The sequence below is a fragment of the Lutjanus erythropterus genome, chromosome 9 (genome assembly GCF_056507025.1).
Source record: "Lutjanus erythropterus isolate fLutEry1 chromosome 9, fLutEry1.hap2, whole genome shotgun sequence".
NCBI classification, from domain to species: domain Eukaryota; kingdom Metazoa; phylum Chordata; class Actinopteri; order Lutjaniformes; family Lutjanidae; genus Lutjanus; species Lutjanus erythropterus.
In genome coordinates, this window is record NC_139325.1 from 11,375,130 (window position 1) to 11,519,308 (window position 144,179).

Below are 144,179 nucleotides of genomic sequence, written 5' to 3' on the forward strand. Positions count from 1 at the left end.
CACCACTAACAATACTCACCGGAAAACACACAGGCCTCTGCTTGTACTCGGCATATCAGCAGCTTGTTGCGTTTGATCCTGCTAAAGTACAGTGCGGGTTTGTATTTGTGGAAGTGGAAAAGTGGAAGACAAGAGCAAATACCAAGCGAACTCTGGCAATTGCAGAGGAAAATTGTAAGATGTAAAACACCCAGTACCTACAACTATTTTGTAGCAATTAGAACTATAATTCTGTAAAACTAAATACTTTAGGCAAACAAATAAAAGTAAAAATTAATTCAGAAATCAGTGTGATACATTATTGTTTTATGTACTAAACTTGGGAAAAACTATATTCTCCTCTGCTTATTTCAATGACAAACTGTCTCCGTTCCAGGTTTTATTAGGAATATAGGTACAGGTTGGAACAGTCTGAGGTTTACTAAGGTCAAGCTATAACACAAGAAAATCACTCAGCCAAGTTACAGTGAAGGCCTTAAAACTAAAGCATAGCCATATGGGCCATGCATGTAATGGTCAAAGAATGCTTTTAGCATAAATTGAAGGAAAAGAATGACAAGAAAGACTGAATCCATTGCCTGCTGATTTGATATTTGTTTTACAAAATGCATTATTTCTCATAAATAGAACTATCTGTCTTTCTGAAAACATACCACCCTTGAAAATGTTTAGTTTTACATTAAAGGGACAGTTCACCCCTGAATGAAGAACACATATTTTTCCTCTGGTCTATAGGGCTGTAAGTAAGTAAGTAAGTAAGTAACTAAGTAACTAGGACTATAGAATAGATTCTGCAAATTTAAGATTTATATGTGCTGAGCACATTTTATAAAGCATTTAAACTTTGCATATTGATTTGCTAGTGAGAGGGAAAAAGAACAAGAACTGTTAATTCTGCCTAAATGCACTTTATTTTGACTTTATTATTATGAAGGGAAAAATGTCCTATATTGTTGTCCTGATGAAATAAAAACAATAAGAAGGCTAACACAGCCTAAATACATTTATTTCTCATTTATAATAATAATAACATATGTATATGTTAATGGAGGTGATGCAGAAATAGAAAAAAAAATGGTCAGGAATTAAATCTTTTTTTTTTAAAGGTGGTTTCCCAAAAAGAAAAAAAAGTCAGGAAAACACTGTGAATTGTTGAGTTTTGGGGATATCGGCCATAGAGATTTTAGCCTTCTCTCTAATGTAATGGATGTAGACAACAATCTGTTTGTGGTGTTAAAAACTAAAAAATAAAAAAAATTAAAAAAAAGAAAAAGAAAAGAAAATAAATATATATAATATAGTGAGGAAAGTGATGCACACATTTAAGTGTTCCATAGAAGAATTATAAGTTTGTTTGGAGTTGAAACATGACCACAAATCATACAGATGACCAGGAAACTGGTCTGTACTTGAATACCATATCAAGAGTCATATCATCATGTCAAAATTGGAACAGTTAAAAAAAGAATAATGGAGAACTTAGATTACATATGGTCACCATTATGCCATTTATTAATTCATTGTTGAGAACACATTAAATGCACTTAAAACACATTTCATTTTTCATAAATATTTCATATTAAAGAGAAATGTTTCACCTTGTGCCTACACAGAAAAGCATTATAGACTTGCAACGATCTTGTAGCCAAGAAAGAGAGTAAGGCACAAAATAGAAACCTTATTCATACAGTTTAGTCATGCTATTATACTATATGTCCAAAAATGTATTAGGAAGCTATATTGTAAGCTACTGTCAGCTAAATGATCCCCAACATTATAACGATGTGCATGCTCCAAAAAGACAGATAACATGGAAAAGACTGCAGCTGTGTGGAAGAAGAGTCGGTGTAGGTAAGTTTATGACACGACAGTGGAACTCAATCTACAATATTTGGTCTGGAAGCAAGAAAATCTGCTCTGTTTCTACGGTAAAGTGCATAATGTTTTTGTACAGGGAGCCGCTCTACGCTAAAGTCTCCGACAGAAAGAGGAAACTTGGACAATAATTTCACCAAAGATAAAATCCTTTGGTTTACTCAGATCAATTATTGCCAATAGTAAGTAACAGTCCTGCCAACTCCTCAGTGGAACCACCCGAATGACGAGTAAAACTGAGCCTGTGGCATACTTAGATTATCCCTGTGCCTATTTACAAGCAAACCTGCAGTGCAAGAAGTAACAGACAAATAAAGATTGTCCAGGAGGATTCTCATTTAAATTCAGCAGGTAAGCATACCATTGTTCAACTATCTTATAGCTGGGGGAGAAGAAAACTCTGATACCTGCCTTTAGAAGCCCCCATAACCAGGGACCGTTGTCATAGGATATGTTTGATATATTTCTCTGATTGTCTGTGCATCATTATCTCATGGTTTGGATGGGATGACTGGAAGACCGGGGCAGGATGATTAAAAAATAGGCACTAAGGTGAAAAGCATAATGCAGGATAGTAGAAATGCACTGTAAAAATAAAAATAGTTGAAAAAACTGAAAAAACTCAAACTCTTATGTTTTGAAAAAGTTTTACCAACTAACAATGTTTTGTTGAGATAATGTACTTTTGCTATTTATATAAACTTGAATCTCTGAGTTTTAAAACCCTCATAAAATCATTAAGTCACTGGGAATAATGGTTAATAATTACTATTTTCAGGAGCAACCATTTAATTTTCAAGCACCTGAATAATGAATTTTGGGAGTTTTAAAACTCAAACATTCAAGTTTACCCAAAGAAAAAAGTAAATTACCTTAACAAAAGATTGCAAAGATGATGGCAAAAGTTTAGTTTATTCAAAAACTTTTGAGCTTGTTTCAAAACCCACAAATCTTGTGAAGGCAGTTGCCTTGAAATCGGTTTTCTCAACTCTTTTTTTTTTTTTTTTTACAGTTACAAATCATATCAGAGTGAAGACAATGAAAAACAGGGAAAGCTAAATAGCAAACTGCATGATATAAGCATAAGGCATACATAAGTACATTTTCAAATACATGTTTATACAAAAGAATATCATACAATAACATTCAGTATAAATGAACAATGAGATAATAATGAGGAAGCAAGAAAAAATACAATTCTAATCTATTCACATACTCCCTATATTTTCCAGCCTTTTATTCTGTTTCCCTGTAAACAAATCATTGAAATGATACAAAAAGGTCATATAAAAACTTCCACTTTGGGTTACAATGAACAATTTTGCATTTGTGTGACTGCTGCTGTTGTTGTTTGCCGTCAGTATCACTGCTGTAAGGCACCAATTCGGTTGACTGACTGCACAGACAAAAGAAGCAAAGTGATGAAGCACGACACTTTATTGTCCCATTAGCTTGTCCATGCATTAACATACAGATCACACTCGAAATGAAGATTGTCATCTGTCAACGATAGACGTGATAATTCAGTCTCATTGAGCTGTTTGGTCCACTAAAGAACATCTGCTGTGAATTAAGGCAAGTGTATTCGTATACTTTGCCCCTGATGTCACTTCCCTTTTTGTAAATATAACATTCATCTGTTTATTCGAATGGAGCTTGCCCAGTGATTGTCAATGTGGATCTGCAGCGAGTCTTCGAGCGAGGAGGACCTGATGGTGATGACGGTCAGGTGGGAGATCCTGGTCTTAACTTTATTCTTCATCATGTGGATCTCTAGGTTGTGTATTTTGTCCTCTTTTTGTTGATGTTGCTGCTCTTTGTGTGTGTGTGTGTGTGTGTGTGTGTGTGTGTGTGTGTGTGTATGTGTGTGTTTGTATGTGTGTTTGTGCTGCTGCAGAAGACTTCTGGACGTCTATGCGTGAGTGTGCACGGAAATGCTGGAGAGGTCGTTCCTGATGATCTCGTTAACTGCGGAAAGAAAAACCAGAAGATGTGGATCATTATTAAGAAGTCGCAATGAATAACAATTCAGATCATTAAAACAGCATTGCATGTAATGAAGAGAGGTGGCCTAGAAGTTACAGAGGTGAGGCTTGTGATAGGATAAAGAGTCTGACAGTTTGAATCCCAGCAATACCTGGATTTCCAACCAGGAAAAGTGGGCAACTGCCCCAGAACCCCAGAAAGGTCCAAGCTCACTATGTTTCTACTTGTGCATGTTAATTTATAGGGTCAAGCCACAGATTTTACATATTAAAGTTGGGGTTGGCAGTTTATTTTTGCCATTAGTGGGCAAAAATTTCAAAATAACATTTAAACATAATGTAATTTAAATGATCTGAGAAAAAACTATATTCTGCTCTTTGCTTTGGCCCTGTTGTCAGGCTAGCCTGTGACGGGAGACTTTGGCCAATCACACAGTCCATAAGATAGTTGATTATTGATTCTTTTTACTAAAATGTAAGGATTTGAAGGATTTCAATAGTAAACCATCTTTGAGCCACTAATAGCCACTGGGCTATTTACGAAAAAAAATAAATAAATAAAACAAAACAAACGCATCAATGTAGCGAGGAGGCTGTGGTGGATAAATGGGTCAAACTTACACCGTGGACCCCGGGGTTTTAGTGCATGACATAGTTTTTTCTTTTTTCAGTTTTCAGTTGGAACAACAGCGAACAGTTCAGGCAACAATATTGCTTCTACTTATGTGTCTGCCATTAACGTGTAAATAATTCCACCCTGGGTGCAAACAGCATTGTTGGCAACTGACACCAGCCAGGAAATCTGGTTGAAAGCAGTATTCTAGTGTAAACAGGGGGTATGGGTCCATTAATAAGGGCCCAGCAGCTCCTTTTGAGCAGTAAAATCTAGTTATGATCCCTGGAAATGCAGGGGAAATAAAAGTTACAAGTGTAGAAGTTTTAAAAAGTGTGTATCTAATGTCTTCATCCAATGACACTGGATTGATTAACAGAAAATACTTGAAACTTTGACTGAAGACGATGGAACTCTTTAGTTTGCAGCCTGCAGTAAATAGTGGTCACATGAGGTAATAGTGGATATCAGTAGCTGCAATCCAAACATATCATTGTCGTTACCAGTCTCATATCATCCCCATACACACATCTCTGTTTTCAAGTCATGGTCTTGTCTTTCCTGCTCGGGTTCCTGTGCCCGCGCCTTTCCCACAGTCGGGCAGACACAGATCACTCCACTGCCTTTATCTGCTCTGTGTTCTTTGGCAAAACAGCGGGAAGTGACTGTGAAGATGGCGAGGACCCCCGAGCCCTGTGTCCTGACGCAAACAAGAAACTCCTCAGTTATAGAGCTGGCTGTGATAAAGTGAGCTGATGTAGACATAGAGAGAGAGAGTGAGGGAGAGAGAGTCTGGTGAAACCACCATCCGCAGTGAGGAGCCGAGACAGGAAGTCCACCCACTCTGAGGCCCGAAGAACGCCTGCAGTCTGTTATCACTAGATACTGTTTGTTGAACGGTGCATCTGTGCTGATCAGGACGAAAACATCACTTCACAGAAAACAAGATGAAGGCCTTTAACAAGTCTGGTGTGTAAGATTTAGAACTTGAATATAATGTTTTCTTGACTTTATAATCACTTGAAAATAAGAAATGTGGGGTTTTTTTTGTTTTCCACTGACTCCACCATGTTGCACCAACATGTTTCTACAGTAACACAGACTGGACAAACCAAACACTGGCTTTAGATATGGCCTTTTGCCAGCATAAGATCTTCTACATGATTGGAAGGGGAGGGTGAAGCAAGCAGTATTCAGCTGGTTGTAATCTATAACCTCACCGCTAGATGGCAGTATATCCTACACACAAGTCATTTAATACTCAACCATTTCAGTGCTCTGAATTATCAGTACAATGCCAGTTTTGAAGCTATGGTGCTAAGAGAATGCAAAAAAAATTGCATGTTTCTACTCTTCTTTTCTTGTACAGCAATGGGTACAATTTACCGCTTTTCACCCTCTTCTCCGCCAGATTAACTGTGATTCCAAAAAGATGTGTCTTCAGAAAATATTTCAAAAACAGGCTTCTAAAAATGTGCAGATTTCATTTCAAAAATACAAAACACTATTTTTCCTAAATCATTTTGAGAATTGTTCAGTTGCAGGTTGAAAGAGAGACAATATAGATTAGTTTGAAGAGATTTCTCACCAACAGGTCTAAAGATGTAATTGTATAAAACATCATAAATATGGAACTCTTTGGCTGTGTGCTTTCAACAACAACAACATCATAATCAGACAAGTCTTGTACATAAATGTAAAATAAGGCATTGCTCTCGATGTAGTATAAAGAGCGACAAAGTCCTTATGGGCACTGGAGATGTGGTGGATGAATGAGTTTTTTTTCCTGGATTTCACATGAAAAATTTGGCTGTGTTTTTTTAGTTAGGCTCCAAAGTGACAATAGGCTGTTATCTGAACATTGCAGAGAATGAAAATGTCATCAGTGAAATATGGTCTCAATGTGAAGATCAGCATCTTCAAATAGTCTGTGAAAATTTCCACTTTTGAATCTATTCTGAACATCTTTTCATTGGTGACCATAGTCATTTTTAAATGTCTTTTCAACGGAAACAGGCTTACTGGATAGAATGATCAGCTGTCGATCTGGAGAGGAGACCACAGAGAATGCCTGTGTATAGAATTATGTACTATGTCCCAGAACACATGTTAATAAATAATGTGCCGGGCAGATTGCACTTTTGAAATAAGTAGGCCACACACCTATAAGAGCATGCCCTCCTTTCTAAAATGCTGCCAAACACCCACCTACTGTATTCACACACACATACACACACAAACAGGTTGGTTGGGACTCACCTCCCTAAACAGGAGGAACTCCCATTGGAAAAATCCAACCTGTGCCAACACTGCTTGCTGTTTTCATCTCTATTCCACTCCGGGCTAAACAGGCATTTACACGCTGAAGTTATTTTTAGCTCCACCATTGCAGGACATAAAGGAAGTGTGAGCACATGTAACAATTAAATGATCAAACTTTAATGTTGCTGCTAAGAAGGTGAGAAAAAAGCTCCAGGTAATTCTGATGAAGGAAAGGGAAAACCCAGCAGCACAGTGGCAAAAAGCCACAAATGTACCCTTTATTTTTCTCAGAGGAAAGCACTGGCTTCCTCTCTTCTTTTCAGTCACTGTAAAAAATTGTGACGTCTCCTCCGCCCACATATTAACTGCACTGTTATTTTTCTGCGCTATATCAACTGATATTTTCCATTGGCATGCCTGATGATGTTCCATTCTGATGAAACGAGTGATATAGAGAGAAAAAAGGTAAAACACTGGCCGCTGTGTTTTTCATCTGTGTACTCTGTCGGCAATGTGAGAATCTCAGAAGCAGGATGTGGCCAACTGTTACACCACAACACAACACCAAGCTGCTATTTATAGCTGTTTAATGGGGTAGCTCATGTCACTATTTAGTTGCAACAGCTTCTGGGAAATGAAGAAATTTTTAAAGAACAGTTTCTGAAACCTGAATGACACACGCACAGGTCGTGACTGTGAATGTGCGCCTGTGCAGTTATTTTTTAAATCCCTCGTACTGTCTTTTACCACAGTTCTTCAAATGATTTTAAAGTAATTTCATTAGATCTTGTTTATTAAATTTTAATTAAAGAAGCACGTAGCAATTGTGCTGCAGTCCAAATAGCGAGTTGGAGCTATGGACTGTATATTAAATAGATTGAATTTTGATTTGATATACGTTCTATGGTTGAAGAAGATTGTTACCCCCTGCCGCCTCCTCCCCAGACTCAGGGAAGCTCTGCAGGCTGCAGGAGGTCTGCAGGGGAGCGGGAAACATGCAACATCATAAATTGGCACTAACAAATTTCTAGATTTAACTGTTAGAAACATCTATGGCCTCTAGAAGATTATTAATGTTTCTTTATGACTCATAAACAGACACCAACTCATTTGGTGAACATTCGGCATTAATGTGATCTCTAATTAACTTGAAATGGGCAAACAAAAAGCTGTGGCTGCAGCATTAATGTCAGAGAAGAGAGTTTTTCAACTTAACATGTTTTCAACTTAACATGTGTCCAGAAGTTTTCACATTCTGGACATTATGTCTTACATTACAGCAAATATATTACAGATTTCTCCTTTGATTTAAAGGTGCTGATTATTTTGTCATGTGTCACAGCTTTGCAAATGCATATTTTTCCTTCCATGACAGCACTTCATTTTTGAGTCTCACCGTCCATCAAGTGACTAGATAACCACAAAAATGCAGAATAAGAACAGGCAGTCAGACATGCTGAGGAACATTTTGTTCGGAGTGGAATTTGGCTCCAATAACTCAACCCCTTGCGTAATATGAATGGGCATCAGTATCGTACAAGGTCTCCTCTGTAAACTAGGTCTTGTAAAGTTAGTTGTAGTGTTTTACAAAACATGCCAGAGGGGTTATTTTCCACTTTCATGATGTCTATAGTCTATTGTAAAAAAATATCACTATTGTATGTTACACAATAACAATGCAAAGTTATATTTTATATGTTTATTGTCAGATATGAACTCTCTGTGGCCTGGCATCCATCTCAGCAGCACTGGAAACTCAGTTTGTTTTTTTCTTTTTTCAAGTTGCCCAGGTTAATAATGGAAAGCTGTAACTGGGAGGATACCCTCTCATGAATAAACAAAAACAGCGGAAAACTGCTCTCCAAATATTCCCCTGCTGAAAAAAAAAAAAAAAAAAAAAAAAAAAAAACGTGCCCTGCTAGTCTTAGTTAAACAGAGTGACATCCTTTATTAGCGCTGGTGCCAGTGCAATCAGTAAGCCGCAGCCCGGACCTGTCAGGACTTATACTTAGGGCCGGGCGGGTGGGAGATCTATTTCAGGCAGGTGTGAGAGTGACATAAAAATATGACTGTGATGCCAGCTGTGTCGAAGAGTTCAATGGACAATTCAGCTCCTTTGTGAAGGCCTACCAGTGTTTCTTGGCAGCTTGAAGCTAAACCCCCGTCTCCATCGGGCGTGGCTGCTGGCTGAATGAATGTTGACCCCGCTAAAATAATCCGTCTGTATCAACTGTGATGGAAATGATTTGCTTCTACCTGCTAGAAGAAGGGGGTGATGGCAGTGGAGTACCTCCAGCGCTGCCTGGGTCATGTAGTGCATACATAAACAACACAGTACAGGAGGTAAACTTTTATAAACTGCACCGTTTCAATTATCAAATTAACTATGTAAGACGCACAGCAGGGCAACAGTTTGCTCATGTGTGACAGGTTGTCTGAGACCAACCATAGCAGAAGGCCCAGCGGGCTTTCAGACCAAAAATAGCACAGCTTTAAAAAAACACAAGGGGCTGCGTAGGTGTGGGCATGTTGCTACAGGTACCGCTGGGAAGATACAATCTCAGAAAGGAAGTCCAGTTTGAGAAACATAGACAGGGTTTTGAAGGCTTAAAGGGACCCTTCAACGCAAAATAAAAACACTTTTTTTTTTCATATATTGGCCATAGAGATGTCTGCCCTTTCTCAAATATAATGGGACTAAATGGCACTAAAGTTGCGGTGCTTAAAGCACTAAAAAATACACCTGAAAAACTCAACAGCAATGTCTCTTTGCAGCAGTCATGATCCAGTTACTCAAGATAATCCACAGACTGTGTTCTGAGTTTGATGAGGAACTATTTTCTTTCTGTGGTAGAAAGGAACTAAAACACCAATGTTAAGTTTTTCAATTCTTTTTCTTTTCTTTTTTGGCAGTTTGAACATGAGTGCAGTCTACTTCTATTTTATTCTAGAGAGGGCAGACATCTCTATGGCTGATATCTCCAAAACTCTGCAACTCACTCCAAAACAATCTAGATGGATAAAAAGCACTACAGGTAAAATGGAGAAAATGTATTTTTGATTTGGGGCTGAATTTTCCCTTCAGTGGACACCAAAACAAAGCACAGCAGTTTATAATACAATGAGTAAGTATTTTAAAACTGTGGAAAGCAACGTGCCTGTGGAAACAAGCCAGCTGGTCTGTAATTCTTAATACAAAGGACCGGCATACCACCGGAAGTCTATGATAAGTTATGATAGTCAGATAGCCTGATTATCTGATTCAGCTTCTATTTTGTTTCCACTTCAATCATTTTAATTCCGTATGTAAGATAGTATTTTCCATTTTGAGGGAGAAGAGTTAGTTTGCCCCATTGCCACTTGCCAATTAGTGGTGATTAGATTTGTCTCACTGATTTATTTATTGTCTACACAAAAGCTATGGTGGGTGTAGCTAGGAGCAACCCAATGTTTGTCATGCTGATCAAAGAAACATGACGATTTTAGAGTTGTTTTTTCGTACGTTGACTGTTTTTTCTGGCTCTGGCACAGGAAGATGATGCACTCAAAAGTTTTTCCAACCATGAAAAATGGTTGGAACACCAACACAAAAACACCATAGCTACATGGAACACCACAAAAATGTGGGCAACCAGCGATTACAATCTAGAAAACTAAGATATGCTGTGAGTTTCATGATAAGACAAAGTATGAGGCCTAGGTGATGAAACAATAGCGGTATTTATCTGCATTAGACACTTAATCAATAGCAATAGGAAAACTGTTTAATACAATGTTCAATACCTCAACTTAAATGCATTAAATGCAAACTGACAAGAAAGCACAGAAGGAATACATAAACAGCCTATTACAGCCCTTGTTAATGGAGTGGTTGAATTCAACCTTTCTTTTTTCTTTTTTACGTACTCATCAAAATCATCATCAATCAATAATTTTTCATATCAAATGAAATTAAGCATTTTATCAAATATTCAAACCTGCAAGCTGGAAATTGGTAAGTGTCTGGTGCTTCAGTTTGGACTTTTTATTCAGTTATTTTAGATTTAGTTAGCAATGTTAGAGGAGAGCGGTGTGCACTGGAGGTTCGATAACAGCTGGGCTTCCTCAGAGAACAGAGGATGTCCTACGGTCTGCTGAGATGCAGAGCCTCAAGGCCTGAGAGCCTCTCGGAGGTTCCTGCTGCCGTAACACGATCGCCCTTGGCCAAATCAGGCCTGACTGGCAATGACCTGACGGAGAGTGACTTCACCTCCCCCCTGGCTTCCCTCAGCTGACTATCCACAACACAACCTCTGACCTCACGGTTGTAACGGAGGCTTCCTGTCAGGGACGTCTGGAGTCTCTTGATGCCAGTGGGGCGAAGGGCATCTTCCTGAACCTCTCTCACTTTCACTGCATGAGTAACCTGCAGCTGTGTCAGGGTCAAGGACCTTAACACTGTTCCAGAAGGGGGTATTTCCTATTCTTACCTCCTGTAGTAGCACTACAGGTCTGTGCAAATGAAGAGGTAGCTTCCTTCTATTGTGGTACTTAGATTCGACTTGAGGAAGTGAGTCTGAGTCATATGAGGTCTTTCGTATAAACACAGATAAACACTGGCATCGAATGTGTGCAGGCGCTCACAGAGACTGGCTGCAAGACAGGCTCGAAGCTGAACCTCATCTGAACTGCTTTCATGTGAAATTGATTTGGTGGGGAAGCCAAACTAAAGCTCAAACTTGCTGGAGAGAGACAATTGAATTTCCTGCTACATATTACTTTTGTTTCCCCACTATATCAAATCTTCTCTCAGCCTCAGCAGAAACACTTAATGGACAATTTGCTGCCTCCCACACACGGCTCGAACGGCTGGACGGAGGGGCTCGGACAGTGTCACTTATCTTGCACTGATAACTAGCAGCGTCAAAAATAGGGAGGGGTCAAAGGTCGGAACACACGCGCAGAGAAATAAAGATGGAGAGACTGAAGGAGAACGAGCGAAACGGAGGGAGACACCATCATTATTCCCACAGATAAACACAAATGGAAAGAGACAAAGTGTTCCACTAATGCTTCATCATGATAAAGTGCTTCATAAATTCATCCGAGCCTCGCAGGTAGACAGCTCCTAATCCATCGTAGGGATCCCTTTGGGCCTAATGATGTGATGATATGTACAGACAGCATATTTCATCCCCACAGCTAGGCTGATGTGTGAAGCCCTGGGCTTTCCCATGTGGAACCACTCAGTCTCCACTACAGACAGATGAGATAGCGAGGAGAAAAAAAAAGAGATAGTGCTGCAGAGCGAGGGTTTGTTTTAAAACAAAGCTGAGTTTACCCCGATCGAGAGCCGAGGTTTTACAACCGCCCCGCAGCAGCTGTGTGGTATACTGTGAAAACACCGCTGTGCCGGGGCCCGCAGCCAATCATCTCCTCACACTGCGAAGGTGAACAATGATAGCATGAAATTTCTGATTTAGACTTAGAGGTAAAGGCAGAATTCCTTCTGGGGATTCTTCTCAATTTTGCTCTTACTGTCCTGCCGCTTCAGTCCAGATAAGAGATATGAGTTGATAAAAATGTCGACACGTGTCTGAAATTTCTTCAATTATTACTGTGCACTCAAAGCAACAAGCCTAATGAGCAGCAGTGAGTGGAGCTGCAAGTTCTTTGTGAACAATATTGCCCTGGGTCTTGCCTATAGGCAAGGTACAGGCTGCCTTACCTTCCTGGAGGCATCATGTGGCTTGAAATTGATACCTTCATGTCTCAGGGCTGAAAAAACCCAATTTTTGTTTTTTGTGTTAATAATTTAAGCTACATCATTAAGTATTATAGTTAATGTAGTCATAAAAAGATGCTAGAACTGAACATTAGTCAAAAAGAAGATTGTAAAGACGACTGTAAAGTTCATTTCTCTTTGTTACAGAGCCAAGAAAGCCCATGCTTGTAATTTTTTTCATGCCATTATCTCAAAAATCACAAGTTAATTATCTTGTTATCTTGAGAACAAAAAGGCTGATTTCTTGAGATAACAAGATGATTTATCACACAAAACACAACTTTTGTTTTCAAAAAAAAAAAAAAAAAAAAGGCAGGATATTTATGGAGAATTTGAAAAAGAGTGCCTGGTTCACTTGATAACACCTGATCACTATCAGGACTGTGATAAGTAACGGATACTCCTTGCTCTCACGTTAAACTGGTTGCCACAGCTGTCAACATGTCGTGTATGCATGCTGGAATGGAACTACTGATCTCTGATAAACAGAGGTAAGAAAAAAAATGCCTTTTATTTTCTTGTGATAGCAGATTATCTCGTTATCTCAAGATAACAAAGCTCATTTTCTCAAGATGACTGAATAATTAACTTGTGATATCAAGATAACGGCTTTTAAGAAAATACTTTTAAATGTGACCATTCTTGACTTCATAAAATACCAGACACCTTTCAGTACAGAGCGTTATATTTCTACTTTTTGTTGTACAACCATTATAATGCAAAACATACTGTATAAAAAATGTATTTCACACAGCCTCATTCAGTTTTTTACTTTAGTGATGGCAGTCTACTTTTGTGGAATATAACAAAATGCAATTGCATCCCATTCCCTTAACCTGCTATTCTTATTTCTGTAAAAGAACATCCGTTAGGTTTCTCTTAGTATTGTGCATTGGACATTGTGATGCACACATCTTTCCCAGATTTCTTCCCCCAACAGTTGAGATTGCAGTTTCTCTTGGTGACTCAGAAAGAAGGTCTGAAGTCTAATGCAAGACATACATGGCCCACCAAAACTGGTAATTTCAATAATGATATTAATTACAATTTAACAAACTAAAGTAACACATTAAAGTTACTATAAAACAAACTACTTTTCCTTAAACCACACATACTTGTTAAGGAGCATTATTCTACTTTTAGGTAATGCAAATAACTGAGTTGGAAAACTGGAAACTTTTAGGGAAACTTGTCTTAAGTTTAAGTTTCATTAATGTGAACTGTTGCTTTGCAAGCAATGAGATTATTAAGTACATATGAATCAAAGCAATTATTTTCATCCAACTTGATCTAACTATGAAACTTGATTCATTTGTGTTTTACAAATTTAAGTAAAGTTGGTCCAATAATTCTCTTTTTTCAATGTAAGTTAACTTCTGATATCAAATCTACACTCTTCCACAGAATCATGAAAATGAAAGAGATAACTGAGGAGAGAGAAAATGAGAAGAAAGAAGAAGGAATGAGACTGTAAAAATGTGTGTTTGTAAAGCGCTGGCAAGATTTGAAAGTTGATTCAACAGCAGGAGGGCCGAAGAGGAATGCCAAAAGAGGGGTAATCACCTACAATCCCTTTTTTGGAGAGTTGAGGAGAAAATAAGAAATAAAGTGTGGTGTGTAAACAGTAAGTGCTCTGATGTCACTGAAGAGATTTCCAATCAATACGTCTGCTGCTGTTTTTAGACAAGGGCTCCTGGCTCAGTTGGATAAGAGAGCTGGAGCAGCCTTGAGAAAGAACGATGACACACTCCGTGAGCCTCATGTGGAGAGACAAAGTGGAGCTGGGCTCTAATCTCCACCTGTGAGTCTCTGATGTGCCTCATTTTTCAGAGGACATGCTTTATGGCTCTCTGTAGTCAGCCGAATCTGACATGTTGCCAAATGACCTGACCCAAGAGAGTTTAGGTGTCTGCCTAGTCCAGATTAAAGTCACTTGAAAGCAGCCAATTTACCCAGAAATGCTGTGATCCAGGCTCGAGAACAATAAAACAGCAGTATCCCAAATTAGAAATCTAAAGACAACAACTTTTACTGAAAGCCCCACCACTGACGTGCTTATTTTGGCTGCAGCGGAGCACAACCTCGCTCTTTGATCTTGCATGGTGTGCTGTGCCTCTCCCTATCTCACCTCACTCTGTCTCTCTTTGTGAGGCTGCCACTTCCCTCTCCTCCTCCTCCTCTCATTTCCTCCCGGGCCCAGGAGGCCGCGGGTGTGCTCACTCGAGGTCGGCCTCCTGGGAGGATGAGGGGGAGGTGTTTACATGGTTGGAGCTGCTCTCCTGTGCCCTCATCACTGACTTCTCTGAAATCGTTGAACAGTCGGTTCAGACTGCTCTGTAAACAATAACAAAATAAAAAAAACTATATAAACTACAGCATGGCAACAAATGAGACATACAAAATGACTTGTAATAGAATTGCCAGCATGGATACAAAAATCTTGCCCCAAAATGCAATGCATGATGAAAAGAAAGGAGTGTCTCACTCAATCTTCATGAAAGCTGACACATCCTATCATTTATCAAACAACAGCTCCTGAACATTTTGGCTTTTGAACCCCGAAATGTAATATTTAATAATATGTACCAAAGATTATTGCCTAATTGTTTCATTTGAATAATATTTATTGGCCCATAGAGGTGAAAGTATCCAGTACCCAGCAGGATAATTTCGTTTGAAGGCAAGACAAAACTGAAGATGTTTGTCTTTTATCTTTGACTTATATCAGGACCCTTTAGGCATCGGTAGCCCCATGTTGGGGACCAAAGATATAGTGCCATGATTTTCAAAATGAGGGTCAAGGCCTGTTGTGGTCCACCAGGGGGCCCTCAGCAAATTGGAGGGAGGATGTGGGAAAAGGCTTCATTTAAAGAATAAATAAATAAAACCTAAAAACATATAATACTCTGTGCATTTTCAAGTATAATTTATTATGTAATATATCAATTAATATTATTACATAAATAAAATAGATCATTCTGGAGTGATTTTTTTTTTATATTTTTCTATAGAACTTGGATTCCCCCTTCATTTTAAAATCATTCCCTCTGTATTAAAACACGCAAGGAAGTCCTGAATTCTGTGTAATAGGTACTATAATTTGTCATCAATAACCACAACCGGAAATATACATCATAAAATTGAGAGCTGTGATTTTTTTCCGTTATTAGAAAACAGCCCATCCTCCCCAGCTCTTGCTGCTAGAAATCAGCGCGGTTGTTCGAGGGGAAGTCCGACAAAGAGTGGGTAAGGACGACTAACAGGGTCACGACTTTTCCATAAAAATTCAGCAATTTTTCTCATGTAAGTTGCCAAAAGCACCTACCTACTGCCACATTACTCTTGTTAGTTCTCATAACATAGGTGTGTTTTTTTAGTGAGGATTCTCAGTGAACTTTAGCAACAATCTTGAATTCTACTGGGGTCTTGAAGGTAGTTAAAGACCCTTAAAAAGTTTCTCTTTTTATTGTCTTTAATATATATGTGTGTGTGTGTGTGTCTTTTCTTGCTCATGTTCCCTTTTGTACATGCAATGATCTAGCACACTAAATGGCATTAAGTCTGCTTGCACATAATGTGCAATAGTGTTTTCAAAAGAAGTGAATGCCACAGTACCGCCCACACTATTTGACTGACACGCGATGTCAACAAGCGCACGGCAGATGCAAAATACTAAGCAGCAAAATGGTGCTTTCAGTTATTTTGATTACACAGTTGAGTTTGATTGAGCTGAGTTGTGAAGTATTTATTTAGCTGCAGCAGAGGAATACCACAACACAACTCAACAATCAAAGTGTTTATCAAAGGCAAACACAAAAGTAGGAAGCTTCAGAGCTTCTGACATAAAGTGTGTATGGATGACTCAAGACTGTGAGAAATCAAAAGCTCACTTTCACACAAGTACTGAAGCACGACCGCATAAAGCAAACACCCAAGCCTGAAAATACACCAAACTGAGGGGAAACACACACATCTTTGTGATTGAGATATGAAAGGAGACAGATTAAAACTCTTTGCATGGCTCATTACCAACGGGTTTATGGTAAAATAACTCAGGCATCTGATAAACGCGTTGTGATTGATTCAGAATTAGAAACGTATGCTCCCGGCGGAGGCTGATGCAGACGGCTTGAGATTTCACTGGGTTTGAAAATGGCACACAGAGAAAAAATATGAGCACATTGAAACAATCATACTTCAGTAGGTCGCAGCCGTCTGAGTGAGAATTTGGCCGTGCACCTGCGTATAATACGATTTATGACTGCATTTGTATTGTGCTTCTTTAAATCACCTGTTGCCTGTCAGTTGTTATGTGGGATTTCAGATTTGTTTTCTTTTATTTATACAAAGAGAAACTGTGCTGTCTGTCTCCAAAAAGGGTTACCTCAGTGCAAACTTTATTGTTCACTATCCATCACAGACAGATGCCTCTGAGAGGCTCCTTCCTGTTTTTTAATGTGCATGTCTGCCTGTGAGTGTGTATCTGCACATCATGGCCTTTGGTGAACCTGTCTGTTTTGCACTCTGCTAGCAATAGTTTTGTTCTGTCAGGAGGCCAAAATTGGCCAGTTGTTGATTCTGCTGGTCTGTATTTTTTGGTGTGCGGAGCTGAAAGGCCTCTGGGGCAGGAACTTATTCAGTCCAAGACCTGCCCTCCTCCAAAAAAAGAAAAAAAAGAAAAGGTGTTTCCCAACTGTACCAAAGCACAAAATGAATTCACCCTTTCTATGTCCCACCCCTTTTCACCTTTTGCTCCAATGACAATCGAGCAAGCTTTGAACCTGTTTCCTTCAGATATGCTATGTTTTAGGCTTATATGTTGAAAAGAACACCACATTTTGAAGGTGACTGAAAGATGTTGATGAAGGATATTCTGTTCTACTATAGGATATTCACATCTTAAGCTAATGTGAGCAAAATGCTAGCTAACAATGCTGCCAATCTACTTCAATCATTAGCTAGCCAGTTAGCTAGCCTTTGCTAACGTTAGCTAGCTTAAGATGTGACATAAATTTCACTTTTACATGAAAAGCAGAATTTACCGAGGTGCCAAGTTTGCTCTGCTGTTATTGGATCATAGAGCTAAAGGGGTGGGCAGAACAAACCACAATTTAAAATGTATATGAAATGTGTTTATTTCATTATAAAAGTAGATCTCAGCAATATTCAAATCTGCTGAGTGCAATGTTAAGTTTCTCACTTCCTCATGACAAACTTTCATTGTCCACTGAAACACTAGAGGGCTTTTAATTTGAAACCGATACAGGAAGTGTTGAGTTTGCATCTGTCACAGCCTATTGCAGTAACTTTCAAGGATTATTTATGTCCCTTTTTTAGAATAAAATGTATGCCTCTGTTTCACACAATGTAACCATCACTGCTCACATACTTTCATGTGTCCTTTACATTCACATGGATGTTAAGCAATAGATCCACTAGAGGGCGCCACTCAGAGTCAAAAGTTATTTAGAGGAAGAAGAAAAAAAGTCAAAAGTTTGTGACAACAAAAAACATGGTGATGCTGGAAGAGGCAGAAGAGGAAAAAGCAGAGGCAGGGTTGTAGACATAATACATTGCGACATGTGGATGGAGAATTCTTTTCACTAACTAATTGATGATGAACATCATATCCAATATTTAAGGACTTTTATAAATGTCTTTGCCGTGTCCTGTGGCTGTGTCTCGCTTTAAGTATTGGCTACATTTCAATACTGCCCCCACAACTACTGGTGGTACTACTCTGTCTTGTCAGTAAGGCCTGTATCCATAAGCTTTCAGAAAACGTGCACAAATACAGGCTAAATGAATGCAGAGTGTTGAAAAAAGGCTCTGTCTGTATCCATATCTAACATTTAGCATAAATGAGCCTTATCAGAGCAGTCTGGAGGAGATTAATGAGGCTTCATAGAAAAATATTGTAGTAATGGCCCACATTTCTTATCGTACCTAATATCATACGAACTATCATTATCATACAATGGGTATGGGTTTCTGTTTCTTATTCCCTGCTGCTTGTCACTATTTGAAGAAAAAAAAACACACACACACAAGCATGGCTTCTAGACTCTATTTTTTTTTTTTTATCTAGAAGTACACTGGACATTCTAGTGCTGTCTTCCTGCTGAAAATGACACTCAGAGTCTCTTATGAGATGTTTTACAGCTTTGGATAGCACGCTCTGATGAAAGTAACATTTCCACTTATCCAGCATCTCGGTGAGCTCGATAGAGGGTGTCAGGAGGCTTCATCCTTAAGTCACATAAAAGGCTATGAATAGTATACTAAAGGTAACTAAATCTTAAAAAGATCCTGCTGCGCACAAGGACATAGCCTCTCTTTTTTCAACATCCCTGCTGAGCTGCAGTGATCTGACTCTGTACTGAAGCAGAGTGTGATCTGATTAACACTCTGTCTGCTGACCCCGAGAGCTGGCCCACAACTTTAAATCCTCAGCGCCTGCAGGGATTCAAAGAGACTGAGGAGGAGGTCACCTCGGGGCACATCGTGGACTTATTCACGTATAGACCAGTCTAGAGGCAATCTTGGCAATCGTTCCACTTATCTCCTTTCCAGAACCCTCGACCTCGCTTTGATTTTCATAGACGGACAAACTTTCATCCATCTGGACTCCGGAGACGGTATAGTTTTCAAGTGTCAGAGTCAGAGATGAAGACAGGGCTCCTCTTCCAGGGATAGTAGGTGAGACAGAGACGTTTGCTGTCACCTGTAAATCACAGCACCACATTTTCACCTGCTTCTGTTCATGCTGCTTCAAATCATAAACCTAACTGTTGCCAGGGCTCGGGGAGTGAACCTGCCACTTAAATACCTTAACAGAAACGAGAGCCTGCTACTTTACTTCGTGATGCAGTAAATCTAAAAGATTTAATTAAAACATACGTGACATTTTCATTCACAGTGTGTTTAGGAGCCGAGTTTTCCAGCTCCTACTCCCTGAAGATTTGACATGGCTGATTTACAACATGAGTAGAAAGAGTTGTCTCGTCTTCAAGTGCTGGAAGCCACAATAGATTTGAGGAATCTGACAGAAGAGTCATTTGTCACTTTCAAGGCATAAAAACAACGGAACCACTTCCTAATAACACCATTTATACACTTTTTATGAGTTGTGAAGGTGCTTAATTGATTTGTCGATTGAAAAGAAAAGCAAATATGTCAAAACATTTGCTGGTTTCAGCTTCTAAAATGTAAGGATTTGCTGTTTTTCAGGAAATTAAGAATGTTTGGGTTTGGGTTTTTGACATTTTGTAGACTAAACAATTAATCATGAACATAATTGGCAACTTAATCAATAACAAAAATATTTAATGGCATTATATTATTATATTAATAGTTCATGAATAATTTACAAATGCTTTTTCATCACTTATAAATTATCAATGAATATTAAACAGAAGGCTATTTTACAACTTTAAACATGGTTTATAACTTTTCTATAAGGCATTAGTAATAACACTGTAGTAATAACAATAACTGTTTATGACATATTGACACTTGGCACTAAGAGATGCCTTTTTAGAAAGCCATACCACAACCCTTTGGATTAGTTAACTTTAGGCCACTAAATTTCACATTAATAATTAGTATATTAACACTTAATAAATGGTTTCAACACCATATGTAGTTGTATATACATATAGTCTTTAAGGACATTATAAGTGTTAATTTATGTACTTACTAATTCCCTCTGAGACACATTTGTAAATGATGTTATATTAACTGGTGATAATTAAAGAATAACAAAGTATAGCATATCTGTAGTCATATGTGCATAGCCTTACAATGTGTTATAAAACATTTATTAACTGTTAAACACATGCACAAATCTTTTGAATAAAGATTTTAAAACTGAATGTGCTCAGATGTCATGAAGACATGGGAAGACATGCATGTCATGGCCTTCGTAAGTGAATGACGGTTTTGCAATTGTCACCTGGGGAGAGTAAAGTATATATGAATAAATACTTCATTAATAAATGAAGCGCTCATTGAAAAAAAAAAAAAAAAAAACACCCAAAAAATAGTTCCTATTTTTCCTAATCATATTCTTTTTATTGTGCACTTAAGGTAAAATTAATGATTTAAAAAGACTTTAAAAAGAGTTTTTAGGATTTTTTTTTTTCAAATGAACTCTATATGATACATAAATGCTTTTGTATTTCACATTCACAGAAAACATAAAGACTGAAGTACTGTGTCACTACATTGTCAGTTTTTATCTCATTATGTTGTTAATCTATATCTGTCTCATTTGGGGAATTGTTGTTTTTATATATGCTAAACAAGTGATGTGACTGTTGGTTTTGGCAGGTCGTTAAAATAAAGTCCTATCCTGAATTTGAAGGTCATACTACATAAGTATTTCAAAGCTGGGGTATTTCAGCGCTAAACACAGCACAGTTAGTGAGTTAAAAGCATCGTGGCCTTTCTTGAGCTTAAGACCTTAATGTTGAGGTTTGTGTAGCGCTGCTGTAGCCTTTCATCATTTAATCTCTCAATGGTTCACACTATAAAAAAGGCTTAGTGAGCGTGAAAGGATTTCCCTATTTGTTAGCATGTTGTTTTGAGAGGAACTGAGCTCAGCCGAGTACAATCAGGAGAGTCGGGGGACCCGTTGAGGTTTATAACTGTCATGGGTCACATGTCAACAGTAGGACACTTACAGTTCAGTGGTTATGATCATTCCCTCCCCTGAAGTAAACATATTCACCCACCGCCTGGTAAGTCTCTGCACTGCGAGCGGCCGCTGGTGGGAGGGGAGGAAAACGTGATCTTTAACTTTGGGAGTGTTTATCTTTCTTTGACTTTTGCTGTTTTGGTTTTAACTGTTTTAGCAGTGAGAGGAGCACGTACTGTGCGTGAGTGTGTGTGTGTGTGTGAAGAACAGGGGCAGTGGGAGAAGCTGCCAGGGAAAATCACCAAGATTGCATGCTACTTTCTTCCACCTCAGATTTTCCCCTCTTTCTCTTAGCCTGTCTGTCTGTGTCAGTGTCTCTTTTATTTCTATGGCTGACCTGCTTCTTCTCATGCTCGCTGAATATTCCTGGATTTGAGGACACGATGAGAATGTCCTGACCCCAAAATTTCAAAATGCCTAAAACACATTTCATGACTTGTGGCTGCCCCTTAATTTCAGGCCCATAAGCTAACGGATACCACACTAAAAAGAACTCATGAGAGATGGCTTGAGGATGGCATAAAACAATGGACCATTCTTAAGTCCCACACCTTTGACACCTCAGTCGACTTTCTCTTTTCTCCTTTCCTGTGCCCTGTAGCCTACATAATATCCCATTGCTAGGCTTGTCTATGTTAAAAAAGCCAAATTTTGAGGATGATAAAAGGATATTGTTTGGAGCCCAAGGTATCTTATCCACAAGGTAGCTCACATACACATCACTTGTTAGCTAACTATTTAGCTAGTGTTTTGCACAACACTACCTAACTAGCAATCGATAACTAGTTATATCTGATAGCTAGTGTTAGCAAAAGGCTATCTAAAAAGCTAGCTAATCCACATCCATCTTTAGCTAGCTAGCCAGCTAGAATTATGTTAATATTGGCTAACTTAAGATGTGACTATATGACTATATATGGCTTTTACAGGTCCACCAACATAGACAAGGCTACAGATAGTTTATCCAAATACAGGAAGTCATTGGGTAGGGTTATGGAAGAATATCAGAATAAACCATAGTAGAGCAGGTCATGCTTTCAGCATCCTGGGAAAAATATATTGAATAGGAGAGAGCAAAGTCATGACCTGCCCTACTCTGACTCTGATTGGCTAGTACACATTGCTGTCATCAGTTTGGGTCATGGGACTGGTTGGATATGTTCTAGGTAGGTTTGGAAATGAGGAGTGTGATTGTATAGGGTATAGGGTAAGCCAGTCAGAGCCAAAGTAGGGTGGTATGCCTTTACCAAAAGAGCATCATGTACATAAAGCAATTGTTTTTATCTCTGGAGAGTGAAGTCGTGACCCGCCCTACTGTGAATCTGATTGGCTAGTACTTGCTGCATCCGTTGGTTTGGGTTATTTTTGTTGGATGGGTTTAGTCATGAAGAGTGAGACTGAGTTGGGTTAAGGTAAGAATATCAGGGGAAGCCAATCTGGGGCAGAGTATGGTGGATCAAGCCTTCACCATCCTGGGAAAACAAATCACACATACAAAGCAGGAAAGGAGGTTCTGCCAGGTACTAAGCTTGTTCAACTGTTGCAGAAGTGCAGAGTAAAAAGGAGCAGGATTTAGGAAGAATAAACTATTTTAAACAAATTCATTATTTTGACACTTGCCTTTTATTTAAACCTGCCTGTAACACTAAAACAAGGGACATGCATTTGCTGCATAGTTTTGTGACAGATTTTACTGGGAAGTTTATCAGCATTTTTGCTTCATTCTCTCTTATACTTTCTGTCCTCACGGTCCCTCCTCCTCCTCTCTCTGTCTTTATGGCCATCTCTCCCACCGTCCTCTTTCTGAGGTATCTGCGCACGGAGGAGACGGCAAACCCTGCCAAGAGTTGCAAAACCGACGGCTTTCCCCATCCCACCCGGTTGGATCAGACTCCTCTGTTGACATCCGTCGCTACAGGATACTATTTCACTGAGCTAACAGATTTCAGATGGGGAGCTGTTATTAAGTGGTCTGGGATGGAGACCTGCTCCTGTTTACTGATGCCGCAGGTATTTACATCCCCTAAATACCAACCAAGAACATTGCAACTGCTAGAGGCAAGTATCTCAAAGTGTGGTTATTATGCTCAAGAGGAAGAACTCATCTTTGAACCACATTCAACTGTCTGTGACTGCTTACGTGTCCTTGAGTGAGACACCCTACTAGCTCTGGGGATGTTGTCCAGAGGCCGATCCTGACCCCTGACCTTCCAATAAAAACGTATCAGTTGTGCTTGTTTGGTGTTTAGTATGTTCCTGGACTGTATGAGTTTTCCATATGCTCATATTTTCGATGCCAGCAGGAAATATCCAAGATTCAAGTGAAATTTATGGTTTCTGTGACTGCGTAGTGCTTGTGTTGTCTGCAGCTATATCAGTTGTCTCCACAGAGGAACAGTGTTTTATGGTTAATGTTTGGAGGGATTACAGAATTTTCATCACAAACAAACCAGCATAGTAACCTTTTGCCTTTTGAGAAACAGTGTTTAAATTTAGGAAGAAAATAAGCCCTAAAATAAGCAGATAAGGGCTTGGAGCATGCTTAATCGCAGCTTAAACCCAGCCTTCACTGAGGCACAGATAACGACCTCGCAGCCTTGTGGGGGAAAAGAGTCTCTCTCAGATCATCCTGTCAGAGCAGTCAACCGCACTGACATTTGTCATATTATGATTCAGTAATGAGAGTGTCTGGCGTGAGGTGGCAGCTCCATGATCACAGATATACACAGCAAGATTCCAGCCAAGCCACAGGCCCTGTCTGAGTCCTGACCCGCTGTGATCCGTGTGGCTCGGTGGCTTTTCAACGCGTGTTTCCTAAACCTCAGAATGTGAGCCACACATAAACGGAGCCTCTGAACTGCTGTGTCAGGAGAAACTATAAGAAATGCATTACGTATGATGAACTGAAGGGACAGAGCCTTAATGAACAGTCTCAAACTTATCGTGAAGAGCATTTTGCTATTAATTCCAGGTTATTCACCCTTCAAGTCAAGTCAAATATTTTTCAGATAGCTCAAAATCACAACCAACTTCAGGGGGATTTACATTCTGTACAGTGTAGGACACCATCTCTTGTTAGACCATAATTCGGATATGGAAAAACTTCAACAGAGGAAAAAAAAGGAAGAAACCTCAGGAAGAGCCACAGAGGAGGAATCCCTCTCCCAGGATGGACAGCCATGCAATAGATGTCATACGTATGGAACAGAACAAACACTTTCGTACAAAGTCCACACAGCTTGGAATAATACACACAAAAAAGACACAAATCTGAACAGTAGCAAATCTGCGTCACAAATCTTTGGGCAAAATAAACACTAAAACCATTCAAAATCAAAATCAAAGTCTCCCATCAAAATGTGTCCGTGTATCAGATCCCAGACACAAAGGGAACCCAATTTGTTTAGATAATTTAGCTGCAGTTTTTCAGCAGACACATTCTTTCTCAGTGACTGTGGATATTATGACGGAGCGACTGAAACCAGACCAGATCCTCTGGCTCGCACACAGGCACATAAAAGCCAGCGCGCTGCGGTAATGAATGGATTGAATTCTTACAGATTCATCTTGCTGCACTTATCAAAACTAATAATATTCCCCAATGGTTTTACAAAGAGCTAAAAAATCAAAGCGCTAATGCTGTGACCCCATTGCCACTGTCACATGTAACCACTTAGATCCAATTATTTGCTAAACTGCAAGCAATCTTGGACAATAGTGTCTATAATTGAGTGGGTTTCATAATATGTGTTGCAAAAAAAATCTGATCACAACCAGGGATCTAAAGGCTCTTATGTTCAGCCAATGGGACAGAGATAAAAGAGATGTAAGAGGAAACAGAGGGCGCTAAGGTAATCCAGAGAACTTCCACTCAACTGCAAAGGTAGCCCTTGTCTGCTGCGAAGACGTTGTGGTATTCTCTAGGTTTCATTGCTCCACTTCCATTCTAACTTCCACACTTTATATTAACTAACAGTGTGTTTAAGCAGACTGTTATCTGCTTTACAAGAGTGACTTCAAGTTTCCAACTGTGTGCTGCTACAGGGTAGAAAGATATTTTTTCCCCACCACTTTTGGCCAGGCTCCACTTTTCCAATGTTATACGACTACAATTATCGAGTTTTGTTAGATCAAGCAATAAGTTCGTATCTTCTAGTAAAATTTTAGAAGCTAATTGATCAATTAATTTCATACCCAACCTCCACCACAACCAGATCAATATAAATTAGATGTTCAGATTTGCACCCTTTCAATTGCTTGTGCACATGGAAGGAGTAAAGGTTCAGGAAGTCCAAAAAAGCTGCCTGCAAGGAAGGGCTTTCTGGCAGAAGGGCTTCAGGAAGTCATGTGACACAGTATAAAGGCCGACAACATATGGACTCTGTCCATATTCTGCATTCATTTTACCTGTTTTTTGTGCACATTAGGGACACGGACCATACGGACGAAACAAAGTGGCACCACCGGTGGTTGTGGGCACTCTAACCCAGTGATCAAGCAAGACACAACCACAGGATACAACAAACCATTTTTTTAAACATCCTCTAGTACTGGAAATGATGTTTGGCTCTTCCGTCCATATGTTGCAATGTATTTAATGGCCACACAGGACCCTGTCTTTTACAATACTGCCTCCACTTTTGCCACTTTCTCAAGAGGTATGTTACTACAGCCCATGCCAACATAACAGATGCATGGACAGCAATCATTGTATTGTTTGACATATCTATTTTCGTACATAACATGGGCATAAATGAGCCTTAAGACTTCTACCCGGGAGACTGGGGCTAAACTCGCATGTGGAGCTTATTGATGATTTATTATTTTTGGACCTAGCTGACTTATTATCTTCAGTTTCTTTAATTATTAAGTTTTCTGTCATTGTTTGATTAGGTTTAAGCAGCAAAACTACTTGGTTAGGTTAACAGAAAGACGATGCTGTGGGTTAAAATATACCATTAACCATGCAGAGAAAGCCCTGTCTGGCAGAAACATTTGAAGCCTCCCTTCTCCTATTTGTAGTACTTGTTGAAGACTGTAACAAGAGCCATAACCGCCCAATTCTCACAGTAAAAGTAATGGTTTTTGATCCTAATGAGAAGAAATTGAATCAAATCTATTGCTGATCCCAAAAGTGTAGTTGTTGTTCCACAGCTCAGGCGGTCAATGACTGTAAAAGGCCAATCATAGTGCAGAGCGCAGCCGCCTATTAATTTTTGCTATGACTGTAAAACTTCTCCAGCGAACCCAAACTTTTACTTATACCTCAACATGTCAAGACCTGCCAGGAAAACAAGATGCCTAATATAAGATCACAGCAATGACAACAATAGTTAAAAAAAAATCCACATCCTCTTTGTAGTCATAAATAATAAAGAAGCCATCACCCTTGTTCTTGCACCCGTCGATATTGCAACGTCTAGAAGGAGACTATATTCTTGGCATTGCACTTAACCATAAGACAGCCTTTCTTTCTGTGTACTATTAGCTGGAGCTTGACCTGCTCCCAAAAGGCCAGAGGGTCAGAGGTGGAGCGTTGTGAAAGCACAGGCTGTCGCTGGCTCTTACACTGCTTCCACATCTCGCTGACTCTACTAACTAAAAGACACGCACACACAAATACATACTGTCTAAACATACAGGAGCAGCTCCGGCTTTAGTGAGTCCCATTAGACACTTCAATCCCCACTTTAATGAACACCCCCCTCCCCTAAATCCTCTCTCTCTCTTCTGCCCCCCTCCCATCCCAGAGCCAGCCTTGCGGCACACTCCAATGTTAGCGACTCAGCATGTTTTCAGCGCGGTGCGGACGCGCTCTCAATCATCATTAGGGGTTTTGCGGAGTCCTGGGGTCTGGGCACGTTGCCAGGATGTGTAAAAGTTTCCATGAGGAAAGCCTCAAGTTGCCTTCAGAAGTATTGCTGGTGGACGGAGATCCTCAGGAAGGTTAGAATGCCGTTTTTTGTTGCCGAAGGGGAGGGAAGGAGGGCCAACAACAATCTTGTTTTCAATTTAAGAAAACAGGCCCACACTCTTAGAAACAAGGGTTCCAAAAGGATTCTTCCTGAAGGGCCGAGGTTCTACTCAGAACTATTTGCTTCTGAAGAAGACTTTTCTGAAGAAAGGGTTCGTCAAGTGTTCTTTGTAAGACTAGGAATTCCTCTTTTTGGAAGAAAGAGGAACTCTTTCCTCAAGAGTGTTCTTCATGTTTTAACACAAAGTGGTTCTTGGTAGAAGCCTGAATGTGTTCCAAATTAAAACTTGAAATATAAAAATGTTCTTGGTAGAACCCCTGGTTGGGCTCTAGATAAAGCCTTTGGAATGTAAAGGGGTTCTAGGTGGAGCCCCATGGGTGGGTTCTAGATGAAACCCTTGATGTATAAAAAGGTTCTCTGTAGAACCCCCTGAGTGTGTTCTAGAGAAACAATTGAAATATAAAAATGGTCTTGGTAGAACCCTCTACATCATAGAAGGGTTCCAAGTGAATTCTTGGTAAAACTCTCTGACAGGGTTGCAAGTGCAACCTTTGTTAAATGTTTTACCAGAAATCAAAAAGGGTTTTCCTATGGAGACAAGCTGAAGAACCCTTCATGGTTCTCTAAGCACCTTTATTTCTAAGAGTGTAGTAGTTTCAAATGCACAAACTTCAGATTGAGGAGGAAACAATCACAAAGAAAACTACCCTGCAACACGAGGCAATCAGAGCACATATGTCAAATGTCAGAAATCAGCAGCGGCTGCGTTGCACTCTGTGTTTTTCTTATTTTGGGGAATAAGGGTCCTCTGTTTCCCAGAGAGGCAGCTGGTAGAAATCTGGCCCTCTGATTAGCACTAGTTCCTTTGCTGTGCTGCTGCATTCAGCTGCATTTCATGATATCACCCATCACAGCAGCAGCTAATGAGACAGGACACACGGCAGCAGCCTCACAGGAACAAACGCCTACCCCTGCCAGCACACTGTTTCTGCTCTACAAACACACACGCATCCACAACAAAATACCTATAAAAGCCAAGAATAGGGGTCAAAGTAAAGGGTTTGCAATAAGTAATGTGGGATACATTTCCCACATAAAAAAAAGCTAACATGTGTGTATGTAGATGGACATGTGTGTCAGAGAGAGAAGAGGGAGTATGATGTCACCTGAGTTACTCCTTCAGACGTGTGACAAAGCATGCTGTCATTTTAGCGTTTCTTTTTTTGGCCTAATTAGTATGGCTAACAAGGCTACCGTAAATGCTGCAGGCCGTGTTTTTCATCAGTTCTGTTGTTATCCACACTGATGTCATTTGACTGGCGTTTTTCTCACAGTCATATGCTTGTAAAGCACAGATAGTGGGCTGTGAGTAAGTACCAAATGTCTGAAAACTTCAGTTTTATGTGAGCCCCACAATGCGTTGTTTACGACAGTGAGTTAACAATGCAACAAGGCAGAGCTGTCCAGCAGTGCAATGGTGTTTCATCCTCTTCTGGATTCCATTTTCTAAACCAGTGGTTCTCAATCTGGGGGTCGGTATCCCCTAAGGGGGTCATGAGACAATTTTTGGAGGTCGCCACATGGTTGTGGAGACTAAAATAAAATACTGCAGCAAACAGCACAAAATGAAGCAGCTCTCAGTGAGGTCAGCCCCTTAATGATATTCATCCTAAGGGACAAGCAATCAAAAATATGCAAAATACAGCTGGCCTCAGTGGTTAAAACTATAAACTAACAAAAAAAGACATTTACCAACATAAACCACCATGTTCTGAAGGGACAAACCCTACCACAGAGTGACATTTGCATTTTGTAACATAAAATAGCAAACTCAACAAACTACTTAGGCCAGCAAGCATGATGGGAAATGACCACAGAATGGTTTTCACATTATATTGCCTGTGCCAGTGATATAATTTGCATTAGAATAGATTTTTTTAGGGTGTTTGTTTGTGTCAAAGTGTGCATGCACATGAGTTCTTATTGGACACAAAAGTACACACACAAAACCTCACAAAAAACTCTCTTTTTCATTTTAGCCCCTTTGTACCAAACTATCCTGCTTAAATGTACAATATGTAAATTCTAAGCCTCTCACTCACATTAAGACAATAACAAAAGTTACTTGGATGACTTTGTGAAGTAGTGTGGGAGTTATTATCTTGACTTTTAAACAACCACTACAGCTGATGAAAATCTATGTAACCTCACTCAGACAGGTTCATGGACAAGGTAATATTAAAGTTTTATTACATTACATTTAGTCACATGCAGACATATCCCCCGTTTTCCTGGAAGTTAAAGCAATTACCAACTAGCTAGCAACAACTAGCAGTAAATGCACTGTGACCTTGAATAAATAACATTTATCTCTGGGTTTTTGTCAGAAACATTTGGGTTGATTTAAGTACACAACTCAACAAAACATATGACATATCTTTTTAGACACTTTATTGCGGAAATGTTACATATTATGGCTTTAACCAAGGAGCTATAGCCAGTTATTAGCTATCACAGGGAATGAATACTATGGAGCAGTGGCTTCTCAGAAAAAGTATTCCAAGACTCAAGCCAACAGAAGACTGGGCAAGAAAAAATAACTGTCTGAATGTGGGTCACCTGAAAGTCCGACAGCAGCACCATGACCTGAGAAATGCAAGGCGCTGGCGTACTCAACAGAGTCCTGAGCTCTCATCAAGTGTCAGATATATCACCCTGCCATTATGCAAAATTGGTTTTTGTGGGGGTCTTGAACACCAACCCGATTATTCAAAGAGGTTGAGAATCACTGCTTGAAACTGTGCTGATCTGCTGCTTTATTCCAGGTATGAGAAGCAAGACCGAAGCAGGTGAGAGCCAACAAGCCACTGAGTGAAAATGGCTGCTCCAATGTAGATCTGACTGGATTCTTCCCATAAAACCTCTTTGCAGACACCAGAATTATCGCCTCATGTCTCGCCCTGTAGTTAGTAAGCTTCTATCACAGCTGAGGGAAGAGTTTAGCAGATTACAATGGAGGCTGTGTATGGCAGTCAGGGGGGTTTACATCTCAGACTCCCTCTATACTAACCAAGCTCCTCGCGGTACAGTAGCTCACCGTTGATAAGTTGAGTGATTTCTCAGGGGCTGCGTAAAATCTGGGCCTGGCCAGAGAGACACATTTCCTCTGGCTGATGAGAGCCGGAGGCCTCAGCGTTGGAGCGTGGGAGGCGCTCCACTCTTGGGGAAGATCAAGTGTGCTCCCGCAGACTCCAAATCACCGGCCCCCAATTGCTGGGGAGGAACGCTACTCTACATGGCTGGCGTTAAATCACTGCTGCTGTGGTGAGGTCATCCGCTTGTCTTCCCTCTCTAATGGAGCGCTCAGCTCGCTAACATACGGTGGTAATGCGTGCGGACGGGGAGCGGGACGCCCCGTGAGCTGCCTTCCGATCTTATTTATTTTAGCTTAGGGCTCATTTGAGGGGTTTGGGATAGGGCCGGGCCTGGGAGCAGGAGATGCCTTTGGAGTATGCTGTTACCACCGCACACTTACAGGGACTCCAGGAGCTCACCACAGATGCTTGCGCAGACGTTAGGTGATGCACAACTGCAGCACATTGAGGCTTTTCAAGGGGCGGCCTCACTGTCCTCGGTCAATCAATACACATTCCTGTGCGTCACTAATGCAGCTGTAATCACTGGCTGAATACATTTGGCCACCGGGTTAGAGAAAGATTTAGCCTGCTAAAGTGACAGTGGATGGAGTACTGGGGAAAAGAAACAAGGTTACATGATTTCACCTTCGCACTGCATTGTACATTTGTCATATCTTCATTCTGTTGGTGTAAAAGGACCCCTTATTACAAAATGCAAAATAAAGCTACAGCTTCACTTGATTTAATTAAAAGGATAGTTTGGATTACTTGATGGTAAGTTGTACAGTATGAGATACTTATGGATAGTGATTTATCTACAGGCATGTTGGATGGGGCAGCAACAAAAGTTTAGATACGAAAATACAATATGACAATTTCATCATCGTGACCAAAATTATAATGGTTACCAGTATGACTGTATTGTTAAAATGTAAAATAAACTTCTCAACAATTTCATATGACATGCCCTATGTGATGTCAGTGTTTCATTGATACAAAACAAACACATGTGTTTGCTGCGCCTGGGTCTGGTAGACCGTTACTAACTTTTTTTAATGTTCGACAGTACTGTGAGTGTTAAGTGCAGTAATCAAATAGGGTTAGGGTTGAAATGGCAATATTAGTGCAGAAACCGACTATTGTTTCATCCCTACAAAAGGTATTTTAGCAACTTAAAAAGGTCTACCTAAAAAAAATCAACATCAGTTTAAATGTGTGGTATGTTTAGAATATTTTCACTGCTTTACTTTCCTGTCAGGCAACCTTTTCTGATGGGAAACCGCTGTTATATATGCCAAATACTGCTCCCTCCAAACCAACCAGACTCCATAGGTGAAATCAGTCATTTTACCTGGCAGAACGCTGCCTTGATCTGTTTGTGTTAATGCGTGACTTCGATGCATTAAAGGGATGGTTTAAATCTATTGAAATCATACAAGGACACAAAGAAAACAAACACATCGAGGCAGCAGTAGACCTGGAACTTCTGTGTTCTACAAACTACAATTACTGATTTCACCCATGGAGTTTGGTTGGTTTGGATAGTGATATTTGGCTTGTAGAACAGGGGTTTCCTGTAGGAGAAGGCTGTCTGAAGGCAAAGTAATGTGGTGAAAAATATTCTAAAAATCAACTGATTTCGACTTTTTTTAGGAGGACTTTTTTTAAAGTGGCTAAAATAGCTTTAATTGCTGCCCCCGTCCACAGCAGTACATCACTCTGCTTGCATGCTGGTGCCTCTCTCTGCTTCTCCAAACTGGGGGTGTGCTGACCGCTATCTACTGTAGGTAATACACTGACTATTGACAAGTCAAAGAACCCCACATCAAATGATCCAAAATGTCCCTTTAATTATGAAATGAAAGCCTCTGCCTGCTGTAACCGTTAAGAACAGACATAAAGAATTTCAAAGGAGCAGTTTTGTTTCAAATTAGATTTCCAGAGCATCAAGCATCGCCCGGAGAAAAGAAAAGAAAAGAAAAAAGCAAACGAAAAAGTTGGAAATCAGTTTATATAGCTGATAACAGACAGACATCCCCCCTGTCTCTATATTGTCTGTTTATGAGGTGAGAACTAATGGGACTCATCAGGACTGACAGATATGCTGACAACCGCATTTCAACTCAATTACAGTTCCACAGCAAAACTCCCCTGGTCCCCTCATGCCTATCACCCCTCTACTCCCAGAGCTGTTGAGTGAAGTGTGCACACACTCGTGCAGGAACACACACACACACACACATGCACTCACTGAACAAAAGGTGCACAGGAAGGGTGATATTACTGAGCTCAGTGTGGACTTGTCTTCCCCCCACCTCCGCTATAGGATGCAGGGGGATTTTAGCGTTTCAAACTGGCACAATGCCATCGATGTGCTCGGTGAATATATATCATAACAACAAGTGGAGCCTCTGCTAACACAGATAACACATTGGTGACCTGAGAGACAAAATGTTGGATGGACACAGGAGGCAATAAACTCAACCATATGGTCCCTTGGGTGTGACTGGCTTCATTGCCAGAGGGAGACCAGTGACCCCACAGGCTCCCCTGATGACGACAGCCGCACGGTGTCGACTCTGCGGGGAAAAGACGGGAAAACAAAGCCTCGCCTCCTGCCTCTCGGCATCCCTCCCAGAAAGATGGGGGGGAAAAAATGGCTCTGTTCAGGAAACCCCTACCCATTGTTTTGCTTCCTTCATTAGTCGTTGTGTCAACAGTTTGGTTGGCTACGCGTGTGCCACTGTTTTTGTTCTGCTGCACCCCGGCTGACCTCGCTGCTGTGATGTTTTGACAGATTGTTTCAAAATCCCATCAAGGCAATTTACCATTTTAAAGCAAAGCAGCCACTTGGACAACACAAGCCGGAGGGCACGTTACACCAAAAGCAAATAAATCTGCCAGGTCTAAAATTAAACAAATCTGACGTAAATCAGCTGCCACAGATTCATCAGGAAATTCTGCGAGGTGCGGCAGGGTGCGGCTGTGTGTGGGGGCTCGCAGATAAGCAAAAGGTGTTAAATAAATGTGATGTGCTACGTAAACAGGCATTTTAGGCGTGGACAGAGAGATCATAAAGAGAAGCTTTCATCTAGATAATCAAAATGCCTCTCAAATGATCATATAATGGAAACTGGCAGACAATGTATGCACTAGGGATGCACGATAATATCGGCACATCATTGGTATCAGGCGACAAAGGCTTTAAATGAGAAAATATAGTTAGAAAGATTTAGGAAAATGCCATGTTGAAACACTCCGTTCTCTGACAACAATGCTACAGCCGCAATGTCCTCCTTTGAAATTTCGATCCCTGCTCATAACTTCAAATTAATGCTGAATGTTCACTGAATGAGTGTCCATTTATCAGTCATAACTCGCTATGTGGACTGCAGTACTCATTTTTGAATGTGCAATAGATATTGTTCCGTTAAAATGAAATATCAGTATCAATTCAAATTTCTGAAAATATGAAACTCTATTGAGATGACGCTTTATTTACGTGGAGGTCCTTGAAAGTGTCCGAAATAGATAGCAAAGTTACTACGCGCAATGATTTCTCAATCCAATATCGTGTATCCCTAGTGTGCACACCTTGTTTCTCGTCACTCACCATCATCTAGGTACATCTGGTCCAGTTCCTGGGGTTCCTGTTTGACGGTGATGGCCATCGAAGGGGGGCTGGCGTCCTCAGGTAACAGGCTGGGTGAGCTGGCTGCTGCCTGTGCCTGACTGGGGCTGTAGGCCTGAACGAATGGGCTCTCCGCAGTCCCACTGGGAGTGGAGGGGTGGGATACTGGCGAGGATGATGGACTGCTGTTGGCATAGATCGGGTGGTAACCGTGGGGTCCTGGGCTGTTGAGGTGGTTGGGGCTGCCCTGGGAATGGAGCATCCCTAGAGGAGAGTTGTGGTCTGGTGACGCTGGGTGGGCAATGTTGGGGGTATCCTGGATGGGGGGCACGGCGGGGCCTGGTGGGGCCGCATGGGTGGGGCTGTTGGGGAGGCACTTGCTGTATGCCACGGGGGACAGGTCATGCAGGGTTGGGCTGGAGCTGGGGGACGACGATGGCATGGAGGCATGGCGAGGCGGGCAGGGAGGGTAGCCACCAACCAGGCAGGCGTCGGGTTCGGCTACAGGCATGATGGGAGTGAGCCTGGGCTGGCTGTAATAGGAGTTTGAATGCATGGGCAGTCTTGCAGTCCCCAGAGAATCATATTCATCAGTGGGTTCTGTCTTTATTATCGGCACTGAGGGAAAAAAAAAGTAGAAAGAAAGGTGGAGATATTAAAAAACGTGCAGGGAATCCACGTGGCGCACTGAGTGCACGAGTGAGGCTGAGTAAAGCAGTGAGCAGGCACAATTGTGGCCACGATACCCTCCATAATCCAAACAAACAACCACCAGTGGATATGGGCTCCGTGTCAACTTGGCTGAGCTCTCTAACAGAAAAACCCTCACGCCTCCCAACCGCCACCCCTCTTTTACCACACCACGAAAAAAAGCAAAAGAATAGGGGGGAAAGAAAAATGGATGAGTCATCAGTGTGGAAAGCCACAGCTGGCTCTAATCATGAATAAGACCTATTTTCTTTGGACTCTCCTCCAGCTCTGATATCCAATAAAAGACTACTTTAAAGCACTGGGCTTCTACTGTTGCTGCTGCTGCTGCTCAAGGAGCCCGGGACCCCTTGGTTTCCTCTGCACTGTAGCAGTAATTGTTCCTCCCAGGACCAAAAGATAGAGGGAGAGAGTGAAAAAAAGGGAGATGATTTGATTTTGATTAGGCCGCCTGAGCTCCTTAAGAGGCTGTAGAGCTGTGCCTGTGGTTTCAGGAGCTTCAGGCCTCAGCTAATGCAGGAGAGTGCAGTGACCCCACTTGATCATCCTGCCTCCTCTCTTCTAATTAGAGCGTCTGCACCGTTTCCTGATTTGCTCTGACTGACAGGTATCACATGCCTCCGGTTCACTGTCAAGTGTAGTTATTGGAAACAACTTTCTATTAATTGGACATTTAAAACAGAACTATACTCAACAAAATATAAACTCTCTTGCGTCTGCTCCCATTTTCATTACTTCCTCTTCTTCTATGCACACAAAAGGTTAATTTCTCACAGATTTTGTTCATAAATTTGTTTATTTAAGTCCTTGTTAGTGAGCATATCTCTCCTTTACCAAGATAATCTATCAACCTGACAGGTGTGGCATATAGAGATGCTGATTAAATAGCATTAATTTTGCACAGCTGTGTCCTGGACTGGTCACAATAACAGGTCGCTCAAAAATGTTGGCCGTTTCTCGTAGGACTACAGATACCAAATGACATACCAATGTCATGACCTGCTTGTACTCGTTGCATTTGTTGGTTTGGTTGTTAAGGTTTAGTGTGAAGAGTTAGTGGTTAGGCTAAGAATATCAAGGTAAGCCAGTCAGAGGCAGAGTAGGGCCTGTCACGACTTTGCCGTCCTGGCAAGAGTGTCGAATATGGTAGAGGAGGAAGGGACATATCCCTACCAGTATCCAGGGATTACTGACTTGCCCCTTGGAATAATGTTGATTAAAATTTTAAAATATATCCACTGTTGTCTGTCAGTATCTATGTTAGTGAGATTCGGTGTGACAAAGCACATGTGCTAATAATAGGCACATAACAATGTGTTTTTGAGTTTTGAAAGATTGCATCCTCAACCTCATTATGCCTCATATTGGTTTGGTTTGCTACCTACCTGGGAAGAACATTTGGTATCTATAGTTTGTGTAATAGCCATAGTTCAATGCCAAAAAATAAAATTTTTCCAAATAAAACTGCCAAATAACTCCTGTGTTTGCATAGAAGTCTTAGATTTTTTACTTGGGAGCAAAAAAAGGAAGCAAAAACAAAAGTGATGCGTTTATATTTTTGTAAAGTATATATGGCCTGGGTTGAGAGATGGATCCACATTAAAAATCTCACTGGTGAGTCATTATGTAAGTACATATGCACAGACTGTGCCAGCACAAAACTAATAGGGCAGTGTTAAGATACCCAGATGCACAGCAAAGGCCTGTGAGTCACAATGGACACACTGTTTCTATTTCTACACATTGTTAAAACGTGTTAATGGGTGTGGTGAGCGTTTGATGCCAACCATTAAGAGTTTTTGGCTAAACTCGCTCCAAGTGACATTTTACTCACAGGCGTACAGATGTCAATATGAATAAGATGTCTGTACAAACCGTGTGTTTGCATGTGTACACAATAGAACCTTTGAGAGATAGTAAAATCAAAGGGTGTAAATGAGATGCAGTGTGTCATATGAAAAACAGGCTGTTATTATTTTTGTGGAAGTTGGATTTGAGAAGACATTAATCGCGCCTGTAGCCTCTGGGGTGCCGAGCTGCGATGCAGTGATAACGCAGAGCAGGGAGCACATTTACGTCAGCTCTGTCTGCTTTCAGAGCTCAGGGACCGGGACCGGTGTCTGGGGGAGCATCGTAAGGCGAGTCCCATGATGCACGGGCCTCATCTCCGCTGCCTGGGGAATAACAAGCGAGTCACAGGGTGCGCGCCACTTCCACAGTCACTTCCCTTAGTGATCCTCTTCTCTTGATGTCTTCTGTTTAGTGTGAATAAGTGGCACAGTGCCACAGAGCCAAGTGTTATGTCAGTGTTGTCATGTGAAAATGCCATAACGAAATTTGATCACATTTTAGTTTCAGTTATAGAATTGCCTTGTCCTCTGTTAGTTGCCTGATGAAATCTTTTTCAAGGTCCTGTTAAATAAAGTCAAAACATCAAAAGAGGCGTTTTCAAATAAGAGGAACTTTTTCTTAGTTCTAAGAACAGCTACAGGATACTCTGGGAGTGATTGTAGTTCCTAGAACGCTGTTTTAAGGTACTTTTTTAGCTTCTACTTAAAAATAGGTATTCTTCCGGCACAAGAGGAATCTTGACTTAGGTAAGTGTGCCGTGAGCGGTCGAACACATGAGCCAAGGCATCACTGCAACTGCTGTTGGTAAGTATTGTGGGATAATTGGAGTTGTTGTCTTTGCTGTTACACAATGACCACTTCCGATCAGAAATGTTCACAGACGAGGTATTGTTCCAGCCATGTTATGTTTAGTTATGTTTGTTACTTCCGTCCGTGCTCTCTGACGTATCTTGTTTTCCCGGCAGTTATAGCCACCGGTAGGAAACGCACCATTGCCTTGAATAAATGAAGTATTTCTCTGGCTTTGACCATTTTTGGAAACATTTGGGACGATCTAAGCACACAACTCAAGAAAATAGATGACAGTTCTAGAGTTTTTAGACATTTTAATGGAAAGCTGTTATGTGTTACAGCTTTAAAGAATAGTGTAGAACATTTGCTGGGTAAGCAACTCATAATAGTAGCCTTAAGAATGGAACAAAACGTGGACAATTGAACAGCGGTGATATATCAGCTGTTGACTGTGTTAATGGAAAAAAAGTCCTTGAAGTCAACATTGCCTTTGGTCCAACAACGGCATTTACCATCAACCTTTTTTTTTGCCATAGCTTTATGAGTGACAACATTACAAAAAACTGAATATTTTTTACAAAGGTCACGCCTTTGAGGTTCGAAATAATCCAGTCACGTTTGAGCAAAACACACTCCTGACCATTCATCGGTCCTGGTGATTCACTCTATACCAAAGAAAACCACAGAAGAATGAAAGAGGCAAATTGTCTAATGTTTGCAATTGTGGCTTTATCTGGGTGCCTTTTTTAAATAAAACAACTCCAATTTCACAAGTCACATTTTTTTTTGCCTGTGACCATAACCAACATGAGAACTGAATTCAGGGAAATAGGATGAATCAGCAGTCGCTCAGAAAGGATTGGAAGCTGTCATCCTTTGCATCCTCACTTTGTATTCCAGTTAGAAAAGACAGGTGTAATTTATTGCAGTTTAAGGTTTTTTCATTCCTACTGAGGTGATTTGTCAACATGATTTTCCTCTATACCTTCTGACTATGAGCAAGACTGGCAAAATAGGAAATCAAATCACATTGGACTAATGGCCTTTCTTTAAAGAACATTTTTTTCCGTGCTTCTCGTCCCTCTGCTACAGATATAAACAGCAGTCTCCTTCCAGCTCGATCCATCTGTGTGTCTCCTTTCCACTTTGTATGTGAGCTGAGAAAACAGATTCACCAGGCGAGTCCCAACTTCAGCTGGCTTTTATTTCCTCCAAACCTGTGGGTTATGGCCCACAGACAGTTGATGTTCTGCACATGGTTTCTCTCCATCCCTGGCAGTTTCCCCTCTGTCTGCTCGTATTAAACTGATCAGGCCTGATCTGGGTATTTTATTGAGCAGTCGTTTCCTCTGAAGGGGATGGGAATTGGGACGTAGATGTGCTTTGTCTGTGCCATCAAGGCAATCAAGGCTTATGTAGATTTGTAAATTATAGTCCAAAGGAGATCCTCTCTATTTGTAGCCATCAGGCACGGGAGAATTTGGCAGACAAACGGTTCTCATTCTCATTTACGATGCTTCTTGGCTGAGATATGACATTATCGCACCGCAGTGAAAAAGATCAGCTACAGTTGTTGTTTAGGGCTGTGACGATAACCACATTTCCGCAATACCGCAGTCATGCGATGCCTACCGTGTGGTTGAGCTCATTACTGTCATCACTGCAAATTTCATCGAGGTCAGTCTCATCTCATTTTGAGATCTGTGCATTGATCTATTAATATACCCCAGGATCTGCACTGCCACACACAACTCAGAAATACGACTTCTGATTGCTTGACGAAGTCAACAAAAAGGCATCCTGGGATCTCCATTGAGCGCTAACAGCAGGCTAGCAACAACAACAACTGTTTTCAAGACTGAAAATGGACTGATAATTACAGGAGACATTCAATATTGGACTTATTTTATCAAATATCCAAAAACGATGGTTAATGGTTGATTCAAGGCTGGACTATAAATCTTCTGAAAATGATTCGTATGCACCATACCTCATTATAAAGCTACAGTGCTAATATTAGCATTAGCTTAAAATCAGCTTTTGCAAGTCAGTTTACTTCAGGGTAAACCTCAACATTTTTCCAACACTTAGAAATAACAAATGAGACTTGGTCTTTAGAAGCTGCAGCGTTTATTAACTGACACACTGTAACCTGTACTGTACATTTACTGCCAAATCGACAGCTTACGGTTAAGTAACTTAAGTTAAGTTTCTACTATGGTATGAGCAGCACCATCAGTCTGCTGCTTGCTTTCACTCACTTGCACAGCTCACACCCTTATATATACTTTTCCTTAAAGGAGCTATGCCGCAGTTATGACAGCATGATTCAATAAAGTCCAATAAAAAGTCATTATTAAGGCAGTCTTGGTAAACTGCCATCCTGTGGGAAATACGTTGCTTTGTCACGAAAAAATCCATATAGTCACAGCCCCAGTGTTGTTGCAGAAATGCTGACCTCATCTTGTTCTAATGGCATGAATCTGCAGTGACATTTAACATGGAGCAGGTGGTGGTTCATTAACTCAAAGGTACCTGGTGCACCATGTCCCACTGTGTAGGCAATCTGGTCACCCAGCATACTGTGAGCATCAGTGTACTGTAGGTGAGTCTGACAAAGCCCAAAGCTGTAGACATGACAGAAACAGTTCGGTCTTTGTCCAATTTTTGGAAAAAAACATGACTGTGCAAATATTTACAAAAAAAAAAAAAAAAAAAGAACAATGTGTGGCTCATCAACTTTTCCTATATGTGTCAGGGAACATGTTTCTGACTTTCCTCTTTCCAACTCCAACCACAAACCCATGCAGCGGGGGGAGTCGGCACCCGTTTGCGTTAAGAATAGAACTTGATATTACAGAGGAATCTCCAAACGGCCTGTAAAAATAAAGGGGTTCCGAGAAGTTCTTCGTTCCAGCTTCGGTCATTGCCAGCACTTCTCTGGCGTTTGTTGTTTAATGTGGTTGGTGAAAACTGTTTCTTATTTGAAGAGCAACACGTCACGTCCCTACTCACGCAAGAATGATTGGAGGGGAGCTTGGAAAAGCGAGGCTCATTCCAGCAGCCAGACAAGGACATTTGCACTGTATGTATCTCAACATCATCGCAGACAAGCACTTAGGCTTGACATGCAAACCACAAATGCTGCTGATGGTATATCTCAACATCAAATGTCATCTTGATCCAGTGGCTGAAGACAGTTTTACCTCATACTCAATAACTCATGAGCAGCAAAAAAATGACAGAACGGCCTAACTGTCGTGCACATTTTATCTATTTAACTTTAATAAACTCTTTTAAAAAAGTAGCCCTTATGTCTCTGGAAAGGGTCAGTGCCCAGTTGCATGAATCAACTTAGGCTGGGGTTGCCTTTAAATTTTCATCTAAGGATAAAAAAAAAATAAACAGCTGCATGAAATCACCATAAGGATTTCCTTAGGATGTTGTGAGGGAAAACCCTTGGATTTTTAAGTGCTTGCCCTTACTGACCATTTAAGGGGACATAAAATCTGAATTCTAGGCCTAAATTTGGTGATTAAAGAGGGGAAGAGATACCGTGACACATTTTTCAGGTCAAGGAAAACCTACTGGAGACCATGAACGATGCACAACTTGCTAGAGATTTTAGATTTGACCACAGTTTGCAGTAGCAGCCTTGTAGCTAGCTAGCCAAACATTAACATGCCTCTGTCTCATATATTAACATTAGCTCTGATGTTTTATTCAAATTAAGCAGTTTTTGTTCTGTTCAGCTCCTGTTGCTGTTTTTTGATCTCCATCTTTGTTATCACAGTAATGTTTTCATATTTTTTCATTGATTCATCTACAGTTTCACATTGAACTGTCATGCATTGGGTTTATCAGTTACATCTTGCCACACCTTTTGCTTGTCCTTATTTGCAATGGCTGGGTTGAACTTACTTTGTATTATGTGTCTGTCCAGGTGGTCTATATTTTCTTAAATTCTCTTTATTGTCTGCTTTGGAGAAACAAGTTAACACAGACTAATTAAGTGTGTAAGCTAAGCTAGGTAATTAACTGACAATAGTGCTGTCTAGTGACATTAAGGAATGATGACAGTAACCGAACCGTTATGAAAGCCCTAGTCTAAGCCAGTGATTCTCAAAGTGGGATGTGGGACCGACTGATTTCAGCCTCTCAAATGTTTTCTTTTTCTTTCTTTTTTCAATAATTTCAACCTTAGTCTGAAACCTAAGATATTTTATGCAACTGGGCCCTGGTACATTTGTTCATTGAGGCCCAACTGAGGGATTACATTGCTCATAATAGGCACTTGACCTATACGCACTCTGACATACTCTACAATACTAATGACACATTTTGAAGGGGATGTTTCTGAATGACTCAGATCCTGTTTTAAACAGTCACAATGCATTATTACAGCAATGTTTCAACAGGTCCACAGGACCCCTCTGCTCATATATATCACTGAGGTTTATGCTTATCTGTTAGATAGTAAGAGTTAGAGCAGCTATTTACATAGTGCATCTGATAACAATGTAATCAATGGAAATAATATGATATGATTTGAGTTGAGGGGAACAATGAGCATAGTGAAACTTCTTTTATCCATTCTGTTTGGTTCTTCAAATACAGACATCAATGTTTAGCCACAGAAGGTGCCAACCGCATCTGCATCAGTGTCAAAGTGTCAATAACAAGCTGGTCACATGACCTGAATGGAAAATAAAGGTGGTTTTCACTAGCATCTGTGTCCCAGAGAGTGTTTGCTTCATCCTTCCGCTGTTTCAAACAAGTCAGGCTATTTTCGGGGTTGGGTTTGCCTTTTTATAGCTGAGCAGACATCAGAGTGTGAAAGAAATGTTCTCTCTAAACAACGTCAGTGACCACAACTGTGCTTGAAGTGGGACAGCGGGCCGGAAGAGCCTTTTCATACAAGCGAGCAAAAAAGTGTTGACAACAGTGTGTGTGTATGTGCGTGTGTGGGTGTCTGCCTCACCAGCCCACCCTGAGTACCTGGCCACAGTGTTGGTTGTTTCTCTCAGTGTTGACACACACTGAAACCCTCAAAAGCAAACAGCTTCACTAGGATTTCCTCATTCTTTGTTGCTGTACTGAAACCATGAATATAATACAGTCATCATTGCTACAGAAAATGTGTTTACTCTAATTATATAGTATTCTTTATGAATGTTTTTCTGTCCGCTAGCATCATGAATAAGAAAACTAAAACATACATTTATATTTTTTTCAAACTCTCTAATTACAACTATGGTACTTGAACTCTGTAATGATACATTAGCCTATAATACAGCTTTCAAATCTCACTAACAATGTAAAGCAAGTGTTAATGGTATAGCAACAGGTTTTTCTGAGACAAAAAACAACTTTTACTTAGCACCTTCTGGGTAGACAAAGAAACTGGAGAGAAAAAGGACTAAAGAGCTCAGTGCCTGAAAATTAAATAAAATCATGAATTTTCCATAAATGCCATAATCAAAAAAGACACTAAAATTGAGTAAAAAGAGGTGTCCTACTTTTCAGTAGTAAATATACGTCTAATTCGGTTTTTGGATTGGATTTGAAGTCACTGGGTCACATTGAATGAAAGCCGATGAAAAAACTGCAATTATTTTCTATTCAAATTATTATGTAAAATAAATTAATTACACATTTGCCAACCGACTTGGTACAATGTTTAGAGAAAATCACACAAAGCTTCAGTTCTCACAGTGTCACAGTGATTTATTGACATACCCTAACTGAAATCCTTGTGGCTAGGAGCGAATGCTAAGCTAATCATCACCTGAAGGTGCTTTCACACCTCTAGTTTGGTTCATTTGGTCCAAAACAATGGGGGAAAAAAAAGATCATCAGTGCATCATCAGGACCCACGTGGGGAGATTAAAGCAGTGACTGACAGACGTTTATACAGCACTTGTTGCATCTGATCAGGTAGAGATGGGATGAAAAAGAGACGTCTCAAAGAAAGCCTTTAGAGCTACGATTCTGTCAAAATTTTCAATGAAGGCCGCTGCAAAAAATGCAAAGGCCAGTCATCTTTGAGTTAGTTAGGATGAGTAACTTGCTAATCTGCTTGTGACTCCACTGGCTCAGAGAATTCCTCACTGAAATTATATTATATCTGCACCCAGAGCACTTCTGCCTCAGCTGTTATCCAGTTGCAGTGTTACATTTCATGTATTGTGGATTGCCTCTTTGATTTTAACAATGAAGATTTGTTTCTAGAAATATGCCATGTTGTATGTTTTAATGCATGTCTTCAAAAGCGTGATAAATCTCAAAATAGACCTCGATAGCTCGTGATTCATGGCCTCTTTGACTGCAACACTTGTGAGTTAATTACGCTCCTTTGAGAAGACATTGGCCCCGCTTGTGTGGTCCACACTGTACTTGTGGTTTACTTGGCAGTGAAAGAGAGAACACAACGAGTCATCTTTTAATTAGAGCTGTGTTTATGCTCAGGGAAATGACTTAGAGATGCATAGTGCAGGCTGAGAACTCTCGGCATCTCTTTCTGTCTCTCTCTGTACAAGTACAGTATATGAAATGGATATGCTATATAAGGCCACAGTTTGTCTGCCCAACACTGGTCCAGTTACCCATAATGCACTCGTTCATCATATAATCAGGCATCTCCAAATAGGGTCCTGCTCTACTTTCTCTCAGAGCCTCATCCAAAATCCCAATCACTTATCTCCTGCGGCCATAAATACATCTGCTGATAATCTAAATGTCACATCTTATTAACAGCTGCAGACTCAAAACACAGAGCATGCTATCCCAGCAGCATTAGACCCATTAGACACTGATCAATGAAAACAAGATACCAGTGTTTTGATCTAATGGATTTCACTGGTTATCACGCAGGGGAGGTGAGTCTTCTAAATGGAGGGTTGGAATCCCTAAAACCAGCTGGGGCAATGTGTGGGGGAAATCTGCAGGACCTGGAACACTAAACCCGCCTTCAACAACTATTGGTCAGGTGCCAGAAAAGTTGTCTTACGGCGTCTACAGACTGTGAGTTTTCAGCATTCTTAGAAATGTATTGCAGCCACACCATGCAACGTTGATCTAATAAACTTGGGTAAGACATCAAGATTGCTATATGTAGACTGTCTGTTGATCACACTGCCTTTATCTGCGTTGCTATAGTGTTAAGCAATGAAGCTAAGCAAGAATTGAGCCTTTGCAGTAAGTAGTATTTATGTGTATGGGGGAAAAAAAAGAAGAGAAAGAAGAGTTGTGGTGAGGGAAAAGAGGCCAACTTGGCACACCAGTTTTTGAAAGAAAGCTTAAATTAATGTTAAGCATTTGCAATATGCTGCATTTAAGTGTGCTAAAATGTTTTTGTACTCCTATCAGTTGGTTTGTTGCCACAGGTAATAGCAAGAGTCACATTATAAGATGGTTACCTTATATTTCTGACACTGTCAGAATTTTTGTTGTGGGCTATCAAGAACGTGACAACAGACATCTCTGAACCAGAATTCAATGTTAATGTTTTTTTTTTTACTTTGTGGGTCAGAAATGTACTTGTTTGTTATTAAAGGGTTAGGGTTAGGGTTAGAAAATAAAATTAATTGCCATGTTTAACCTAGGGCATCAAAGTCCAAAAATATGACAGAAAATAGTGACACATTCAAGTTTTTCACAGTCAAGGGTGATGTCTTTAAATGTCTTGTTTTGTCAGTTTAAATACAAATATGTTCAGTTTAATATTGTAATTAATGAAGAAAAGCAGGAAACAGGAAATCTCCATAGCTGAGAGCATTTTCAGCCATTTTGCCTGAAAAATGACTTTTCAGGCTACTGCTTGCCTTGTCAGGCAAGTGAGTTGCTTGATTTACTTGCCCCACATATCAGTTGAATAATGTGGCCCAGGTTCACGTAGGACCACTGTTTTGAAGCCACATGGTACACTTCTTTAATGTTGGTCATCTTTTGTCTGTGACAGCCCAAAATCACAGAGCGTAGAACCCGTCTTTACAAAAGGTACTAAACTCCCACCTGCTTCGACTTTGCCACTATAAATGGGAAGCTCTGTTTTGCTGAAAGAAGAGCAAACATGCTTAGTCAACTTACTCCACATACTTGAAGATAAAATCCTAGCTGGATGGTTGAAAGTGATACCAAAGCTGATATTTCACCTGTGCTCATTGTGAAAAGTCAATAGCTCACAATTTGAGCTCTCTAAACTCTCAGCAATACATTCTTCAAATTCCAGTGTGAAAGCCATGTATAAACACTGAGGCCAGGGACACATGATGAACACAGAGAGAGGTATTCCTAGGTTTTCAGGTTGCTACATGAATGACAGGGCAAAGCGCTGCCTGGTAGATGCATATATGTGTGTGTATGTGTGGTGTGTTGTTGAACCAGGAGGGCATTGTGTGAGGTGGGGTGTGAAAGTCAGGTCGCCAGGGGATTGACTTCTCCGCACCGACAGCGCTCGGAGGCTCTGTCACTCAGCAGGTACACCTCATCGCTGGGGAACGCGTTCTCACTACAGAATAAACACACCTCACATCTTCTGCTCTCACTCACAGGCTGCGGCCAAGTGGTGCCAGGCCTGATGACAAAAACACCGAGCGAAAAACTGGCCACAAATTTCACATGGCATGTTGACGGATGCCGTAAACTATAGCGGGTGATGGATGTCAAGACCTGGAGAAATACTGTGCATGATGAGTGCAGAGTGTGCAGCTTGTGAAAAGCACACATGTCACTGGCAATAAAAATGGTGGGAAATATTTATGATGATTACCATTAGGAGGCAGGTAGGTGAAGCGCTGGTACTGGCTCCTCTTCCTCTTGCCATTGCAGACGTAGAAGTTGACCTGCACCGGGCTGGATGTCCTCTGGTTCCTGTAGGGCGGGACCTCCACTACAAGAGTACTCTAAAATACAAACATGATACAATTATGAGAGAAGACTGCTGATGCCACCAAAAATAATCTACCTTTAGGTGACAGAACACCTGAGGTGAGGACAGGAAAGAGAATGAGAGAGCGTGGGGATGACATGAGCAAAGAGCGGCAGGTGGGAATCAAACCCACTTTTTTTTACCATATCGTGCAGCTCCAATCTGAACTGTCCTTTTAATATCACGCTCTAAATATAAGTGTGTAGCATGACTTCCTGCAGCACACTAATCAACAGCTATGTTTATTTGGCAGCTGGCCTGCATTTAGGGTACTGTTTCCCAGAGGCTGGGCTGGAAGCTGGTCTAAATGAGCTCGTCTGGACTGTGTAGACCCAGCAGTAGAGCCCATGAGGTTGGTCCACTGCCCGTGTTTGTGTCTGAGGAAAACCCCAGGGCTTTAGCTCTGTCCCCAACTGTACAGCTCGAGAGGAGTAGAGAGTTAGCCAGCTTATTTGTTTGCACAGCCATGTCTCCCTGTGGAGAGGCTGGCCTGTCCCCCTCCCCCGACCCCCGAAGGCCAGACCTGGCAAGTCTGGACTGATGTGAACTTTTAACCGCTTTCTTTCTGACAAGGGAACATGGGTAGAATTTGTCTGAGCGGTTGTGTCTAATTCCTGGGATGGCTGTCACACTCAGAGGGGCCGGGATATGAGAAACTGTGACAGGGAAGCAGGCTTGTGTTGGTCATCACTGTTGATGGAGGGAGCCGTGAGGCCGGGGGTTGGAGGTCTGCCCTCCAGATGACGACAAAGCAAACCTGCAGGTGGCTGATTGAGTGCGTAAAGTGTGTGTGTGCACATGGCTTTCCCCTCTCCGTCCTAACCAATGAAAGTTAGCATGCTCTGGATGGCAATAAAAACACAGCGAGGCAGGCAGGCTGGAGCAATTTAAACTAGTCTGGAGGCGACTGACATAAGAAGAAGGCCAGTGCTCGCTGGCTTGTCTCTCCCTACTTGTTTGTTGGATCTACAAATAAACACACTGCTGTATTTGTCTTTCATCGACCTCGCCTCTCCACACACCGCCGCCCCCGGCTGAGCCTTGCACGCCCGCTAATTTCGCAGCATCTGGGACTCCATCCATGGCCCATCAGCCAGCCCTCCAGGCCAATTAGACATCAGAGTCCATATTTACCATCCTGATGCAACCAAGTCATTTACCTGAGTGAAATAACAGCAATAGCAAGGACAAAAACACCCTGAAGTTGCAGCATTTAGATGTGTGTGGCTTATTTCAGACAGTGTAAATTGCCTCGGTTAGTTTACCAAAAAAAAAAGGGGGGGGGGGGGGGGGGTGCTGCTGATGAAAGGCATCAGCAATTCAAAACATACCGTCATCACGCACGAGCAAACAGGTTTTTGCAGATCCTGTGCTTGACTCTCCACACTGAGAGCAGATCTAACAAACCTCAGTGAAATCTTAATTAACTCCAGAGCACAACTAGCTGCCTGTGACACGAAGAACAACATTTGCTTCATTTCCCTCTCTTGACGATTCTTTTTCACTGCGTTTTATATTAACACGATCTGAATGTGTGACTGAGCGTCAGGAAAATGAGCGCCCTGGTTTATTTTCTCATTATGGCTCTCATGAAAAGCAGCAGGTAAAAAGCAGGGGTGTAATCTGCTCTTGGCTGCAGGATCCCGGCACAGCCGAGGTGTCGAGGTCCAATTCACCACGCCACAACACTCTGCTGTGAACTAAACGTCTGGCTATGCTGGGAGGGCTGTGGCGTGACTGTGTGTGTGTAGGGGTGTGTGTGTTTGTGCTTCCATCCTGTAATCCGTGTGTGTTTTTTTGAGATGCAAAAACAATATGACAGCCCCTGTTTACTCCGTGAGGGTACACAGATTTTGTGAAAATTCCATTCAGGATTGCATGGGCTAATCATCATTGTCTATGTTGCAACTCGCAACGCCTTAGCAAAGGTTACATCATTACAGGGGACAGATGAGGAGGAGACAGAGGGAGGAAAGGAGAAAGTGTCAAGGGAGGGTGGGACTGAAGACAGCAGGAGCATTACCAATGAGTCATGTCAGTGAGGTGCACTTACAGATTTGACGGAGTTCTTGTCAACTTTGGCTTCTGTCTCCCACAGATGATGCCCGTCTATTGACAAAAGAATAAAATACAATATTCAGTATGGCTCATTATGAACATTATGTATCATTATACAAACAGGATGGAACTTAAATGGAGGATGGCAATAATATGCAGATGATACCAGTAAAGAAGAAGAGATGTGCTTTGGGTGGCTTAGGGTATTAGGAGTTTTAGCATTTTGTTCAGTGTAGTGCTGAAACAATTTCTCAATTAGTCAATAATAAGTGGTCAACAGCAGTTAAAGCAAAAATGCCCTGTTTTGCTCTCAGCACCAATAACAGTAAGAGCAAACTTGGTACCCAGTGCAATATCTTCTTCTCCATCATGGAAAAGGCATGACCCACCCTCCTCTGCCTCTGATTGGCTTACCCTGCATTGTAATCCTAACCTTTAACACTTAATGCCCCTTCTTACACCTAAAACTAACCCACATCAATAACCTAAACCAATGAAAGTAATGAGTACTAGCCAATCAGAATCAGAGTTGGGCGGGTTATGACTTTGCCATCCTTAGAAAAAAAGGTGTACCGAGTGGAAAATTTCCCTAACTTTTTGTGCCATGCCCCTTCTTCAGAAGGTGAAACAAAGGCCACGCCCCCCTTCAGCACAGTAATTATCAATCATCAACAATAACTGGGGAAGGAACTGATAAAAAAGGATTTAAGTTGAATTTAGTGAAATAAAAGTCAGCATGATAGTATCAGGAGCTCTTGTTTATTTCCCCTCCATAAATCAATGTTTTGCTAACATTAGCTATCAAATATAACAAGCTAGCTCAATAGTGAAGCAGATTGGTCAGCTAATTAGCTTGCATTTTAATGATGTAGATTAGCTAGCTAGTTAGAATTGTTATTAGAGCACAGAGCAAAAAGGAATAGTTCTTAAGAACGGTCAACTAATAAAAAAAAAAAAAAGTAATAACCCTATAAAAGGTAATTGTAACTCTGATTCTTGACTGGGACTGCCCAGTGTCTTAGTGGTTATCTCCATTAAGTTCTTCACTATTTTTCTGTCCCATTTTCTAGTTTTCTTCCTTATTTCTCTTCTGAATTCTGCTTTGTGAAATTACAAAAAAAGAAGCCTTGGTTTGTTCTCTCATTCTTCTCATCTCCATCTTGTTGTGGTAAGGAGGTTTCCCTTGCTGCCATGCAATAAAAGGCCTGAGAGCTACTGCAGCTGCTGCTGCGAGCCTGCAGAAGCTCAGCTCACATTCTTTAGGTTCTCTCTGTGATTTCATGCCACACCTTAGTGAACAGACGCTCTGAGCTCTGCTAGGGCAATCAGCACCGACCACAGTGCCATTTTTTGTTTTTTTTCTTTTTTTCTTTCAGAACCGATGACTCATTAGGGGCTGTCAGAAATAGAAGTGACACAGAACAGCCTTTGTGTCAGTGGCACACCATGTGAGGCAATATCATGGGCACTGTGGCACTAGGCTACTACCGTATGTTAGCGGGGGTAGGCAGGCAGCAGCTGTGTCTTTATGGATCCAGCAGTGTAGTCACCGCTGTAACACTGCACTTGGGACAGGAAGCCATCAGATAAGATAATCAGAGTCAGTATCCAAATAACTGATAGCAGAAGTCTAGCAGCTCTGGAAGATGTAAAACTTTTGTTTTTTTCCCTAAGCATTATGTTTTTCACATCACGCAGCAGCGAGTGAAAGAATAAAGGATCCCAGTCACGGTTGGCTTATTATTGGTGAGCTGTGGTAGTGGGGGCGGGTGGTCAGCTTTTTTATTCAGAGAGTGAACATCAGTAGATATCTCTTTCCAAAGTGGATATATAAAAACTGGGGGGAAGAGAAAAACAGACGGGGAAGAGATCAGATAAGGGTTTTCTATTTGAACTGAGGGGAAATAAGAGTTGCATATGGAGAAATGTGAATCGCTGTAATGGAGATGATGTGGACGACTGGGGAATAGAAGCACTGACGGACTGCCATGGGGCACAGCACTGATACTGTGCATGTGGGCAGGCGATTGAGATGCTCAAAAGAATGAGGCACACGTAATGCTGTGAAGTGGCTGGGAGTATGGAAGGGCAATTAGAGCAAGCACAGACAGGGAGAAGGTCAGAGAAAGGGAGAGAGACAGAGACAAACAGAGATGAGCGTTCCTCATGTTACGTCTCGGGGAACCAAGAGGGAATCTCACCCGCCTCCGCTCTGGGAGACACTCCAAGAGGGGAAACCTTAGACTACGACGTCAACCCCAACCTCCACGAGTAAACATGTTTTTCAAACTTTTCTCCCTTCTTGATCTTTTCTCTCACCTTTTATACCTCTCAGTCACTTTATTCCCCTCAAACTTTTCAACAACTGCTCCGTCAGACTTCGCAAATCTGTTACTAAGACTGAATTGGGATGGAGCCACACGTGGCATACCTTTGCGAGTCAGAGAAGTGCTGTACGACTGATAACCACAGAACTTTCCATTCACTCCTTCTTCCCTGCAACATCTGCAAAACGCTTCTGTTCCCGACAACACCTCCTCCTTCACGCAGCCTCTCCACCCACGCGTAATGCACACACACAGATGCAAACGCATGCACACACGCAGCCACAGTATCCTCTGCCTTTGTTCTGGCCTTCAAACTTGAAAGATAAGCAGGGGAAGCACAAAACAATAGGTGGTACAGGAGCCATGTCTGGAGAAGTCACATTTAAGTAAAGAAATGAATGGACACATGCAAGCACACAGACAAATAGAATCACACACCTATTCTTAGACTTTCTGCTTGAAGGTAAACCAACCATCTGTCTATTCTTGTACATGACTCACTTGTGTAAATGAGATCCACAAAGACTAACACCAACACAGACAGACAACCAAGACAACACACTCATTCATCAGGTAATTAGACCAAGGGTAGGGTGAGGCTTGTGTATTGAGACCCAGACAAGGCCAAGACTTTATGGAGTTGAGCCCAAGACCAGAGTGTATCGAGACCAAGACATGGCCAGGATTTTAAGGGGTTGAGACCAAATCATGACCAAGACCAGAGTGTTTCAAGACCATGCCACGACATGACTCGCTTCATCTGTTTTAATGACATATGTCTCTATGTATACACACCTACACGTACTGTGACAGATGTTTTGTTAAAATAATTAAAAGGAATCGCAGAAGTGAATATTTACGTGTCGGAATTTTCCAGATACTAAGGAGATTATATCAACTTGATGATCTTGATTCAACATCGTGTTTTACCATCTACCTAATACGATACAAGTTTTTGTGCAAACATCAGGTTTCCTGGGTGACTCGTCTTTCCTGAGAAACCACCATCAAGTACATACTTGATGACACTTTAGTTTCACTTTCAGTTCACTTTGAACGATATAATCCAATCACGATGATGTTAACAAATGTGTCAGACAATGCACAACTTAGTGATATCCCTGCGGTTTGCTAGTCGACTAGCTTGAATTAAAATCTTGAGTCCTCTTTGTCTGGGACAAGACAGAGTAAAAATGTGATTGTTTTCAAAACTAATCTTGCGTACTACAACACCACTATAGTTAATGGTAAAGATGTGTCCTCAACTCAGTGTAAACTCTAGTTGATGATCATCAAAAGGCAAACAGCCACTGCAGATACTAACTGTCTTTTTAATCATATTCATTGGGTTTTATATCTAGCAAATCCCAACTTGACTAATACCAAGCTGAATAATGACTTCTTTGTCCTCAAAATGACCTTACAGGCTTTGGTTTTCCAGACAGTCATTTTCTTTCAAAAAGTGTTGTGTAGTGCACAACAACTTCCACTGACCAGAAGAGAGTTCACTTTAGTATTTTTGAGAATGGAAAATATGATTCACATGCTTAATTGCGGAGGTTGTCTTGTGAAACAACCCAGACATATTTTGCATCTATGTCACTTTTCCAGAGAAGAATTTTATTTTTTCTCTCTTTCCTGTTTACATATGTCAAGTTTATTTTCCGTTTTAGCACCACTCTGCTGCTGCTACTTGGACTGAAAATGCCTGAAGAAATTTTACACATATTTTCATGGCAATTACCTTGTTGTCCAATGCAAAGCAAAGCCAAAGGGCTAAAAGAGGTTTCCCCATGACTGATCGCAGAGGTGCAGCTGCTTTCCTCTCTAAAAGCACCTGACCTCTGCCAATCTGAGGACTGGTGAAATCGGAGAAAGGCGGGTCTGCTTCAGATTGAGAAGCTTCCATATAAATTATGACCTGACAGTGGATTTGTGCTGGTTTTATAGTCAGGAAGTGAGTTATTCTTGGTGTATAACAGAGAAAGCGTGAGCTGACTTGACCTGTGGGTGCAGGCTGAGGAGGATGGTGGCTAGCAGAGTCAGGTTTTATCCTCCATTTAAGACTCCAGCTGTGTGGCATTGAGTCTGAAAAAGATCTAAAGACTGACAGAGTTGGCTGGAAGATCATCCAGACTTTTACATTTGTATTATATTTGTGTTCACAAGGACAACATCAAGGTTGGTTGCTCTCCATGCTGTGTTGCACAGTACATCACAGCCTAGGGAGGGTCACAGCAAGCCCCCTACCTACAAACCCTGGATGTATGACAAAAAGGAGTGCATGTAGACGCTGTTTTGGTATTTGAGCAGGGCCCCATGCACTGTGAAAGGGGTATTCCTTAGAATCAGCCCCAGAGAGGGCAACAGAAACGGTCTCTCTTTGATTTGAACTACTTATCCGGCTATACCATGTTCAGACAAGTAAGAAAGGGTGGAGGCCAGAGGACAATCTAGACATCTCTCTGTTATAATACTGATATGATCCAACCGATTCTTTTTGATGAACAGACGTGCCCAAAGAAGAAGCATTCCTAAAATGGTGCACTGGCCTGTTGCTGATTAATCTTTGCATCATGAAAGAAATACATTTTAATGAGCCAAAGTCTTTTAAGATGAGAGTCTAACTTTCAGTTCTATTTCAAATGCTGTAAGCTTCACCTTTACATGGGAGCCTATAGGCTTATAGGCACCATGACATTTTACATGTGAATGTAATAGAGAAAAAAAATGTGAGATGAAATGGTATAAAGTCCTCATATGGAGAAAGCCGGGTGGTTGGATGGGTCAAACAAACTTTGACTTTCACCTAAGAGACTGCAGTCAAAATTCTACTTATATCACCTATATAACTTGACTTACATAACAAATATACAGATTTTAACCCAAATCACAATCTTTTCCAAAATAAACCACCTAAACCAAGTGCTTTTGGTACCTAAACCTAACCAGACTGCAACAATGTTAACCATGACATGAAGGTCACCTGACAATGACAACAAAGGTTTCTTGGCCATCGTTACCATGTCCAAACTAAAGAACACTAAATGCAAAATATCCTTAGACGTGTTGTGCTATTTCAACACCATCCAATGAGATTATGTTGTATGATTCACCCTTCACTCTTTACCAAAGGTACACCCATAGACATGCAGTACTTAATGCATGATTCACTTTATGGGGGATGTCAAAGGAGCATGAGAGGCCGCTGAAGCCCCTACAGCTTTGTGAAAGGGCTCCTAGAACTACAATTATTATACATAATTATTGATTTTGGTGCTGTATACTGTCCTAATTAGACAGGATACTGTAACTCATACGTCTCTGATCTCTACCCTGAAGCAGGGGTGGAGGTTGACCTTACACTGCCATAGTGCCAAGACTCTGAGCCAAGATTATGCAGGTTGCCCTTGCCTTAAGACAAAGGGCAGTCTAGACATATTGCTAGAAGTACAATACATCGACCGATTTGTCTTGTGTTTAGACTTGCCCAAGGTGTTCATCGAAGTATAAACATTGTCTGAATGAACTCACATCTGAGTCTATAAAGCCTGCGTTCCTTGAATTATGAAGGTATGAGAACCCAAATATTTCAGCATGTTGCAGAGGAGTTTCCACATGACAAGAGTAATAGCCGAGGGGTATTGTTGTGGCCCGTGCTGTCCTAATGTTACAGATTATACTGTAGCTCTGAATTCTCTTAGTCTTGGCTGTGAGCTCGACCAGCCTGAAGCGGAGGTGGAGAAGCTGCAGCCCAGGCTGTGTGGTGCTGCCGAGCTCCAGGCAACGCTCCAATCCCACCAGATGTAAAAACTATCCAGCTCACCAGGGAATTCCCTTACCTCCCGTCTGAGTCAGAGTGTAGGCTTTCCCCAGCTCGCTCTCTCTCTAGCTCTGTTTGTCTGTCTGTCTGCTTGTCTGTCTCCCTCTATTTTCCCTGCCTCTAGCTCTCATTCCATCCATGGAAAGCAGGGCAAGCCAGAACACACACTGCAATAGGTGCGCCAGGTATGTCCTCCTACTGTAGTGCCAAAAGAGCGGTTTGGGCAAACCAAAACACTGACACAACCTCAACACATACACATAATAAAATAACAGGAAAACTGAACCAAGCACAACAATGCAAAATAAGATGGAAAGTTTCATAAATGCCCACATTGCGGCTAAAACTCTCCACTGCATGAAAAAAATCTTAAGGTCGATTAAAAATACATGTCAACAATAATTACTGCTAAACAGAATGTTTATGGTGCAGCGGAACACTGAAAATTTTTTTTAGAAAACTCATAATTTCAAGGCCTTCACTGGATTTCTGATTTCTGAATCTGATTATATTATATTAGATTTTATTTCAAACATGTTGAAATAAAATAAAATAGAATATACAAGTACAGAAAAAAAAATAAAACTAGCAAATGAACTTAACAGCATTTTCAGCAGAAAGAAATAATTCATGTCTGTTCAAAAAGGAGTGGGACGAATTTATCAAGTCCTACCCCCTTTTTTAATTTCATCACATTCATAACACAGCAAGAGCAAATAATCAACTAGATACAAGTTGGACTAAAACTTCAATCTTTGAATTTTAGAAACTACCCCAAAATTGTATTTTAAAAAATGTTCACAGTGAGCTGTCATTCTTTGGATGCTCGAAAATGAAATGGTTGCCCCTGAAAATATGAAATATTACTGAGTGTCACTTCAATGAGTTTACTCAATAATTATTTTCTATATTGATTATTCTGTCAATTACTTTCTCAACTGATTGATTAGTTGTTTGGTTCAGGAAATGTCAGAAAATGATGAAAAAGGTTTTCTGAAGCCTAAAATAACTTAAATCTTCAAATGTCTTGTTTTGTGCACAACAATTCTCTCAAACACTCATAGAGGAGCAAACAAACTATAAAATATTCACACTGGAGAAGCTAAGATCAGAGACTTTGGACATTTTTATTTAAAAACTGACTCAAAATAGTTAATCAATTATCAAAATAATTGGTGATTAATTAAAAAGTCCATAATCATCAATTAATTGTTGCATCTGTAGTTTCTATCACTCAAAGATTTAGGTTTATCTTAAGAAAACAGGAAATCATCTCAACAAAACATTATGAAAACATTACATTGCGAGTTGGTAAAGTTTTTGCAAAACTGAAGAATATGAAACTCAAAAATCTATTAAAGTAAACTGCCTTGAAATTTTGAGCTCTCTCTACTTTTCCATTTTTACAGTGAAACAGCTTGAGTCTATTATCCAGCCGCAGTCTGATTAATTTAATCTCCCTGCTGTGATCTGTGATAAACTAAAAACTAGGATAAGTAGTTGTACTGATTCATCCATTAAAAGTTGTAAATAAAGTTTATTTTTAAAATTCACAGGAATACATGAAACATTTTCTTGGAACTTCATAAAAAATGACCCTACACTGGTCATTCATTAACTAACAATAGTCAGCATCAGGGCAGGATCTAATTACTCGTAGGCTCCAATTTCTCAGTTCACAAGGTCATGAGCAGGATTTCTAAGGAAGTCCCATCTTTTTCTGCCACCCCTCTTCCTCTCCTCTTCCTCCCCTCTCCCTCTCCTCCCTGCCTACCCTCTCAGGGTCTTGTCTTTTCCGTTTCACCCCTCTACAGGGAATCCCTCGCAGATGACTCACTGAAAACACTTCCTACTGAACAACGCAAACAGGCCCGCAGGCTAGCAGCAATAGTGCGCACACACGTACATAACAACAAACACACACTCTGAGGCACATGCAGTGGATGCACAGAGTTTGCGTCAGTTATCCTGTGGGTGACAGAGTGGAGCAGTGGGGACGGACGTGGCATTTGAAAAGTAGAAGTAATTATTTTTCAAGGCGCATTAAGGTCTCCCGCAGTGGCAACAGCTATGAGCTCTGCTCATTTGATACTGGGACATCTCAGGGGGGGACAGACAGACAGTCAAAACAACACAGGAGGAAGAGACGAAGAATAAAGTGGCAGCAAAGGACAGACAGAGGGAGATTTAATAGTACAACAGGTTAAAAAATACGTAGCTTCTTCTTTATATACTTTCCCATGAAGAAACAACAGCAACATCAACAGCCTGCCCTTCACAGATATAACATTTAAAGCACACATCATTGTATGTTCACACCAGGAATACTAATGCAGATCTCTACATTACACCTTATGTTTGACCAAAAAATACGATTTAAACATTTAAATTAAAATTTAACCAACCTGTAGATGTGGCCAAGTTAACGGTGTGCCCTCTCATTTATTTATTTTAAGCTTTAAAAAATGTTTTTTTCAAATTCATCTCTGATAGCTTTTTCATGGACCTCCAATTAAAGGGTGAGTCTGGATTATTTGAAATGGGCTTGCATGAGACACTCATCTATAGCCAGTGTATTACAGTAGATGTGGTTTGACACACCCCTGGTTTGGAGAAGCAGAAGTCTTGGTGTAGGTAGGTAAGCTATGTATTGCTGACAAAAGTGTCAGCAGAAAAATGTATTTTAACTACCAAAGAAAATGCCCACCTAAAAAAATCAATATCTGTTTAATTGTGCGCAATATAATATATATATTTTTTGACAGAAAACTGCCATTATACATGCCAAATAGCACTTTATCCACAACAACCAGACTCCATTGGCAAAATCAGTAATTTTTCTTTGCAGAACATGGAAGTTAATAGTTTACCACTGCTTTAATATGTTAATTTGTTTGTGTTACTGTGTGATTTCAGTGAATCCAAACTAACTTTAACACACCAAAGTCACACTATAGCACATACAAACTAACCAATCAAGGCTCAGATAGACCAGCAACTTCTGTATTCTGTGAGGTAAAATGAATGATTTTGCCAATGGAGTTTGGTTAGTCCAGATGACAGCTTTATTTGGTGCATATAACAACATTTTCCTTTCGCAAAAAGCGACTGACAGCAGGGTAAAGCAGTCTGTTGGTGGCTAAATGTACTTCAGCCAACTGAAGATTTCCACACTGGGACTCTTGTGTCTTCTCCATACTGGGGGCGTGTCGACCACCATATACTGTAGGTAATATGCTGACTATGGATCAGTACCTCACACAACCGCACTTCAAATAATCCAAACTATCACTTTAAGGTTACTTAACATTTATTAAAGTAAGTAAACATTTTATCAGTTTGAGATTATGCCAGTGGCCCCAACAACAAGTGTAAATTAAAGTGGCAACATGCAGCTCCAGTGTCAATGATTTGCCTAGTGTCTCTGTTCTCATCACTTAACCAGAAACTGTTAATGGGACAATCTCTCAAATGTTGATGTCATCCATTATTTAAGAGCTCAGTAATGAATTGTAATCTTCAGGCAATTCCAAAGCAGCCATCTGGGTATGTTTATGCTAAAAGCAGCTACATCCTTGAGTCTGCAAAAGCAAATGGAAACAGTTAAATAAATACATGTATTTATGATTTATGGCTGTCTCATTTGCACTAATAGGCTTTTGTGCTGTGTGTGATCTCCGTCTGACTCAACTTGGATGATTTTAACTGTATATAATCATTCACACAAGTTGGATCGGGACACTGAAAAACCGTCTGCTGCTCTTTAGGATTTGTGGAATTTTCTGGAAGGTGTTTATTGGAGTCAATTTTGGAAAGTGAGCAGCCGTCCTGACCTTTGATGGCAGCGACAGTAATGGCTGTCACCACTGTGGCAAAAGCAGTGATTGGTGTGGTGCTGTACAAAGCGCTCGGCTCTGTGTACGCGTGTGTGTGTCCCACTGTGTGTGTAAGCACATGTCTGTGAGTAGTAATTATTGCGGTGCGATGCTCTGTATTTCATGGGTGCATTTAGTCATGAACTTTTCCAGAGGAAAATAAAATGAAAGTTATAGAATAAATCTGTAATATAATTATAATTTTATTGGTCTCTTTTTTTTCCTCATCCCAGGCCGGTCCTTCTAAATCAACAATCAGAGAAATTTTAAGTCTTCATGAAACAGCAGGATTCTCTGATTAAAATGCCAAAAGACAATATTTTGCAGTGTATTTGGGACATAAGTACTTTTCCACACTCACACTCGCTCATAGATAGCTGCCATTAGTGAGTGATGTGTGTGTTCTTGTGTGTGCATGTGTGTCGGCCTGTCTGTAATGGGCTTTTTGACTTAGGAGACCCTGGAAGTGGTGGGTCATTAAAGTTAACATAAAAGCAGACTAAGTAGTAGACAGACAACCTCTCTTTCGATCTCCCTCTTCTTCTCCTCGACACCACAGAGACGGAAAACAAACCGCTGAAATGTCGATGGCAGGCACGAGTGTGGGGATCCCGCTAGCGCAGAGCTCCACACCGGCTAATGTCTTTAACGGGTATCAAGGATAGAGGTAAGAAGTGCGGAGAATGAAGGAGTGAAAGGAGAGGAAAGGAGGAAACAGAGAACCCGGGGTGGACAGAGAGGAAGGGAGAATGGGGGTGAAAAAAGGGAAATGTGGCCTATGAAGGGGCCATGAGTCTCAAATAGCAGAAGGGTGGAGAGGTGAAGGTGTTGTGTATGTATGGGCTTTCCTCTCCAGGGGATCCCCCTCCATGACTAAGTAAAGCCAGGAGGAGGGAGACCCCCATATCACCAAGTTCATCCACCTCCCTCTCTACAGCTATGACTATCCCTTAACCCCTAAGGTGCTTAAGAGTACTCACTGGTGAGGCAAGGCATGAGTCTAGAGAAGAGTGAGACATTTTGTCTTTCCTTTAGCTTGCCTTCTTTTTAAAGTATATATTTTTTCAATGTTTTAATAAAATTGGGGAATAGTATAAATTTGGAATAAGAGTATAAATTTTGCATGAAATGGCTTGACACAATACTGAAATATACAGGTAATCAATTATTTAAATTGTTCAATTTGGTCAGGTTTGCTACTTTGTCGCAAAATGGCAAGATGGAGTTTTTATTTAACCATTTGCTTCCATTTCTGCAGCAATATACAGCAAATGTTTTTGTCAGTGATTTATACATTTTATTGTAGACAATGAATGTGTATAGATCTGATTGTGAATTCAGATTTTTATCAAGTCTGACCTGTTGATTCAGATTCTCTTTCCTTCTAACAACTATAATTGACAGCATACACACACAAACCTTTTTGTCACTTTTTTTCAGTAGAATTTTAAATAATAATAAAGTAACTTGTGCTCCAGATTACTATCAGGCCCTATAGTCTTTTATTTCTCGTTTCTCTCTACTTATGTCCTCTCCTCTATTTCTCCATCTCTTCTTTTCTACTGCTCCTCTGAACACCAACGAAATGCTGGCATGTGTGTGTGGCCGTGACCACTGCTGCTGAATATAGCTGTGACGCTGTCGCCGCCATAGACGTACTGCTGCTGGAGCGCACCAGAATGACGACTTTTTTTCTTCTTCACAGTTTACATAATCTGATCTTTATTAATTTATTCATAGGGTCATTGATGCATGCAAAGACAGTTTTCTTCTACTATGTGAGATGTGCTTTGTTTTGTGTACTACCCTGAAACCTCTTGGTGACCTCAGTCTGGGAAGAAAAAAAATTAAACAGTGTAGATGAGGTCAAAGGCATTTTTTTTGCCTAACTAGAGGTTTCTTAACCAAAACCATTAGCAGGGATTTTGAAATTTCTCTGTGACTAATCATTTGATGTGTACTATCAGACTTAAGAAACATCTATTCTCTGCCTCCCCCATCCTTCCTTTCTTGTTGCTCATCATCATCATCAGCATTGTGTTTCAACAGATGTCAGAGGTATCACTGTGCTCAGCCTTTGTTTTGATTCATTGGGTGCAATCAAGGAAATGATCATTCACTTCCAAACCTGATCAGGAGTGTTTTTATCATCATCCCCTCACAGTGGGGAAAAGGACAAAAAAAAGAGGAGAAGCCTCTTCATCGTGAGTCAGTGATGTGCGGCCGAGGTGAGTGGGCGGAAGCGGAGAAACGTTAGTGAAAGAAAGCGAGAGGGTTAAATGTCAGAAGAGAAGGGGAGTCAGGAGGGGAGAGAGGGAAAGTGAGAGAAAGAGACGTTGCACATGCCCTGCTTGTGATTCATTCCCTAACTTGTGGCGAGCACCAGTGAACAGGCAATGGAAACTTCAGCAAATGTAAATACGCTTTGGTTAAAAATATAGTGGCTTAATGCACACCACATGTGGCTCTCTGGCAGGGCCTGCTCTATTTTGACGGGAGGAGAGACCGAGGAAATGCGACGGAGGCAGAGAGGGAGAGAGACGTTTGAAAGAGATATTAAGAGGGGAAATTGAGAGGCAGTAAACATGGTCTGGGTGACGGCGGCAGCTTACCCTGCGCCTTCTCCACAAACACCACCTTGGAGTCAGGTAGGAAGTTGAGGCCATTCAGGAGCATCATTTTGCCTCCAGTGGCGTGGCAGCTGTCCATACTCTGCTTCTCCACCAAGGGAAGCTCCTGGGCTGAGCGCTGGGCTGTTGGAGGGAAACACACACACATATAATCTCACTGCCTGATCTCCATCCACTCCAAGAAGCACGAGCCCAGCACACAGCCAGCAAAACAGCAGTTCTTAGTTAGGGAAACAGGCTTATCAACTTTATTATGATGATTTCATGACCCCTAGCTAAGAGGTTTTCAGCCAACAGCTGCTCTTTAAATGACATTTAAAAAAAGGGGGACAACTCACCAAAACAATATTTTCATGGTCAGATGTTTAGTCATTATTTTCCATCAAGTAGCTCACGGCCAACCACCTGTCCTTGCTTTCTATAAACGCGGCTAGCTAGTCACCTTTAGCCTCTGGGATGTGATGACCAGATTCACAGCCAGAGACACATATATTTATTATCACACAGAGTTCTGCAGAGATGATGTATTTTTGTTGGCCATGCCGGAAGTTAGCATCGATCTGGTTCAGTCCAAGAACAGCTAATGTGACTTTTCCATTGGATTTTGGATTAGTGCAGAAAATAAGCTCTGGGGCAAACAAAAGTTTATGACACTAACGCTAGCTTCATACTACAGAAGTTTTGGAATGATCTGGCTCAGAGAACTTTGATGCCTTCGTACTGAGGTCCTGTAATATGAAGGGTTTACAGATCCAATATTAACCCTCCTGAACTGCTCCTAAACTCACTGGGGCTGCCCTGATAATTTTAAAACATGTTTGATATTCACAAGTTAAAATCTGGATGATTACATCAGTATGGAAGCGAAACTGCCATGAAACATTTAACATTTTAGCCCTTGTGCTTAACGTTGGCTAGCATGCTACTGTTGACAGCTTTTGTTTTTTCTTATTGCAAAATGTCACTACAGCAAGTTGTTGATCTAACACTATGGTAATTTGTGCAATAATTCAACTGTTTATTACTCAATAATGCAATAATAATTCAATAGCACAATACACTGAATCATTACTGTGCATTTAAACCAACCTATACTCTTATTTATAATACTGTTGCATCCTAACACACTTATCCCCCATCTTAAGCTTTATTGTTGTTTCGCCCTGTTTATGTGTACCACTATTGTATACATTGCTGTTTACATACATATTTTTTACATATCTCTTATTTCTATTTTTTCTATACTGCTGTATATTTCTATTCTTATATTTTCTAATATTCTTATATGATATACATTGATATACTGTAACAAATTATTTCCTCTGGGGATCAGTAAGGTATTTCTTATTTTGATTTCGATTCTGTTCCACTACATGAGATCACATTCCCCATTAAATCACATGAGATCATGCGAGATCATACTCAACTCTATTGCACGATAACTTTTTTAGTTTAATTCAAGAGTCTGAGTTGGACCCAAACTTCAAAAATCTATTACACTGCGTGCCTTGAAAAACAGTGTAGAGTGTGATTTGTGTTTGAAATTAGAGAGAAGAGAATCTTATGCAACCAGATTCCAAAATCGGTTAGGAATTTAAAACTGTGAGCCTAGCTTAACATGTTTTGTTCAGCAAGATAGTCTCTACAAAGAGACACTGCTTTTATGATCTTTAAAGAGTAAATGCAATTGCCAGAAGTAAAAAGTAAATATAACTATAATGCTGACCTATAGGGGACTAGTGTTCAGAGTGATGACATTTAATATCCCAGACAACCTCTGTTAGCAACTGCCGATATATACATAAAAGCTTTAAAATATTTGTCATAGAACCAAATCTCTTAAGCTTGTGTTAACCACAGACCTTATTTCAGGCATCTAACCAAAAGCCCATTCAAAAAACCCACTGACTGCAAGATGAGGAAACCAGTAGTGCTAATATGCTAACACATTTCCTGGTTTTAGGACTCATTCCTGCAGCACTCTATAGCTATGCATTCCATCATTTATCCCATTGCATAATTTTAGAGCAGAATTTAACTAAAGCACTAAAGAAATCACTAAACAAACCTTCTCTGTAATGATGAACCAACTCGGATTAACATCCACTTTCAATCATAAACTATAATGCCAGCTCTGTCTCCCCACCTAACTTTAATTGGCTTCCTTGGGTGCAAATAACATCACACCTATATACACAAAATGAATAACAAAGAAACAGAGGTTTCTTTCAATGTGCTCACTCAACCATGCCAAAACTGGGGCTGGCAAATGACCTTTGTGGAACCTGTGCTAATGGGCTAGTCTTACCACAATAACTTGTGCATTCAGTCATAAAATGGGAATTGAGATAGATAACACGTGTGTCTGGCATCATGTACAATGCATCTATTGCCTTGGCAAATTGCTTTGATCATATAAAGCTTATTGGGTGCAGAGGCACTGAATTTGCTCCAGCAGGTAATAAAATAGCAGCTCAGTTTATTGGATTACAACAATGGATGCCACCTTTCACTTAAGTGGGAAGCCAAGAGAAAAGGCATGCCAGTTTGTGAGTTTCTGTGTGTTAGTGTGTGTATGTGACTTACAGCATTCAATGGGGTTCGAAGTAGCCTGCAAGGACACAGTCCTGCCATTGGGCTGGTTGATGTGCACTCGAAACACCAATCGTACACGTGTGTTTTTACGTCCGATGTCTGTTTCCCCTTTGCGGAGCTCGATATCTGAATTACGCAGCTTCAGGATCCCTGCACAATCGATTCTGGAAAAGGGGCAGAGACGGGCAAAGTTTAACACCATATTTCAAAGATGACATTATATAAACATGATAATAGAAAGGTGAAGTTCAGAGTTTAGCAGTTTTTTTTTCACTTTCGAGGCAGACCTGTATGTTAACACAAAGCAAAATACATCAGTCTTTGCTTTCTCTGCTATTTCCAAAACATTCTCACGTCCAACTCATCAAATACGATCTCTAGTGCCACTTTTGCATGTGCAGGACTCTGCAATCAAGTTAGAAATAATAACATGGAATTGTCTAAGTAGACTGCGAAAATAAAGGCAACAAAATAACTTGGTTAGGTTTAGGTAAAGCTCATGGGTTAGAATACATAAATTTGTATCGTACCGTAAATGTACTGCACAGTAACAAAACAAACCGTAATGTAACGTAACGTAATGTAACGTAACGTAATGTAACGTAACCCAATGACATATAACGCAATTTGTTAGTTAATGTACATAACGTAAGTAACATAAGATAATGTACAAAATTTAACTTAGATATGTAACATAAATTAGATATGTTAGGCAAGTTCTGTATTCTGTAAGTTAAAAATAAGTCAGCACTAACTAATGGTCTCAAAGTCAGTTAAAAGTCCCGTGTTTTTTTTGACCCATCTCAGCCATACCCGGATTTTCAGCACATCGTAACATTATGCCCTGTCCACATAGACATGGCATGGGTATTTTTTTTTTTTTAAATTAGCTTTTTCTGTACCTTTCGGCCTTTCATCCACATACAAATGCTGCTCTAAGTCACTCAAGAGGTTTTTGAAAACTCCTAGCTAAGTAAAGGTATATTAAAAACTCAAACAGGGAAACCAGAGTTTTCGTATTGTAACGTCACAGATTATGCACTGTTGTCTCCCTTGTTTGACATCAGAGTGCTGTTACCTTATTTGTTTACATGAGGGCCTAAATTGTACAATGGTGCAATGGCGAGGACACTTTTGAATCAATGGCCTGATGAACTTGAATGAGGGCGTAAATGGATGCATGTTGTATTTATCTGAGCAATTCTGCAAAATTGTGGATGCATTTGGACTGTCCAGACAAGTCGTGGCAGTCATCAGCCGACAAGTCTGTCAGGCCATCACCATCCTTCTGTGTCCAGACAACATCAAAACAGAGAGTACAGAACCCGAAGGGAAGTGTCAGAGGGGTAAATACAGCATAGTAGTTTGAAGCATAGCCAAGATACCCTATTTGATGCGTTAGAAGTGAGAAGGGGCTGCCATTACACAGCGATGTTTCCTACATAAAGTACTGTATGTACAAAGGCTGAAATGAGAGCAGATTTGATGCCTCGACTCGACTTGGCTGTTAGAACTGAGACACTGAGCAGAGTTGCTGTGCATTAAGACCAGCAGTGAAGTCCCCGCTGGTGTTACAGATCATGCACTGGAGGTTCACGGGAGCATGACCGTGTCATTATTAATCCAGCATGTCATCAAAGACGGAGTTGGACATTAATGACTTCACATCACAGTTTTAAAGGGTCACGGTGGTCCAAGAATTAGCAGTTCTCTGGAGGAAGCCTCTGGGCTGAGCACACCACGTCCCATGAGCTGCAGTCAGTATACACAAAGTCACTTTACTGCTGTCTGAGTGCAGCAAGCCCCTCTAGTCCCCTCACACTATTCAAGACTTACACTTCATACATTTAGGGTTTAAACCTCCGTTAATCATTGCCATGTGCAGCAGCAGACCTTTTACTGAGCTGTCTGTCTTTATTTATTTCATTTCACAATTTGGGAGGTAAAGGGGTGAAATTTTCTTTCCCCTTTCTTCGTGGAAAAAAAGCATTCATTTTCAGCCATGGCCTTTCATGCATTTAAATAAAACTTGTGTGGCTGGTAAAACAGTGAGGGAATACAAATGGGATATGGTTTGGCATTTCAATTATTTTACATGGTAGATTTTTGGGCACCTTTCCTGGAACTTGGTAAATGTCAGGTTTTATACCAAGTCATTTCTCCCCTTGACTTCGGTTTGGACAATATGAATAAATAAGAAAAAAAATAAAATAAATAAATAAAAAACATTTTATGCCGTCTAGGCACTCCTTATCAGCCCGGCATGAGGTAAGTGTTCTGTCATGCATATGGTTTTAAAACAAACACAAGATGATGGACAACATGGATGAGTTTGTAGACAGTTTTCACGGCCTATATAACCTGAGATGTGGGACAGTTAAAACTTCAGCTAGGAAAATGTTTACACAAGATGAAAGTTACAAGGCACGCTCAACATGTGAGCTGAAAAAACAACTTTTTCATAGTAACTGTAGTGACAACAGTCAAAAACTTACCTTGCAGTGCATTCCCTTGCTTATTAGGTTGCAGGTATTTATGATCATACAGTATGTTGAATTTTCAGAAGGGAATGTACAACTTTAAATTAATGTATGCTATGTGCATGAGATGAATTTTCCTAGAATAGGAAAGAAAGACAGATTGAAACTGTCTGAAAGTTTGACTGCAGCTCTCGACTGTCTGCATCCCACACAGCGTTCAAATGATCGCTGGCATGAGAGCAGATAGATGGATGCTGTAGCGTTATCAAGACGACTGTTAAACAGCTCAGTGGAAAGAGACAGTTAAAGGCTTTTCTCTGTCTTTGACCTTTCAGATAGTCGGCGGAGAAAGTCAGAACTTTCGCTCCTTTTCCTTTAGCATGTGTGCTGACGACAAAGGGGAAAAGAAACTTCCTCTTCAATATTTTTTGTAATATCATGTTCATCCTAAGGGACACATTAAGTCAAGGCAATTCAGGGGCAGCCCTAAATATGATACAATATAAGGGAAATTGTGGTATTGTTGGAAATGATATTGTAAGGCAGTACGAATGTTAAAATCATTGAACCAGAAGAAGGCCACTGTCCAGTCAGGAAACTCCAATGTCCTATAAATATCTGTATTCAAACAAACCTGAAAATATGTCCCAGCAAAATAAGGTGCATTAAATCATTACTGATTCTTTTTTGCAAAAAGTTTAAGTATTTTAAAATTTGCAACAGCAAAGAATAAACTTGAGGTGCAGTAAGAGGTAACGGCCTTATGTAACCTATGTTCAGAGGTACAGTGGTTTTATCCATAACACAGAGTTCTGGGCCCCGGTCCAAAAAATTCAGTGCTGCCTAGTCTGAGCGGAGCCCCAGGACAGGAGCTATTGCCCGAACACACTGCAGAGCTCAGCCCCTTGGATTACTGCAAGTCTACAGGGAGGATGAAAGAGACCAAGGCTGATTTACCTCAGCCTAGTGAACGGATGCTAATGTTTTTAAAGGTAAACCAGGTTTATATTTAGTAGAGTATTTCATGTGATTCTAACCACACGTTCACTTTTGCAAAGTGAAATATGTCTGGTTGAGCTCACAGACCACCAGAACTCATAATGAGCAGATATCCTAACTGGTAGAGAAAACAGACTTTTTTTCACTGCAGCCATATTGATATAAAATAGTAGAGTAAACACAGGTGTTACCAGTGATACTAATTAAGGCCCTGTTCCATTTAATGTAGCAGAGTCTTTCCAGAGAGCCAACGTGCCCAACAGCAGCACACTGACTCTGTTTGACCTAAATGGAATATAAACTTAATTAGTATCATTGGTAACACCTGTGTTTGCCCTACTATTTCAAGTCAAAATGTCTACTGTAAAAAAAGGTCTATTAGCTTGCTAGCTAGCTCATCTTGCAGTAAACACTAGAGCTGGATGATTAGACAAATGCTATTTTTGCTAATTTAATGGTTTGCGAGCTGCTGCTAAGTTGCTCACTCTCATTCAGCTGCAGAGTACATGCCCGCTCAGCCAGAGGATGAATGATAGGAAAGCAGCCTGTAGAACCAGAATATTTTCACATATATCTCTGTTAATTTATGATTTATTTAGATCAAACCAGAGTTGGTGATTGTTAAAATAGTGGAAAGAATAAACAAGATAGTTTTGTTGAGTTTTACTTTATTTTTGTATCTTGTTTTTTCATGAAGTTTGCTTTATGATGTGTTAAGGCAATTATAAGCATGTCTTACTTCTATCAAACAGAGAGACTTTGGTTGTATATATCTGTTCAGTTGTATTTTTCTGTTTAATAAGAAAAATAGGTGTGAATAGGTGAATATTTCCTTTCTTGAGACTTTGAGCTTATTTTGTCTATCTACTGGATTTAGCAACTGTACATAGCATACACATGCACATATCTCCCAGCTGAGACTCAGGAAGGGGTTGGGGTTGAAGGGTGATATATATATGAACAATTGCTGGTTGATGGGCTGACGGTGGCCAGTTAGAAAATTATGGAAAACTATTGCCCAGCTCTAGTAAACACTAATGTTAGTCAACACAGACATAATGTATGTTAGCTAACGTTAATGTTTGCCGCATAATTTAATTGATCGCCATCGTTTACGTTATTAGTAACATTGATGGTTTTCCTACTATGATAAGTCATAGTGTCTGCTGTCAGTGCATTAAAGACATATATTACACTCCAGGAGTAATTTGAAGTTTTTTCCCTCATACACTTTATTGGTCATTAACTGAAGTTTTGAATTGGCAGTTCTCTTCTTCATCTGTTTGAGTTCAAACTTTTTCATAGCACATTGCAGGGTGTAGGGGTATAAGTAATTGAGCACCCTGAAATTTTAATCCTGATTTTGGGTTTCATGCATCATACTGGTGGACTGTGAGACTGTCAGTGTTTCATGAGTCTAGTCTGGTTGTTACTTTTTAAGACATAATTTGTGCAAACGATGGCTTCCATGAGGGCTCCTGGTTGGATGTTTATTTATCAAGTGCAAGCCTCTAGCTTTTAGAGTCCCTACATAGTGCACACATTGGTCAGAATTAAAGCACCCATGAATTCAGTGTGTCAACACTTGAGTGCTTACTTCACTTTCTTGGAAATCATGCATCTCCTGGGGTAAAAGTCCAGATCTCAGTTTTGAAGGCATATTTAGAAGTGTGTGCTGTACAGTACCTATCATCAGGCATTCTGTTTGTAGAGCGAAAGCAAAGACGAAAGTGCAGAGAAAGAAGTGTGTGTGCATTTTTGTGAGTGTTTTGCGGGGTTACCAGTGAAAAATATGGAAAGAAAAAGATGAATATGTGACTCATGAAGGTCTAAGAGGCACTCACATGGCTCTCATGTTGTTTTCAGGCAGCAGAGGGATCTCCAGAATTTTGGTGTTGGATTGCATGACTTCGTGGCTGGCGGTGGAGACGGTCTTGCCGGTGATGCGGTGGACCTGGTAGAAGGCATGTGGTCGCAGGAGGCGGTCGTCTGCGGTCCCTATGAACAGCTGCAGGGTGAGCGGCTCGCTTTCCATGTAGCCATAAAGCTGGCGGGAGAACAAAGGCATCCAGGTGAGAGGCAACATCAGGTTTTAAGACCCCCATCTCAGGCAACCCCTCATTTAGGAAATAGAAATTGAATGCACATCGGCTACCAATAGTTAAAGGGGGTTTTAATGATAGCTCTGACATGGTAGAGGGGCTGCGAAAATAAGCCCCTTTTCTTTGTTTGTTTTTTGGTTGGGTTGGAGACCCTTTTTCAGTGGTCTTTGCTGTTCTTTTTTCGTGTTAGTTCTACATTCCTTTAGGGGATTGTGAAAAAAGAAGGTTTTGATGTTTCTGATGTCTGTCTCGGGTTGGGATCTCCTGGGTACAGACATGGGGGCTGATGGAGGGGATGGCTTCCCATCACTTCACTGTTCATTAAAATCTCACTGCTGCTATTAAAAAAGTGCCCACAGAGAGACAACCAGTTGACAGTGACTCAGTGGAAAGTGCCCCTTACAGAGACAAAATAAGAAATCAGGGCAATCGTCTGCCTCGAGATGTGCTGCTCACAGGCTCTAAAGTTGGTGGAAACATTGGGACAACATACTGGCGATGTTTAAAGTAATATGCTGGGTGGAGCACCCTGGAATTTGCTACAACATCACATATCACAAAAGCTTGGCTGCAACTATGTCCTTGCAATGACTTTGTGTTAGTAGGGATACCAATTTCCCTGTATTGGAGTTGCAACTATTAGCCAACAATCAACCAGTCAAAGAGAAAGAAGAAAATTAGTCAAAGAAGAAAATTACTTGACAACTACTTTGATATTTGGTTGATTGTTTCAGGCTTTCTTCAAGCAAAATCTCAATAATTTGATGGTTTCAGCATCTTAAATGTAAGGATTTACTGCTTTTGTTTGTCATTTATAATAGTAAATAAAGAATATTTGGGTTTCGGACTGCTGGTTGGACAAGAAGAAGCAATTTGAAGAGGTAATTTTAGATGCATTTTTCACAATTTTTGTCATAGCATTGACTAAATGATTAATTGATTGAAATTAAGTGGCATATATAATGAAAATCATTGTTAGCTGCAGCCCTACCCCTGTATGAACATCTATGGGATGGGATGACATTTGGGAATTGACAAACCATAAAAATCATTAGAATAAATAAAAAGGAAATAAAAAGGAATTAGAATCATTGAAATTTTGCTTTTACTGTCTTTCAATAACAAGTATCAGCGTACATTTAGAGTGCTATAAATGACCCTATACTGATACATAAGTTGTCAAATTCAGCAAACTTTACACCTAACTGCAATAACCCCCAAAAAGCTTACTGAGCTTGGCATGCAGACGGGACCCAGCCCCCTTTGCCTTTGGGCAGTTATGAACATGCATTATGATTTCCATTAAAGCTCAGAGACTGTGTCCCACTGTGATGAAAGAGACTCCTGTATCAGAACCACCACTTCAAACAAGTACCACTTCCTCTCAAAGACGTCCATTAGCTGCTACTGCTCAACTAATAAAAAGATCAAATCTTTTAAAAAAGAGGAGAAACCTCCACGGCCATGCATAGTTTGAAAAGTACTGTTGACTTTGGGGGTCAACGACAGACTTCAAATATAACCTGTGGCTGCCAATTTACATTCAGCATCCCTGGATCCTTTTCTGACACTGTCGTAAGTAACGTTATTTGATGATTTAACCGAGTGTGTAATGGCTCAGAAATATGAACACACAGACAGGGTTGCAAATTCCAAAGTGTGGTGAAGGACAACTGATACTTTGTGAGTGATTTCTGACCAGAATAATTTGCCAACCAAATGTGGATTTCTAGTGGAACTGAGCCTTACTCTGCAGACCTCCCAGGATATTCTTGCTCTCTGCAGTGCAAAGTGGTCATACAGTATGGTCATATGGGCGGATGTCAGTGTGGCCTTAGAAATCTCTCCAATCTGAAAACCGTCAGAAAATGCAGAATCCATCTGGTTCAAACCAAGAGAAAACTGAGAGGACTAAGCTTCTCATCGAGTGGACCTCCGTGGATCCACCCAGGTGGCTACTTGACCACATGTGACATTTACTGTGAAGGATCACTTACTCTAGACCAGCGCTCACCAAGCCACGACCATCTGAAGAATCCCACAAATTGGTCAATTACCGCGGCACACACCGGTGCATCGCTTCAGACCAATTTTCTTTGAGCTCCATGAAAACAGTAGTACCGTCAAACGGAATAAAAGACCCCTGTTGTTTGTCTAACAGACTGAGTCATATAACAAAATGCAGACCACATGTAACCTATGACATAATCTGATTAATGGGTTTATAATTACCTTTCTGAGGGTGGTCAGGGATCTTGGGGGGGTGGGGGAGTGGGGGCGTATGAGGAAGAGGAAAGTTGGTAGAGGACTGGAGAGCTATGTCATTAGAAGTCTGTGGAAATTAGTGCTCAAAGATGTGTGATGTCTCTCTTCATTCTTTCACTCTAGTTGATCCATTAAAATGGTCTGCCAGTTGCTACTACTGTTTTTAAGATACTATTATCAATCCATTATCAAGATTTTCTCAAAGGAAAGAGAAATTAGATCTTTGCTGAGCCACCATGAGCAGGCTAGTTAGGCTACTAACTTTTAGCTAGCTCGCAAACAGTGTAAAGTTTTGCTAATTTTTTTTTAGCTTCCTAGCAAACAAGTGTTCTCAAATCTTTTAGTCTTTAGTTAACTTTTAAGCTAGCTAGGAACTAATTCAATGTTTTGTTAACTTACAGCTAGCTCGCAAACAATGTAACAAGCTATACGGAACTTAAGAATGGTTTCTTCCCTTCCTTTATACTCACTAGGCCCTGACAACACTCTGATATGTTATTTATTTATTTGAATTTGTCTAGACTATTAATTTATTAATTCTATTAATCTTCTATTAATCTATTAATTTCAGTTTGCATCAATAAATTTGGATTCACTAAGCTGAGAATAGTTATTTATTGTGCAACTGTGCTCTGCTTACTTTTAAATGTGAATTTAATCATTTTCAACCTTAGTTTTACTCTGATTAGATTGAAAACAGAATTATTATTAATCTTTGATAATGCCTTTGACTTGAGAACAAATCTGTCTGGATACTGTATTAAAAGTTGTCTGGCCTGATAATAAACCTGAAGATTAAATACCTTTAGTCTGAACTTGATGATGACAGATTTTTTGGATTTGGGACAAAGCAGAGGACGTGTTCTTTTTCTTCACAGTGAAAGAATTTAATTATGTTAAATAAAAATAGAATATGACTAGTCACTGGAGTAGAGCTTATATCCATATGTTTCAATAATCTCAGCACCAGTGGTTATCTGGCTTTGATCTTTGATTCAGATATCAAGGGAGTGTAAAGCTACGGCTGTCATTCATCTCCACTTTCAGCCGTCCTATTTTTCTCCTCAGCTCCACATAGTGTCTCTAGCAGCTGTCTTGACCTGTGAGCTAGTCACACATGCTAGTCATCAGTGAGTTAGGCCGAGGTCAGGAGCTTCTTGAAGTTTTGGCATCCCGAGGGACCACTTCATCTATGCGGTGATCTCACCAGCAGACCCTGCTCTGCTTGTTATATTTTACTTATGGTGTCACCAGAGGTAATTATCCATAGCCACACATGCTACCAGTTACTTGTGTATTGACTCGTGAGAGCTCTACGGCGGAGCATGAGGTACAAATCTGAAACACCGGAGCATTAAATTGCATGACGTCCCCTTATGATTTAATAAAGCGCAGGCAGCCACGCTACAAAGCTGTGTCGTCTGTCACTGTTGCCTCAGAAGGCGTCTTTGGATTTCTCGGTGACCTCCAGCCATTACCTCAGCCGCCACGTGGCTGCGAGGAGGCCCCGCAAGAGAGGCAGGACGGAGGAGCAGAGGAGGGGGTCTTTATCCCTTCACTCTTCTTGCGGTAGCACACAATAACGGTGGCGTCCACACTTGAAGCCGTAGTGACCTCATGACAGAGAGGAAGTGATTAATGAGGTCAGGTAGTCCCTCTCGGTGACGCTGGTCTTCCCAGCAGCAAAAGAAGGCGGTCTAGTCCCCCTTGGGCGACCTCCCCCGATCCCTTTACCATATGTGCTCCCTGACCCTCTCCCTTTAGCTTCTGCGTAAGTCCTGTGACGCTCACTCAGACTCAGACCACAAGCAGAGCGCAAAGCTTACTTCTTCATTTTATTCTCAAAGGGGGAATAAGACGGGGAGAGGGGAATAAAGTCAAAATAGTGCCGTAAACTTAGAGTGTGGGCTGACGACAGCGGCTTCACACACACCTGTGACTTCAGCTTTGTATTTGTATCTAATGCAGCCTGCGAGGTTGGACCAGAGAGCAGCTAATTTTGACCAGATGAGCTTTTCAAAGCCGTAACTGCAGCCTATCTGGCACACGCACTGTATATTTATTTTGAGATAATCTAAACCGAGGGTTGAATCAAGGCTTGATTTGCAGCTGTTTCAGGGTGCCAACTTCTGCCACTGTGTCAGCTAGATCCATTTACACCTCCCACCACAAGCCACTGTTGCACGAGCCATTTTCTGATAGCTGAGGCACAAGTAAAACATTGTGGATATGGCAGCTGATGCATTAATTGTGTAATTGTATGCAGCTGTATTGTCTGGGTCAGTTGTGATGATGTGGAGGGGTGCTGGGCTAAGAAGGGAGAGGAGGGTGCATCCCGTATTCTTTCCACCATTCATCCTCCAGTCCCTTTGGACTGTTACAGATCCATCATCAGTGTAGAAAGTCCTTGAGAAACAGCCCCAAAAGATTTTTTTTCTCTGTCTTTCTTAATTTTCTTTGCTTCACTCAACAGAAATCTGTTGTGATAAAATAATGATACACACTGTCTTTTTTTTCAAATGAATAATGTATACTCAATAAAATATAAATGCAGCACTTTGTTTTTGCTCCCATTTTTCATGAGTTGAAGTTAAAAACGCTATGACTTCCTCTGTGACACAAAAGGTTTATTTCCCTCAAATTTTGTTCACAAATTTGTTAGTTTTATTGAGCATGTCTCCTTTGCCAAGATAATGCATCAAATTGGCAATTTTTGTGACCAGCTAACGCAACGTACATGGATTCATGCATGCATGCATTCACAAACACAAACAACCACTCGTTATCCATAGCTTAAGTGTAAGAAGTGGGACTGGTGGCCTGGTAGCAGAGTTGGTAGAGTATTCACCCTGTGTACTGAGGCCATGAGTCCTCTGCAGCGGCTGCGGGTTGACTCCCACCTGTAGCCCTTTGCTGCATGACATTTCCCCACAATCTCTCCCCCTTTCCTATCTACACCTGCTGTAAATCTCTCTGACAAACTGTTTGTGAGGTATTAAAGGAAGTGAGGGCTAACCATCACCAATGAAAAATGAACTTTTAGAGTCAGAATACACTCATTCCAATGACGGCTGTGGCTGAAGTATAGGAGACGGGGCTAACTTGCACTCATGAAATTGGTATTCTCTGCTGAGTGCAATGATGCCTCACACAAGTCTACAACAAACAGTTCATTGGTTTTGTTATGTTGTACATAGTTATAAACCTTTTTGCTATGGGCCTCTTCCACTACCACACACCTTTTAGCCCACTGGCATGAATACAAACACACACCTTTCAGAATTTCAGCCTCCTTGGGCAAAAACTGTGGCCACAAAAAGATGGAGAATTTTTGTTGGCTGGCCAACTGATGGAGCAACCTGTGGAGCTGCTGGTTGCAGCTAATAAACCTTTTGTGTGCAAAGAAGAAGTCTTAAATCCTTCTCTTCATCTTATAAAAAATGGGAGCAAAAACACAAGTGTTAAATTTATATTTTTGTTGAGTATATTTAAATTGCAAATTTTAGATGTCAATTTTTTTTAGTAATAGTGGCAGTCTCAGTGCTGCCTGCCTCTGGCCTCAATAGTTCAAAGAAAGGATTTGAACATGTAATGTTTAATAATGACTTGCTGGTAAATTAGATGTGTCTGGCCTGGCTTGAAATTGAGTGTCAATACACTCTACAGGCCTGCAGTGGGCTGCCTTCTATCCCTCCGCAGTGATTTCATCACTGCCTGGAGAAATGTCATGACTCGTAGAGGTCCACGTGGCGCAGAGAATTGGAGGAGAGGAGAGGGAGAAGACGACTGGAAGCAGCAGAGGAGGGGAAGGGGGGAGAAACCGAAGCAGGGGAGGAGAAATACAACAGCAGATTCAGGCTTTTTCCCATTATCACGCTCCCCTCTCTCTGTCAAGTGCTGACAGTCACACAGCCAACCTCTGCTGTACCCAATTAAATGTACACTCATCCAAGTTGTCTCCCCATCCAGACTTTACTCCATCACCCTCCTGCCCCGCTAATGTCTCCAGTGCCTCATATTGAATGCATAAGGAAACATATGCAATCCTTTAATGTGCTGCATTCCCGTATAGCTCCAAAAGCTGCTCCTTTTATAAGCAACCAAACAGCCATATCCCTCAAACGTTTTTGTTGAACTGAGTAGTGTAGTGTTATGTCATTGAGGGCATAGTTTCAAGCACTAGCCCATGTCTAGACCAGTGAGGGTCCAAATTCCATATAAAAAGAATGACTTTGTTAGCAGCAAAGTGTGCCATAAGAAATATCATCCAACCCTACAGAGAATTTGAGTAGGATGATGCACGGACGACTGCTGTGTCCCCCAGTAGTACAACTACCACCAGTGTCTTACCTCATAAATCTGTGGGCTGTCTGGTTATCACCTCAAACCAGTGAAAACGATGCGAATTTCACTCCATATTTTCCACTTGCTATTAACTGGTAATTAGTGGTAGCCCAATACCAGTGTAAGGGAAGCCCCGCAGATGGAGAACCACAATTTAAGAGTGGCATAAATACCCCTTTGGGCAACGAATAACAGCCCTGACTAAGCCATAACAGCACTACAGGGTACACCGAGCCTTTTGAATATCAAACAAGAGGCGGCAGTAGATTTAATGAGCAATTAGCAGCTACAGTATAGGGTGCTGTAGATCAGGCTTTTCTTTTGAGACATTACGCAGCCCAGCAAGCACCGGATCCCAAGGTGAAACCGCACATGCGAAGAGCTGAGCACATGTTTGCCAAGGTCTTTCATCGTCGTCGTGGCGGAAACATACTGCAAATTTGATGTGCATTACATACAGTTGCAGAGGAAGGGAGATGGGTATTAAGTCACGCACACGTTAATAGGGATGATGGCCACATCCTGCTGAAATTACACCATGTCTGTTGCTGCTTTAGACTTAATGAGAGGCTGAGGGAGAGAGTGTGTGTATGTGTTAGGGGGAAAGCCCTATAGGCCAGTCATTATCCTATACGAACTGGCCATATGCAGGGCTAGGGCATGCTGTGCAATAGGTTTAATACTCCACAGGTGTTGCTGCGTGCAGTTACTGAGGGTCTGGCGGATGTCTGTGTGTTTCCTGACTGAGGTTGAACCTGAAGCAAACATCTTCAACTGAACCCACATTTAGATCAGTGCCAGGTCATGTCTAGGGCTGTGATGATAACCACATTACCGCAATATCACTGTGTGATGCCCATCGCTGGGTTGAGCTCATTACCATCATCACCTCAAATTTTATTTTTGGAAGGGTCAATCTCATGTTGACATCATTGAACTATTAAAACACCTAAGGATCGGTGATGCTACACAAGTCTGGAACACAGGGTCTGATTTGTCACTGCAGTAAGAAAAAATCCATACCATCACCGCCCTAGTCATGTATTCTGCGAATATACTAGAACTAACTGTGACATCACCCACTAGTTTGTGGAATACCGTTTTGAAGTGTCAAGTTTTGCATTATGGGGGTTGCCATCTTGTTTTTTTATTTTTTTTATTTTTTTGCAACCAGAGTATTTGCAGTACTGATGGAAGCATGGAGCTGGTGTGTGACGTACTGCAGCTGGGACGGTGCTTGGTTTTGGCTCATCCATTCAGCAGGAAATAATGGCGGCCTACCTGGCCACAGGGTTTCTCATATTACACCTAAACAGTACGCTAAAATATGTGTATGAAAACATTTTAGCCAAGAAATAAGCAATGAAGTAAAATAATATTAATCAAAGATATTTTATCAACCGTGTGACAGTTTGATCTGAGTTTCAGGAAACAACAATGGAAATCTGACACAATGGCAGGTGGATGCAATCTTTCTCATATTACAGCTAAACAGTGCACTAAAACATGTTTTAAAAACACTGGTGAGAAATAGCCAATATAATAAGAGAATCTTGATTCATATATGACAGTTTGATCTGAGTTTCGTGAGCCCTGTGTGTTGCACTGGATGGACTCACGGAGAATGACTTGTCAATCTCATGGTAACACCATACTAAAGCACACCCTTCTTATCGTCTATTTTACTCTAAATGGGTTCATAATTTACAAAATACTGCATAGAAGAAGACTTGAGACCATAAACACATTAGGAAACTGTTTGCTGAGGTCATAAATCAAGTGAGAGTTAGGGTCTGAGAGGTAGGTAGGGACTTTTTGTAACCAGTGATTTGGCCCCTGCTGGCCATTATTAAGATTGCAGGTTTAAGGCACTTCCACATTGGCTTCACTTTTCAGATCCGTCCATTATTTAACATACAGTGCTTCTCAATGAAAATAATTCAGTGCAGTTCCACTTTTTCCCCACTGTTATCCTGTGGAAAAACCCATCAGTCAATGCTGTGGTGATATTCTGAGCGAAGGTAGACCCAGGTTGTTTTTTTTTCTCCTGAGCATGGCTCATCATCATCCTGTAGACGTTTGGCATAGCTGTGGTGAGAGAGGCGAGCGTCTGGAACAGTGTGAGAGGAGCCGATAGAGTACCCTCGATCCCCCTAATGGCGTTGTGGTCTGGTGCAGTAAATAAAGTGGAAAAGCAGTCACGGGGGTCACAAAGTGGACCAATCGGGAGAGAGGAGGTTAAAAGGCTGCGGATGCGGAGGAGGGGAAGGAAAGACCAAGTCTGGGTCCAGAATAAATGAGTGAGATTTGCAATGGGAAGCCCAAAGAGCCGGTGCAAGCAGCTGAGGGGTAATGAGTCGAGGTAACCCATAATCTAGAGGTTTTCATCTGAGTGCGGCTGGAGTTTAGACACTCCAATCTCTCCACCCACCCATCCCACAATCCCTCCATCCTGTGTGGGGGATAGCACTGAATGTGGTATGGTTGACAGGATGATGTCAGACCTTATGGATGCTGAACTTTCCTGTGTCTTTGTCAAGAAAACACCTCTGCTTGTTATTTAATAACAAGAAAGCAAAAGTAAATGAGCAGCTGAGCATCTTGGTTTGACTATCTGTCAGTTGCTGTCTCCCAGAAGACATCGTAAGCTGTAGAAACAGTGTATCCCATCATGTTTTTCATCTTGCTCTTTTCTCATCCAGTGTTGCTTTCCAACACACATGTCATCATCACTCACAGTGCATGTGTCTGATCATCCATGAGCTAAAAAAACAATAGAGGGAGGCCTGCTGGTGTGGGCTTGGGAGATGGTTGAAGGATGAACGGTTCATAAGGAGTGACATCCTCAGGCCCCCCAGGGAGGGAGGGAGGCACCGGTGCATGGAAAGGGGAGGTGGCATCCGATGGGTGCTGAGATTCTGACTCCTATCCACCACCACCCCCACCAGCGCCATGCTCAGCCAACCTCAGGGCCACCCAGGCCCTAATCAGCAGGATGCAGAGCATCTCCAGGGGCAGCCAAGCCCCAGCTGCCTGGTGACTCCCTCTGCCCCTTCTCTCTTTTTCTCTCTACTCGCTCCAGTCCTTAGCACAAACACACACACATAGACACTTCCTCTGCTGCTTCCTACACCCGTGTCCCCGTGTCATTATTGACTTATTCTCCTTGACTGCATCTCACCCATCCAGCGCCTGCCACTCATTACCACAGGGCACCAGGGACTATAGCATGCCCTATCCTAAAATGTTGCAACAACACAATTTTGCACAACACTTCAAGAAAGACTAAGGGGCTGTGTCCACCAAAGTGTTTTTTCTTGAGGCCAGCATATTTTTTCTGTTGTTTACAATGGGAGTGCCACGTATTTAAGCTATGCTAGAAATGCCATCTGCATGACAAGGCATGGAGTTTCTATTCTGCACTGAGGACTGCACATTTGGTTTTTTTCCTGGTCACTGAGAGTTGAAAAATGTTCAACTTTGGGTAAAATGCTAACCATTAGACCATTTTCCACACACATGTGCCGGTTCGTCAGCCTAGCACAGCAGGGATTCACATTTCCATTACAGTAAGGCTACCGTGTTATAATGGAGGCATGTCTTATGTGTTTATCTTGACTCAAGAAGCTGTAAAATGGTGGATAAACATGTGTCATTTCCTACATTGTTCACGATAAAAGTTTCCTGTTATTTTGTTATTTCAAAGCTTTTATTTTGAAGCAGCAAAATCAGGAAATGTTGGGTTTTCATCAGCAGTGATTTAACACGACTCCTATCCAACTGACAGCAAATGTGAAACAGTAAAATAAATCAGATACCTGAGAGTAAAAACAGTGACACAGGAGAGAAGCTAAACTTCAAACCACAGAGATTCAGTTAGACACTACAAAAGTACTGAGAGCTGAATAGACTTTTAAAAATGGCTTCCTCTCTAATTTCCTGCACAGATGAGTTGAGTCCTGCAACACACACTCATTAAAGGGGAGTTGTCACAGGTTGGCCACGGTGGAAAAGACATCACCGCAACCCACTTGGAGGCAGGTCGGGCACGCCTCAGCCCCACTCCGGAGAAGTGGTCCATTGTGGGCGTGACTCAGCACAGCTTGACACATCATAAGTGGTAACGGAAATGCATATCAGCACGGCATGGTTTCACCCTGCATTTTACCCAGCCATCCAATCACGGCAGAGGAGGGGTGGGGCAAATACCACAAACTGTGTCCTGCTCAGACAAAAGTACTCCTTGGACTGGGTCCCAGCCAAACAGAGTACTCGCCAAGATGTTATCTCAGCCACAAAAGACCAACCAGTCCGTCTTCTCTCCGTTTGGCCTCCCCTTCATCCAGAGCACAGACTAACGTAAGTACTCAGTATTTGTTGATAACACAAACTATCTACAAAATTAGGTACTTGCAACACTTAAAATGAACTGTTACTTCCACAGATACTCCATATTATAGCTACCAAAGTAAAAAAAAACACTACACTTGAAATGCGCTCTCAAGCTCTCCCAGCTGGGCAGAGGAAAAATGCTTTGTGGACACGGCTCCTAAGAGAGAGTAAGACAGATTTCTGTGTGATTTCTGTTCTCCAAACTGTACAAAAGTCCCCAAAGATACAGTGCATACTCATCTGCAATAGTGTACCCTCTAGCATGTACACATGATTGCGTAATCCTTATGGATTTATCTTTCTGCCAGCTGCTGTGCTTCCAGTGGTTTCCACTGTTTGGAAGCCCTCAAGATATCCCAATTGATAGCACGTGCAATATCACAGGCATAAATCACTCCTCACCAGAAAGTAAGAGTAAAGTGTGAGCTATGTGAGGAGGGGGTGGGTGTTGTGTTGGTAAAGCAGCTGTCATCATATTTTCTCCATGACTACTACTTACTAATAATTGCTCAACACACAAAGTAAGACTTGAAAACATCCTTGCAAAGCTGGCCAATAAAATGCTCCCTGTGTTTTAAGAAATAAACAACCCAAGTCATCAATCTAAATCTGGACGAGACTGTATATGCAAAGACACACAGGACGCTTACTCATGACTTTTTTACCCCAGCCCCTGGGGTGAGTCAGAAAGTGGTGTAAGCTATATCAAAACCAGCCTCACCTGCCAGCCGCAGCAGCTGTGCACGGCAGGCTGCGTCTGGTCAGCCTCACAGGGAGGTGCAAGGGTAAAATGTTGATTCACCCGCATGTTGATATACAAAGGTTTGTAATGAAGGAGCATGATTACCTGTATTTACAGAGAAAACCTGAAGGTTGACAGGCCTGTTTATAACACCACGTTGGCCAACAGCTGTCAAGTGCGTTTGACATTGAGCAGACCAGGATGTGCTGACAACATCTATTTACAAAACAGCTGTGGCGCTAACAGTGTCTGTGTGACAGGGATGGACCACCGACTTGAAACTGACCTGGTCCAAAAACAATGTTTTCTCAAGGTGCAGTGTTTGTTTTAGCCACATGATAAATACATCTGCCATGAAATGAAATCTGAAAATCCAATCTTCAACAAAATGATCATCACTGAATGCCCCTGTATTCAGCAGGTTAAATGCAGTTTTATTTTGATGACATTAAAGGCGACTTAATGCTCAACCTTAGGGACACACGCACACATGGCTGGATCTCCACCTTGAGTAAACCAAGATGTCAGCGGAGTGTGATGACAGTGGAGCAGAGAAAGAAGCTCTGTGCTGTGCTGCTGGTGAGACTGACGTGTGCTCTTTAAGTGTTCGCCAAGTACAATAGTGAGAGGCGATGGTTCAGCTCTATACTAATTGAGTCAGCATGCACTGCACTCGTCAGGGCGAACTTTTGCAGCAGTAGATTGACTCCAAGCTTCAGGGCACATTAATAACGCAGCAGACTAGCACATACAGAAATGTATAGACTGCGGTATGTATACACTGTACTGCTGCTGTATAAAGTCACAGGAAAGGCTTTTGAGAGGTCTTTAAAATCTCTTTAAGTGGCTTAACAAGTTTTACAATAGTCTCTAATTTTCTGATGCAAACTTTAATCAATAGAGGCAATTTAATATTGGTTTATCTGTCAGTTGTAAGTCATGTAATATTTCTCCAGAATAAGCTGTAAGATTTTTGCAGATAATAGTATGAAAGTTTCCATGTTATGGCTGGCAGAGTGCTTTGCCAGTTAGTTGAGCTAGCGACCATTAGCTGTTAGCAGTAAGTAAAGCTATCTTTCCATCAGAAAATTACGTAAACAATATTGGTACTGTATTCCCTGTTGGTCTCAGAGCCTGAGTTTGTCCCAGCGAGCAGCTGTGTTTACTGGGAGGCTGCTGAGTTCAGTTCTGTTGCCCACTAACAGCAGCTAACAGTCACATTTTGCTACTTTAGCAACAAGTCAGCTGCTAAAGTTATCGGTTTGTCAGGAAACTTATTGCTGTAACTGAATCACCAAAACTCAGAGGGCGACATCAGATGGCAAACCAGAAAACATTTTCTCCATAGAAAATAAACATAAAAATCCAGTTTCACCCAAATCAGTGAGTAAAGTTATAAAGTTGTCCTTCTGTACAGTGAGACCTGGCCCCCAGAAACACTCCAGTGTGCTCTGGTGAATGTATGTATATATGTGTACCTCCCTTGCTGAAATTCGTTTCATTGGATGGAAATTTGGTGTACGCAGGACAAGTTATCAACTATTTTTAGTTGTTGTCCAGGAAAAGACAAACTTAAATACCATTAAAAATAACTGTGATCTACAAAACAATTTTTTTGTCATTGTTGGGCCAGATACTGGCATATAGTGAAATACATATGTGATAAAGACCCTTGAACAATGATTTTGATTTCATGAGGCCTTAATTTTTTTATTAAAAAGAAGAAATAGCCAGAGTCTAGACTAATGAAAGAAATGTCATGTCTGCTCTGACTCGACTCTGTGACTGCATGCTGTCATAAAGTCAGCAGCAGCCAAACGTCCATGTCACTCGCTTGTTGTTGGACAGGAAAAAGTGTTGTTAATCAGCATGCACTTGTCTGAGTGTTACCACTTATGCTGTAATGACAGCGAATTATTAAACAGCTTACACACACAAAGAACACCTTGTCTTTGGTAAACAGCAGTGTGTACAGTGATTCTAAAAGAGCTGATTCAACATACCTGTACTACAGGGTGGCCACCTGACAGCGCCTTCACCGCCCCTCGGCTGCCTTCAGTCTCGTAGTGGGCCCTGTGGTGGGACTTTGGCTGTACCTCAATCTGTAGGTTGTACGGGCCGGAGCAGGACGGAAGCTGCCAGTCGAGAGCTGGCAGAGATGGGCTGCAGTAACATGACAGATTTTTATTAGGATAGAATAAAAATACACAGAGTTTTTGCTTGTTTGCTCTCCCAGTGATTGATATAACTTCAGCTCCAATGATTAGTCAATTGAAAGAAAATTAGTTGCCAAGTATACTGCTAATAGATGAATCGTTTTAGTCATCTTTCAAGCAAAAATGTTAAACAATATCCCTCTCAAATGTAAGGATTTGTTGCTTTTTGTCATTTATGATAGCGAATGAAGAATTTTGAGATTTTGGACTGCGATATTGACTGCGATTTTGACATTTTATAAACTAAATGATAACCTATTTCTCATGGAAATAATTGATTGATTAATCAATAATTAGTTGCAGCCCTAGATACAACTTTTATCTACTTTATGAAAGATTTGTTTCTGGGCTAAACATCCAGCGTCCACTTATTCTTTCCAGGATTTTCCAGGTTTCCTGGAATAAAAGCATGATTTTTTTTTCTCTTTTTTAATCTATTGTTAATACTGTAGTCACATATGATTTGCCAAAGTAGGAACAGTGAGTTTACATTTTTTCCACGCTTCGATCACTGCCAAGGACGTCGAAATCAAAAGGTTCTAAACTTGCTTTAAATTAGCCTCAAATTAGGACACTTTGGTGTAATCCAACTGGCTTGATCCTTCTCCATTTCATCATGGACTATAATCTAATCAATTGAAGTCATTCGTTGACGTCCGTAATTCCTCGGGCCAGGGTAATAATTAGTGGCCATTTTTGTGAAAAATAAATGAGAGACTTATGTGCCCTGGTTAGAGAGCAGTGTGTTTTGGATTATGGTGTGACAGGTGGAAACAGACACAGGGAATTAAGAAAGTGACAGTGCGAGGACAGATATTTCAAGGGCAGAATAATAAATCTGGAAAACAGCTTGTCCTTTGATGCAATTATTATTCATTACAGTTTGAAAACTTTAACATTCTCAAGCACAGCCCTTCCACACTACTAAAGACAATGGAGTTATACAATGGAATAAGGTCAGCAGCACACCCTCTCTTGGTGAATGATATCTCTTTCTCAGAGCTACAGCTGGCCTCCCTTAACATCATTGTTCTCATGACGGAGTGTCAGAGCTTCCCATGTGAACACCGTGGAGATATCTAAACCAAAACAAACATGTGCAAGACAATATTTCTCTATGCCGGATGCCTGGTAAACGCAAACCCCTGACCTGAAGGGTGGCTCGAGTGAAACCAATCTCTGGCATCTTTGTGGAACTTGCGGGCTGTTTGTTGACCCAAAACGAACTGATTTCCCCCCGCAGGGCTTTATCTGCCCAGCCTGTGCATGACATCAGGCTAGCAACACAGAGAGAGATGGGCTGATGGCGCGACACACCAGAGCAGCGAGCCGGCTGATTAACCCACAGACTGCTTCCCCCTCAGCCAGGCCTGTCACCATTGCTTCCCGTTGCTCACTATCTTAATCAAACACTTGATTTCCGACAGGAAAGTGTGTTATTGGCTTGGAAAAAATGCCATGAGGGACACTATTGAAATTGAAAAATTCTACCTTGCTCAAAAGTCAAAAATCAATTACATAGTTGGGTGCATGTGTAAATTTGTGTGAGTGTGTGCGTGTCGTGTCTATATGCATTCTCGTGTTTGTGTGTGGGTTGCTATAGAAACAGTGGCATGCACATGGAGTGGAACTCCTCCCTGTGAAATATGATTTATGAAATAGTTTTGATCTTCAAAGAGGAGTCTTTTGAAAGTGCAGAGCATGATACTTTTGGATTTCTGCCTTTTGATATGGTCTTTGAAGATTAAAAACTAAAACAATTGTGTCCTTGCAATAAATCAACAACACTCAGTGTGGAAAGCAGACGACAACTGGGTAGAGTAATGACATTAGAGGAAGACTTGTTTTTCCTTTGCACTGTCTGAAAATTTTTAAAGTAGTCCTTTAGCAGAATGTTAGAAAACATAAATCTGCTTAAATAAGTAAACACGTGTGTGCTTCATTGTTTTCTCAAGGCAATTTGGTGGAAAGACTACTGAGTTGGTTTTCCAGTGACTAGTCATCTTTGAAGTGTTTCTTCTAGTGGATTTGTTCAACTTTTTTACAGTCAAGTCATTTTCATATAGTGCTACATCAAAATAGAAGTTATCTCAGGCCACTTTTCATATGAAACAGGCCTATACTGCACACTTTATAATATTATTTGTAGAGGTCCAACAATTCCGACCATGAGCAAGCACTAAGGCGACAGTGGCAAGGAAAAACTTCCTTTTAAGAGGTAAAGCAGGATTCATACATAAGGCCCTTTTCTACCAGCATGGAACTGACGCTGTTCTGGTTCAAGCACCTAATTTTGAACCATTCTAAGCATTTCCACAAAAGGAAACTGGTTCAAGAACAGCAAGTGTTCTTTGGGAACCAAAGGAGATGTGTCATATTCTACTGGTTGTTGTGCATTGTTTTGATGACATCCTTGATTGCAATGGTTCCTCTCAAAGCTGGTGGAAATGTGGGCTGGTTCACTAGATAGCACCAAGGTTCCAATTTTTTTGAATGGAACCAGATCAAGAACCAGAGTTTATTTGGTGGAAAAGGGCCACTATAAATTAAAAGAAATGATACTTTAAATACTCAGTTGCTAAACAGATCCACCCACCTGAGGTAAGGCTTTGGCTTAGACCAGGAGTACGGATGCTGGGGGACATCCAGGAATCCTCCACAGTAGTTCTCCTTCTTGAGGGCCATGCGGGAAGGGTAGTCTTCATGGCACTGCTCTCCATCAGGACCTAGCACTTCGCCACCAGGCTCCACCTTTAGATTCATGGAAGATGAGTGGTCCAGCATGGTTTTCCGTGTCTTGATTGGGATTCCCTCCCCCATGTCTACCATTCCGTCTGTGGTTAGAGCATTGATGGCAGCCACAATGGCAGAGTTGGTGTACTGGTTGGTGTTGGCAAGCCAGTTCTCATCTGTGACGCTGACCCTGGGGGAGCCGTGTGGAGACGGGGTGGGTGACTGGATGGGTGAGCAGGATGTCTGACGATAGGGAGTGCCATTGAAGCTGTACTTTCTCTTCCCCATGCCCCCACTGCTGCTACTGTTGCCATTGCCGTTGCCTCCACTGCAGGAAGGGGAGTTAGGCCTGGAGCCGCGGGGTTGTGCTGGCCAGCCTTCCTCAGCCACAGCTCCTATCTGAGGGGAAGTGGAGGGCGAATGGTGAGGGGAAGCTGCGGGGCCGCTGGCATGTGGGCAGGACAGGAGTGAGGACGAGCCCCTGGGAGAAACACAAGGAGACTGCCAGGGGGAGTTCTGCGGGGAGTTGTCGTAGTTGTAGAAGCTGGACTCATAAGAAGACGCCTCAGAGTTACAGCTACGTGAGGAAATGCTACTTGCAGGGCTGAGACAGCTGGGATCCCGGTAGCCATCTGCATTGGGCAGCGTCAGCGTCACAATAGAGTTAACGCCCCGTTTGATGATGTGGTCCTCACTGTTGCTCTCTTCTACTTCATCCTCGGGATACTGGCTGTAGGCAGTGATCTCAATACGGGGACTTTCCAAGGCCGGGGCCCCATTGGGTCTCAGGCCATGAGGCAGGTAGTAGCCTGATGCTGCGTGGTTGTCATTCTGGAAGGTGTAGCCTGTCTGGTGGCAAGATGAAACTGAGATGACTGGGCTGGACTGTAGGGTGTGGTACTGGGTGGCCAGACAGGGGTTTCCCATGCCCAGTGGAAGGGACAAGCTGACATTCGGCGTGTAGCTGTATGCATCTGAAAAGAAAGAAGTATATTTTAAGTACATGGAAGTACAGGTGTAGATTCTGGGGGTGATGCAGGGGATACATGTGCAATTGACCCCCCTGTAAACACAAAAAAGTAGGACCTGACTTTTATTCTTACAAAACAATTGCCTAAATGCATTCCATTATATTTTGAACTGTCCCTTGGCATCTGAATTTTGTTTACATAAGCAAACACATTTCCTCTAGAGCTGAAGCAATTAATTGAACAATTTGTGAAATGATTATTAAATTAATCACCAAATATTTTGATAATCAATTCATCAGTTCTCTAGTTTCTTTACTCCTTTATGACGGTAAGCTAAAAATCTTTGAGTTGTGGGCAAAACAAAGACATTTGAGGACGTCATCTTGGACTTTGGGAAACACTGATCGACATTTTCCACAATTTTATGACATTTCATGGACCAAACAACAAATCAATGAATCGAGGAAAAAATAAACGGATTAATCCACAATGAAAATAACCATTAGTTGCAGCCCTACTTGTCACCATAAATTGATGTAGAAAGGGCCCAAACTGGTGCATAATAATTAGCCAGAATATAAGAAATAAGGTGTTTGATGCTCAAAATTCCCTATGTGTCGCCCCAAATGTTGAAAAGAAACCTACACCCTTGGATGGAAGTATACTGTATATGCAGAATCATTTCATTACGGTGGTAATTAACTGACATTTTAGAACAATACCCCTACACAAATCTTACCAATATGTCTCAGCGACTGACTGCCTCTCTTTTTTCATAAACATCTGGAGAAGTTTAGCAATCATCTCAAAGCAGTTACTGTATGTGGTTGCTGTGTAGTCGCGAGTTGCACAGCCACTCTGTTTGTTTGATCAGTTCATCTAAGGCTCTACTTGGCACTCCCTGCTGTCATATGTACTCTACAGGAATTCCTCCAGCAGCGCTGATGGATGCTTTATTTGATTGATTGCATCACTCACTGAGTGAATTAGGCCCTCCCCTGTGGAAAACTGACAGCACTCTCGCATCGCTCTGAGCTTGTGATTAAGTCAAAGGGAGTTTGCTGCAGCGTTACACACAGATGCACCGCGGTACACACAGAAAACAAAGGGCACGCACAAGCAAGCGCGCAAGGAAATCAAAAGCAGACAAGTGCAATGACATACAAACTCAGTCAGCCTAGCAGTTAGCCTTGAAGCGTCTGGCTGCTGTGTCAACAGTTGTAAACCTCATGTCTGCCTTTTATTGATAATGTCAATAAGGGTAAAAGTGGTCAAAGAATTACTACCATTCAGTCTGAAACCCAGTGAAGGGCATTCCCCTTGATGCAGTGTGCTATATTTGTTAACCACAATGCTGCGCATCACATGAAATGATGAATCTGTCACACACCACATAATATGTGGGTAGGAGTCAGTCTAAAATTAGTTTATGAGTGTCTATTTTCAGAGGTGATTATGTGATGCGCATCAGACAAGTTCTATATACCACAAGTTCAATGAAGCCTACGACACCTTTCATAGGTGGCCAGTGCCATTTACTGAAAATAATATTCAAACATATCTAAAAACTTTTTCTTTCTTAAAAACTTTGAAATAACGGAGCAATATGTAAAAACTGCACCGCCAAAAATGAGTCCCGCAGTGAGCTGGAGCCATAGACGGTGAATGGGTTTGACTCCTATTTAATATAGTCTGTGGTTGAAGCGAGTTGTTTCCTCCTTCCCCTTCCACCCCAAACTTGAAGAAGCTCAGGCAGGTTGCAGGAACACTTAAGGAGCATTAGACAAGCACAACATGGTAATTAGACAATGACAAGCAATGACAAGCCCTACACTGTAAGTTGATCAGCTGTTTATAACTCTGTTGTAAAGTCAAGCCCATTATCCCAAAAACAAGAGCCTGCTGCTCCAAAAGTACACACAGTAGAGTTTGAGTACAGTGACCGCCTGCCTTACTGCCTGCCAGACTCCATTAAGAAGTTTAACCATTAAAAACTCCATCTAAAAGATTATTAATGATTTTTACAAGCAAACACTTATTCATTCACCATTAATTTGAACTCTAATTATCATCAAACAGGCAAAAAGTTGCAGCACTGCTGTCAGAAAAGCAACTATTTCAAATTACTATGTTTCCTCTGATAGCATATCATGGTCATTTTATGATTAATTACAGTAAACATATAACAAATTTCTCCTTTAAAAATGTTACTGTGGAATTAAAATAAAAAAGTCATCTTTTGTTTGCAGATCGCTAAATGTCAGGCCCATTCACAGCCTTTTTACACAGAAAGAAGTCTATTCCCTATTGGTTACACAGCAGTGCCCTCACACTGTGGAATATACAGGACATACGATAAAGAAAAGAAATCCTCCAGTGCCCTTAGGTACCCACCTGTCTCAGGTTCTTTCTGGACATCTTGGCTGTACTCAAACATATAGCTGAAATCAAACTCTTGCTCTTCATGCTGGGAACTCATCTCTGTCTTGACATATGCCCTCAGCTCAGCCTCTTCTGATGCTTTCCACCCTTGGTTTAAACCCTCTTCTAGTGCTGAACAGATAGTAATCTCCTGCCCACTCCACCCGGTGTGACACACCTCCTGACTTCAGGCCTGACTGACTTTGCTTAGAGTTGCAGCTGTTATATTTTTTTTTTCCTTTTCGAACGTGTGCATGATCTATGCAGCAACATACTTGACTTCTCAAAACACCCACTCAAACATACTGGGGCTTTCACTTGTGTGTGTGTGCTGCTTGATCTTGAAACTTGGCTCTTCCGGGTCACACGCATCACATCTGCTGAACTAACAAAACTATACCAGATCACAATGTGTGAAGCGAAACAAATCAAAGAAAAATAAAAAATGACTCACTCTTGCACTCAAGGCAAAGCTTCTCTACAATTGTTTTTGCAGTGCATTCAAACTGCGGTGTAAGCAGAGTTAATTTGAAAACACCGCCTATCACACAGATTATAGCGTGCTCTTTCTGTCCTCCACAATTTTTCTCAATTATGCTATCACGATCAAAACACTCTCTACCCACAACCAAACCAGCGTGACTAAAGAATGGATGGGTTTATCCACGGGGATTGTGGTTGAGGCTCGGCTCAGACTGACGGGACCTCAGGGAGAGATAGGTGGTCGCCCACAGAAGTCATCTGCAGCCTCTGGAACTAAGAACCCTGGGGCCACTTATCGCACATGGCTGACTATGGGCTATGGCAAAGCACCAGTAGAGAGTGTATGTGTGTGCGCGCTTGCATCTGCGTGTCTGAGTTTATGTATACGTGTGATAATAAAGCAGCCCTCAGCACACTGCTCGAGCTGTGTGTGGTTGAGCACGTCTCCTTGTCAAGCAAGAAACCCGGCATCCCTGAACGCACTGATCACAGCTCTCTCTCTCACTCACACACACACACACACACATATATATATATATATACACACACACACACACACACAAACGTCTGGTACCAATTATAAGGCTGAGGACTGAGGGACTGAAATGAATAATAATACAGCCCGCACCCGTCCGTCTGAAACCTCAAAGACAAAATGAAATTCCCAAAATCCACAAAAAGCTGGTGACATCAGCACTGGAAGACTCTGTGAATTAACAGAGGCAGACTATCAATGACTTCTGATGGACCAAATCAAATTTTGCTACCATAAATGCGGAATCAAAGAGCTTCTGAAAGAATGTCCTTTAATGGTAGGCCAGCCTGAATCATCCTCCTAGCTACAGTTTCTCTTAATAAGCCGCAGAATCCCCTGATGTTGCTGTTATATGGCTCAGTTTGACCTCTGACCTTACTACACATTGGGAGAATATGTCACATATACAGTATCAGCCGATTGCTATTATTGGCCCGATATTGGCCTATTACAGTTGCATCATCATATTGAGAAATATGTTGTCAATATGCCAATTTGAAGACACGTAATGCATTGTTTTTTGTTTTTTTTTTTTGTTGTTGTTTGTTTGCTGTTTTGTATATTAGGTTTGTTTTTATTTTAAGTTATTTAAAATGACAAAAAAAATGGTGAGTTTACAGTTTCATTTCCTTTATGTCATGTTTGACAATAAACCTTATTGTTTAAATGTAACTATCTCTGTCGCAAGTGTTAAATAACCACATTTGACCAATTATAACAAAAAACAGATGTTTATGCATATATTCTGTAGCCTGTTTTATATTCTGTATAAAGAATATAGACCAATATATCTTTTTTCTGTTTTTTTACTCCCTAATATCAGTACGGTCATTGGTCCCAAAAATCTCTCTCACTCTTTCTATACATATATACATTAATATATGTGTGTGTGTGTGATTATATATAACATTAGAGAAATGAAACACTAAATTTTGACTGGTATTTTAAATATTTATGAAGAACTATAAATTTCAAAAACACAAGCAGAACAACAAAAGTATCTGAAGTTGAGGTGAAGCTTTTATCAAAAGCAGTCAGAGCGGGGGCCAGCAGCAGTGTTAACCCCATCAACATTTTTCGCTGGTGATTAGAGGCACCTGCACAGACAGCTGGAGACACCTAATGGTGTGGATGTAAACTGGGTGCATGCCCCTCAGTATACTTGAGTGAGTGCTAATTTGATCCTCATGCAGAGGAAAGAAGATCAAGGAAAAAGGTGTCTGGCATTTATTTTGTGACATCTTTAGAAAAACAGCTGTCACACCAGAGGACAATTCAAAGACTTCTCCTCAAAATTAACCGTTTTCACTCACAATAACAACTAATGATTTATTACAGTGGTCAAACAGCAATATATTGCCATGAGTTGCTGTCATTAGTTGCTCAACTTCATGCCAAAATATTTGCATTTATTTATTTTTATTTATTTATTTTTACTTTTTTTTATATATTACAGTTCACCATGACTTGCAGCTCTTTCTCATGTAATATCAGCTTACAAAACGCATGACCTGTAGACTTCACAGGAGTACACAAGATTCATATCACTTTACATTATAAAACTGCAACACCTGATGTCAACTCATGTTAAATCCAAAGTGGTGCAGCTAAAACAGCAGATTAATAATTGAGCGCTGGGTGAAGCATTAGGTCTTAAGGAGATATATTTTACCTTCTTCTGCAGACTTCATATCGGCGGTGAGAGAGGTGAGAAGCTGGAGTCCCGGCTCCTTACCGGCTGTTGCTCCAAAGCTGAACTTGGAATTGACGCTGAGGCAGAAGGTATCCTGCATTCAACAAGCGATGCGCAACTTTCTCTGTAAGAAGTAACGCCGATGATAATAATGCAAGCGCTATATTAGTTCACACACCATCAAATAAAAGCATAATTCGCAGTGAAGTTAAAGCAAAGCGAGTGAACAACTTAGAGACGCACCGCGGTGACTGTGCGCGCCGAAGGAGTCGGGGAAATGTGAGTGTGGAGAGCGGCGCAGGTAAGGCTGCTGAGGGGACCGTGGCTGAGGTGAGTTTGGCTCTGTTCAGCCCACGGAAGGTTTTCAAGAGTCTCCCCGGGTCGATGACGCAGCGCGGTATGTCAGAGGGGCCGGCTCCGGTGCTTTTAAAGCTGGAAAACACCCTCCGTCCTCCCGTCAGCGCGCCGCCCATCCAGGGATGACGCGACCGGCTCCTGCAACCTCCTGGACCGCCTGATGATGTCTTCCACCCTGGGATCCCAGCGATGGAGGTGGGAGGTGTGTGTGTGTGCGTGTGTGCGTGATTGTGTGCGAGTGAGCGACAGAGATAGAGAGAGAGAGCAAAAGAGAGAGAGAGAGAGACCACACGCCCAAAGTTTTCTTGTCATATTTTTTTGTAAATAATAATAATTGTAAGTAATAATAGACTTCTGCCAATAAGATTATTCATAACACCTGGCTCTAATATTTTGTAATGAATTCTCAAATATTTTAGAGAAGTCACAATAGATGCAAAATGAGCCTAGGTTATCTTTTTTTTTCTGGACAAAATTTTTCTCAGCTCAACATTCATATTAGTTGCCATTTTAGAACTTTTGGCCAGACACTCTTCTTGTCAATATAGATGCTGAGACGAAAAAAGTTGAGGACTGAGTGGTAAAGCAGAGACTAGTTTTTATTTCTAAAGCTTGGGAAATTTGGCAAACTAGACTGAATAATATACGTAAATAAAACGGGATCATTATTTGTTGTTTGCAAGCCTCTAAAGCTTTTTGGGTAAGATGCAATACTGATATCAGAATACAGACCCCACCAGTAGCAGACTCAGGCTATATGAGGGGAAGGAGTGAAAAAAATAAAAAGGCCAACACCTGGTGGCACACATGCATTTAAGGTAAAACAGTCCTCATTTAGATTTAACTTGTTTCATTGTCCAACAACTTCTATAACTCTGGAATACAAACAAACATGGAAGTATTTAATCATTTAAGGGCATATAATTTTCTAGTATGTTGGGCAGCCAATGTAGCACTGCATTGTTTTTCTCCAAGAGGGCATTTTATCATGTTTTGTCCACTGGAAGGGCACCTTAGAGGGCCCCTTAGCACATTCTGCCCAGTAGAAGGGTACCTTAGAGGACACTTTACCATGTTTTGTCCACTAGAAACTTGAGAAGCCTTACCTTGTAATTTACCTTTTGGGCCACAGACTAAAGAAGATTTTACCCCAAACTAGATACAGTTAGACTGTGTTCAGACCAAACCAGTCGGTGTGGTGATTAACACAGGGTTGTGCTGCTGTGTTGGGGGTTAGGGGTTGTTTATTTGTGCTTTCTCTGATTTGCCATCTGTCTTGCTACCATTGCTCTTCCCATTCAGTCTCTATGACCATTGCTGCTCTCTCTCTCTCTCTCTCTCTCTTTCTCAAATAAAAGAACACAAACCAAAAAAATAAGCTTCTTGGTATCACTATGCAGCATAAACTGCAGCCAGACCCAGACACTGAAAATGGGAACACAAAATAAACCAAGTGCGGACACACGCTCGGAGAGTATCATCATTTGGTCCATGAACTCTGTCTGGATAGCCCCCAGTTTCACAGATATTTCAGGCTGAACCGGGCGGTGAGATGTCACTGCTGGATGGTTATGAAAGACTCTAGCAAAGCAGCACGGTACATCGAATAATTCAGCCAACCATGTTTAACTATATATCTTGAAACGTTACAGCTCAAAATAACAGCAGAAATAAACAAGTTTTGTTGATTTTACAGTTTTTTACTGGGAAGTGGTTGTTGTTACCACAGTGATTTGGTCTGTAATTCACTCAGTTATTGTCGAATTTTAGATGTTAAAATTCCCTTTAATGACTTTGGTGGCTTAAACGTTGACACTGAATTTTATGATTAAATTATATGGTTAAAAGTAGGGCTGCACTATGTTAAAAATGTGATTATTTGAGAAATACATACTGTGGTATGATTTTCACAGAAAAAGCTATTAAAATCATAATGATGTGACATTTGTTGGGAGCTGATATTTGAATATTGCACTTGGCTATAGTGGCTATAGTGTGATTTTGATAAAACTTTGATTAATTGTGCCTTAGTTAAAAGGGTTTTTTTTTCACTTTTTTTCTATTATCAGTAAACCTGATGAAATAACACAGCGTTATTGTTAGTCTGCTTGCCTTATAAACTTTCCACAATTCAGTGGCAACTACTGTATATTATTAGGACACATGCAAAAATAATAAAATTTTCCATGTTTTTCTTTAGCTAGCCCTGATCTTTGACTTCCTAGAGGAGGGGGAGGAAGTTGGGGGTCTCCTACATGAACAACAGACTATCAAATTGCAGTACACCTACTGATACGACCACAATGGCCTTCCTCATTAATGTTGGCAATCATGTTATTATATGGTCATTTACATTATTCAAACAATCAGCGTATCCCCATGATTAACATCAAGACTCAAACGCTATCATATTTCACTTCCAAATGTGTTTTCCTTGTGTTTGAGGGAAATACGGTTTCACAGATTTGCCCAAAATAACCATTGTGAACCACTGACAGCACAAACACACCGTGCTCCTCATCTCCGCTTTCCACTACTTTATATCAAGTGTGTCCCCAGTGAATCTGCGGCCACAAAGCCTTATGCTTTGCCTATGTTAAAGGAAAATACTGAAGTTCACTTTTCAGCTTATTGCCTTAATTGCACTCCTATTACCATTTATCAAAGTAATAGGTCCTATTATGTGTTGTGTTGTCATAAACTGATACAGAAGGTTGAATATGCAAAGAGCTGTTCTATATCTACTGAAGTTAACATGTTAATCAGCTAGCCCTGGCCCATCCTCTCGAGTAATACCCCTTTAGTCCAAAGCTCCCCTCATAGTGATAGATGGGAGATATAGGTTTCTACTTTCACAAGTTCTCTTAGCTTTTTTTAAACCAATACATAAAATAAACTCCCAAAATGTAAAGAAAGGAAATGTTTTTATACCTTGCCAATAATAAACCATACACCTTCTGGATTCAAGTTTCTCTCTTTTACCAAACTAAGAAGAGCTTCTTCCTAAAACACACTTCAAACTCAGCAAAAACGGAACAAAACTCCAATTCCGGTTTAGTTTAAAGTAAATCCTTAATCCACCGCATTACATGTGAAAATATTCTGGCTCCCTCTCTGATGCCCGCAGCCTCCCTCTCGCTTCTCTCTCCTTCACGCTTGTCTCCTCTCAACCAGCCGTCCTCATTGCTCCTGGAGTCACAGTTCTAGTCAGAGTCGGTGTAAATCAACTCAGTACAGTATTCCCCATCATCGTGGCTGTCTTCTGTCCCAGTCTAGCTGTGTTCACTCAGAGGCTGGTGAGCCTGGTTCCTTTGCCCACAGTGTAAACACAAATGCTCTGTCAAATACTCTGAGTTGCAGGTCTGGTCAGAATCAAGTCATAACAGGACCTCTAGCTGCACAGCTAACTGATCAAATGGCAGCTATTAGGTTAGCTACATTAAACATAGTGATAGATATAGATGAATTATACTGTATAAATCTAGACAGGACATTGCCGCTCAGCCTTGCCTCTGTTTTTTTTCCAGTGGTCACTTGTGGTATTGTAGCAAAAAAATTACCTACTGCCCAAAAAGTATTTTCGTTCATAAGCCACTACTATAAAAGAGACGTGTGTAAAACTACTGACAAGATATCTTGCTCAATTATGACTTTCTTTTTATGAAGATTTTTTTGATCAATGAACGCTTCATATTTGTAAAATTGTCCTAGAACTGAGAAAAGAGATTTAAAAAATATGTGACATCATCAAAATATAAAGTCTATGAGCCAAGCGGGAACTAGTGGGCGGGGCCAATGGAAGAAACACCACTACACATATTCAGTGGGCCACGTGTCCAGGAAGTAAACCCGGAAGGCGGACAACTTTTTGGCTTTTGGCTCAGGCTCAGCAAGCAATTCTCATTGGTCCTGTATCAGGTTACAGATATCATACATCTCTGGTTACAGCAGAGAGTAGCAGCCAGTGGTTATTTAGGCGAAATGCTGCCCCCTATGTGTTTGGAGTTACCCTCCACAGGTGGCCATATTTTACATGTTTCTCCTTTAAAATGTCACTCATCCTGGGATACAACTGCAGGCATCACCTAGCTGTAACACTGAAGCAGCTGGCAGAATAAATGACACTGTGAGCTTATACTGATAAATGAAGTTTTAATTTGTGATGATGTATGTCATTATGATACATGATGGTGTATTTAAAATGAACAGAGTTTGATGAGTGGTACTGGTGAAAGCATATCTTTTGGCATTTGCCAAGCACTGAACATAGAGTCTCCATTATGTGGGTCACAAATCCTACGGAAATGATAATGACAAGTAAAAACCTCCATAAAACAAGTATAACAGGAATATCACTGAGAGCTGGTATCTGCCATGAGTGCAATTAACAATGGCTTAGACAAGCTACAGTGTAATTCCTTTTGAATGGGGGCCAGATTTGAGGGGAAAAAAAGACTCCCGTGAGTCTGAAATGTAGCTGGCAAGCTCGAGGATGATCGCACATAATCAGAAGCAGACTGCCTTTTGGGGGCAGGCCGGCTGTGGGGCAAGCGTAAGCAGACTGCACGGGGGGAAAGTAATAGTACGCTCTGTTTTCTTTGCCTACAGTAGCTCGCTGGCGTCAGCTGCGGCTTGGCCGATGTGCACGTGTGAGCTCGAAGATGAAAAAGCAGCATCACATACTTTGGGAGATGAATTATGATACAAAACCAGCGGTAGGAAAAAAGTAGCTGCACAACTGATTGGCAATGTCGGTGGGACGGGCTTACATGAGTTGTTGAACAACTCCAAAACCCTGTGGTGTGGTGTAGGTCAGTGGCAGTCTGAAGGCTTATCTTGATGGATTCTGTGCTACTGAGTAAAGTATCATTAGCTACAGTGTCTGTCAACAACAGTCAGAGCTCCTCAGACCATCTTTACAGTGACAGACAATGTAACATCAGGCCACTAAGCAGTCTACACCTCATTAAAAAGATGTGTATAACTTAAAGACCTGATGGTGTAATGCCTCTCATAATGTATGTGTGAAAAATATGTAATCCTTAAGTAACTTTACCTTTTTGTCAGGATCAATTCATAAGACTGGCTGTTTTTCTTACACTGTAAAAAAAATCATACAATAATTTAGTGTAATCAACAAATCGTTCTCCTTAGATAAATACATTTTATTTATTCAAGTTAATTAAACTTAATGTTTCTAGTATTTATTTTCACAGCACTTGAGAACTTATAAATGATGAGATGAATGGTCATGCACTGTGTAGAGTTCAATCACAGCAGACTCCTCAGCATGCATTGTTTCAGTGTTAAAACTCCCCCGAGACCCTCCCTTTTACAGGTAGAATGTATTAATTTAACTCATTTATTTATTTTTTTTATTGTTTATTATTTAACATATTTTTTGTCTCAATATTGTACCAAAGTATTTTCAACTTATTTGCAGAAAATGAAGAACTGATCAATAAATCAAATTGTCTGACTAAAGATGTGTTGGTTCAACTTTTAAAAATGTGGGGGAGGCGTTTTATGCCTTTACTTGACAGGACAGCTGAAGTGAGACAAGAAATGGGAAGAGAGAGTCAACAGATGACACACAGCAAAAGGATCAAACCCATGTACACCGCAGTGGACTCACAGCCTCAGTACATGTGGCACACACTCAACCAACTGAGCTACCAAGCTGCCCCAAGTTGTTGGTTAAACTTAATATCTTTCAAAATGACCTCAGCTTATGTTTTCACATTCATCTTAAAATTTTCAAGCCAGCACAGACACTAACTTTTAAGTTAAAACAAACACTACTGCATTAAAAAGACGTACATAATCTTAAGACCTGATGGTGTAATGCCTCTCATAATGAAAAATATCTCAGCTTTAAGTAACTTCACCCTTTCCTCAGGATCAATTCATAAGTCTGGCTGTCTTTCTTAGCAGTGTGATTCAGGCTCAGGCTCAAGTTCCTACTACGGTTTAACTATACATGAGGTAAGATTTTTATGTAAAAAAAAAAAAAAAAAAAAAGAAAGAAATCTATACTGAGACTGTGTTGACTTGCCAGAGTAAACGTTACAGTGTTGGACACTTCTGCACTTGCAGGAAGAGCCAAATCATAATTTAACAGAGGTTCAAATCCAAAGTGTGTCCTCAACAGCAGTGAATAAGAAAGCTGGACTCACTTATAGTATATCAGGTATTTTGTCTTTCTCCCTTGTTATAAAGTCACCACAGAGGAGCCAACTAATATGAGCAAGCTGTGTGTGATTTGCTGAAGCTTCTTTATGTGATTTCTGAGTATTCAGCTTTTTAACCCATAGACCATTACATTATTTTAGGAAAGTTACATTAATTTCAAGTGAACATTATTTGTATATTTATATGGTGAAACCAACTGGTGTCATTTTCACCCTCATATAAAACAATGAAATAAATTCAGTAAACTCAGTAAACTTCAACATTTAATTTTATTTGTCTTTCAGTACAAAAGCACATAAAGACCTTAGTCATGGCATGGCCAGTATTAAGAGCTTTCCATTGTCACTTTGGGCCGTGCCAAATAAAAAAACGTATTACGAGTTATAAAGCTGTGTTGAGTCATACGTGAGATAATCTCTGAAGTGGAGTCAAAGAACGCCCACCCCACCTCCAACATGATGTCTCGTTGGCTGTGACCAACCACTGATGATCCGCCTTTTCTCTCTCAAATAAGTGTCTGTTGCGAGACACAACTTGTGTGCAGGAGATTAAAGAGAAAGACGTTTTCAAAAGTTTCTGGGTGTCCAGTTCTTAGTACTTTTGTAGCTTCTAACTGAATCTCTGTGATTTGAAGTACGTTTCTCTCCTGTGTCGCTGTTTGTGCTTTCAGGTATCTACTTTATTTTACAATTTCATGTTCACTTTCAGAAAACCCAGTGTTTTCTGATTTTGCTGCTTCATAATAAAAACTTTTAAATCACAAACAATATTTGTAACTATTGTACAACTTTTATTATGAAAAATGTAATGTGTTTAACCACCATTTGACGGCTGCTTGAGTCAAGAGAAGAAGTTTACAATAATGTAAAATAAGGTGTGTTTACATCATGTGTGTGTTTAACTTCATGCACTACAAGCAGTTATAGCAGACAGCTTGGCTCATGCTGTACTGGAATGTAACAGGAGGATTGAGCAGAGTGCTCCCAACCCCCTGACTGTGTGACACTTCAAATTAGGACCAAATTAGGAAATATGACAGGGTCTGTGGGTACCCCAGTCAGTAAGAATAGGTTGAAAAAGTTGCCTCTCAATGATGTTTGGAGACCCAAAGTTACAATGTGCTTGTGCATCTTTGATTTATGCAATATCGTTTCCAATGTGACACCCATGCTACTTATCCTTTGGTGTAACATCATTTTCTTTTACAGCACTACTGTTAAAGTTTGTGTTTACAGTAGGTTTCTCTGACTCAGCTCAATACTGTGATTCAGTAACTGTGATTGTCCATAAAGCCCAAGCTCTAAACAGGTTGTATGTTTTGTCCAGGAGAATTTGCCTTCGCTGTACATCTTTTTTGGAAATCTAAGATTGTAATTTATAGCACTACTATATCTTGCCCTGTGACACTGCATGTGCTGAGCAGCCACAACATGTCTGTGGAGAGCATTAGAGACACACTATGTCTTGCGCTTAGATTTATGAGTGGCCTGCTCCTCGCTTGTGTGTTTCGCAGAAAATGATCATTGCTTCATGTCTTGTAAACAGACACATGCTGCTTTTATATTTGCACAAATTGAGTTGTTGCTGTTGTGTTTTGCTCTTTTTCCTTATTGTCATTCCATGAAGTAAAGCTATTTATGACACACCAACTCAGTTTCTTCAATCTGCGTACAAATATCAGGACTTTTGGGGTGTTGTGGTAACTTAGTTGGTAGAGCATGTGCACCATGAATCAAATCTGTGTCTTTATGGTTTGATTCCAACCTGTGGCCCTTTTGATGACTGACTGTCATTATTGACTGTGATTCAATTCAATTCAGGGGTCTGCGATTGATTTTAGACAACACTGTATGCCCGTTTAAAACAGCGGTTACCAAACTGGGGTTGCAGAGACACTGCTGGGGAGTGTGGATGACCAGGAGAGAAATATAGAGTGAAATAAAGTTGAACTTGTTTCGCTTTTTGAGGGGGGGGGGCATGCCAGAAAAAACACTGATTTGACACATTCATTTACATTTATGTCAGCTCACAAAAGATAAGTAAATTATAATTCAACAATTTTATGACTGAACTCTTCCAGATATTAGTGACACAAACATACCATGGGAATTTCAAAATAAAGCTGTATCTTGAAGTCGACAATATCAATCTCTTTTTTCACTTTGCATCGATTATGCTGGATTGTTGAATACTGAACCAATATAGCAATCCAGACTGAGAGCCAGCCGGCCTGAAGTCACTGTTAGGTTTAAACATAACCTTACATTATTTCCATCAGGTGACTTGTGTAAACTACTCTACATAATGCAACATAGTCTCTTTAAACCAAACCATCATCTTTTCCTAAACTTTAACCAAGTAGTTTTGTTGCCTAAACCTAATCAAACTGTGACTATTTCACAATGTTAACCACGTTTATTTTATTTTATTTTTTTTACTATGATGATGAAGGTCACCTGACAATGGATCTGCTCTTCACAGAATTTAATGAGAAGGATTGGCATATCACCTGCATGTAAAATTAGACTTTGGCATATACACTGCATGCAACTGTGCAAGTGTTAAGTTGTGTTACTTGTTTGCAGATTAAAGACCATAATGTGCCAAAATCAAGAGGACTGTCAAATATGGGTCTCAAAACTCATTCCTGTGTCCTTAACATTCTCCTCTTGTTTTCTCCTATATGGTATTGGTATTTCAGTATGATGCATTACTGTCAGGGGACTGGAAATGTTTGCCTGTAGTGCTGATGATATAATAAATGACACGAGTGGGTTTTTCAGTACAAGTACTGTACTTAATGCCAGGCTCTACAATGTTTACTACCAGTGGTTTGGCCCAGGAGTCGGGCTACATCTTGGCATGGCCAGAAACCGTTTCTTAGAACTCTCCATAAAAGATTTACATGTAAACGACGAACCAAAAGTTGACAGGTATAAATTTTCACATCTAAAGCTCTCCAAGCCGTGGGCTTAGTCTTGTCATATTTGTTTGTCTAGACATCAGGAATGCTACCAGTAGGAAAAAAAGAGCCCGAGGCAGATATTAATATGGACATGGACACTAACAAGACATGTAGAGAGGAGCAGTGGAGCAAACTCTGGGTGAATCTCTGTAAAATTCAAGGCTGCAAACCCGAGCTCTTCCCTCAAAGCTGCACAGTTAATCCTCTCCTTTTACAACATATAATTCATGTTTGACATATCCGGGGAAATGTGCACACTGGCATCTTGAGTTGCCTACACTATTATTATGTATTTTCTAAGTTTTTCTATGAGCCATAACTTGAATCAGGCAGCTTTTAATAGCTGTAAACACTCATTTGTGTGCACTCTGTTCATACAAGTTTTGCTGCTCAGCCATGTTAAACCCTGCAGCATCAGCCTCTGCAGCTACAGACGTGATGACTAGTCACCTCGTTTGAATGAAGTCTAATGTGAGTGATGAATGAAGAAGTCTGCGGTTAATGAAGGTAAGTTGTGAGTGGCTGCGGTCAGTTCCATCATTTGGCATGAGTGGAGCACACACGCACAAACCAGTTGTACACGCTTCCCCACTTCTCCTTTTTCCTCTGTTAGTGTTTAGACGCATGGAGCTGCATACTTCAGAGCTCACAATGGAGAACTGCTTGGAGCTATCTTAGGCATGTCTGGACACCGCTGTATGTTTAGCTACTGGCTTTTTTCAGAGATTCCTCTTATGAAAAGGAAGTAGCGTACATGTCTGGCTTGTAAACCAAAGGAGCCGGGCTGTCATTGTCACACGGCCATTGACTAAGATTCTGTGCTGGCAGAAAAAAGGGAAGGAACAGTGTGAGGCTGGCACTTTGTCATAGTTGTTTACATGATACTTTGTTTAACAAGTGTCTGGGGTATAGTCTTATTGTTGCAGGTTTGGTACAAATGAGATTAATTTAACACTTCAGAATATTGCTAGCAACTGTGCTTTATTATGAAGTAACGCAATTCAAGAGGCAACATAACATAAAAACACTCAAAACCAGAAGAGTGCACTCAGTACCTACTGCAATGCCACGACAACTGCCAAATGAGATTTGCAAATCATATTGTATAGTATACCATAAGTTTCCTTATCTAGATGTATGCAAAGTTTTTTAATGATAATAATTTTGTATCATATATTCTCTTTAAGATGCATAAAATAGTGTAATGATAATGTAACCCAGTGTCCTGAATTTGTCTTTATTAAACTTTTAAATTTAAACCCTATTAGACCCTGTTACCCTTTACAACAATATAATAAAGAAAGATAAAGAGGATAAAGAAAGAAGATAAAGAAATCTACACTTTTGGAGATACTGATACAGGCTGAAATTCTAAGTAATGTACAATTGATGTTGCCCATTCGTAGGTTGTAGCCTGCATGTCCCAGAGGAAGTTGTGGTGTACTCAGAGGGTTAATGTTTTGGCTGATTAAATCGCTGCCAGTAACTTAATTCCAACGAGAAGCGTGTGCTCAGTTGAGTGCAGATCTCCAGGCAACCCAAAAAGAATAATTTGATGTAACCAGTAAGTAAGTCCAAGTGGACCTGAGTCCAAGTGGCTGTTTGTTTCAAGTTTGATTAAATGTCCAGAGATTTCAGAATTAGGTGAATTTGTGGTGACGTCTGCATCTCTGATTTGTTAAATAGCAGACCTCAAAAGCTCCAACATAGTAGCGTAGCAGATGCGATGACAGAGAAGCTAACAAAACAGGGATTTATTCATCTCGTATCATGCATAATTTAATGGGATCATAACATACTGGGTATGGAATTAATCTGCTTATACTCTGGGTTAAGGTGTTTTGAGCCATGAAAAAGGCCAAAAAGTGGTCTACAACAGTCTCGGTAAGACTTGTTTTTAGCCTAGCAGTTGTTGATGACTTGTGTCCCCTACCAGCCAAAGTAAGCAGTCAACAAACACAATAAAGGGGTCAATTAAATAAGAGTTTTCAAAAAATTGTGAATCACTGCAGCCACAAGAGGTCCTTAACCATAGCTGCAAACAAGGACAGTATCTCCAAACCCACTAGTCACATATACACATCTACCAAACGATAATGAAAAAACAAACGAACAAAAAGAAGCAAAACAGACATTATGAAATTACGGAAAAATATAAATCCATCCAGAATATAAAACCCTGGATAAAAGCCAACAGTTATTTGGGAGAAAACAAAATCATAAAAGTATGATAATGCTTGTTTGTTATTGTCTAGATTAAATACAGCTCCACTGGGTTGACATATCCGCACTTTGTTTTTCTAACTAATGACCTATTACTGCACTCCGTCAGTGTTGTTTTCTCTACAGCTGGTTTTGCTGACAGTGTGAGATGTGATAAGCGCTCCGCCATGGGCACTGTATCTTACCCACATGTGTAGCTAATTCAAAACCTGTGGCCAATAACAGTTTCTGTAGGTCAAAGACATATGACCTATGAGACAATTTTCCTACATCACTTCTAACACAGATAATTACTCAGGCAAGACATCAGAGGAGGGCCATATTGTCAGTTTCAAACAAAACAGTATGATATAAGCTTTGCTTTTTTTTTCCCTCTACAGAAACGTGTATCCATTCAGTTTTGTTGCAATCCCAGTAATGGTTATGGGATTATGAGGGCGGATGGTTTCATTTTTCTAGCCTATGACTGTCACATCCAGGTCCATTACAGTGATTTAAACCCAAGCATATATGCCAAGGCCATTTTTACTGCAGGGCTCTCCAGCTTGGCTGCTCTACATTAAAACACATTTATATAGTCCAGCACAGCCAGGGTCCTGGTTATGCGAAAGGGTCACTCACAAATCTGAGCTCAATCTCCCTGCGTCTTGAATCATTTTGTCGACTAAATACTGAGAGGTGATTTGTCACAGGCAGTCATTGTTTCCATTGGTGTTTTCTTTAACTAGAAGATGACAGGACAGAAGGTTCAGTGATATATGTTTTATTTAAAGAAAAACCCAAGGCACTTGAAATCCAAATTGAAATACACTTAGAATTTCTACTTTGCAGAGTAGTGTTATATAATATGGAATAACTGGCTCAAATTTTTTTTTTGGTGCAACTTAAAGCATTCAAATGTGTGCATTCTACGATTACAGGTGATGGTCACGGTGGTCATAAAAATGTTTATAGAATAATTCAACATTTTGGGAAATTCACTTTTTTCTTTCTTGCTGAGAGTTAGATGGTCAGATTGGTGCAATTCCCATGTCAGAGACTGTTTAGAGCTAAGCTAACCATCTCCTGGATCATATTTAATGTATAAATATAAGAGTAGTGTCAATCTCCTCATCTAGCTCTCTGCAAGAAAGCAAATATATGTATTTACCAAAAGAAGGTTGAAACAGTGGGTGAAAGCACTTAACCAGTAAAATCTCAAATAATAAAAGTAGCAGCTAGTTTACACTCTTCATATTAGTCTTTGTGGCCATCACTGTGTACTATACTATCTGATATTCCTCTATAAGGATTTTTCATATTTCATTGTCATTATTACTTCTGTAAAGATGCTGAGGTTCATCTGTAACCTCAGAAACAAAAGTTTCCATCATTATTGTCCTGATTTGCATGAAATTTACTGCGTTACACTCAATATCCCAAGAGAAAAATAAAAGAAAGAGGCAATTTTGGTGACTCCATGACCTTTCTTTTATTGGCACCATATCAAGCCAACCTTTCAATTTTCAAATGACTCTATATCTCCTGAGTCTTTGGTCAGTTATAAAACACAATATTTGCTGTGTGCTTTACAGCTCCCAGCAGGAGGAAACCTATTGATTTTGGTGACCTTTTTTCTTAGTGCTTCCAGCAGGCCAAACTTTGGTTTCTCTGAAGTAGGCCTTATTGCAACTGAGCATTGTCCTCTTTTGTAAATTTAAAGTTATGTATTAGAGCACTATTGAACACATAAATGCATACAAGAAAAAAGAAAAAAGACAGGAATTTAGTGGAATCAGTTAATCTTTTCTCGTTATCCTAAAGTAGTTAGGCAACTTTTATTTATTCAGCTTACTTAAACTTAAAATGGCTATTTATTTTCCTAACACTTCAGAACTCATGAACATGAGTGCTACTAACTTGAAGCCATATGACTTGAAATGATGAGTTGATTGAATGTTTTTAGAAAGAAAATGATGAAAACTTGTGTGACTCTGATACACTTTAGGATAAATCATGGTTGCTTGTTTTCATAGTAATGAAAACTGAATGATGAAAGTTAGTACTGAATTATCTAATTAAAATGTTATAAATTATCATACATGTTAAATGTTGTCAGTCTGACTGAAGAGTTGTTGGTTCAACTTAAAATCTTAAGTTAACTGAACATGTTTTCTTTTTGTACAACTTCAAATTCAGTCCAATAAGTGCTCCCATTAAATTATTTCTGCACCTCAAGGTGCTATACATTTCATCCTGTAGGCATTTATTCTCCACAGAGGACAGCATATTCTCTCCTACATTGTTCCTTCCTTAAATTTTGGTGAAATCAGATTTGGATTTCTGTTTCACATGTCAGAGAAGCAGCTGTGTTTGCACCCTCTTTAACTTTGTCATAAAGAAGACAAGTGGAGCACTCGTACAGCACCAGATTATCAGGGACAAGCTGAAACAAGATCCCATCCATCCAAGTTATCGCGCTGCATTCTTTGCCACTTTAGTTCAAGTTTACGATGAAAAATTTACGTATATCATTCATGGAATCTAAAAGTGTGTCAGTGAACTGACAGGAGGAAGATTTCAATTGAAGTAAGTGTCCTTCGGTGCTGCTGCAGAGGTATGATTTACAGGTCCTTTCATGTACAGACCCATAGAAAGCTCGAGGCAGGTCACTTACAGTGCTGTTACCGTGATTATATGACCTGTCCTTGGTGTTGGTATTGACATGTCATAAAAAGATTAAAAATAGCTTGAACCTGGCTTACAGTGCTGCAGCAAGTCACACCAGTCTAAGGTCGGCTGACAGTCATTCTGACTGAGGACTTGAGAAAAATAACCCCTGCTGGACATTTATGTGGAGGAGGGGGGGGGGGTCAAGTGAAGGACCAACCTCTGTCTTCTTCCTCTTTTTTTCCCCCTCCTTTTCCTGTCTCTAGTCAATGCCTTCCTTTTTCATGGCCCCTCTGATGGGATCCCCTCCTCTGTTTCCTGCTGTTTGTGTTTGGGTTGCTTGGAAACCATGGCAGCTGTCCAGTTGGGAGGGATTTTTTTCTTTTTACTGGTGTGACTGGGGAGGTTGGAAGGTTACGAGGTCAGCATATGGGTGGGATGCTTTACAGTTTTTATGTTGGCATTTTGATATATGGGCAAAAGTTATGACATGTTCCACTAAATTGGTTTGTCCTCCTCTTAAACTTTAAAATAATGTGTAACAAAACTACTACACTATCAAATTGATTCAAGTATATAATGAAGGAATTTGAAAATAGAAATCGTTACTTTTAAAAACACATTTAATTTAGTTCACATTTGTGGTTCCTTAGCTTATGACAGTTACTATTAACTATTCTTACTTTACCCAGCCCTTATGTGCCTCTGCCCATATTTTCCTTAAAGCTGCACCAATCAATACTTTTATATTATCAAAGAAAACATAATTATATGTAATGAACAGGGTGTCATGCACAGAAATGAACCCATTGAAATAAACAGCAACCTCTACAGGTCCCATCACCTCTATGGTGCATTTTAGCATTTTCCAGCTCATTGATTTGGTTTTATGACCTGCAGCTTGTTTAGGCTCACTCTCACTGCCCTTGTGTCAAGTCACAGGAAGCAGACAACGAGCCAGTGAGCGCGGTGAAATATTTAGAAGTTAAAGAGCAGATCGTACCTTCAGGTTCTGTTAGAGACCAAAACTGAGCTAGAAGGACAGTGAATATTTGTCATGTAGCCAGACACATGACTCCAGATGAACACTGCTCTCTGTTTGAGGGATGTGTAAGGCAACTGTTTTCTAACATTTTCGCCAATCAATTTCATAGAAAGTCAAAGTCCTGAAGTCACCTCTGAACTGAACTCTGTTTCACTACCTTCTTTAAAATCAGTGTAATCTCTCTCTGAGTATTGCTTTTCTTAAAAAAGAGGGTGTTAGTTTCTGGGGTTTACTACCTATAATCTAAAACAAAATGACATCCAGAATGATAGTGATTGCTGAGTCTTCTTCCCAGGAAATCAAACACCAGTGTTTTGGGTTGGTAAAGAGTCCCGGGCACAGCAATATAATGAAAAATAAAAAGTTAGGGGCTAAGGATGGGGAATCTGTGGATGTAGGTGCCACCACACAGTTCTAGAGGGTCGTGGATGATGATTTAGATGGATTATTTTTGCATGTGTTGATGCATTGTATTTTGGGAAAATCCAGCATAGTTTTTCCTTTAACAGTCGTGTAAAAATAAACTTCAGCGCCAATAACATTTACAAGCACAGCAGCATGTGTACTGCATCATCATGACTTTGTTTTGTCAGTATCCATATCTGTCCATGTTCTCTTTTTATGAAACTAACCATGACTACACTTACCTATTCTGTCGAGCTGGTGATGTTTTACCCATGATGGTCAAGGGATAATAGGAAAAAGTGTTTGTTAAAGACAGCTAAAAACGGAAATACTGGCAGAATTTTTAGTTATTTGCGTCATTAAAAATGTCAATGTGATTTTGAATCTTTTCTGTAGCAGGACTCAGAACTTCCAGTTTCATTTCGACTCTCAGTAAGGAAATACGTCAATGTTGTGTGCCCCACACTGCTCAAAAAAATCAATTAATGCAGGCTTGACTGTGACTTAAACTGCATCGTAAGTAATGATCCTTCTTATTTTTGGCAAAATTTCTTGTTCAACACGTGCCTACAGCGACAGCACACACACAAACCTTTGTAAAGAATGCTGTGATTCACCGTGTGTTATTAGTCAGCCCTCTCCTTTGATTCACCCCCATCTGGCTCTGATACGACTGGGGCGAGAATGTATCACATGAGGAATAAGCCACATAGTGTGACGCTGAAGAGTTGGACGACTGCGCTGAGACCGAGGCTTGACCTTCACAACCCTCACATCACCTGTGTGTGCTGATACCACTTATAGTCGTCAGGTTTACATCAGGCTGTTTTCTGCTTTTTAAGGTCTTTACAAGCTTTAACAGCAACCACACACACATTTAAAGAGCACGTGTTAAGCAGTCCAAATTAGAATGTGTGTGTCCGAATAAAAAAACTCATCGGGCCAGAGTGACTCAAGAGTGGCTGAATTCATGCAACATATCCATACACACATCAGTTTCCCTTTTCTCTCAGTCCATTTTACAGCATTAAAACACTGCTGAGATGAAACCAGACATAATAAAGTGTTGCTCCTCAGGGAGAGCGCATGCTGCCCTGCTGTGGATGCATCTGAAGTCATTCTCTTCAACCCTGCAGCCTTAAGCGTCTCTCCAGTCTCTGGAAACCTGATCCGGTGGTGTGTTTTTCACTTGAATCCTACAGTGGTGTTCCTGACCTCAGACAGTGATCCCAATCAGGAGGAATACCCTGATGCTGCAGTTTGGACCCTCAGTGCTGAAACCAAATAGTATAATCGTGTAATGAGGGATCCCTCTCCAGGAAACAAGTTGGAAAACTGGCTGCTGCTCCTGCTGATAACTTGCACGGTTTATTATAAAAGCACAATTTCAGTAAGTAATAGTCTCAATTTACAAATTACCATTTTGTATTCAATGACTGTTGGGATCTGGGATTCATTTTTAGTTGTCTTAGTTGTGGCTGCCAATGTTACAGTCATATTTGCTACCCACAGTATAAATCAGCATTTTCAGTTAAAACATTGTCATATTTTCTTGCAGAGTGACTCAACGTGCGATGAATCATGAACTCCAATTCTTTTCCAGCAAGTAAACACTGACCAGTGTCTGAAAATCAAGAACCTGATACGGATTGTGCAGCAGCTGTGTGGATGTTGTGTAATTAATAAAACATTCAGGGAAGAGCTGAGGTGAACGGCAGTGCGCATTTCAGACAATAAACAGGATACTATCCTCCTGTCCTATGTAAGCAAGCAAGTGTATCCAGGATTAGCCCTAACTGCAGTGACTTTCAATAAGCAGGGTGGGATTGCATGCCCACCTGCCAGGCACTGGGCGTTTCTATTGACAGCCTAAAGTTGTGTGTTCTAGTGCTGGTTGTTCTATGCATACTTTGGTGTTTTCTAACAGGGCATGGCTGCAGTCATTTGTGTGTACATAGAGATCCCTAATTATACAGAGTGATACTTGTTTAATTCATCCAATTCTAAGGAAGCATATTTGTTTTTTTTTTCTGAAAATGTGGTGGATTTATGGACAGAGGTATGGACTGGAGTCACATGACTTGGAATCGAGTCAGCCTCGAGTCACAATTTTGATGACTTTAGACTTGACTTGACAAAATGTGAGGTGGAGTAAGTCACATACAAGTCTCACAAACAAGTCTCAAGTCTTAATATTTCAATCTTAATCAAGTCAAGTCCTTCCTGTAAGTCAAGTCAAGACATTGCTCATTGCGTATCACTGTTCCCTTCTTACTATTGTCATTGATAAAATAATCCTTGAATCCACACTGTATTATTTTTGGACTAGACCCCTCCATGACAGTTACCTCATGCGTTGGCCTCTGCTAATTTGCTGCTGCATCCTAGTAGGTTACCTGGTTTGTGTGCATTGCATTAAAAATCAACCAACCATGCTTCTGAAACAAAAAAAATAGGTTTTTGAGTCATCTGTCTCAAGTCTAAGTCAAGTCTCAGATCATGAATACCTAGCTTTTTATCAATGTTAGTCATACAAGTCCTCAAATTTGTGATGTGAGTCTGGTCATGTCAAGATTTGAGTCCCCCACCTTAGGACAAAAAGACTTGCAACTCAACTTGAAGTTTATACCAGTGACTTCTGACTTCACCTTGACTTGAGCTGACTTGAAAATACCTGATACCTGACTCACATTACGTTACTCACCAGGTCCACATTCTCATTGGCACTGCACATGCTATGGTTCAGAGAAGAAGAAGAAGAAGAAGAAGAAGAAGAAGAAGAAGAAGAAGATACCCAAAATGCCAAACTCAAGTCTACAAAAGCAGTCAACAAGTAGTCCACAAAAATAACAGGTTATGTCACGGTTCGTTTAAGACTCAAAACTCAAAGTGGGGGACTAACTTTGGACTTTCTTGTCTTAGCTTGGGACTTGAAATTTACTTGTAACTTGCAAACAGTGACTTGGTCCCACCTGTGTTCGTCAGCCCTGTGTATGGTTTCGTATTCTCCAGAGCATATGGTGCAATAATGCCTTAATGAGTAGTGGACCTACATGCATTGATAACTTTTGGGATGATGATGCATCCTCCCATCCCCCAAGTGAAAGCTCTGAGATTGTGAAAGCCTGCATGCCTTCATGGTTTCTTAGCTTGTCAGTTCTGGCAGCAGGAGGCAGTGTTACTCAGCAGCTCCCATGTGTCACAACCTTGCCACTATCTACGTAACTGCTATGGCTTCTGGGAAACCGTCTGGACCCATAATCATCCTCCAGTAAAAAGAGATCAGGAGCCACAACGTTGCCAAAGAAAAATACACAAGCATGCTGGGAAATGCACACATGTGCATAAGAAAATGTGCATAGAAAGCTTTGTATGCTGCACACAGGTGTGCACACATGTCGAGAAAGGTTTGTTGCCAAATATAATGGCTCTCTCTACTTTTTCAGTTGCGGCTGTATGTATAAATACATCTGGACAATATAATTTCACACATCGTCACCTTCACACACCCACCCTCCCTGGCCCCCGCTTCTCCCAGTAAGAAAATACAGCTCAGGTCTTGTCAGAGGGAATCCCTGCTCCCCCAGCTGAGAATACACACTCCACACTGGCCCCCTCAACATAATTCCTTTCCAACAGTCTGAAACCACTCTGACCCATCGTCTAGAGTGACTCAATGCTTCGGCTTCCCGCACTTCCCAGAAAGCCATGCCAGGCCATGAATGAGGAGACCTCCAGACGAATGTGATTTCCCACTTTTGCATCGGTGGGACTGTAGATCGCTCTACCGTCGGAACACATTAGTATTTTGTCTCTGTATGTGTGTGTGTGTGTGTCCTGTCTTGTGGGCTGTACGGAGCTCCAAGATCCTCAAGGTGGAAAATTAGCCCTGAAAGTATTTACATATCATCACATGAACCAGATCTGTGTCCCAGCTTCACATTAGGTACAGAGCGCAGACTAGCTGCCATGGTGGCTTTTTAAAAAAGCACCCAGACGGTTACGAAACTCACAGAGCAAATAGGTTATTATGTCTCGGTTATGGTTCCATGATGTGGTTTCAGAGGGATACGGCTCCTGAAGTCCCATGTTGAACAGGGAGTTCCTCCTGTGTGCACCAGTGTAGGCAAACCAAAAATGACCACTACACTTTAAAAGTTGTCTTTGTCTGTGTAAACTCTTTACTTAGCCATGACATCAATTGTTACGCCTTCTATAACTACCATCTTCAACAAGGGGTCTACAACCCTTAGGAGATCCTCAGAGTTACTGCAGGGGGTCCATCAAATTTTTGTGGCATTTTGTTGAAAGATTTTTTTTTTTCCAAAAGTTAAAATACTTTGAAAATGCACATTAACATGAATGTATTCCTAAAGACAAACCTAACAATGCAGACAAAATCTAGTTAGCCCACTAAATCACTATGTAGCACCTAGCCATAATGGCGAGCTAGTTAGCTATGTGTTATTGAAACATATTCACTAATTAGCTGTATTGTTATCCCTCTAATTGTTTTGTGACTTCATGAGCAAGAGACTTTAGACCTACCATCCACCTCAGAATCCACTGGTAAAACTGCAGATTGTGAGGCTAACACATCCAACATTAGCCATGTTGCTAAGTTATGAGGCGTTAGTCATTATTGGTCATGAAAGGAGGCAGGATTGGCCAGCTAGTTGTATTAGCAGTAGTAGTTACACAGTTTCACAGTCATCCCTTATTCTTAGCCACAGTTGATGCACAGACAAGCAGCTGTCTTTAAGAAGCACTTCCCTAACAAATACCACACCATATGTGCAATGTAGAAAGTAGTTTATTTGGATTGGCGAGAGAATTCGGGGATGAGAGTCATGTATGGGTGGATGACAGGGGTCGAGGAGTGGGACATGTGGCGATGAACGGGGGCTGGTTTGGTTTGTGGTTTGGCTGGAGCAGCTGGAACCTGGGGGTCGAGGCATAATGAGCTTCGGTGCTTCATCATGCTGCCGTGTTTCCTATAATACAGTGGTTCCCGAACTCGGGGGCGGGTGATGTAGAAGACCAGGGGAGAAATAAAGAGTGAAAAAAGCTGAATGAATATGATCTCTGAAGGGGAAATAAACAGACAAGAGTTTGCTGATTCTATCCTGCTAAACTTTATTTCACTAAAATTCAACTTTTGTTTTTTGTCATAAGCTAGTTGCTACGTTACATCATAATGTAATGATAATAACTTTATAAAATGAATGATGTTGCAGTTCCATGGTACACCTGCACTCACAAGAATGAATGTTTTTGGATAGCAGGTGTGGTTTGTGCAGTGCCTCACACTGATTGTGGAACAGTTCGTGGAGTTCTAAGCAGAGGGCTGTATTCTGTAGAGCTGAAAGCAGTTTTATTAATCTTTACAGGTTTATTTTTAAGTTTGAGGAAACTCTGTATCAGTTCACAGAAGAAATGAGGGTACAAAACATCAATAGGGCTGTATATTTCTGGCTTTTAATCCTTGACAGAAACTTAGTTTTATTGGACTCCTGGTCCGATATGACTCTTTGAAAAGGGCACACATGATTACAGAAAGACTAGCCCTGATAGAATCAGATATGCTGATGTCTTTCAAACTCTGGAGTGTACCAAAAGAGGGGTATAACTGATACCTGCTTCCTCGCTGCCTGTATAACCCTTCCAAACAGAAGGAGGCTTATTGCACAGTCACAATAAGTAACCCTGCTGTGTGGACTGGTTGAGTTGGCCCAGAGGATGTCGGTAGTGTCTGGGCGAGTCATCTGGATAATCGCGCACCACATATTTTGATTTGGTGTCAGTGCACCAATAGTTAGCAGTATGGTGGAGTGTGGACTGCATGAGGGTGAGTCAGAGAAGGAGGGAGTACCTGATGTTGACTTTAAACCAGTTGTTAGGAACACAGAAGAAATAAAACACACTGACAGTTGGCTCTTGACAAAAAGGAACTAATTTTAGTAACAGGTCATTACCTTCATACTTTAGAAATACATTATATGATTGTAATCAAATTTGCTAAGTTTAAAAGATGAGAAAACCAGAGCAGCATGTTTAAAAAATCACCAAGAGAAGACTGATAATCATAGAGCTGACAGGTTCAGGATATCAGAATATTTTCTTCGGTCAGTTGGCTCATGGTGTCAGCAGCCCGAATCTCAACATCCTTGATTCTCTTCAGCACATCCTTCAGACCTCCATGAAATCAGTTTAGTCAACTATAACATCTGTTTCAATCTTTTACACGCATGCACACACAGACACAATTACATAACAAGGGCATTTATTCAATACATCAGGAGTAACCATTACCTGAAATGTTTTTGACAGAAAATTACTAAAATCTTACATTTTGCTGTGTGTTTTTTTGAGTTCATCTATTGTGGCTTTAAAAATACACTATCTGTAATGGTAAACTTCATTTCATGAAATTTGATCTGATATGAATACGGCAACAATTTGAGATTTGCCTGTATCACTTTAAGTGTTATAAACTTTGTCACTATACACATCCATTTTAATTTCCATCACAATCAAAAGGCATATTATGAATAATTTAGAGGAACTGTCACTACAGATTGTCTTACAGTGCACTGACAGAACAGATATCTGACTGAAATTAAACATGGCAAGTTTTCAGTCTTTAGCTAGTATTAGTCTGAGTTAATGCATCCTGGTATTTACATTATAAAGGATGTATCAGTGACAGGTTGTGGGTATCAGCAGAGGATTTTTTCTTCTTAACTCTCCTTGTTTATACAACTGGTGATGCTAGTTCATGTGTCGTTGCTGCCATCTTCTGGGCTACTGATGCACTACATTATTTTTTCTCTACACTTTGCAGGCTATTTTGAACATAATATGAGGGCAAATTGCAAAGTGAAGAGACAAACAAATCAGCAAACAAACAAACAAACAAACAAACAAACAAACAAACAAACAAAAAGCAACAGCTTGTTGTGTTTGCACTGTTTTAGAATTTGCTTAATGTTCATACATTAGTAGCAGCCACCAGTCAAGTGCTGGTGAAATATGCAGGTGGCTGGTAGATTTGCTTCATTCATTAACAGAAGTTAATTGTCTGCGGGAAAATTGAAGAAATATCACAAGAGAAGCTACAAAAATACAAGCAGTGTGATATAGTGAACAAACCTGCAGTATAAGGATTGCAGATGCTTTTAGTTTTGGAGCACTATTATATGATTTATTCAACTTTGAGGGATGACTTCAATATGATTAGCCTCAAAAATGTATGTTGTGTGTATGCATAAAAGAAGACTTAAAAGTAAGAAGTACAATGACTGACTACAGGATGATTGATGACTTATGGAAGCTTGCACCTTGCACCATCTGGTGGAGAAGATAGACATTATTACCTATCACTTTATTATTATCAATATGTGAATATAGTTAGAATTAGTTTCACCAAGTGTCTGTTGACAAAATAAAACTGTATTTTTCCTGAGTTAAAACTATTTTTTGTTTTATTTAACCTCTGCTGGTATGTTATTGAGGCTCCCAGGGGCATCAAGTGAAAACATCAGCATCACTGCACTCTGAGGGCTCCTATAAAAACTACCTGCTGCTTCAGACAGACTGTACTGCATTTCTGCAGTCCCTGAACGAACTGTACAGACCTCTCCTCTCTCTGCTTTGCTCCCAGGCCTAACGCTCACTGACTGATCCCATCACTGGACATGAGGCATTATGGCACATTCCACAGATGCAGCGTGTGTGAAATAAGGGAAACGTAATCGTGATTGAAATTCAAATATTTTGCTCATATTTCCTGCACTTGCCATTTCGCGTCTTTTAATTAAAAGCAGACGTGGTGATGTCATGCATGGCAGGCAGGAGAGAGGGAGCAGGTCTCAGGCCTGTGTATGTCACACCGCACAAATGCCAAAATATCAGATATCTCGATATAGAAAAAAAGGATGTGTGCTACTTATGCAGATGTAAGGTAACCTAACCTACTGAGAAAATACCTGCAGAGGACGGCAATAGAAAGGACAAGGACGTTATTATTAGTCAAAACTCTCATGGGATCATTCCAGCACAATATACCTATTATTCTGCATTCACACTGATCTGATCAGGAACAGTTTTTCTGCCTTTTCAGTCAGTTAAATATAATGTGCAACATTTCCTATTCAAGTTCAACTTATGCCTGCATGTGTCAGGCCTGTTTGCCTCTGAGTGATGACCCTCACAGGGCACAGATTGGTCTCTTCTGAAGCAACACTAACTGGTAATGAGCATCCGTGTCCATCAGCCGCTTGTCTGATACATGACTAATAAACATGCAGCGGGCTACGTGGGGCTATTTAAAGGCCCAGAGATGGAGGCGTTGGAGAGAAGAGGGTCTTTTTCTTGTCCTGGTGTCACTCTGTGTCACCCTTGATGGCAGCGTTCATTAGCATGGGTCAGATCAGCGCTGTCAAACATGTGATGGTATACACATGTGCATACACATCTAGATGCACACACACACACACACACACACACACAAACACACACAGGGACACACAGAATGTATGTGAGCGCATGCAAATTCACTCACGTCTGTTACTTTGCTGCCACCATGTGGATAAGGTGTGACATGTCTGCCTCAGGAAGAAACAATGAGACAGTGATTGTCCATATTCTACACATTAACAGAATAATTTAAATGTATTAAATGTAATTTACTTGGTTACAAGGTGGAATTGCTATGATTAATGCATTCCAAATAAAGAGGAATTTGAACATTTGGTCACTTGTGCATGTTGCTTGCACACAATATAAAACATTATTTCTGGACACTTACTTGAGACTGTCTGAATTTTTTCTTGCTGTAATCACAAGCAATGGTAGAAGAAATGCTCAGATCAAGTGCCACAAATTTAAAACGTTACAAATAAAAGTCCTGCATTCAAAATGTAGAAGTATTATCAACTAAATAAGTATAAAAAGTAAAAGTAGGCCACCCACTATGTAAATGTTGGATGAAATGATTGAGCTCTAAAGGTCCTGAGAGATATATTTTTTTTATGTTGTGCACTCAAGATATTAATTTGCACACATAGTAACTATTGTTTGCATCAACACATAAGAAAGACAAACAAAAACAAACAAACAAACAACAACAACAACAACAACAAAACAATATATTTTAAGTTTACACTGTTTCTCTATTAGTATCAGTGATTCCCAGCAGAGCTTGTCACAGCTCCAACCTGAGCAGGTCCAATCAGCCATGACTGAAAATACCTGCGAGGACGTACAGGGCCTTACTTCTTCTTTTTCATTCTTTTCACAAATCACTGTTATTAGTGACCCTTTATGTCTGTCTCTGGGTTTTACAAATATTTAAACAATGAAAACTATTAAAAAGAGGGTACCACTTTGCAATAAGGCTACCCTTATACATGATTTACAGATGGTTTACAATGTGGTAGCTAATTAGTTTGCAAACGATTTATAAATCATTAATAAATAATTATAAACAAGTTATAGTTTGATGTGTGCTCACTATTTTGCATGATCCAGTTACAGCTCACTACTAAATAATCTTACTAACATTTATAAAAGGCAAAAGGAGCCTTACTGTAAAGTGTAAAATGGTGCATGCTGAAAATGTCACGATAAACCACATTGCTAAAGCCTTAGTGTATGAAACTGTATTTTTTTTTTGTTTGTTTGTTTTTTAATTTGATATACTAAATAAATATATTTAAGCTGACAGGTATAAATGCTGCAGATGGAGAGAACAAATAAGCTAAGGTATGAACAAGATCTGGGACCTAACAGTACAGATAAACGCAGGCTTACAGTTTGGAAAGCAACAGGTCTTAGCTGCCCTTTTTCTAATGTGTTGTAACAGCTTATTAATGATTAATAAAGTTTTTACAACCTGACTTTAATAACCAAATTAGAAACCATAAATAAATGAATAATTTCTAAAAGTAGTCTCATTGTAAAGTCATGTCAATTTTTATTTTAATTCCTTAAAATGAACCATTCTGGACATACAAAGTGACAGTGACGTTGACCATATGTTTTGTAAATTAAAAGTTAGTAGTTACTGCAGCAAGTAAGTATAAAGTAGCATAAGCTGAATTTATGCTCAAGCAAAATATGAGAAAACAAAAAAAAAATACAAAGCTGTACCACGGTACAGTACAATATTTCATTATTAGCACCACCATAAAGCATAAAGTCACCTAAATGTCTTGTAATGTAGTTTGATTGGATGAAAAGTAAACCACAAGAATCTTAACAGCAACAGAAAATGTGAAATTTCAATTGAGGCCTGAACAAAAGGTCAAGGAGAAATTGTTCTTGAATAGAATCACCACGTTTAACATTTTAATTGTAAATTTTTAGTCTTGAGGGTATCATTTATCATTATGGTGTACTTGTATTATTTATTTATTTTCATACAAAACACATTTATATGTAAATTATGTCTAAATAACATTTCCAAATTAATTATTTTTGCTTGGTGACAGGTAGGTCCGCGGTGAAATCCTTAATTTAAAACAAAGACAACACAAAAACATTTATTTATTCACGTATTTTAAGAAAAGGAATAAATGTCAAGTTTGCTTTGATTGGGATAGCTCATTAAATCTTTGAACATCACAGAGAAAATAATTTCATTTTTTTTTTCCCTTACCCAGCATGCTTTCAGGACATATGAATATCTGAGCTGCAGGGTGTCATTTAAGCGTGCCTGTATTTACTGTCACCGTCAAATCAAAACAGGTTTTCTGTTCATTTTTAATTAAAATAATAGGTTAATAGTTAAAAGTGGTTAAAGGTGTTTTTTGTTCTATTCTAATATTCAAAACTGCAGTCATTTTTCATTCTCTCCTCACAATTTGTCAAAACCCAATAAAATCAACACCTGCAGGCACAGCATGAACACACACCAGCACGCAGTCATTTACCAGAATGATTAGCAGTGACAAACCACAAAAGGATATTACTTTGACCTGCTTATAATTTGCACCATTGTTATGATTATGACATATAGTCTGTAGTTACTCCGGGGAGAGCAGTCTAATCAGGCTACTGGTGTAATTAAATCAACCTGCCCCGGGCTCTTATTGACTCACTAATATGGCCGATACAATATGACTGTTATGACCTGCCGCTCTCAGACAGCCATCCATACATGTTAGCCAGGCAATGATCGCCTCAGTCGAATTAGACCGTAATGTATGAAGCAGCCTGATAATGATGAAGCAGAGCTCGGAGTACACACGCACACACACATGTTGTCATACATACAGTAATTAAATGGATCAAAGGGAGCGGCTGTGAATGCATCACCTGCATTTAGCATCAGAGAAGAAGATAGTAATTACTGTATTTTTTTTTTTTCTATTTTTCATGCACGGTGTGTAATTTCATCCAGAGATCTCAATGTACAAAGATGATGAAAACTCATAATCCTTTTAGCAGCTTATTAAATGCACATATGCTAGTAGTGTGTTTTTGAGAAAAGGCTGCAGGAGCATGGCATAAAACAGTGCAACATGTGATTTATGTTTGCATGAACTCTGCAGGATTTATGAAAATGTTTTACAAACAGCAATTATTTCTACCTCAGCAGACTATATGTGAGAATTACACAGTACTGTGACGCAAATACACCACAGATGGGGAATAAAACTGAATGCTATTGTAAAGAAGCAGAAAATCCACATTACTTACATTACAGTGCATTATACATGTGCTTTACCACAGTGGTGACTTTGCTATAGCCAGTCATTAAAGCTAAGTAACACTGAGGCTCTTATTTCACACACAAACCCACTGTATGCTGTTACGGATATCTGCAGGACAAGACAATAGTGGTTATTCTGCGTGTCTCTAACTGGATATGGAGTGAGCGGGTGATGGTGCTGTGGAGTTCAATGGCTGCTGTGTAGCCTGCTGCTGCAGTAACAACTACACATGTTTTCAGAAAAGTAGTCCCTCTCGGATGGTATTTTGTACTATTCAAAACAGATATTTTCATTATATTTTGTCCTAAAGATTTTCAGCTGGGTTGGCAAACTCATTTTAGTGAATGGGCCACATACAGCCCAGTTTGAGGGCTGGAACAGTAAAACCATTGAACACTAACCTATAATTAAGAATATGTGCAATTTTTTAGGTAGAAGAGGTACAAGTACACTCTGAAAATGTTCATAGTTAATGAACCGCCCATTATAAAAGCCATATGATAAGCAGCTTGATATGTCTTAATAAATAATGTGCAATTTCAGTTTTTCCACATCCAGTCAGTCTACTGTCATTACTTCCAATACACAGATCACAATGGATCGACAAATGTACAAACTATTCATGTATTCTGGGACAAAATAACAACATAATATTTTTACTTGTCAATGATTCAAACAACTTTCTTTTAATTTTCCACTCATGTCTTTATTGATGGCATCGCCCCACAAAACCAACTGAAGTGGAAGCTATTAAGGCAGAAGGTTAAGTTATCTGCCGCTTTACAAACCATTTACAAATGAAAAGTTTTGGCTCTGCCTTAGCAACGGCAAACTTTCTACCAATAACCTTTTAAAACAGAATCCTGATACAGATTATTTTGTGCTGAAGCTGGTGACTGACAATATTTTGCACATCAATCAGTATCTTTAAATATAACCATCAGTATTCAGTGTTTTTTTTTCAGAAAACTGTCAGGACTACAAATTTTTAAACTTTGTAAAGTCATCCAGCCGGATTAGACTATTTACTGGGCCAGTTCTGGCCCATGAGCCGTACGTCTGACACCCTTGTTTTACAGCAAGTCAACAGGCAAAACAATGGGCAAAATAAAGGATTAAGGTGTACGTATGTATTGTTTTTATGCAATTGATTATCACTATTACACAGGTGATTTTACTCACGGGTCTGTCTCGAGTGGTATAAATATGATGTTTTCATGCTTTTCTCCTAAAACTCTGAAAGAGACACTCAGAACATCAGCACATGGAATTACGTGAAGTCTGCAGTGCTTACTCTTTTTTTTAGCATGAATTTAGAATTTAGTACACTATATTTAGTCTTTTTATTTACTGTTTCCACGGTAAATAATAATTAAATGAAGACTGGATTGAAGTGCACATTTGTTCTGTGAAATTTGAGGCCACTGTATGAAAAGTCTTTTTTTTTTCTCTCTCTCTCTCTTTTTTAGATTATTTTCCAGTGAATGCTGGCTGCAACTAACAATTATTTCTATTACTGATTATTATTGATGATGATGACATCCCAAAAATGTCTTGTTTTGTCCAAACCCTAAAGATATTCAGTTCACTGTCATGGAGAAGTAAAGAAAACAGACAATATTAACAATATTTTTACATTTTGTCTTAAGAAAATGACTCAGAACAATTAATTCATTATCAAAATAGTTGTCAATTAATTTAATAGCTGACAACAAATCGATTAATCGACTTATCATTGCAGCTCTACATTTATATAACGCGCTGGATGCGCGGGGAGGTGGCTGGGATAGCGGGCGTACAACAGGCCTTGAACACCACAGTCAGAGTTTGCGTCCAGACTCCTGAAATGAAAGCCAGGTATGTTAATTAAAAACATTTACTCATTATGTTAAGAGAAAATGTATCTCAGTCGGCATTTTGTTTCCCTCAAAATGTATTTACTGTTGCAAATTAGTTATATATAAACATAATTTCTAGGAGACAGGACTGGATTGGCTCTCCTCACTAAATAGTCAGGATAGCAAATTACCTCATTTGAAAGCAGGCCAATCAGGATCCACTATTGTAAGAACCTTATCTTGAGATAAATGCATCAATGCCTTGTGAAATGAAATGAGATCATCATAATAATTACAAATAGAGAATAAAGTATAAAGGACACACACACGCTTTTGCACACACAGACGGGGCGAGGATGATCCTCAGCTGGGATGATACTTCTGAGGAGCATGCCCTCGCTCTTGTTTTACACAATAGCCTCTCACAACTGTAAAAGAGCCCCTCTGTGTGGCGAACAGCACACTCCTCTCCTTCATCACTGAGAGAATGACTGTGTGTCTGAGTGTGTGTGTGTGTGTGTGTGTGTGTGCGCGCTGCAGAGCGAGAGGGAGAGAAAACGCTTGTAAAAGACAGATGTAAAGCAAAAGTGACAAAAAGAAAAGAAGCAGGAGGAAAGAGAGACAGGAGAGACAAACCTCCTCCTCCTCCCTCCTCCTCCTCCTCCTCCTCCTCCTCCTCGTTTTCTCTCCTGAATCTCCTCAACATGAGCTCACCAGCGTGCGGGCAGACGTACAGCACAGTACAGTGCTTATTCATGTATTCAAAGCTAATCCCCCAATGATTTAATCTGTAACATGATTAACCGTGGAGCAATTTAGAAATAATCTGTTAGCATTCAGAATAACACTACAGTCTTAATCATTATGGGAAAGGAGGCGGGGGGGGGGGGGGGGGGGCTGCGTTCTCGAGCCCTGCTGCAATCATGACGTCAGTTTTTCTTCTCTTTTTCTGACCGCGTCAGACCTTTATGTGACTGGACCTCTGAGAGGCCACAGCTGGGGTCAAATGTCAAACAGCAATTGATGTCACTCTGCTCCCATGTCTATGGCCGAAGCATGATTAGTTAGATATGTACATTTAGATAATGTGCTTGTCCTCTAATCTATTAGGAGCCGCTCTGCTCTTCGCCCTAGGACCCTAATGCACTCCAATGTATTTATGGTCAATAATTAAAAGGGAAAAGCATGCATTAAAACCGGTCTCTACTTAACAGATCTTAACTAATGAGATTAGGATAATGAATAGGCCACTTTACCAGCTTGGCCCGGTACAGTGGCCATTTTGCTGACAGCTGCTGAATATGACAAGGTTAGCATCATAAGCCTTTTCTTGCAGAGGGGGTTTAGGGCATGGATTAATGCCCAAGGAACGGTGAAAAGAGGCCAGCCTATTTGTATAAATGCATTAATCCAGGAGAAAAATACACTGGACCTTGGCTCATTTGTTTTGGGGATTTCATAATTCTATGAAATATGACTGGCATTTTGTTTTGCAAACATGATCATCTGGAAATGTAGCCAGCATACCTTATAGCAGCTTTGCCCCAGGGACCACTTGTGCAAAATAACAGGAGGCCACAGGCAAGCAAAGAAACAAACATTAATATTATTTATCAGAGAAAAGAAATAAACATTAAAAGGCCCAAAACTTATTTCTCTTTTTTAACTTATTAAAGATAGAATCATTGGGATTTGTCTGAGCTGTTTTTAAATGCAACAGAAAGATGGCTGATTGGTTAGTCCCCGTCTCAGGAAATCAGTTCCCACCATTTGGACACAGAAAAATAATGAGAAAAGGAAATACTGGCAGGGCAGTCTCTGCAGATACAAACACCACCACACTCTAGCAGTGGGTCATAAGTGATGATTGAGAGGGATTTTGTTCATGAGTCAATACATGTTATAAGAAAATGTTCCATATTATGGCTTCAACTAAATCAACGTGGTACAAGGATTAACACCAGACCTATATGATAGATAGAGCAGATATTTTACTGCTAATAGCTGCAACTGCATTTGAGTTGAAAATTCAGTCACAATGGAGGGAGTTTAAACAGGATTAAACGTGCACTACAAAAATAAAGACAAGCTGACATCATTTTGTAATGATACAAAACAAACTTTCTATTCAAATAAACTCTTCAGTCACACAGAATAACAACACACAAAAAACTGCATTCAGTAGTAACCTTCATCATGGTTTGCAGTGTTTCAATCATTGTGTTTCCTTAGAAACTCATTGTTCAAAGTCAGAGGATTTCAAGTGAGACAAACTCATGTTTATTAGATATAGTAAAAACTGTATGTTTAATTCACTTGAATAAAGAAAACTTTAAATGGGACAGATACTGAACTTGCTTTGCCAACGGGCCACTTTTGCAAAATGGCAGGAGGCGACAGGCTGGATGAGAAACAAACAATAATTTTTATCAGATAAAATGGGCCATATTTATTTTTCTTCAACTTTTTAATTCTTTTTTAAATAGTGAGTCACTTGTTAACTTAAAGGAATAATATGCAACATTTTCCTAAAAAACAATGTATAAACTGGAATAAATGCATTTTAATTGTAAATGTATTAGTGTATTGTATTAATGTATTAGTTACAGTAAAAACAGTTTATATGACATTTAAATATACACTTTAAAAATAAAATAGTTTTAACTTAAAAAAAAGTTAAGTTTAGTTGCCTTAAAAATTTAAGTGGACAGAACTTGAAAATACATGTTGAGATCATTTTGTAATGACAAAAATAATTAAAATAAAAAACAAAGTTAAATATACATTATATCAGTTCTGTCATATTTGAGATAATAAATTCAATAAGCTGTACAGTACATTCTTTCAATTCATCATTTCAAGTCAAAAGACTTCAAGTTAGAAGAACTCAGGTTTATACATTCTTAAATGTTCTGAAAATAATACGAGAATTTTAAAATTAATTCAGCTTGAATAAATAAAACTTGTATATCTGCATTAAGTTAATGAGAAAGGATTAGATGATTCCTGTATGTTGTTTTACAGTGTAGCTGGAACCTCTTCCATCATGAAATCACTCAAATGTTGGAATGATTCATAAACATAAACTGCTCCAACCAGGTACAGAATGAACATCACAGTTTAGAGACACAGACACAGAGCAGAACGTACAGTGTGTTGCATTTAATGTCTTTGGGTCTTGTCTCATTTGCACTCACGTGTAGCTGTTAAGTCCACAGCTTGGCTAATGTTAGCTGTGTTAGCCTCACCATCCACACTGTAGCTGGTGGCTTCCAAGGTAGAAGGTATGTCAGAGCCTCTTGGACATTAAGTTATGAAAGATCCACTGTGGCGCACAGCTGTACACTTGTGATAATAAGTTGTTTTATCAGTTTGCCATTATTAGTAGTTGCCACACAGTGACTTCATAGGTTAGTTAGCTTTTGTCAGTGTTGTGTAAGTTAAACGTTTTGGGTTTTCTTTACAAATAGGCCAGTTTATCTTTGCTATTATAATGCCTGGTTCATCTTAATGTGTATTTTCAGACATGTTTTGTTTTTGGTTAAAAAGAACTTTCAAAATTCACAAACAATAATTTGGCAGCCCCCCTGCAGTAACTCTGAAGACCTCCAAGGGTTCACGGACCCCCTGTTGAAGGCCCATTTTATGGAACATTTATTAATCGGTATAAGCAAACAAAAAAATCCCAGTGTGAATCAATTTATTGTCATTGTGAATTAGAAAATGGTTGGTTGGCAGTCTAGAACCATATCGTGGGACAGATTTTGGCTTGCAGGCCCTATGTTGAGTATCACCGCCTAGATTTATGATTAGTGGACCACAAAACACACTTTTCAAAAAAATTACATGCCATGGGAATAAAATGTGAGACCAGGACAGCCGTAGAACTCATAGGCACTACACTTGCTGTTCTGTCTCATTCCTGATTTTCTTGGCTGCAGTGCGTCCTGGAGAGGGGAGACAAATGAGAGAAAAACCCCAGAGTCATAAATATAATCCGACTTCATCACCACTGATTTCCCCCTTTTCCCCCTACAGCTTTTTCCGCCGCAGCAAAAACGCCTGCCGTACATGTACGACATCAGCTGTGAATAATTCAGTGCCACCAAAGGTTAATTTTCAATTTGCACAGTGAAGGGTTACCATTACATTTTGACCTGCAAATTGTATCTCCCCTTTAATACCCTATCATTTCATTTTGGGGTCCCTTTGTAGTTTGAACTGGGGCTGGCTATATTTGGTAGTGGCCATCTGTTTATTATTTAGCTGCTGCTTGGATGTGCAGCCTGACTGCATTAGGGAGCGAGAGGGGTAGCAGGAGAACGGCACTACCTGGCCCTGGTAGGGTCTTTACCAGTCTCCCCGGACCCATTAAAATCCTGTTAACTTTGATAATCCCTGGCAAGAACTTGGCCTCTGTGGACCAGTGAGCAGGAGAGGAATACTTTAAAGTGCCACTGTTTAAGAGGTCATAACATCTTGTAAAGCTGTGTGTGGCAGCTGCTGAGGGTCACGTAATGGTACCTGAGAAAAGAGACAAAAGGCAGGTTGTCAATCATTAAAATGATTTAATACACTTTTTTCCAAAGGGAAATTCCTCCCTTCCCTATGTGGTAAGAGGTGAGTCAACTGTGTTTCACCCTGTGTCAAATTTATTTAATTCACCCTCACTCTCGACCCTTCTTCTTCTCATGGTCTGTTAGGAATAAGGCATAGTGCTGTCTGAGTTAAACACTTCACTCTGTTGTCTTCTGATGATGGTAGCATTATTTTTATGCAACCTCTCTTTTTGTGAGGGCAACTTCAAAATGAAAGGAAGTGTCCAAAAAAAAAGAAAAGTAGCTGTAAGAGTTACTGATAAAATGATTCAAAGATGAGAGGAGTGAGAAGAATCCATTGCTCTCTAGTGAGAGTTGTTAGCGTTTTAATTCAGATTTTATTCATTCATTTTTTTATGTGAAACAGCATTTTAGTACATCAGGACCAAACAAACTTCACCATGTGTCAAGTAAAATCATGTTTTTCTGTGTACGTTACTGTCTATTATTATGTTGGTCGGTGCCTCTACACTTCAAATCGTTACATTGCAGGTACCCAGCTCACTTTTTTTTTTTTTTTTCTGGAGGCACCCCTCTAAGCATTAGGTTTTGATGCTTTGTCAAAGTCAGGTGACTAAATAGTGAGAAAGAACACATCTGCAGGAGATTGGGTGGGTAGATGGGTCAAACAAACACGGGAGTGTCACCCAGGAGACCAGGGTTCATGTCCAAGCATGAAACCAATAGCAAATGAACATTAACATTAACTTATTACATTACTAGTCTATGTGAACTTATGGAACTAATGTTTAGGTAACTTATTGTAACCCATACCATGATCTTTTCCATAACCCAGTAGTTTTTCTGGCTTTGTTTGTTTAGTATATTTATTATTGCTCACTTGACTGTGGAGTAGCAACTGAGACTAGAGTGGTACCTTAAGCATCATAGTTTGAACCAGGCCACTGACCAAGCTATAACATATAAACTCAGACTCAAATTAAGCAAAAATACTTCACAAATGAGGGTTATCATTCATTGTCCATCACACACTTTGTTAGATTTGCAGCGAAATTTCCCTCTTTCTTGCTCTTTTTTTTCTGCCCCTGACTTTGTCCTCTCACAGGTTCATATTTGATAAGACCCACCTACTTATCACTCTGCAACCAATCAATAGGACAAATGATAACCTGTGAGCATCACTTGCTAAGTGCCACTTCATACAAACAAAATACAGCAAGCAAAACTGACCTCTATTAGAAAACAACATCATTAGTTACTTATTTAAATGCTTAACTTAACCCTTTAAAAGTCCCACCACTTTTCACTCTGTGCTCAAATAAGAGTTGAGCAAGTCTATGGCAAGCCGTTTTAACATTTAATAGCTAAATTTGACTATCCGGAATTAACATTATAGATATCAATAATTTCATTTTGACTAGTCGTAATTATATTATGACTAGTAAGTATTTTCATTGAAGGTATCTATAACTTCATTCTGACTAGTCAAAAGTACATTTAGAGATATCAAAATTGAATTGCAGATATCCAAAATGACGTCACTTAAACCGACACTCGACTTGTCACACATCCTAAATGACAATTACAGATATCTGTAATTCAGTTTTGACTAGGCGGAATGAAAATTAAAGATATCTCAAACGTAATTATGACTAGTCAGAATTGTTGTGCAAGAAGCTGCTCATGCGAGGCTTCCCATTCGTTGCTCATTATTATGGCAAGCTTTCCATTGGATACTGGCTCAGTAAACAAAACAAGTGAACAGTGTTAGAAGAAGAAATGCACATGAAGAAGAAAAAGTAGAAGAAATGGCGGTTGCTGTTGTGGACAAGGTTGTCAGAAAATGCCACGAAATAGAACGAGCTTATCGCCAAGGAATTTGGTTTGAAGGGTTTTGATTGATTGAATAGGAAGCCCTATGGCCATACAAGCCGCTCCTACCACCCACTTGCTCCCGCCTCCCACTTTTACAGATATCTGCAATGTCATTTCGCCTTGTCAAAACTCCAATACAAGATATCTGCAATTACATTCTGACTAGGTAGATTGCAGGTAAAAGATATCTCCAATTCGAGATATCTCTAATCAAAATCCATTCCAAGATATCCACAACCCGATTATAGATATCTACATCTGAATTATGACTATCCATAATCCCAGCTAGAGATGTCTACAACATAATTTTGACTATTCGTAATTCCAACTCAAGATATCTACAATGTTATTCTGGCTAGGTAAAACTCATTTTAAGATATCTCAAAAAAACAAAGCAGATATCTTGAATTAAGGGCATTTGGAGATATCTTTAAATGGAATTAGGGATATCCATAATTCATATGTAGATATCTGCAATGCGAGTTGTGGATATCTGCAATTTAATTACAGATATCTGTAATGACAAACCCCATACACATGAATGGGGAAAGTGACATCATTTGTCCTAGTAAAAATTACATTGTGGATATTTAAAATGATAATTGTGTATAGGAAGAATTACTTTGTGGATATCTGAAATGTTATTTTTGAATAGGAAGAAATGAATTACAGATATCTGCAATACATATCCAGACTAGCTATTAAATGTTAAAAACGGCTTGCCATACAAGTCTGCTATCTTGGGCACGAAGGGTTGATCGGCATGATGTCATTTTCTTGACAAGCAACCTCTTATAATCTCACAAATAATGAAATCACTCAGTATTCATCAATGCTCTTGAGTTCTAGTGAGGACAGTTTTGGTTGATCCCCATTTCATTTGCTCAAATGCTTGAAATGACTATTTGTGTGTTTTGCTGATGAACAACCTCTTGTGATTCCACAAACTACATGTCACAGATTTCAGCAGCTGATGGTGATTGCTCAGTTGTCAGAGAGACAGCTTAATCCTCATCAAGGTCCATGCTTACGTCACAGGTCACATGATGACAACTCAGCTATTATTAAGATTCTGTAATTCACTCTACCAAAGTCCCACCCATTTTTGATCTGTGCTCCAATAACAGTTGAGTACGCTTGGTGCACCATGTCCTCCATCCACTTTTGATTTACCTGTGCTTGGATAAGGTATATGCTAGGCTTATCTATGTGAAGAAAACCAAATTTTAAATAAAAAGCAGATGTTGCTGGAGGACCTGTAAAAGTGATATGTGTAGTCACATCTTAAGTTAGCTAATGTTAGTAAAATACTTACTAGCTGGCTAACGATTGATATTGCTGAGCTAGCTAGTTAGCTAGTATTTGGATAACATTAGCTATCATATGCAGCTAGCTAGCCAGCAATTGATGTAGATTAGCAGTGAGTTAGCTATCTAAGTGCAGGAAACAGGAAAGAAGAAAATAGACCAAGGTACAGGCTACAAATCTTGCTCAACTAATTTTGGAGCACAGAGAGAAAACTAGTAGGAATGGTCAGTCATGCAAACTCCATCCATTAATGAAGACTGTGGCCTTAAACTGACCTTGAGTGACCTATTTGTTAAAGTACTTGCTGGGCATGTTGCCCTGCTAACGGGGCACCAGATCAGAGAACATTCTTATGGTACATTTCAAAGGGTAATAAAAAATGATCTATTATTGCGTGCATGATGACTCAAGTGTCTTAAGGATCAGAGCATGGCCTTCAGGTTAAAAAGGAAACATTACTAACCAGTAAGCTGTCTTTTTTTTTAATTTAATTCCAAGGAAGCAAACCTCTCATGTTGTTTGAGGAAATGAGAACATGTGATTTTAATTATGACTGAATGTCAGTGCCTCCCACCAGAATTAATAAAAAAATGTTTTCAACTGGCCATATGGCTTCCTTTATAATGATTTCTAGATTAGTGAATTTCTCAGTGAGAGTCAGTCAGGTTGGTTAAGCAGCAGGGTAACCAGAGCAGACGTGCGTATGGATGCTGAGGCCGGCCCTAACAGGTGTTGTGAGGGCTCCAGCATTAACACCAACACCTGGCCTGAAGCCCCAGAGACCACATGCTGCACAACACTATTAGTCAGCTATGTGGATCACAGATAGACAGAGCTAAAACTGGCTGCTGCCACTTCACAGAGAGTGAAAGACCTATAAAAGACCACCTCCCCCTCTATTTGTTGCTCTCCTGATAACATTTTATCAGCCGATTTCAAAGTCTTTAGAATGGATATTTCAAAGCGAGCCAGACATTCTGAGACAGGAACGGCTTTGCGAGAGCACTTTCTCCTCGCTGTGTATGAAAATTTAAATTCCTCGCCACTCAATGGGAAGCAGAGGTTGAAACGAGCCAGAAACCACCAGCATGTGCTGAGAAATTCCTGCACCCTTCTGGTGGCGATTACCAAGAGGGGCAAAGGGAAAAGGGGGGTATAATGAGAGCCGCGGTGGCAGTGCCCTCTATCTGGAGAGAGCCTCGATGGCCTGCAGTCAAAACTATCAGCTCCCTTTCATGATCATCTACTGTACAGCAGCAGTGATAATGAAAGGAGCAAAACAGGGATGCTTCGTCTTTTTTTTTTTAAGTAAATGCAAGAATGTGTTCAATCCACAGAGAGCCGTTTAACATTCTTCTGTAAAGTGGCATCTGAAAGGAAAAACTGCCCTTCTTTTCCGCAACACGTGTTCCCTCCTTTGATGCCTAAGTGAGCTTAGACTCTGATTTGTATCGAAACATTTAAAACCACTTAACATAAACAAAGATTCTTGATACTTTCCCGCGTGTAACATCTGCATGTTCAAAAAAAAGAGAAAATGCAGAAAAGATTCCGCCAGTATTAAAGGAGAAATATAAAAGACCCTCCTACAAACACAGTAAGTCCCTGCAATGATGTGATGGTGACACATCATTTGTGATGTTGTAATGACTTTACTGCAACATTACAGTTCAGCAGGGAGGTTGTTACAGTGTCACATGTTGCAAAAGTTACGTTACAACCATGTTTCTGCAACAACTTTGTATTGCAGTCCAAATAGTCAACTGGATCTATAAACAGTATATTAAATAGGTCAATCTATGCAGGGTAAAGTAGTAAGTGATGACATGTAATCAGGATTATGTAATCAGATTGCAAAAATAAGTAACTACAATCAACCCAGATTACATCCAAAAACTGTGTAGTTAGATTATAGTTGTATTGTGAAGGATTACTTGACTACATTTTTGATTACATCTTTAAAATTATGAGACATTTTGTCATGATAACTGATGGTCTATGAACACTCCACTTTGTGGCTGACCTGAGAGGAGAAAAAAAAGAACCTTATGAAAAAATGTGTTTTATTTGCACTGAAAGTGTTTTGAGATACTGAAAGACAAAAACAGAAGATTTGATGCTCAAATTTTTGTGGCTGTGTCCATTTTTTTCAGTACTCTATTTTCAGTGTTTTGATTTTAAAATAATCTACAAGTAATCCGAAAGTACTGATCAGATTACATTAGATTACTTTTTTGTAATCTAATAAATTATGTCACTAATTACAAAAATTGCCATGTAATTTGTATTCAGTAACTTGCACTGAAGCAAGTTGTTTCCCCCTGCCCCCTCCTCCCCAGAAGCTCAGGCAGTTTGCCTGCAGAGACACTGAAGCAAAAGTGCAAGAAGAGCACAACTGACAGTCTCAGTTGATCAGGTGTTTTTTTTAAAAGAGGAAATTCTGGCTATAATGTTGTTGTTGGAGAAGCCGGTCATGTTGCCTTGGTCTCTTATGGCACATCATGGTCATTTTATGATTTAGCGCAGTAAATATATGACATATTTGTCCTTTAAATCAAACATATGGGTTAATTAAAAAGGGCTCAAAGGGTCAAAACAATAATGGTTTTGTCACTGATGACGATTCGCTCGCTTCAAATACATTGACAAAGAGACATGATTAGTTGAACCTGACTAAGCAGTTGTCTCAAGGCTTTATTGGCAGGGCCAGGCCTCCAATTTCTCATTTTCAAACCACAGCACTGCAGCATTTTTGCTCTGTCACGGCTCATCCTTTATTTTGACAGATGCAGCTTCAATTCCAGTGTTTTGCAAAATGGCTTCAGCACATCAAAGTGTCGCAAGCTTTTGAAAATAACCACTAGATACAGATGGAGACATAGAAAATGACTATTGAACAATCTTGCCTTCATTTCTGCTTCTTTTCTTTCTCTGCTTATAAGACTGGACCACCTAGTCTCCAAAGTGAAAAATGATCCATTGATTAGACTGCTCCCTCATTAAAGGGTACATCCAAGTACTGGGCAATGAGCATATGAGGTCAAAGGTCAACAAAGGGGCCTGTTCATAGCAGGGCCTTCCTGCAAGAGGGCACGGCAGCTCCCTTTATGATCCTTCATTACATTAGAGGTTAACCTCAGCCCTTTTTTCTACCAGGGGGACAATCTGAGCTAACAAGCACTTTTGTTCAGCTTGGAGAAAGAGTGGTTAAAGGGATAGTTCAGATTTCTTTGAAGTGGGGTTGTACGAGGTACTTATTAATAGTCAGTGTATTAGCTACAGTAGATGCTGGTCGATATGCCCCTAGTTAGGTGAAACAGAATACCAGCATGGAATCAGTTTAAGTATACACTATATTTAGATTATGTTCACAGCTTTACTTTGCCATCAGAAAGCTAGGAAACTGCCATTATATTAGCCAAATATCACTCTCTCCCAAAACCAACCAAACTTCATAGGCAAAGTAAGCAATTTTATCTCACAGAATAAGAGAGCTGCTGGTTTATTGCAGCCTCCATCTGTTACTTTGGTTGTTTTGTCATATGATTTCTGTCTTTTGAAATGATAGTTGGGTTCACCAAAGTCATACAACAACACAAGCAAACCAACAGATCACGGCAGCGGTAGACCAGCAACTGCTGTGTTCTGTGAGGTAAAATGACTGATTTTGCTCATGGAGTTTGGTTGATTTCGAGAGGGTTCTATTTGGCTTATATAAAAGCAGTTTCCAATTAGCAGTGGTTGTCTGGCGGCAAAGTAAAGCAGTGAAAATATAAATATAGTGTACACTTAAACTGATATTCATTTTTTATAAATGGCTAAAATATATTTTGTTGTAAACCCTGTCCACAGCAGTTCACTGCTTAACTTCTATGCTGGTGCCCCTTTCTGCTTCTCCCAACTGGCGGCATGTCAACTTCTACCTATGGCTAATATGATAAATCGATAAATACCTCATACAAACCCACTCAGATAATCTGAACTATCCCTTTAACCAAGTAACAGGAAGAAGGTGCGAAAGAGAAGATGTCAGGGAGATAGAGGAATCAGATGAGACAAGAAATGAGGGAAGGATGAGGAAGGGAGAGGATGTGAGAGTGAAGCCGGTATGTGGAGGAAGATTTCCTGAGTGTCACTGCAGCACTGATTCCTCCCCACTCCTTCTCCCAGAAAATTAAATATTGATCAATCTCACAGGCCTACTAACAATGAAGGAGATAAAGAAGAGTATTAAAGGAAATAAATAAATATACACTTGTATCACCTGTCCAAGCTCAGGGAGAGGGGGTGCAGCGAGGATAGGGGGATGGGTGTGTGTTTATGGAGGGTGATTCCCCAGCTTGGAAAATGCAGGCCCATCCATCAGCCACACCCTGAACACGGGAGAGGTTTGGCTGGGGAGGTCTAAAGGCAGGCAGACACATGGCCGGGGTCTTCTTTATCACGTTTATTCCCTGACAGCGAGCTAACCACCCCTCATCTCTGATCGGCCTTATCGGTAAAGCTTCTGCGCCTGCGTGCGGCCTTTTGAATAATTAACGAGGCGTACATTTCTATAGCTCTCCTGTTGAGGGATCTGCATCTCAGAGCTGTCCTTTATACCCAGAGTTGTTGTTTATGCTCCTGTTCCTGTCCTCCAAGGAAAGAACAGGAGCATAAACAACAGGCTTTAATAAGTGTGCGGCCTCAGCCAGGCCTCACATTACTTCTAGACAGGAACATCACACTTTTTCAAAATAAATGCATTCTAAGTTGCACAGTTTCATTCCTGAAGTAATAATAACCAAGAAGTTTATAGGATATGATATCACTGATACCACAAACAGGAGAAATGTTTTCATCATTCATGTTACAAATAGAAAACCCATATGAGTCTTATGATGTACTGTGTCCCACATTTTTCTGTCTTCGAGATAAATATCAGTGGTAGTGATGTGAAAACCAATGTTACCACTTACATTTGTAAGTAGTAAACAGAGGTCTGATAAATGGTTTAGAAAACACTAAAATGTAGTTGCAAGTACATAAAAGGACATTTTAACTTCTGACTATATTGTCATTAACTATGTGGATGACTCATACCTCTTAACCTCTTTCTTCTTCATAGAAAAGAAAGTAGTTCTGGTAGATTGAAAAGCTATTCTGGTAGGTTCTATCAAGTAAAAAGAAAGTAAAGAAACGTAGTTCCTACATGAAACTGCTCACAACATGGTGTATGGGTTATTTTGAGTAATCAGGTCCTGATTGTCGGAAAGAGACAGTGGTTTTGAATTTTTCAAATGTATTTTATTGGTGTTTTGAGCACCACAAGCTGGGCACAATTTCGTCCCATTATACTGGAGAGAAGACAGACATCTCTATGGCCGATATAAACAAAACTCTGCATCTTGCACAAAACAATCTAGATGGATAAACAGCACTGCAAGCCAGAGAAATAATGTAGTTTTGATTTTGGGGTGAACTGTCTCTTTAAATAAATAATGTAATGAATATACTTAATTATATATATTTTTTTATTTTCCCTCCCTTTTGATACAGTTTAACAATATTATGTACAGATTTGTCATTGTTCTGTGAAAACCCTGATTTTCGTCACCTGCTACTGACCTATGGAACAAAAAACAGCTTTTTTTTTAAATAAAATAAGGTTTTAAATGATTTATTTAACTTATGAGACAGAGGAATTGAATTTCCTTAGCCTATATGAGGACATGTAATCCTTTAGTTTATCTGAAAAATTAAAAATCACCAAATTCAGAGATATGTGGTTTTTGCAGCAGTGATGTGTAAATGTATCACTGGATTTGTGTATACACTGTATATTATTGTATATTGGCTTACCCTGATATTCCAATAAAGGTATCAAGTACTAGTCAATCAGATGCAGAGTAGGGAGGGTTTTTTGCCCTCCTGCAAAACAAATGGTATCTATAGCCTTATATCTGAAATCACCATAGTTTAATAAATTCATTTTTTTCAAGATAAAACTGCATAAAATACTTTTATTGTGACCCGTCCAAGGCACACCTGTGCAATAATCTTGCTGTTCAGTCAGCATCTCTCTGTGCCACACCTGTCAGGTGGATGGATTATTTTGGGAAAAGAGAAGTGCTCAATAACATGGATTTGAGCAAATTTATGGACAAAATTTGAGAGAAATAACCCTTTTGCCTACATAGAAGAAGTCTTATATATTTTATTACAATTCATGAAAAATGTTAGCAAAAACAAAAGTGTTGCATATATATTTTTATTGAGTAAACCATATACAGCATTAATGTATATGTTAGTAGATGAGTATCTGCTAAAATATATAAATTCTGGATTTTTTTTACAGCTTGTTCATGAATTGTGAAACATTTAGGTGGAAAGAAAGAAATAAAAAAAGTCAGTTTCTACCTTTTCAAATCAAAATCATATTGATGATAATCAATTACCTCCAGTCAGTGATCACAAGGTAAAAAATCAATATGCTTTCAGATTAAATTTAAAACTTTTTACATATAAGTACATTTAAATGCATTTCCTTATAAATTTACCACTTTTTTGTCAGCAGTGTACACAAGTCAAAAGTTGGGCTAAACCCAGTTTATGGGGTTTATCCTCCTCAATTGATTTTCACTGTATTTAACAAGATAAACATCACCAATCATCACAAATGCGGTGCTCCCAGTAAGGATTTTTTAACCCAGTTTATATGGCAGTGTCACTGGGAGCTCTTACGGCTGTGACTGATCTAAACAAAAGCCCATTTCACTTCACCGAATAATGAACTGTTTGCATTAGCCCCCCTCCCCAACTACCACACACACACACACACACACACACACACACACACACACACACACACACACACACACACATATACACTCACGTGCATTGACAATCCCCAAAACATCTATTGGATGAAGGTCCTTAAACAAATTATGACAGGGGATCTTCCTCACCGATCGACCTTTGCTGACCTCTTATATTGCTGATATTTATTACTGTCCTTTCTCCAGATAACACTGTGCCTACATTGCGAGCTGTGTGTGTGTGTGTGTGTGTGAGGGAGAGAGAGAGAGAGAGAGAGGGTTTGTAAATCCTTTGGTGGAAGCAGCCAGGCAGGTGGTCATAAACGCCAGCTCTATAGGATTTCCACATAAAGAAAAAGAGGTGCAACAGCCTCTCTATCCTTTCCCACCTCCCCCGTCGCTGAGCTCTCAACCCCATCTCCTCCCCCTTCTTCCTTCTCCACCGTGGACCCCCACCTCCTCTACTTACTCTCCCCCCTGCTGCCGTTCCACTCATGATCCGGAGAGATGTTATCGCTCCATTTAAGAAAGGAACAAACAAGATTATACTGTAAGTTATCCACGATTATGGCCACAAATCTGGTGCTGGAGCGAGGGCAGGAGGGGGGAGAGTGAAAGATGATAAAGTAAACGGAGTTGCTTTTCTTTTCCTCTCAGTCCATCTCCTTTTATCCGCCACACAAACAGATTTATGGGATAAAGAAGAAGAGGCTTTTGTGGACAGTATATCTTTCAAAAACAGTCAGGCCTTCTGGGAGGAGAAGAAAAAATGTGACAATGACATATGTCTTCAACAGCCTGCGCCTTTTTCTGTCTTACTGTGTGTGTGTGTGTGTGTGTGTGTGTGTGCCTGCCTATGACATAATCCCTCATACAGAGTCAACACAGTGGTGAGCATTACTTAAACACATAGAACCTAACTGAGAAGAAGAGAAATAAGGAGTAAAAATTGAGTTTGACTGATAAATTGGTCAACCAATATTATGGGCCGATACTGGCCTATCAAAGGCATTGGCGTACATGCACTGATATGAATACTAGCAGAACGTGTGTTAATTGTGTGTCAGAAAAATCACTTGGCGTTGAAGGGAATTTGTGTTAATGTGTTATTATTACACGGCATTGTCAAATGCTTGATTCTGATTGGTCAATTACAGCATTCTAAGATCTGTTATTTCTGTATAGCAGATCATTGCTATGGATGCCGTTCTGATTGACTCTGGCAGATCACGTCCTGTCATATCAGTCGGCAGAAAGACGTCTGTGCCCTGCAACAAGAAACTGTTGCTCCATCAGAAAAAAAAGGAATATTTTTCCAATATCATTTTTAATATATTTGGAGAGAACAAGACTTTGGATTTGTGGTTAATGGCTGACCTTTTCAGTAAAGAATAGAAGAGGAGAGGAAAACAGTACAGAGAAAGAAAGAAAGGTGAAAAGACACAAGGAGCTGGATGACAAAGAAATTGACAACTTGAAGAACTCAGACATGAAGTAAATACTAAACAGAACACGGTATGGGCCGCTTTGCGTCAGGATTCTGCATCACCTTGTCGGGGTTTATTTCTCTATAGTGAGTGACTCACTCTACATTATCCCTTATAGTATAAGTATATACATCACTGCTTACTGTAGATTATCCCACTTATCATACTGCTTTGAAGAAAAATAAATAATTGGACACAAAATATTAAAATGTTTTTTCAAAAATGACTTTATTGATTAAAAAATGAGTTGCTCCTATAATCAGAGTAATGGGCTGAGTCTATAATCAGAACTTTGTCCATAGTAATGGTCAGTTCTTCACGGTAATGGTCTGTTATACATAGCAGAGGTCTACTATACAGAAATAACAAACCTGAGAAAGCTGTAATTGATCAATCAGAATTGACTATTTAGGAAAGCCATGTCATAATGCTAAATAAACCCTGACAGGGTGATGTTATTTGTATAGCGGTCTTGAATCACCTTGAAGGGGTTTATTTAGCAATAATGACTCACTCACTGTGCATTATCCCACTTGGTACATGTATACTTTCTTAAAAAATAGTAATTTGACATAAAATATTAATTCAAATATGATTTTATTGATTTTAATTCATTTTATTGCTCCTTCAGAGCCTATGATCAGAACTTCATCCATAGCATTTGTCAGTTCTTCATAGCACTGATCTATTATTTCTACCAATGGTCTACTATACAGAAATAACAGACCTTAGAATGCTATAATCAGAATCAAGTATTTAATGAAGTAGTGTAATAAATTATACAGAGTATTGACTGATATATTGATATTTGAATTCCTAATATTGGTATCTACAGTGGCACCAAAAATCCAGTATTGGTCAGGCCTTAATAAAAATGTCAACCTCTCAGATTGTAAATTGAAAGGCTGCTGTAAAGGCACTCTGTCGGTTCAGCCGTGGTGTGCTCCCACATCTCGAGCGACATGCACTTTACATCTGCGCCTCCCGGCTTCTGACTGCAGCTCATCACAAAAACGACAGGGCAGAAAAAAAAATACACGACACCTAGAAGTCTATTCATGTCATACAGTAGAGCGAGGGGGCTTTTTTCCATGTCTCCTCTGCAGCTACAACCATCAATTTAGCTCTGTGGTGGCCAGTCAGCCCCTCTCTGTCCCAGCTGTGTTTGACACTATTTATCTGCTCTAGTGAAGCAGATCATTTTTGATTATTAACCTCCCACCCCAAAAAAAGAAAAGCTCCCCCGAAAAGGTTAAGACGCAAAATGACAACCTCACACGATTCCCACCAGGGCAATCAAACACTTGACTGTTACAGCTGCAGAGCCACTCCATCAAATCTTCTTTTCAAAGCGCACACACAAGCACACACACACACACACACACCATTTCTTTCTCACCCTGTCCTTCACTATGTTTTCATCCCTGCATTTTCAACCTTTTTTACCCCCTTTGGTGTCTGACTCCCTCTCCATCTCCATCACTTTCTTGCCATCTTTTCATTTGCCTCTCAATCTAATCTTTGTCTTCCTCTCTGTGTCTCTGTCTCTCCCTCCCTTGCCACCCTCTGTCTTCATCTCTCACTCGGCTCTCTCAGTCCATGTGTGCACCCTGCCCATTAAATTACAGTCCTCTCTAATAAAAGGTTGAACTTTCTTTACCCACTCATGTGGATGAAGAATCTGCCAGTTTCCTGCTGTTCCAAATTCCTGCCTCAGAATATTGAACACACACACAGACACACACACACACACACACACACACACACACACACAGAGAGAGAGAGAGAGAGAGAGTCATGTTTCCATCACTTCAGAGGACATTACATTGACTTATATTCATTTCCTGGAGACTTATCCTAACCCTGCACCCTTACTCCTAACCTAGCCTTAAAATAAACCTAACCTGACCCTAATCATAAACTAAGTCTTCACTCTGAAATGTATGACTTATGTTATGGGGACTTGTGTTTGGTCCTCATTAGGAAGGCTGGTCCCCACTGCGTGAGTGTATAAACAGGTTTGTGTCCCCATAATACACATCTACACACTCACACAGAACAGTAAGAACAGTGAGGACCCTGCTATGCCTCATGATTAACATTTATTCTTCTCACTTAGAGTGTCACAAATGCTAACATGCAACTGCTCACACACACATAAACACAATGATGTATTTGTCAGCCCCCTTTCCCCTGCTGTTTCAAACCTGTCTCCCTGACATCTTCATTCTATACACACCGGTGCCATTACGCCTGCCCATCCAATAAATTAAGCCCATTTACTCTTCTGAATTATGTTATGTTTATTGATGCTCGTATAATTTAATTTCACACAAATTCCATTAAAGATTATGCTCTCTGTCACAGAGCAGCACTTCCAGGAGAGAGGGGAATCTAATCGGGTTATAATGGATCTGAGACATGCATTACAGTTGGGACACACAGTGTGCGCCCACGCACACAATTGTCATCTTAATAATGCAGAGTCAAGCAAACGGATCAATGGTCTCCACGATGATGCCGTCAAACCGCACTAAGTGACAGGAAGCTTTCAGAGCTTGCTATCAAAAGGAAGTCATCTCTGGGGGGTTGTACTGTCTTCCAGACCTGCGGGGAATAAAACATGTCACCTCAGTTACACAGCTGTGTTAAACACAGCACAGAACTACACTCTGAAATACCTCATGTGAGAACCCTATTAGACACTTTGGAAAATTTGGTGCAGATATTAAAACTACAAGCCGGATATTTGTATGAAGTTCCATTATACTTGTCAATTTTGCCTAGTTGGTAATTCGGTCTTAATGAAATCACTTTTTAGAGGTCTATTAATAATGCCAGAATGGGCCTGTATACACACTTTTCACAACATGTTTTTCAAACTAACTGCCCAGTCCTTCAGAAAAAAAACAAAAAAACTTTGTACTATTACAATTAAAAATCATGAAACAACTTGAGGTTTGTGAACTGTTAAAGTTACAGATTTGCCTTTTGATTTCAACTTGCACAAAGATGCCTGTCAGTACTTGTTTTTGTGTTTTGTTTGATGACTTTGATACAAAAATGTCTCAGTTGGTGCCACAGTGTCATTAAACATTCATCTTATATTCCTGATAAGATTTTACAATATATAGCATTTGCAAATGTGTTTATTTGACTGGAATACTAAAAGAGTAATGTTCCACCTTACTGGTAGAGACACAATGGTTTGGTGGAAATTAAAGATAGCTATGGAAACTTTTGTTTCACCTAATTGACCATAAATAAAGTGACGTATGTAAAGAAATGTACCCTATCAGTGAGAAGTGGAGGCCTGGCTACAGCAGACTAATTTGTGTACATTAGTTTGGGTCTCCTTGGTTCATTTTTGATTTTTAAAGGGTGTTATCAATGCATGTAGACTGAAATGCCTCTGGGCACAACTGGATAGATCTACAGCCAATCAGAGCAACTAAACGTGTGATGGAGCACTGAGCGAAAACGCAAGTTGGGCGCTATTTGGTCCGTTTTCAGGTGGCCTGATCACAAACCATAAAAACATTTGACGTGAGAAATAGGCAATGCAGAAACAGAATCTTGATTTATATTTGATCAGCACAGCCTAGTTTGACAGATTGATCAGTTTCATAAGCCCGATGCGTTGTGTCAGAAACCTGTGACGTGTGACTTTTCAAACCTGGACCAGCGTTGCTCATCAGTTAGTTATCGTATCAAGCCCACCCTGTATTAAATACACAGTTGTGATTGGCCCAAAAAGAGCCAACACGAGTTTGTCTTAATGGTAGGATGGTCATAACATATCTCTCAGAGCAAATGAAACCTGACCTTGAAAATTTTTCTGGTTCTCAGCCAAGAAAGGTGATAGAGAGGGCTACAAACCTGACGTGTTGGGTTTGGGATGTCTTTTTGTGTAAAGGACCAGGCTAATAGAAAAAAAAAAACATCATTAGCTAGATACAGTGTAGATATTGCCATGATATTCCAATAAACGATAGCAAGATCCCTTACACAAACATGGTTTGGACCTTTGGACTGTTGCCATTGACTGCTGTTTGGAAATATATTTTGAGTTTACCTGCCAGGCTCACCTGGCTGATACTTTGAAAAGTTTTACGTTGATCTACTAACCCAAGAGTCAGCAACCTTTACTTTCCATTTTTGACACACAAACAAAAAAATCTGTCTGGAGCTACAACTATTGCAAAATCTGTATTTTCCTTTGAGACTTTTCTTTTTGAGGATTTGGCATACATAGCTGGTCAAGGGAAACTCAAGGCTAGCAATATACAGTATGTAGGCTATGACAAATTAAAACATCTTTTTTTATTATTCAGTGAATAGGTTGTACATTTTTACAACTGGAGAATGTAAGAATCACTTTATGCCTACAAAAATGATTGATTGATGAAAATGATTGATGAAATTGAGAAATGTTATAATGTATAATGTAATAACTGTTAGTTATTTCCATATCATTTTTTGTCAAAGCCACAGAGAGCCACTAGAGAGAGACAAAAGAGCCACATGAAGCTCTGGAGCCACAGGTTGCAGTCCCCTGTACTGACCAGCAAGGCAGATGATTTACTATTTTTGACATGCTATATTCTTACATGCTGGTTTTAAATGCATGAAAGGCACAGGTACGGGCCGGGTACTGGTTCACGATTCGGTTTTAGGCCTGAGCAGAACTGCTCTGTTTAATTAATTATGTTGAATAGTGTCTCCATTAGTGAGGACTTTTAATGTAAGAGACTTTTTGACAACTAAAGGTTTATGTATTTTTGAAAGAATTATCATTCTTGTAAACATATTATAGAGGATAGTTGACATGAGGTTCCATCTTTTATCTGCTAAATTTTTAGCAACTTTTGAAAAAATGAGACCCAGACATTTCATTCCAAATGTCGATTAAGTGTATCAGTAAGTATTGCATAGAATTTTAAATGCTTAATGCCCACCGAACAAAATTAGATGTACAGTGTCATTTTTGCAATTTTGCATACTTTCTTAAAAATGGCTCTTGGAGATGCAGCTGTTTTGACCTTGTTGATGAGATAATACATCTAAAATCTTTCCTTTGTTTGTATGTGGGTTGCACATCCTTTATTAGAGGACTAACCGCTGATCCACATCATGCAACAATTAAAACTGAATAATAACTGCAATTAGGAGCCAGTTCACAATTCTGATGTCCTGGAGCTTCACGTCAGCCACTCCTGAGTCATTGCTCTGAAACCATAATCTACCACAACACTTGGTTCGCCCTTCTTTGTCATGACAATAAGTAGGAGCTTAGTCACAGTGAGAGCAGAGACAAATAATGAGGATTTATGTTGGTATTATTTAGAAGGCTAAGTGGAAAATGATTGGAGCCCATTACAATTTTTGGCACCAATGATGCCTTCTTACTCTATTCTTTTTTAAAGTATTTAATCTATTACAAAATTTACTTTATATACTATAACTTTTGGTATATTACTGAGTTTGAGGGGATACTGTGCAAGAATACCACCAGTATGTGTAGAGACTGTCTTTGTGTTCTTAACTCTATTTTTCTCTTGTTTACATTCCCTTGTAAAGTGACAGGCTTATTAAGAATAAGTTTCTCCCACACCTCCCAATAAGCCATTTGTAAGGCTTGAGGTGGAGTTTATCAACGGCGTGTAATAAGAGGCATGTAGCCTAGGTCCACTGTGGCTTTGTCTTCATTTACCTGCCTGTACATGTGTTGTATTCAGGATTAATTTGCTGCTTTGATGTATTAAAAAGAGCCAGAGGATTTCCAGTGGCACGCTCCCCAAGGTGGACGCCTTTAAAAGGAGCTTTTTCTTCATTCCTGCACTTAGGTTTATTACAGATCCCCAGACTGTCCAATTTTAAAGAAATATGCCTCCAAAATAGCAGGATAATTGTTTTTACTTTCAGGCGATTCCTGAGAAGGAAAATCACACATGGCAACCGAGCTCGATTTTATGAAACCTGAGCAGTGGCAATGCATGATGGGAAGAGGATGGAACTAGTTTTTCATGTTCTTTTAGAGGTCTAAGATTACAAGCAATTTAAAGGGACAGTTCAAATAATTTGAAGTGTGGTTGTATGAGGTACTTACGGTCAGCATAATCACAGCTTGAAGACGCAGTACCAGCAGAGATTAAGCAATGCACTGCTATGAACAGGGTCAGCAGCAGAATGTATTTTAGCCATTTCTCACAAAAAAACATTAACAGTTTGATTCTATACTATGTTTAGAATATTTCCACCCCTCTACCTTAGAGGCAAACAGCCTTTACTAACTGGAAACCAACATTATATATTGCTTTCTCCAAACCAAACAAATTCCGTTAAAGAAATCACTAATTTTACCTTACACAACATGGGAGCTGCTGGTCTATCGCTGCCTCATTTTATTAGCTTGTTTGCATTGTTGTCTTGACTTTTGTGAATTTGAACTAAACTTTTAAAACACCTCAGTCACACAATAATACAACAAGCAAAGTGATCGTGGCAGTGTTAGACCAGTAACCCCTATATTCTGCAAGGTAAAATGACTGATTTCTCCTATGGAGTTTAGTTGGTTTGGAGAGAGTGATACTTAGCTTATATAACAGCAGTTTCCCATCTAAAAAGGCCATGTGATGGCAATGTACAGTGGTCAAAATAGTCTAAGTATAGTGTATTTTTTTTAGGTGCACCTTTTTTAGGTGGCTAAAATACATTTTGTTGCTGACCCTGTCCACATCCCACACTGGTACTCCTGCCACTTCCACAAACTGGGGATGTGTCCACTGCCATCTACCATACATTGTAATACATTGACTATAATCAGTCAAGCAACTCATACAACCCCACTTTGAATAA

At 40.2% G+C, this 144,179-nt stretch overlaps 1 protein-coding gene across 1 annotated transcript; it reads right to left on the minus strand.

Annotated features, from left to right (window-relative positions):
• Positions 1 to 1,484: 1,484 nt before the first annotated feature.
• LOC146321119 (nuclear factor of activated T-cells, cytoplasmic 1-like) lies at positions 1,485 to 92,399 on the minus strand. The gene is made up of 10 exons (XM_084726157.1): positions 91,884 to 92,399; positions 85,665 to 86,775; positions 82,856 to 83,015; positions 68,852 to 69,054; positions 63,520 to 63,692; positions 60,916 to 61,056; positions 48,274 to 48,329; positions 46,062 to 46,194; positions 33,923 to 34,558; positions 1,485 to 3,843 (listed from the first exon to the last, which is right to left on the minus strand). The coding sequence occupies exons 1-10, from the start codon at positions 92,002 to 92,004 to the stop codon at positions 3,788 to 3,790; spliced, it is 2,790 nt and encodes a 929-aa protein (XP_084582283.1). The 5' UTR covers positions 92,005 to 92,399; the 3' UTR covers positions 1,485 to 3,787.
• Positions 92,400 to 144,179: the final 51,780 nt, after the last annotated feature.

Bases quoted from the DNA above. Each gene is read 5' to 3' on its own strand.
- LOC146321119 (XM_084726157.1), bottom strand. From the start codon at position 92,004: ATGCAGGATACCTTCTGCCTCAGCGTCAATTCCAAGTTCAGCTTTGGA. The intron at 83,016-85,664 runs GTGGGTGGATCT...ATGTTACTGCAG, and splicing joins AAGCCAAAGCCTTACCTCAG to CCCATCTCTGCCAGCTCTCG. The intron at 69,055-82,855 runs GTATGTTGAATC...TTCTCCCGCCAG, and splicing joins GTGGCCACCCTGTAGTACAG to CTTTATGGCTACATGGAAAG.